This window comes from Mauremys mutica, chromosome 1, assembly GCF_020497125.1.
Source record: "Mauremys mutica isolate MM-2020 ecotype Southern chromosome 1, ASM2049712v1, whole genome shotgun sequence".
Lineage (NCBI taxonomy): Eukaryota > Metazoa > Chordata > Testudines > Geoemydidae > Mauremys > Mauremys mutica.
This window is the reverse complement of record NC_059072.1, coordinates 349,983,606-350,111,728: the sequence shown is the minus strand read 5'-3', so window position 1 is coordinate 350,111,728 and position 128,123 is coordinate 349,983,606. Positions and strand designations below refer to the sequence as shown.

Below are 128,123 nucleotides of genomic sequence, written 5' to 3'. Positions count from 1 at the left end.
TTCCCGCGAACAACTGATTCGCGGGAAGCAGGGGAGGGAGGAGAAGGGGCGGAGCAGGAGAGGAGTGGGCGGGAACTTTTGTTAAATTTAGCAGCCCTTAACAAGCGGTTCTAAAATGGCTGCTAAATTTAACAACGGGTTCCCCGAACCCGTGCGAACCCGCTGCAGCTCACCCATGCCTATATCCAATGGGATGTAAGCATTGCAATGGTCGGTGCCACTGCACCTAACTTTTAGGCACTTAGAGAGGAACAAAACTGCAACCCACAAAGCCTGAGTTAGGTGCCTAGGTTCTATGTACAGTGAAGAGGGAAAGACAGGCACGCTACAATGCAATTCACACAAAGCCAGCACGTTAGGTGGGGAGCTGCCTAAACTAACCACTGGGACTGCCAATGAGAGGACAGTGTGCTGAGCCCTACCCCTCTCCTGAAGCAAGGCACCTAATTCCGGGATGTAGGGAAGTGCCTCTCTCTGCTAAGTGATCCATGAATGGGAGCCTGTCTCCTGAGTCAGCAGCTTATGCATCTAAAACTCCTTTTTGCAGGAATTAGGCAACTGCCTTGCTCTGCACAAAATTGTCCAAAAAAAAAAAAAAAACAAACAAAAAGTGGACAAGAGGTAAAAATACAAGGGATGAAAATAAACAAACAACAAGTATGTAGGAAAAAAATTATACAGGCCAAGGCACAAAATGAGATTAAACTAGACAAAGAGTAATAAGAAAACATTCTACAAATACATTAGAAGCAAGAGGAAGACCGTGGGCAGGGTAGGCCCATTACTCAATGAGGGGAGGAAAACAACAGAAAATGTGGAAATGGCAAAAGTGCTAAATGACGTTTTTGTTTCAGTTTTCACCAAAAAGGTTAATAGCAATTGAATGTCTAATGTAGTGAATGCCAGTGAAAATGAGGTAGGATCAGAGGCTAAAACGGGGAAAGAACAAGTTAAAAATTACTTAGACAAGTTAAATGTCTTCAAGTCACCAGGGCCTGATGAAATACATCCTAGAATACTCAAGTTGCTGACTGAGGAGGTATCTGAGCCATTAGTGATTATCTTCAAAAAGTCATGGAAGAGATTCCAGAGGACTGGGATTATATTTGCCCTCTTCCAATCACTGAAAAGGGGAATAAGGACAACCTGGGGAATTACAGACCAATCATCTTAACTTCAGTAGCTGGAAAGATAGAAGAGCAAATAATTAAGCAATCGATTTGGAAACAAGATAATAAGGTAATAAATAACAGTCAGCATAGATATATCAAGAACAAGTTATGTCAAACCAACCTAATAGCTTTCTTTGACAGGGCACCGAGCCTTGTGCATGAGGATGGTGGTGATGGGTCCCCCCGCCCCAGGAACTGAGGTACAGCAGAGCCCTTTTTCACCAATCTGGGTTCCCTCTTGCACTGTGGCAAGCTGCAAAGCCCTGCAAGCTTGCACTCACACCAACATCCACAGCCAGGGATCACACCCAGCTGTGTTCATGAATGCTCTGGCCAGCCACTCATGAACCTACAATAGCGAGGCTACAGCCAAAATACCCCCAGCTCCCTAGCCTAGGACCCCAGACCTGGGAATCAGAGGAATCTCTAGAGCTGGGTTCAATCAATCAGAATTGGAGTCCAAGTCAGGGATAGTATCATGCTGGATTTAGGAGGCAAGAGTTAGGTTGGGATCAGAGACTGGAGATCATGAGGCATGGTACGGTCTGGAGCCACCACAGGCCTGAAATGTGTGTGGTTGTCCAAACAAGTTCCTGGGGCAACTCTCCAAGATTAAATAGGGTGCCTGGATAATCAGAGGGCTGCAAGGCACTGTCACTCTGGTTTTCTTGGGAGATATTGCCTGTGGTGCCTACTCTCTACAGAGCTTCCTGGAGGGAGCTTTGTATTGCCTTCTGGTGGCACTATGGGACCATTAACTGCTCCAGGCTCTGTAGACCTGGGTTCTAATCCCTGGATCTTTACAGCATTACAGTTTTGGTTGCCCCGTTTAAAAAAAAGATAGATTAGAATCAGCAAAGGTACAGAGAAAGGCAACAAAAAATGATTAGGAGTATGAAATAGCTTCCATATGAGACAAGATTAAAAGGATGGACTGTGCCGCTTAGAAAAGTGACAACTTATGTGGGATGTAATAGAGATTTATAAAATCATAAATGATATGGAAAAAGTGAATAGGGATGTGTTATTTACCCTTTCACAAAACACAAGTAGTAGGGTCACCTGATGAAATTAATAGGCAGCAGGTTTAAAACAATCGTAAGGAAGTATTTCTTCACACACAACGCACAGTCAACCTGTGGAACTTGTTGCTTGGGGACACTGTGAAGGCCTAAAGTATAGATAAAAGTTTGAGATAAGTTCATGGAGGATAGGTCCATCAATGGCTATTAGCCAAGATGGTCAGGGACACAACCTATGCTCTTGGTGTCCCGAAACCTTCAACTGCGAGAAACTGGGACTGGATTACAAGATTGATCAGTCAAAATTTCCCTGTTCTGTTCATTCCTCTGAAGCATCTGGCACTGGCTGCTGTTGGAAGACAGGCTACTGGGTTAGATGGATCCAATATGGTCATTTTTATCCTAGGTGAATACACTAATCACTGGGCTCAAAGTTATATGGTAGACACTAACATCTTCCTCCTCCTCCTCCTCCTCCAGCTGGATTTTGAATGGAACCTGATCCAGTAGTGGGCTCTGAGCATGCCTAATTGTTTGGGCCCTGCACACGAGATAGGTATTTGCTGCCTATCTTCCTTTGGTTCATGGATCATCCTGGGGCTCAGGTGGGAGATAGGTGTTTGGACACCTAGAGTGATGCTGCAGAGCAAATGCCCAGAGGCAGAAACTTTTACCCTGAAAACTTAGATGCTGAGTGAGTTTAGGCACCTACAGCGTTCAGTTTTGGGGATCACAGTGGAGCTAAAACTAGGATCTTAGGCATCTAAACCCAAGACCTGGCACCTAAGTCTGGGCTTTAGGCACCAAATACTTTTGTGAATGAGAACTAAAGTAACTAATAGTAGCATTTACTTTTAAGGCTACATTTACGCTACATGCCACTTTTGGCAGCTCAGAGAGTATGTCACAGTGAAAATCAAGCTGTGTCCAGACTGCATGGACTGGTACTGTGTGTAGCTGCAAGTGTCAGTGAAAGGCTCTGGGAAGGGGAAACTCTGAGCTTTTCCCCATTGCCTCAGTCCTTATCTATGGCAGGGAGGCCTGCAGCAGCAGGGAGCTGGTGGAGCCTTTCCCAGCTGACAGAGCCATGGAGTGTCCAGCTGTCTCCCAGCTGATGGAAACTTTTGCTGCAGCAGGGAAAGGCTCCATCAGCTGGGAGACACCAGGACACTCCACAGTTAAAAATAGCACTACAGACGGGAAATCATTGCTTGGGTGAGTAGAAAGCCGAGTAGGGTATGTGCTTGCATATATACCCACACCCATCAGGCATGTCTGTAGTAAGCCATGCTTCACCATATAGATTGCTACTTGAACCCGAGCCGGGGCGCTACCCAAGTACATGCCCCACCGAAAGACACGTGCAGTGTAGATGTAGGCTAAGGCTCTGGTCCTGCAACCATTCAAGTCAAGGCAAAGCTCCCATTGATTTTAGTGGTGCAGGAACAGACCCTAAGTGAACACTAAGGCTCTGATCATGCCAACACTTTTAATGCACAAGCTTAACTTTAGGTATGAGGAGTCCCACTGAAATCAAACAAACTATTCATGTGCATAAAGTTAAACATATGCATATTTTCAGGATTGGGACACTCATCAAGAAGTAGTTATTTTTAATGCATCTGTTTCTATTAAATGGAAAGGTAGGTCAATTTTTAAAGTCATGATTGTTTTCAAAACCTGTCAAGATGATCAGAAACATTTCTTTTCACCACAACTTGGAAAAAATATGGAAATATCTTTTGTAACAGGCTTAGGCCAAATTCTACTATTTATTAGTATAATGGCTTTCAAATGTGAATTTCTTGAAAAGAGGGAGAGTGCAGAATGTACATAGCCCATTAAATATATTTGTTTCTAGTAATGAGGCATTTATAGTATATGTATGCTGTATAATAAATGAGGAAAAAAACTTTATAAACCCTCTATGTACTTTTAGTATGATTGCTCTTCTATTTTAACAATTAACATTATAAGACTTACTCAAAATATAATGTTCAAAAAGGCTTTTACAGATGTGTCCACAATCCATTTATGTTTAGTAGGGACTGTTTCAGTCATGTCACTGTACATATGACACTATCTCTTTATCCTTTTTAAAAGCCTTTTATTAATGAAATTGTGTGTGCGTAATTCTTAATTATGTTACCATTCTTGAGTTTTCTAACATGTCTAAGGTCAGCATTATTTCACTTTCAAGATCTCTCTACCACTTACTAATGGTTGCAAGATAATACTTTAAATGTACTTTATGGGAAATGATCTGGCTGTCCTTCATATCTTTGAGTGAAATCTAGCCTGGTTGAGTTTTTTTTTTTAAATTATACTGTTTAAAGTACAATAAATTATGCAGGTTTCCTGCTATTAAAATGCAACGCGTATTTGCAAGAGGAAATTGGAAATCATAAGAAAGCTTTTAGTAGCTTTATTGCTAATCATTATTTATCTCCCAACACATAAAAGGGAGAAATTCTCATCAGTGTGTAAGGAGAAAAAGGGGAGCAAGTTAAACTGCAAAGGAGTGCACCTCCAGAACAGTATCCCTTTTAAGATGTGCTCAAATGTGTGGTGGCAGACAAAAATCAACACATCTTGACATCTGTTGGTTGACCATGATTCTGGTGACACCACGAAAGCAAAAGGATATGGCATATATAAATGTGGGAGAGGAGAGTTAAACTTCCAAACTAGTTGCATAGATAGAATAATAGAAATGTAGCGCTGGAAGGGACCTCAAGAGGTCATCAAGTCTTGCCCTCTGTGCTGAGGTAGGACCAAGTAAACCTAGAGCATCCCTGACAGGTGTTTATCCAACCTGTTCTTAAATACCTGCAGTGATGAGGATTCTCCAACCTCCCTTGGAAGACTATTCCAGAGTTTAACTACCCTTATAGTTGGAAAGTTTTTCCTAATATCTAATCTAGATCTTCCGTGCTGCAGATTAAACCCATTACTTCTTGTCCTACCTTCTGTGGACATAGAGAACAATTGATCACCATCCTCTTTATACCGGTGCTTAACACATTTGAAGACTTAACAGGTCCTCCCTTCAGTCTCCTTTTCTTAAGATTAAACATTCCCAGTTTTTTATAGCCATTCTTCAGAGGTCTGGTTTTCTAGACGCTTTATCGTGTTTTGTTGCTGTCATCTGGACTCTCTTCAGTTTGTCGACATCTTTTTAAGGTACCCAGAATTGGACATTGCACCAGTGGAGGCCTCATTAGCACTCAGTAGAGTGGGAGAATTTCCTCCTGTGTCTTACATACAACACTCCTGTTAATATACCCCATGATTTTATCCCTTTTTGCAGCTGCATTACGTTCTTGGACATCATCTTACACCATCAGCAGGAAGACAGCAGCTGCAGCTTCAGACAGAACGTATTTCAGTATCTTTCTTTTTTATAAAACAATTTTTGGGGAGAAAGTGCCAAATACATTTTTTTTACACAAATGCATTATGGAAAATCCTTGCTGTCATTGAATGAACCACAAAAGGTTGTCCTCCACCATATTCTTCATAGGAAGTTTTGGGCCTCATCTTACCAAATTGTCTCACTGACATCACAAATGAGGGTTGGCAACAACTGGCCCAAAGTTTGCCAGGGAAGGGTAGTGTTGGCAAAGGGAAGTGCAATTGATACCTCCCTGCACTAGTTTTGCTGAATCTAACTGAATTAGTGCAACATTTAAAGCCAAATTCTTCTTTCAGATAATGCATACAGGTGGCTCTACTTGCCTTCACTTTGGCTCTTGAGAAGCGGTCATTAACAAGAAACAGAAAGGCAAAGTCTTCTGTTAGACCTACAGCATTTTGTTGTCCAAAATGATTGTTTTTTAGAATCCAAGAGGTTCATAAACTTGGAGAGAACAATATGAAATTATAATAATAATATTATTATTATTATTATATATTATTATTATTATAATTTCATATTGCTCTCTCCAAGTTTATGAACCTCTTGGATTCTAAAAAACAATCATTTTGGACAACAAAATGCTGTAGGTCTAACAGAACATTTTGCCTTTCTGTTTCTTGTTTTTTAGAATCCAAGAGGTTCATAAACTTGGAGAGAACAATATGAAATTATAGGTGAGGATCTGGTATTCAATAATCATATTATCATAGGACTGGAAGGACCTCAACAAGTCTTCTAGTACGGTTTCCTGCACTCATGGCAGGACTAAGTATTATCTAGACCATCCCTGACAGGTGTTTGTCTAACCTGCTCTTAAAAATCTCCAATGGCGGAGATTCCATAAACTCCCTAGCTAATTTATTCCAGTGCTTAACTATCCTGACAAGAAGTTTTCCCTAATGTCCAACCTAAATCACCTTTGCTGCAATTTAAGCCCATTGCTTCTTGTCCTATCCTCAGAGGTTAAAGAGAACATTTTTCTCCCTCCTCCTTGTAACAGCCTTTTATGTACTTGAAAACTATTATCATATGCCCCCTCAGTCTTCTCTTCTCCAGACTAAACAAACCCACTTTTTTCAATTTTCCCTCATAGGTCATGTTTTCTAAACCTTTGATCATTTTTCTTGCTCTTCTCTGGATTTTTTCCAGTTTGTCCTCACCTTTCCTGAAATGTGGCGCTCAGAACTGGTCACAATACTCCAGTTGAGGCCTAATCAGCACAGAGTAGAGTGGAAGAAATACTTCTTGAGTCTTGCTCACAACACTTCTGCTAATACATCCCAGAATAATGTTTCCTTTTAGCTTGTGATCCACTATGGAATATTGGACCCCATAGGTGAGATCCAAGTGTCTCTGCTACCTTGAGGTGAAAATAATAGCACTAACTGAACTGGAAATAGATGTATCAAATCAAATCACATTCTCCACCTTGTCTTCACCTCAGAAAATTTCCAATTGTTTCTTACATTCTGGAAGCCATATATGAAATGATTTTTTTTCTTTCTTGCTATAAAATGCAAGCACAAACTGAGCTACAGTCACCCCTTCTGCAGACTTTTTCTTTTCTAATACGATTTACTTTTTTTTTCTCTGTCTGTAACATTTTTCTGTAGATAATGTTTTTCTTCTAGCCCTTCCACCTGAGTATCTTTCCTGGCAGTATTGTGAAGCATATCAAGTGACCTTGCAGCTGCTCCTCCATGTGGCCAGCCTGTAGGAAGTTACAAAGCCAAGAAAAAGTTATTTTTAAAATAAGTGTAGTAACTCTGGCTTTGGCATTCGCACCTGCTGCAGCTATGGTACAGCAGCCTGGAATGCTGTTTTGAGGAAAGAAATAGCCAACGAGAGGAGCTCAGAATCTGCCCCCAGGAGTTGGTAGTTGGAAACTGGTTAGAGAAGGTGAAAAGAGACTGTGCTGGGGTGAAAAGGGGCTTGGCCAGAGGAAGTTGCATTAAAAGAAGCTGGACCATGAAAGGCCATGTGCAGGTAGTCTGGCTGCAAGGGACACAGAGCCTATGACCAGTGAGGTTGACTGTTGGGATGCTGACAAAGGGAAATACAGTTTGGGTGCTTGGAGAATGGGTGTGGCCCTCCAGATCAAGGGCTATACTTCACAGGTGGACCTGTTAGATAAAGGTCTGGTTATCACAGTGTCAAAGCAAAGGAGCATCATAAGCCAGATAGAGGTGGAAGCAGGACAGCAGGGGTGAAGCTGAACTTTGTAGCCAGGGAGAGGAGGAGTTGATTCCCTTGGGGTGACTCAGAATGTTTTAGAAAAAACTTCTTTTATAATGATGGTAATTTATAGTTCATTTTCCTAAGCAAGTATTTTATTTTATATTATTCTATTATGTATAATATATTATTGTTCCTGCCTAATTTCTGTGTTTTTCCTTTATAAAGTTTTAAATTATCTCCATTGTATTGGTTTGCCTCTGCATCTCCCCACAGTAGGCATAGCCCCTAGCTGAGGCCTGAGTCACTCCATATCTGGGATGAGGATCTGAAAACATTCCTGGCTTTTGGGATTATATGGTCACTGTATTCACAGCTGATCGGCACATGGAGACCACAGAATGGAGCACATCTGGATCTGGTTTTTGGGGCGGTGGGGAGGGCAGGGGAGGGGAAGGGAAAGAAATTGTCTTATCTTATTGTTTGCATAGGAGAGGGGTATGTGCAGACTTTTTGCCCATACCACTTACACAACTGAGGGTGATTCAACATTCACAGAACACATATTTTATTATAAATAGTGTAAAGTTGTCAGAAGTACCCAAAATTTCCCATGAACCTAAAACCTATAAACACGGAGATAAAGGAAAAACCATATGACCAAAGCGGTATTGCGAGCCCCAAAGTTTCAAAACCCACAAGTCAGGCCCACCCAAAATCATGAGACAAACTTAAAAATCTTGAGATTTTAAAAAATAAATTCAGAGTTCTTTTTATTTGCTTCTGGTGGTGGAGTTTTCCTCTTTAGCAATGAGGACTTTTTTTTTTTAAAAAAATGAAAGCGGAGAGTCATAATGACTCCAGGCGCGGAGGGTTTAAGGTGCACAACTATCACAAGACTTGGGACAGAACTAAGTGCTGGCAACACTGCAATGCACGTATCCCCCTACTCCAGTCTGACAGCCTTTCAGTGTCCCCCACTAAGTGTGAACAATCGGGACGGGGGTGAGGGGTAATAGGAGCCTATATAAGAGAAAGACCCTAAAATCGGGACAGCTGGTCACCCTATCCCCCAGGAACGCAGCTCCTCTCTCAGTTATGCAGAGGGCTCTGGTTAGCACTTGGGTGTGCTTCACCCCTGGGTGCCAACTGCAGCCCCCTGACAAGGGCGCTGGGTGCAGGGAAAACAGGTTGCAATTCGCTTTGTAGCTCGCCCCGGTCTGAGCCGAGCCGCGAAACGCGACCAGCACGTCTGCCCCCTCTCGCCCTCCGTAGTGAGTTCCAAGTCTGTGGGCGGGGCGGAAGGCTGCTCTCTTCGCCCCGTTGTCACACACAAAGGGACTACACCTCCCAGGCGGGCCCCGCGCGCCGCCCTCGGCCACCATCTTGGAAGCGTTGGTTTGATTGCCTGACCCGCCCCTTGTCTCGCGCCACGGCCGGACGTACGTCGTGACGTCCGAAGCGGGCCGTGGACAGGGCGCCGATGAGGGGAAACTACAATTCCCACACTGCCCCGCGCGGCCGCGCATGCGGGCTGCTGTTTTGCCGCCATCTTGGCTGGACGGAGCTGCCTGCCGCCGCCACTAAACAAACCCGAAGCTACGCGGGCTCTGCCGCTGAGGAGCCTTTAGATGTTCCCGGAACGGCCGGGCAGGTGGGTTCCCTCCGCCCGGGAGCTTGGGCGGGAGGGCGACTCCCCCCTCCGCGGGCTTGTTTGGTGCCGTGTCCACGTCAGTGAAAGACGCAGGAGTGAGCGGCTCCGGCTTCCCCCCGCCCGGCAGGCGGAGAGCGGAGCGTCCTCTCACCGGGATGAGCCTGCCCTTTCCCGGGCTGAGCGAGAGGCTTCCGTCCGGCCCTCTGCCTGGGGGAGGGGGGAACTGTGCCCCCCTGGCTGAGGGAGCTGTGCCCCCCCTCTCCAATCCCCCACACAACAACCCCTGGCTGAGGGAGCAGGGAGCTGTGCCCCCCTCTCCCCTCCCCCACACAACACTCCCTGGCTGACGGAGCTGTGCCCCCCTCTCCCCTCCCCCACACACCACCCCCTGGCTGTTGGAGCTGTGCCCCCCTCTGCCCTCCCCCACACAACACCCCCTGGCTCAGGGAGCTGTGCCCCCCCTCGCCAATCCCCGACCCAACACCCCCTGGCTCAGGGAGCTGTGCCCCCCTCTCCAATCCCCTACACAACACCCCCTGGCTCAGGGAGCTGTGCCCCCCCTCTCCAATCCCCTACACAACACCCCCTGGCTGAGGGAGCTGTGCCCCCCTCGCCCCTCCCCCACACAAACACCCCCTGGCTCAGGGAGCTGTGCCCCCCTCTCCACTCCCCCACACAACACCCCCTGGCTCAGGGAGCTGTGCCCCCCTCTCCCCTCCCCCACACAACACCCCCTGGCTCAGGGAGCTGTGTCCCCCTCTCCCCTCCCCCACACAACACCCCCTGGCTGAGGGAGGAGGGAGCTGTGCTTCCCCCCCCCCAGCACCCGTCTCTCTCCGCTGAGGGAGGAGTGAGCTGAGCTCTCCCACACACGGAGCCCCCAGCCCAGCTGAGAGAAGGGGGGCGATAGTGTATCTCCCCCCGCCACCCCTTGCCTGAGGGTGCTGTGTGCTCCACCCCTCCCCCACTCAGCCGGTCCCCACCTTGGGCTGAGGAAAGCGGCAGCAGCTCTGTCAGCTGGGGGTAGAAGGAGCTATTCCTATTCCTTCCCCCAGTGTATGGAGGTCAGAGGCGGCATTTCACTTCCTCCATCTTGGCGGGGCGGGTGTACTGGGGGTAACTAAGCTCCCACCCACCTCTTGACCATCATGTCTTCTTGTTTGTTTATGGGATCATTTGTTTTCACTAAAGCCAACAATTACAGGATAGTGATAATAGGCACAATGAATTTTGGAGTGGGGGTAGGTGCATCCTGGTCTGGCTGTCACAGTTTCCTGTGTGTGCTCTGCGAGATCATCTCGTGCAACGTGTGGGATGCGATCTCTGCTTTGTTTTTGTTCGTGTTGCTAAACACAGAACCGTAATCACTGCTCTGTGGCGCTTCAGTCTAACGGCCCAAGTGCACTACAAGTATTGTCACGGTCTTGCACAAGTCTTATTAACCTGTTTGCCTCTGGCCAGTAATTTTTTTAGTGGGTGGACAAAATCATTCTAATGAGTGTGGTTTTCATCATTGTCAAGATGTGGTTGGACAAGTTAGATACTGTGCCTATATTGTGCCTGGACAAGTAAATGTTCATGATGTTTTTGCCACTCTGCAACATAACAGACAAATGACAAATACAGCCCCATGGGTTGTATAGTCACTAGCTGGAAGACTTCCTATAATAGATGCTCTGTGCATAAGGAGAGGGAGGGGACTTGTACATCAATTCAGAGATAGTTCCAGATGTAAGAGCGAGCATGGCATGAAAGAAGGTCTGAGAAAGATATAGGCAGCTCTTGGGAGAGAGGCTAGGATGACCTTCAGGTGTGTCTACACTAAAGAGACTATACTAGCATAGTTACTCTGGTAGAGCTATACTGCCATAGCCCCACAATGTAGATACAACCTATACTGACAGCAGAGGTTTTTCTGTCAATGTAGGAACATCATTTCCCTGAACATTAGCTCCCTCAGTGGAAGCACCCTTCCATTGACATAGCTGTGTCTACATGGAGGTTATGTTGGCATAGCTACAGTGGTTTATTCACACCTCTGACTGATGTAGCTATTCCAGTATAATTTTCAAGTGTAGACCTAGTCTGAGGAAATGGCTATAGGAAGTCAATGGCTGGTGTGAAGTTGCAGAATTCTGTTATAGTGAAATGACGCCTTTTGCAGGGGTTCAGGCAGGGGAATACGTGACTGGAAAGGAAGATGACCTTGGTGAAGTTCTGAGCAGGCTGGAGGAAGGGAGAGGTTGCACTAATCAAATTGCGAGATGTAGAGTATGGACTTGTACTTAGAGTATTTGTATTCTTTTTCAGGGAGGTTGAGCTCTGTGGGAGCACAAAGACAGAAAAAGAATGCCTGTTGTGTGGCCAACCCTTCTGGATCTCAGCAGGGATGAATGCAAGAGGATTCTTCGCAAACTGGGTACAGTGAGATGCAATTTGTGGGTCTCTGCTTCCTCTATCCCACTGGCTGCTGGGACTTTGTGTATCTATCTCTGTTTAAAGAATCACCAGCCCACTGTCTTCATTAAACACTTTCATATGTTTGCAATCAACTTATAAGATACAGAAAATGATCAGTAGGTGTCAGTTTTTTCACAGAACTTGCTTTGGTAGTATTTGGTAGTCTTGGATGCTCTTTATGGATTCAATGAATAGAGCTGGTTATGCACCTAATTTCATAGAACCATTTTAATTGGATGGTACCTACACTGCAAATTATGATGTTTTCATGCACATTAATGTGTAATAGGAGACATTTCTGTCAAAAGAGAGTAACTCCTCAGTTTGCTATCTCCACATATCTGATTAATTTCCTACCTGCTTTTTTGGTTTTATACAGAGAAAACATATGAAGGTCAAAATGAATCTTGCAATGCTACCCTAATGTTTAGTTGTCACAGTGGTTTGATTTACATCAGTAAAACTACTGTAATGCAGATACTCAATGAAAGAAAATGTCCCACAATACAATATTTCCAATCTTCAATTACAGGAGGACAGGAATTGGCTGGGAGATGTGAAAACAATCTCCTCAATTAGTTTAATGGTCATAACATTAGGAGCCTATTGAATTGCTGTAGCCATGCATCGAATTCTGGATGCTTTGCCCAAATGAAAAGGGCTATCAGTAAGAAGGGTTCTGGGTGTTATATCCGTAATAACATGCATCTGTGGTACGGCAGGGGTCGGCAACCTTTCAGAAGTGATGTGCCGAGTCTTCATTCATTCACTGTAATTAAAGGTTTCGCATGCCAGTCATACATTTTAACCTTTTTAGACGGTCTCTTTCTATAAGTCTATAATATATAACTAAACTATTGTTGTATGTAAAGTAAACAAGGTTTCAAAATGTTTAAGCAGCTCTATTTAAAATTAAATTAAAATGCAGAGCCCCCTGGACCGGTGACCAGGACCCGGGCGGTGTGAGTGCCATTGAAAATCAGCTCACGTGCCTCCTTCGGCATGCATGCCATAGGTTGCCTACCCCTGTAGTAAGGCAACTATACTTAATAGCTTTTAATAGCATTTTAGTATTGGAAGAAGAAAGATCTTAGTTTTCTTTTCAGACTTTCATTTAGGCAACATAGTCTAGTGGTTGAACACAGTAGAGGGAGTTGAGATTAGATATTTGAGATTTTCTACTGACTTCCTATGTGACCTTGGGCAAATCACTTAACCTCTCTGGGCTTTATTTTACCCATCTATTAAAAAAGATGAAGTACTGTACTACATACCTTGCATCAGAGGCATGAAGGTTAATGTTTGTAAAGTGCTTTGAGGTCCCCAGGTTATGCTATAAAACTTTATTATTAGCTGAGAGAAAGGGGTTGAAACTATTTTCTCTCATCTTGCTCGGTTATCTGGGGGAGGGGGTTCTGTTTTTAAGAGACAGCACATTGAGTATAGAATCTGAACCATTATTTTTATTTAAAAATTTATTACTTGTACTGTGATAGCACCTAGAGGCCCTAACTGAGATTGCAAGTGTACAAACAGAGACAGAGGCGTATACTATCCGAAAGAACTTTGTCTAAATAGACAAGATAGACAAGGGAGGGGAAATGGAAGCACAGAGAGGTAAAGTGACTTGCCCTGTAGCAAGGTCACAAAGCAGGTCAGTGGTAGAGCAAAACATATATAGCCCATGTTTCCTGACTTCCAGTCCAGTGCTCTGTCCATTAGAACACTCTGCAAGGCTCAGATACTCCATAGTAAATTAAACACCATAGCAGATTTTAGAAAAATGTGTCAATACTTAAATCATATCTTAATGTGATATCTAGCACTGCCCTGAGTCCTTTGCAGTACATAGCTGAGGAAGCATGAAATATGGGATGAAGTGGCAGCCTTAAGTTTGAATTTGCTTGTTTTCATTTGTTAAACCTAATTTTATACCTTATTTTGGCCATTTAACTGGATTTCCCTTGACTGATCAGAGACTGTACGTTACAATTTGTCTGTACTATTTAGGGATAGGAGTGAGAAAGGTGGTTACATAACAATGGCCATACTGTGTCAGACCAAAGGTCCATCTAACCCAGTATCCTGTCTTCTGAAAGTGGCCAATGCCAGGTGCCCCAGAGGAAATGAACAGAATAGGTAATCATCAAGTGATCCATCCCATCACCCATTTCCAGCTGCTGGCAAACAGAGGCTAGGGACACCATCCCTGCCCATCCTGTCTAATAGCCATTGATGGACCTATCCTCCATAAACGTATCTAGTTCTTTTTTGGACTGTGTTATAGTCTTGGCTTTCTCAACATCCCCTTGCAAAGAATTCCATAGGTTGACTGTGCGTTGTGTGAAAAAATACTTGCTTTTGTTTGTTTTAAACCTGCTACCTATTCATTTCATTTGGTGACCCCTAGTTCTTGTGTTATGAGAAGGAGTAAATAATACTTCCTTATTTACTTTCTCCACACCAGTCATGATTTTATAGACTTCTATCATATCCCCCCTTAGTTGTCTCTTTTCTAAGATGAAAAGTCCCAGTCTTATTAATCTCTCCTCATACGGCAGCAGTTTCATACCCCAAATCATTTTTGTTGCCCTTTTCTGAACCTTTTCCAAGTGCAATACATCACTATTGAGATGGGGTGACCACATCTGTACGCAATATACAAGATGTGGGTGTACCGTGGATTTATATAGAGTCAATATATTTTCTTTCTTCTTATCTAGCCTTTTCTTAATGATTCCCAACATTCTGTTAGCTTTTTTTTGACTGCTGCTGTACATTGAGTGGATGTTTTCAGAGAACTATCCCCAGTGACTCCAAGATCTTTCTTGAGTGGTAACAGCTAAGTTAGACCCCATCATTTTATATGTATAGTTGGGATTATGTTTTCCAGTGTGCACTGCTTTACATCTGTCCTGTGATCTTCACTGTCTGCCAAGATGCTAAAACATAAGACCTTTAAATTTATAGTAGCTCTCCATAAAACAAAACCAACCTTAATTCAGACATCTAGTGATTACCGGGTAAAGTAACTTCATAGTCTAAACACAGAAAAATATCGTCGTATCTCTTATATTACCTTGTGGTACCTTAGCAAATGTTGACTTTAAAGACAACAATTGGACTGGTATATAAAAGGCTTCATCATCCTAGCCTTAAATACTTAAGCAGTTATTGTCTGCCCAATGTCCTGGTTTAGGGGTTATGGTTGACTAAAGTGGGTCTTCTCTGTTTTCCCCTAGGTTTAGTCAGAACTGGGGTGGGTGTAGGAATTGTTTGGGGCATGGTTCTCTGGTTGTGTAAATTGAGTCCACTGGACTCACTCGCTGACAGCTTTTGAAAACAATATACAAATAACAAGTCTTGCTTATTTTGGCAGCTATTACCTGACTGCTATTTGTGCTCTAGTCAGTCTTTTTTGTTATTGTTTCTGTCCCTATTAATACTTATTTTTATGTTAACTGGGATTTGATTTTGTTGGTCTGTATAGCTATGTGTAGTGTGGAAAGGGTTTAGATTGCTAATTTAAAACAAGGCTTTCAGTCACACTTTTGTGTGAAATGTTCAAATAACTAGAACAGTAAATCATTCACTGATAAATTGGGCTGACAATTTATATGGCAAGTTCCAAACCAGTTCATATTAAAACAATGTATGGCGTAAAAACAGGGTTATATGAATGTCAACAGGCTCTCAGCTATAATATTTTCAATTTAATGATGGAACACCACTTATATGAAAGATGTGCCCCATGATATTAGGATTATATATTTTGACTGAGTGGTATGTCCATGTTTTGCTCTTCAGCATTTTCTGTAAGCTAAAGTATAATGTTAATCATTTTTCAGTGTTCAGTCAGTTCATTGTCTTTGATGTATTGGTTGCACATTAGAGATCTGAGTGTTTCTCGTTGCTTCAATGTGATAGCATTCTTTTCTGCTTTAAATAGTTACATATGTTATGGAAATTAAGCAAGACACATGGACAACAAAATTTATATGACAGTCTAAAAAGCTGTCTTCCCCTCATTAAAAAGGAATGTTAGAGGGAAGATTAGTTTTTCTTTTGATAGAAGTAACTTTTTCATGAGTAAAGTCAGTTTTCAGAATGGAGAGAGGTAAATAGTGGTATCCCTCAGGGGTCAGTACTGGGACCAGTCCTATTCAACATATCCATGAATGATATGGGAAAAGGGGTAAACAGAGAGATGGCAAAATTTGCAGATACAAAACTATTCAAGATAGTTAAGTCCCAGATTGCAAAGAGCTACAAAAGGATCTCCCAAAACTAGGTGACTGGGCAACAAAATGGCAGATGAAATTCAGTATTGATAAATGCAAAGTAATGCACATTTGAAAACAATCCCAACTAAATTCCATCTTTCCTATGGAGTTTTGTTAAAGATCTTATAAATATTTCATTTACTCCTGGAAAATTACATAGTACTTTACAAAAGTAGGGCCTGATCTTTCAAGTCCCTCTGCGTGTGGCACTCCTACTGGTGTCCGTGGGAGCGCGTGTGTGCTTGCAGAGTTGGTCTTTGTGGCACCTAGTCATAGTCTTTTAAACTGCTTTCTAGAGAAACTGCTGTGAAATCACAACAAAATATGCTACATATAACAACTGTATATGGCAGAGTAACTTGCTGAAATGGCTGTGAATCATCAGTCTCTCGTAGAGTGGGGCCCCTGGATGATCGAGATACAAAAGTATAGTAGTATTTATATATAGTATAATTGGAGATATATCAATCTCCTAGAACTGGAAGGGACCTTGAAAGGTCATCGAGTCCAGCCCCCTGCCTTCACTAGCAGGACCAATTTTTGCCCCAGATCCCTAAGTGGCCTCCTCAAGGATTGAACTCACAACCCTTGGTTTAACAGGCCAATGCTCAAACCACTGAGCTATCCCTCCCCCCTTTAAGGAGTGCTTAAAGACAATAAAGTCATTGCGGAGAAACTAAATGGATTCTTTGCTTCAGTCTTCACGGCTGAGGATGTTAGGGAGATTCCCAAACCTGAGCCAACTTTTGTAGGTGATAAATCTGAGGAACTGTCACAGATTGAAGTGTCACTAGAGGAGGTTTTGGAATTAATTGATAAACTTAGCATTAACAAGTCACCGAGACCAGACGGCATTCACCCAAGAGTTCTGAAAGAACTCAGATGTGAAGTTGCAGAACTATTAACTATGGTTTGTAACCTGTCCTTTAAATCGGCTTCTGTACCCAATGACTGGAAGATAGCTAATGTAACATCAATATTTAAAAAGGCTCTAGAGGTGATGCCGGCAATTACCGACCGGTAAGTCTAATGTCAGTACTGGGCAAATTATAGTAAAAAAAATAGTAAAGAATAAAATTGTCAGACACAAAGAAAAACATAAATTGTTAGGCAACAGTCAACATGGTTTCTGTAAAGGAAAATAGTGTCTTACTAACCTATTAGAGTTCTTTGAAGGGATCAACAAACGTGGACAAGGGGGATTCAGTGGACATAGTATACTTAGATTTCCAGAAAGCCTCTGACAAGGTCCCTCACCGAAGGCTCTTAATTAAGTTGTCATGGGATAAGAGGGAAGGTCCTTTCATGGATTGAAAACTGGTTAAAAGACAGGAACAAAAGGTAGGAATAAAAGGTAAATTCTCAGAATGCAGAAGGGTAACTAGTGGTGTTCCCTAAGGGTCAGTCCTAGGACCAATCCTATTCAACTTATTTCATAAATGATCTGGAGAAAAGGGTAAAAAGTGAGGTGGCAAAGTTTGCAGATGATACTAAACTGCTCAAGATAGTTAAGACCAAAGCAGACTGTGAGGAACTTCAAAAAGATCTCACAAAACTAAGTGATCGGGCAACAAAATGGCAAATGAAATTTAATGTGGATAAATATAAAGTAATGCACATTGGAAAAAATAACCCCAACTATACATACAATATGATGGGGGCTAATTTAGTACAATGAATCAGGAAAAAGTTCTTGGAGTCATCGTGGATAGTTCTTTGAAGATGTCCACGCAGTGTGCAGAGGCAGTCAAAAAAGCAAACATCCTTTATAAATAAAAAGGGGATAGAGAATAAGATGGCGAATATATTATTGCCCCTATATAAATCAATGGTATGCCCACATCTTGAATACTGTGTACAGATGTGGTCTCCTCATCTCAAAAAAGATATACTGGCACTAGAAAAGGTTCAGAGAAAGGCAACTAAAATGATTAGGAGTTTGGACTGGGTCCCATATGAGGAGAGATTAAAGAGGCTAGGACTTTTCAGCTTTGAAAAGAGGAGACTAAGGGGGGATATGATAGAGGTATATAAAATCATGAGTGATGTGAAGAATGTAGATAAGGAAAAGTTATTTACTTAGTCCCATAATACAAGAACTAGGGGCCACCAAATGAAATTAATGGGCAGCAGGTTTAAAACAAATAAAAGGAAGTTCTTTTTCACACAGCGCACAGTGAACTTGTGGAACTCCTTGCCTGAGGAGATTGTGAAGGCTAGGACTATAACAGAATTTAAAAGAGAACTGGATAAATTCATGGAGGTTAAGTCCATTAATGGCTGTTAGCCAGGATGAGTAAGGAATGGTGTCCCTAGCCTCCGTTTGTCAGAGGATGGAGGTGGATGGCAGGAGAGAGATCACTTGATCATTACCTGTTAGGTTCACTCCCTCTGGGGCACCTGGCATTGGCCACTGTCAGTAGACAGGATACTGGGCTGGATGGACCTTTGGTCTGACCCAGTACGGCTGTTCTTATGTACTCCTTTTTTTAATAAGATGTTAATACATTAATAGAAAATCTATTGTCTTTAAACCCATGATTTTATTATTCCCTTTTTGCTGTTAATGGTTAAGAGCTAATCATATTTCTATATTTCCTTAGAACTGGAGGCATATGCTGGAGTTATTAGTGCCTTGCGTGCACAGGGGGACCTTACCAAGGATAAGAAAGACCTTCTTGGAGAACTCTCCAAAGTGCTTAGGTAAACCTCACTCTACTTATGGTAAATGTGGTGAGTTTATAATTGGTTTATGGCCTGTTTTCTTTTAAAAGCATTGCATACACTTCCTACCAGAGGCATCTTCTGTTCTTAAAATGAATTCATAATCAGAAAAGAGACTCCAGAAACAATACAGTGGGAATTCCATATTTATTTTTCTTTCAAAGATTCCTGGTCACATTTGCTTATCTTGCAAATGAAATTTTTTTCCTTACTTCCATCCTTGTAAGATTGCAACCCAGAATTGGAAATCCTGCCATGTAACCGCTAATGTAATCTCTAGTAACTGTGGGGAAATCCTTTCTATTCTCTAGGCCAGAGAATTATTTCTTTTACCTTCTGAATAATAAAATACTTTATTTCCACTGCCACAGGAGAGATAAGCAAGTGGCAATCTCTAAAATGTAAATGCTGACCCCTCCATCCACCAGAGTGGAGCTGTTTCTAACATTTTCATTTTCGCTAACGGGATCAGATAAATATATTTGTCTTTCCATATCTAAAATATATTGGCTGCTTTCTTTTTTGACAGCATTTCAACTGAGCGCCATCGTGCTGAAGTTCGGAGAGCCGTAAATGATGAACGGCTAACAACTATTGCGCATAAGTAAGCTATTAATCGTACTGCACATTACTTCCATAAGGCAGCAAATAGTCTTGCCATTGGGCAGTCCTTTATCTTTTAAACCAAATACTAAATTTTAAACCACTAGCAACCTTGAAGGGATAACACAGCTGACTATTGAAGTAGTACATATAACTATACCCTCAACTGTTGCAGATCTGTCGTATGTACTATAGGAAAATGTGTGGAAGTTGTTTAAATCTGCAGTTAACAAGTCAGTGTTTTGTTCGTTAAGGTAGTGCTTAGGAGCCAGCTGAAAATCGGGCCCCATTGTGTTGTATATAAACATAGTATAAGAGAGAGTTCCTGCCTTGAAGAGCTTACAGTCTAAATAGATAAGACCAAACAGAAGGTTGGGAAACTGATATAATGTATATGGAGGGTGAACAATGTGATGGCTGCAAACGTCATGTTTGTGCCATGATTTTAGTTTTGTTTAAATCCTTTTGATGGGGTTACATTAGGAGGGTATTAGCTAAATGGAAGGATAAAGGATCTTTGGTGACCTTGAGGGATCGGGTCAGAGAGGGTGGAGCAAACAGGCAGTCAGCACTGAGGAAAATGTTTGGAGTGAAAATTTCAGAAAGTCTGTCATCACTGTCCATTGGTCCCTGCTTAAACTGCCATATGCAGCTGTTGTGGCAGCTTCAGTTTTGGCTGGCCCCTCGCTGCGTTTTCTTTCCCAAAGCCCACAATTGCTATGGAGAAGGGGATTCCCTGTGGGTCCTAGTTCCTTGAGGAGTGGGGAGTTCTCAGGGGTGGGTCTCAGTTCTGGAGGGAAGTGTGGCCTGGCTGGGCCATATTTATCCCCCAGTTCAGCAGGACATGGTTGAACTGCTTTCTGCAGCTGTTGTGTCAGTTTCAGTCTCTAGCTGGCTCCCTACAGTTTTTTCCCCAAAGACCGCATGATTGGGAGAGAAAACTGGTGCTCACTTATCTTTAAGTGAGATACTTAGTACTCTTAGTATATAAAAGTAGTTTTCAGAATGAAATAAATGGCTTGAGAGATTTTTATTTTAAGGGGGAAAGAAATGCCTTAAATTATTTAATGTTCAGCTAGAGTATAAGAATTTCTCTTTATTTTCATAAGTGAACATAATAGAACAGCTATAGATTTTAAATGTGAATCTTACAACTCTGAAATTATAGGGGAAAAACAATAAAATAATCATGTATAAGGAGCCTATCATATCAGTTAGCAATATTTATGACTCACCAAAAGTGGCATATTCTTTTGTAAACTGTCATTCAAAAGTTTCAGGTTTAAAGGCTTGGAAATAGTCTGTTCTATTAGACAACTACATAGCATAGCAGTTTAGATTTTTTTTTCTTTAAAAAAAAAAGTGAATAAGGAATAGCGTATGTATTGAAACAATCAGGATTGATTTCTTAAATTGAATTTCCTGTTAAATGATGATGATGTCAGCCATTTGCAAAACTCATGCAGTTTCTGCCTCAAGGGGATTAAAATCTAGGACACATAGTAGGAAACCCAAAGGAGGTGCTAGTTTATGGAATGCCATATCTTTTTAAAAATCTCTTTTCTGTCTTTCTCGCTGAGAAATAATGTAGCGGAGAGCCCATTTGGCTGATGCGGATTAATTCTTAATGATGCTAGGAAAGTGCAGTGTTACCGTTAGATATATTGGAGTTAGCACTCTTAATATAAACTCATGTTTGCAGTTATTTTCAACAAAAAAATTTAAAATTTTACCTCAACTGATGCTAATCAGTAAGTACTGTATGAAAATTTATGGAAGATGCTGAAACAAATCTGGGTCTAACTGAGAAATAGATGGACTAATTAGTGCTGCTCTTTTTACTAGTTACTTAGTACTGTTAGCCAGAATTAAAAGTAGTTCTTCAGTATGTGGTAATAAATCAAATGAAACTCTAATTGAAAATTATAGTCTACAGTTCTGGCTTCATTGATTCAGTGAAATGGTCATACAAAACAGAAGCATTTCTGCCCAGCAGAAAAAGGGGATAACATGATTCTTAAGTATTCTATTTTGTCTTCAAACATTGAGGCTAATTGGAAGTTAAGACCAGGTAGTTGGCCTCTGTTAAGTGAAATGCACGGGCTGAGTCATTTGACATGTTGCAGTCTTGTTTGGGCTATTGTTATTGGGCTTAGAATACTTTTAATTAAGTAGAATGAGATCTGCCTTATAAACGATTATTTCTACAGCACACTTAGTTTGATGGCTGTTTCATGAACATTGTGCTTCTGATTTTTTAGTTAGTTCGAGGAGTATAATATGCACTAATTTGCAAGACTGCCTTTTTAGTTATGATTTACTGTACATATTCTAGGTTGTCACTAGAAGAAAAATCCTGTTATCTAGTAGCTTTTCTCTATTGGAAAAGCATATTTAGTCAGTAAATATGCTGGATAAGAGAACACTTTCACATAATAGGCATTTCTGTTTAGTATGTCTGGACCGAACAGCTCTTCAGAATGGTCTATAGAAGGTCGTCGACTGGTACCGCTGATGCCACGGCTGGTTCCACAAACAGCCTTTACTGTAACAGCTAATGCTGTTGCCAATGCAGCTATTCAGCACAATTCATCTCTTCCAGTTCCTGCAGAAACTGGGAACAAAGAAGGTGAGGGAATCCCAGTATCTTACTGCAAGTAGTGACGCTGTGAGAAGAATAATTGCACATTTTAAAGGGACACTGTCAGCTAGCTTAGATCCAAAGTGTGTAGGTTATATTTTAAACAAACAAACAAACAAAAACCCTGTTCTTTCATTTTCATATAATATTAATAGAAATGTTTTCATGAAATCTGATTGGATTTGCAGTCCCTTTTGGAATTTTTGCAACCTAAATGTAGTATTGTGCTAGTGCAGCGGTTCTCAAACTGGATCGGAACCCCAAAGTGGGTTGTGACCCTATTTTAATGGGGTCGCCGGGCTAGCTTAGACTTGCTGGGATCCGGGGCTGAAGCCTGAGCCCCGCCACCTAGGGCTGAAGCCCAAGGGCGGCACAGCTCAGGTTACAGTCCCCCTGCCAGAGGCTGAAGCCCTTGGGTTTTGGCTTTGGCTCCCCCATCCAGGGCAGCGGGCTCAGGCAGACTCAGACTTCAGTCCCCCCTCCTGGGGTCGGGTAGTAATTTTTGTTGTCAGAAGGGGGTCGTGGTGCAGTGAAGTTTGAGAACCCTTGTGCTAGTGCATTAGGAACCGGAATATGAAATTGACTAAAAGCACAAAGGAACTTGACTGGTTTACTGTCTATGCCAAGAAAGCGGCAAAAATGTAAACCGCATACGTTCTAAATGTTTTGAAGATGTAAAGCGTGGCAGTTGTTATAAATGGTGCAAAGTTAAATTACTAAAAATGAAAGAAATAAAGAAGTTGTTACAGGTCCCTTTAAGGTATAGTGATATTCAGAAAAGTGACTTTGCAAAAATGATGTGGATATCCATTCTTATTTTGTCCCTCCACATCAAACGTACTAAATTAACAAGTCAAAAGATGCCTCCCCCATCCTCCCCATACCCCCTATGCCATCTAAGCTGCAAAGTTTTATTTTATTTTGTTTTAGGGGTTTAGTTACAGTATATTTACACAGTTACAGAAAACCTAACACTTCTCGAATTAGTTTTTTTCTGACAGATTTGGGAAACAGTATACCACCTGCTTTCTCTTACTACTACTTGTAAACATCAGTGTTACAGCAATTAAACAAGGAAAACCATTTTAAAAGACATTAATCTGTCTTAATTTAAAGAGGGTTTTCAGATTGATTCTAGGACTGACATGCCAGTGAGCACAATGCAGTAACAATTTTATATTTATATCACTGATCTACACAAGAGTCCTAAGCACATTAAAACAAAGTTAATTAAAATACTAAACACATACAAGATAAACTATGATGTAAAACACACAATCAGTAGAGAAGAAAATAATATCAATGGTGTCTTTAAGGTCTTCTCAAATAAAAAACATTTTAAAATCTGCTTTGAAAGCCGCTAATTCTATGGTCGTTCTTGAGTCAGAGCGGCCAGCACTCCACAGTAGCAGGACAGCAGAGGCAAGGATGTGGATAATGACCCAATAAGCCTTAAGCTTTAATTTATCTTCAAAGCTGTCAAAATATTGCTAGGATAATGGAATTCTTTACTTTAGTTATGTGGAAGGTGTCTTCTCTCCTCTTCAGTGGTGGTTTGCTATTCCTACACAAGTACCACTTCAACCCCAACATCTACCCCTGTTCCAAGTGGCAGTGTAGCAACAGTGAAGTCCCCCAGACCTGCCAGTCCAGCCTCCAATGTAGTCGTCTTGCCAAGTGGAAGTACTGTTTACGTCAAAAGTAAGTGATACCAGTAACTTTGATTAACAAAACAGGAAGGGGATGGTCTTGTGATTAAAGCACAGGACTCTGAGCCAGCTAATCTGGGTTCTAAACCCAGCTCTGCCTCAAGTTTACTGTGTGACTTTGGACAAGTCACTTTACTGATAAATACACTAAGGCACAAAGATGTTAAAGTGGGACTAATACTTCCCTTCCTGATAAGGGTATGTTGAGGCTCAATTCATTGATTGAAAAATACTCTGAGATATTTTGATGTCTGGGTTAACAGAAGTGCAAAGTATGAAAAATAAAACCTAGGAATTTCCATGCAATAGTGGATCATTTGTCCATCTAGTTCGGAATTTTGCCTCTGATGTGGTCATACCTAATGCTTCAGAGGAAAGTTTCCCTTCCACCTCTTCCCCAAAGTATGCACCTGGCCTACAGTGCAATCATTTATCATTTGTGGGAAGGAGGAGAAACCCTTTTTCCCTTCTCAGATGAGCAGGAGAATTTCTAGGAATATCATTTTCCTACAAGCACTCATGTGCCCTAAAGCAGCAAGTGATATGGCATGTCAAGGTAAAGGGCCAAAGCCTTACCTGATGTAAATCAGCTAAGGATTTGGCCTTTGTGGATATTACCAGAAGAATATACATTTAAAATAATATAGTTTTCCTGCTGTTTTTTTCTGAGCAGTAGCTGAACTTCTAAACAAACTACACAACTAACCTCACCTAGGGATTCTATTATCATTTACTTGCACAGTGCTCTGGCTTGCATACTACCACAGTTTTGCTGTGTGTTGGGAAGTACTGGCTTAGAAACCAACTACATCATTTGACTATTCCTGCTATCAGGGTGCATAAAAATTGATGACTATAAAATAATCAGAAATCAGATTTTTTTAATTTAAATCAGATTTTTTATTTAAATGTGTATATATATTTTTGTTTAAAAATAAACCTATCTAAAATTAAATTTGAAATTGATAACCTGTGTTAAGGTGTAAATGAGCTATAATCTACTGAAATAATTTAAATAAAAAAATATGCTGCATCAATGAGCCCTCCTCAAATTTTTATTTTGCTTTTAATTACATACAGAATCAGAGAGGAAACAACTTTTGGGGTCAACTCAAGCTTTATAAATGTCACAATGTAATGTAATGTAATTAAGTCATTATCTGTTATTATTTTCAGTCTTTTATAATGGAGTGAATGCGATTTACATTTTCCAGAAAAGCTTTTGCTGTAACTAAACTGAAACCAAAAGTAATTAGCAGGTGCAGAGAGAATCTTTTCTTCATTTTGACTAGTTCAGTCAATATTGAGAAAATGATTGGGAGTTGAAAAAGGAGGAAAGTTTGTCTAAGAATAAAAGCCAAGTGGGAGATGATGAGAATAATTCTAAATACTTGAAGGATATCAGGTCAGATTTTCAAAGGTATTTAGGCACCTGAAGATGCAGGTAAGTGTCTGCTGGGATATTCAAAAAGGCCTAAGCAGGTTAGGCTGCTAACTCTTACTGAAATCACCTTAGAAAAGCATGTAAACATCTTTGCAATATTTGGCCCACAGTGACCAGAAACAAGCTGTTTAAAATGAAAAACATGTTTTGGTAAACTTGTTTTCTTATGTATCCAGCACATTTTAAGGTAATTTTATTTAACGAAGAAACAATTTAAAAATGCTGCTTTTGTACAGTTTTAATTTAATCCCAAATTCCATTCAAGTGCAGCGTGACACAAATGCCAGGTACAAATTACCACCTAATACATAAGAATGGCATCAATTCACCATTTTCTAACATTTAAAAAAAAAAAAAAAAAGAAGAATTTGAATAAATGTATGTTAAGCTATATGAATACTAAAATACATGTACAGATATAGTATATCCTCCTGGTTAGGAAAAAAAAATACCAAATTTAGTCTAAAGGTTTTTATTTGGTGGGAAATCAACATGTTTTAATGCTTATATCAACCAGTGAGAATAAACCTTTCTTTAGAAAAATAATTAAAAAGTACAAATGCAAATGGAGATTAAAATTGATTATTTAAATCAAGATTTCCTACTTGTAGTTATAAATCAGTTGGATTTAAATCAGTCTGCCCTACCTACTATAGAAAGGTACATTGTTTCAGATGTAAGATCTAGAAAAATGGATGTTCTCTTAGCTCAAACAACTGAAATCTAAACCTTAAAAAAAATACCATCACATAATAATGACTCAGCCTACGATTTGGTCACGAAGGTCGTGGAAGTCACGGAATCCGTGACTTCCGTAGACCTTCATGACTTCAGCTCACAGTGGCTGGGAGCTGCAGGGCACCCCACTGCCGATGGTGGCCAGGAGCTGCAAGGTACCCCCGCCGCCTGGGGTGGTGGGAGCTCCCCAGCGGTCCCCAGTCCCGCAGACGGAGTGGGAGGGGGGAGGGATCGCCCGTAGCTCCCCAGCCTATGCACGGGCGGCGGGGGATTCCCCCGCAGCTCCTGAGCCGCTGCGGGCGGGGGTCCCTTCCTGCTCCCAGCCACTGGGCCCGGCAGGGACCGCAGTTCCCAGCCACAGCAGGGCAGGATGCTGGACCCTCCTCCTTCCCCATTTTGTCATGGACGTTTTTAGTAAAAGTCAGGGACAGGTCACAGCTTATGTGAACCTTTGTTTATTGCCCATGACGTGTCCATGACTTTTACTGAAAATTTCCATGACACAATCATAGCCTTAGTAATGACTGTAGGACTGGTCTGGATTCAAACAAATGATACAAGGATGAAAAAATCTCAATCCCCTAAATCAGCCAATCCCTCAATTTTTTGCATTTGAATTTTTGCTGAGAGCAGATTTAATTTTCTTTTGCAAGATGAGGGTCTGAGAATGAGTATCTCCAGCCATCTTGTACAAAGTTGAACTGAAGGCATTGAGTGTGTTTTTCAACTCATCACCTTTGATTTATGTGATTGCCCATAAGCATGGCATCATGCCTGTATGAGGTATTGTCAAAGGTGGTTACAATACACATCCATGCATATTAATGTCTGACATTCTGTGACCCTTTTGGCCAGTTGAAGTAAGAGAATCTTGGACAAGGTCTAGTGTTTTATGAAAGTTGTGCCATACTGCTTATCAAGGTCAAAAGAGCATGTTCTAGAAAGCTAGTGTCAGTGGTTCAGCGGAGTGTTACAGCAGATATATTTTCTGTACCTGAGGTGGGTGATTGTGGGGGTGAAGAAACTTTTTTGAGGCAAAAAGTTTCTTTTGCAGGATTGCAAATTGGTAAAAGTTTTGCTTTTTGGCATACAGTGAGTAAAATGTGCTAAAATAGTCACTGCTTCAAACTGCTAAAGGCACAAGTTGGCAAAGTGGGATGTGGTCTTGGCAGCAGGAATGCATCATTTGATAAATAGATCTTCAGAAGCTATTTGAAGGAGAAAGGGATGCTGCTGCAAGTATACTGGGTTGCATTAAAGAAGGCACAAGGGATAAGGGGGGCATGGTGTGACGAAGCCAAGGGGGAAATATTAGTTACATTTGTATAATTGCCATAATAACTGCTGGAAAAGGTGAATGTGGCATTCTGAATAGGAATGCACTTGAAAAATGTCTCCCCACCCCCCTCACACATATGCAGTCTCATTAGTGTAACTTGTGCCATTTTTACACAGACTAGCAAAACCCCAACATTGGCTGTTACATTCTTTTAATTTCTTATCCGGAATTAAACTGCAAAATTACTCAGTACCCTTGGTTGTTTGTTTTTTTTAAGAGAAATTCAGTATTATGACAGCAAGTGTGATCTGTGGGAGGGAATTGGAACAGCTGATTCTGTTCTCAGGTCTGTCATGGACTTGCTGTGACCTTTGGAAGGTTTTATCTTCTCTCTGCCTTGTATTTTCCCATTTGAAAATGGATGTAGGACTTAACAAGCTTAATGTTGTTAGAAAGCACTTAATGTTATTAGAAAGCAGTGAGAGATGGTCAGATGAAAAGCACTATATAATTGAAAAGTCCTGTTCTTCCAGGTGTCAGCTGCTCAGATGATGATGAAAAGCCCCGTAAAAGGCGACGAACTAACTCTTCTAGTTCCTCCCCTGTTCTTCTGAAAGAAGTCCCGAAGGCTGTCACTCCTGTCACTAAAACTATCACGGTGCCTGTAAGTGGCAGCCCCAAGATGAGTAATATCATGCAGAGCATTGCCAACTCCTTACCGCCACACATGTCTCCCGTGAAAATAACGTTCACTAAACCCTCAACACAGACGACAAACACAACAACACAGAAGGTATGTGGGGGAATCTGCCAAGCATTATGTAATTGTATTTCCGTCAGTGAATAAAACATAATATTTAGCTTTTCTGCTCTACAAACGTGTCAAGCTATATTTTAAGGATTGTTCTTTGGGTAAGATAATCCCTCTTTTTAAAACAAAAATCTTATGTGAATTTAGTGCGCCTTTGTGTGAAGGGACCTGGATTGACAGTCCTGGAGACTGAAGCCCTCTTTTTATCCACAGAACAGGTACAGCACAGGCAGTGGGAGTGCAAGCTTCCCCCACACTGCCCCACCAATGTGCATCAACCCTGACCTGAAGGGATCCCTTCTAGGGATGAGAGGGAATTTAGTCTCCATGCTCATTCAATTATTGGCCTCTCTGGTGAGACTGCCAACAAGTTGCCAGTTAGTACCTTTTGTGGTGTTGGGTTTTGTGATATGGGCACTAGTCCACTGAGAACTGGATCACATAGGCCAATGAGCAGCCATCAGATGGTAACAACTTGTGGTCAAAGGTAATCTTTCTTATTTCTCTTTTCCTTAATTAAAATTATTCTATTTTTGCAGTAGTAAGACTCCAGAAAACTGGGTTTGGTCTTTCCATGGCCCACTCTACTTTGTGTAGGAAATCATGCCTCCAGGAGGCCTGAGATCTCTCTTTGGCCCAGCAGGACTTGTTGCTAGATCTGAACAGAGATTGTGGGGATGTTGTTTTCCTTTTCATTCTACTCCCTTTACATAGTATTGTGGCAGTTGAGATCAGCCTAGGTACTCAAACTAACAGTGCCATGTTTGACCATAATGGGGCTGGAGGCAAGCAATCCTCAGCTGTAGAATATTTTTTAAATGGATCCTGCATTTGTTGATTTCCAGATCATACTGCAAGACCTACTTGTTCTCTCAGACTTTTGGGGAGAGAGTTTTAGATTTTGGACTGGTCCTAAATGACATTTTGTTTTTGATTTTGTGGGTCCAGAGTATTGGCTGGATGTATTTTAATTAACTAAAATAAATGAATCCTATTTAAATTTAAACACAATAGTGACAGTGGAAACCAAGTTCATTTTTGGCGTATCTATTGATTTCAGTAGATTTACATGAGAGATTAATTTGACCTTGACACAGAGTATTGATTTAGATTAGCCTCTAGAAAGCATTTTTCAGATGAGAGATTCTTGACTTTTGAGCCCCACTCACCACCATAATCTTTGTGTTAGACTCAGATTTACTTTCTAACTTTATGTGGATTAGCACACTTCCCATGTCCTGATTTTGGACACTTAGTTCAGTGCAGTAACTTCCTACATTTTAGTATGCAGTGCATTTATTCCTGGCCTTCCATAATGTCTGTTCAGTTGTGTAAAGTTAGGGGATGCTTTCATTTAGTTCCCTGAACTCCAGAAGTATCACTGCTCAAACAAATGTCTGCTGGAAAAACATTCTGGATAATGGCATGCAAATGAGCATGAGCACATCAAATATAAGGTCTTGCTTTCCATGCAGCAAATATTATTTAGATTAAAGTCTAGTTTAACCAGTGACAGAACATTTGTCGGGATGAACACAAGTTTTGCGTTGGGGTAATTTATTGTTTATTCTTCAAGCTAGTTACATTTAGTACAGTTCGGGGCTTGGTGTACTCATACATATTATTATCCATACTACTTATACATCTTATTCCTTTTTCAGAGCAGGTGCTTTGAACTCTGTAAATAAAGTTTTAGCCTGTGCTTTAGTATCGTCTGTATTCAAAATGAAATTGAAAAGCATAGATTATAGAGGAGGATGTAGTAATTCAAGATGAAATAGACCTGCAAAGGAAAGGTACAGGCACAAGATAGGATATTAAGCTATTACAATCTGATGATTCACTGTCCTTTCTGAATGGAACAATAGGTGCCATCTTTTTGAAAATGGAAATACTGTTAATTATATCTTTCACTCAGGCCTTTGCAGAAAGGTATTTGTCACTTGTTCTCAAAAACCTTCCAACAGATAATATTTCTCATTTTGCTTTATATGCACAGTTCAGTTTAAGTGAAATCTCACTCAGGTCCCATGCTAATACACAACGACAAGATCTAAACTTGTTCTAATAGGAAGTGTAGTATTTGCATATTGCATAATTTCTTATTGTGATACTCTTTTAAATTGAGTTTGTATATCATACTTTCCAACCAAAGCGATAATGCTACTTTAGTAATTTTAAAGAATTACTGAGGTTTGGGATTAGGTTTGAATTTGATATGCAGTTCTTTAAACAATAAGTGATGTGGAATGTGGTTCTTGAATTCTTTTATAACAGTTTTCAGGATTGTGGTGATATTTCAGTAGAGTGGAGGAAAATTCATAGATTCCACTGAAAGATGTCAATGCTCTTCCATTTTTCTATTGCATAAAGCTTTATACAAAGGAGGACAATCTAGTTAACTACTCTTACTAGTCAAGTCCAGTGGCAACTGTTACCCTCGCGTCTTTTTTCAATATCTCTTGACCAAATTTTTGGCATTTCTCAAAACTGCCAAGATTAGCTTCAGTATATATTCAATAAATGTCTTTAACAAAATAAACAGATGTTCCTCTTAAAAATCTGAATAATTTACTGTCGGTCAGCTAATCAAATAACCTTTTACCAGTGAAAGGATGCTATACAATTTCAGTATTCCTCACTAGATTCTTTACATATGTGACAAAATAATATCTAAAAAGTATAATAGCTCAGACCCTCACTCCTTAATAATTGTACTTTAGAGGAATATTCTGCTTTCTAGTGTCCCACTGTATAGGACAGATGAGTATTCCTTAGGTTTTATGTGGCTTATACAATATATGTTTCTGTTTTAACTTGTATGTATATATGTAATATATAGCATGCAGTATATTGTGTATGCACATACACAGTAAGATCAAAACAAAATGTTATGTGTATATATTATGTATGTGTATGCAGATCATAAAACAATTAGTTTCTCAAACCAGGCAATTGCATAGGAGTAAAATCTTTCTCTTGAAAGGTCAGAATGAATTCTAGGTATTTCAGTGATCAGTCAGGTGCAATTGTAATTCACTAGGTACAGCATTTTTTTATCTGCAGACAAGTGGTGCCCCGAGAGGAGGAATTTCCTATCTATCTTTAAAACATCCATAGATTATCGGATAAATTGCTTCTGATCCCTAAAATGGGTGGTTCACTGATAAGTATTAGGGAGGGGCAAACTTTATTGCACTGATGAGAAATGTAATAATCATTTAAAAAATAGGTTTTGATCCATATAGCTAAATGATCAACTGTTGGCAAACAGTTAAATAGGTTATTAAAGAAAGAATTTATGCTTCTCGTTGCCAGGTCTTGGGATATGTGCAGGTTTGGGAGAGTGATGGTTAAAACCCTCCTGAAATTCCAGAAATGGAGCAGTTTTGAGTGATGGTGATAGTCAGGCTTCAGACTTTATGCCCCAGTGTGATGAACTGAGACATTTCACACCTGTCTTGTTTCAATTTGTCAGCAACATCAGATAACACTACTTTAGTCACATACATACTGTTTTCTTCATAACCAAAAAGCAAAAACGTATCCATTTTAAATGAAAATATAGTCCCTTCAGAAAGTGATGGATTAGCTGCCCTGCCTCCAACTAAGAGAAACTTTTTATTTGCTGCTGGCAAGTGTATTCAGATCTGCAAATGAACTCTAAACTAAGAGCACTAAAACTAAATACGATTGCGTGTGTGTGTAGTGTATTACTAAGTTGCTATAAAACTTCTAAACACATGTGATTGATTAATTAATTTTTATTGTTTCAGGTGATCATAGTAACCACCTCTCCAAGTTCAACATTTGTACCCAACATTCTCTCCAAGTCTCACAACTACGCAGCAGTCACTAAGCTTGTTCCAACATCCGTCATTGCCTCAACTACTCAGAAGCAACCAGTGGTTATAACAGCTTCTCAGTCCTCTTTGGTCAGTAGCAGCAGTAGCGGCAGCAACTGTTCCACTCCCTCTTCCACTCCAAATACCATTGCTGTGACTGCTGTGGTGTCATCAACACCGTCAGTGGTTATGTCAACGGTAGCACAAGGTATGACAGTTATTTATCAAAACCAGTTATTTTTACTGGTATAGTAGCCCTTATTTGAGCTTCCTTTATTTCCCTGCCTGCTTGATGATTCTGTTTACTGCTTAAATGTTAATTGAGCAGACCACACATTCCTTTGTTTGAGACAGATTTGTTTGCTGCTAATCTCAGTACATATACTTTGTAAAGTGCATGGAAAACAATAGGTATGCATCTGATTCTCAATGCAGCCAATCCACTGTATTCTATAACCAAATCCTTAATCCAGATTTCTTCTCTTCCCCTCAACAATTAATATATGCAAATTGTATAGTTCCAAAGTGAATCTTGCCAGAAAATATTATACAGCTTTCCACTGTGAAGGTAACTTAACTGCGGTATTAAAAACGTGTAACCGCAAACTGACTTGTATTGACCTTTAAAACACTCCCTGTGATAATGAAGGGGGTGGGGGAGTAGCTCCCTTTTATGGACACCCAGCCAGCCGGTTAGCTATAAAATCCCTGTTAGTTGCTGTTCTCTACTTGCTTTACCTGTAAAGGGTTAAAAAAAAGTCCACAGGTAAAGGAAGGCACCTGACCAAAAGAGCCAATGGGAAGGCTAGAACTTTTTAAAATTGGAAAAAAACTTTCCTTTTGTGTCTGTTGTTGCTCTCCGGGGAAGAGGGGAACAGGGCAGCAGTTATGCTATGAGAAGCTGAAGGCCAGGTATGAAAATCATCAGAATCATACCTAGAATTGTTTACTTAGAACCCAGATATGTAAGTAGATCAGAAAATGTGTAGAAAGACGTGATTAGGTTTATTTTGTTTGTTTCTTATGGCTTGTGGATTCCTCTGTGCTAACCCCAGATGCTTTTGTTGCTTGTAACCTTTAAGCTGAACCTCCCAAAAATATTTTGTGTGCTTAATTTTTGGAATTACTCTTAAAAATCTAGCAATAGCCTGAGTTTTCAGATGTATTTTCTTTCTTTTTCTTTGTAATAAAATGTACCTTTTTTAAGAACAGGATTTGGATTTTTGTGTCTTAAGAGGTTTGTGCACGTGTTTTTTAGTTAGCTGGTGGCAGCAGCTGATTTATTTGTTTTTCTTTCTCAGCTCTTCCCCATAGGGGGTGTGAAAGGGCTTGAGGGTACCCCACAGGAAGGAATTCCCACGTGCACCTTCCTGGGTTCCAAGGGGTTTTGCATTTGGGTGGTGGCAGCATCTACCCATCCAAGGTCAGAGAGAAGCTGTAACCTTGGGAGTTTAATACAAGCCTGGAGTGGCCAGTATAATTTTTAGAATCCTTGTGGGCCCCACCTTCTGCACTTGAAGTGCCAGAGTGGGGAATCAGCCTTGACACTCCTCCTACCCATCCCCGATATGAAAAATAACTAAGTTTTCTGGGGGTAATCTTTTGGGGAAATTTGTTTTTGTTTAGACAGGCTCACAAAATGAACCCCAAAATAGATAAATCATAATACTTGGCATATCTAGTCTTCAGATCACTTTTTGAGTATTTACCAATTAATCCTCATAATGTTTCTGTGAGGTGGAGAAGTATTTATAAATTTTATCCCCATTTTAGAGTTAGGGAAATTGAGTAGAGAATGGGTTACCCAAGGTCAGAGGGAATCTGTTGGAGTTGGGATTGAAATCAGGAGTTGCTGGCTTCTAGTCATAACTAAATATGCTAGATCACACTGTCATAAAGTACTTCTTCAAGGCCCATATTCTTCATTTTCTTCCCCTTCTCCCTTTTCTCCTAAGAGTGTTCACAGCCCCTTTTGGAACCCAAAGGATTCCCCTGCTGTTTTCCTGCATTTCCTACCCTGTCTTTTCCTGTATTGCCATAAACTTTTATTTTGGTATAGGATGATTTGATTTAGGTTCTTCTATAGTTTGTCTGCATTCTTAATTTTGGTCAGAGGAGTTCAGAAGATAGTGATGCAAGGCATTTTTTTCCCTTACAATATTTCTGAGGAAACCTTTGCGTTTATTATTTTAACTACCCCCACCCAGAGCACTCAAGATTCAGTCAGGGGTATATAGTACAAGTCATGGACAGGTCACAGGCTGTGAATTTTTGTTTACTGCCCGTGACCTGTCCATGACTTTTACTAAAAATACCCATGCCTAAAATGTAGTCTGAATCACTATTACTATACAGGATTGTTATACCTTGATAAATAGACTTGGATTTGCTTACCTTGTTCAAGACTGCTTCTGATTTCCAAGTTATGTATTGCACACATCTTGTGAAATAGAGGGCGTTAGCTGGTTATCCTTCCTAAGACTACCACTCACATTGTCAAACATTCTCGGTTAGTGTTAATGCTCTTGATGTCCCCATATTTTCTTTCAACCTCTAACAGTTTTTATTGTACTGTAAATTTTTTATTGTCTTGCAGTTTAAAAAAGGTCAACCTTGAAAGGGAGGGGTTATGTTAATTATACTTCAAAAAACACAGAGTAGCCTGCAAGCTCTTTGGAGCATGATCTCTACATTAACTATCTCAGTGGCTCTCAATTTTTCCAGACTACTGTACCTCTTTCAGGAGTCTGAGTTGTCTTGCATAGCCCAAGTTACACCTCACTTAAAAACTACTTGCTTACAAAATCAGACAAAAAAATAAAAAGTGTCACAGCCACACTATTACTGATAAATTGCTTACTTTCTCATTTTTACCATATAATTATAAATCAATATAAATATTGTATTTACATTTCAGTATATAGAGCAGTACAAACATCATCTGTAGAAAATTTTAGTTTGCCCTGACTTTGCTAGTTCTTTTTATGTAACCTGTTGTAAAATTAGGCAGATATCTAGATGAGTTGCTGTATCCCCTGGAAGACCTCTGCGTATCCCTAGTTAAGAACCACTGAGCTATCTTACCCTGTTGTGCTGACACATTGATAATTTACGTAAAGTTTTCTTTGTCTCTAAATTCAGGTACTTTGGAATTGAAAGATGTCATTGCATCTTGTCAGATCCTATGCATGCTTACATGTGCTTTTCACAGTAGTAAAGGCAATGGAAAAGTGGCTGTGTTGCATTTAAAGAACAGAAATTTGTTCACTTGTTTCATCGTTAAATCCACATTTGTTTGCTCTTTCACAGGTGTGTCCACGTCAGCGATTAAAGTTGCATCCACCAGACTACCTTCCCCAAAAAGCTTGGTGGGGACCCCAACCCAGATTCTAACACAGTTTCCCAAACAGCATCAGCAGACCCCAAAACAGCAGCTGCATCAAATACAACAGACTCAGCAGCAGCTGTCACAGTCTTCTCCTGTAGCACACCAGCAGCAATCACAACAGTGTCAGTTGCCACCTGGCATCAAGCCCACCATTCAGATCAAACAAGAATCAGGTAGTTGGAATTAAACTTGGGCAATATTAGTAATGGGTGAAGTCTGACTACCATACAAGAACTAAGGGCTAAATTCTGCCCTGAAATGTGCACAGGCAGCTCTCGTTGACATCAGTGGGAGGCACCTCAGGGCTGAATTTGGCTCTGAAACTGGAAAAGGTGGTTAATAGAGCATGTGTAGGATATAATTTTAGTTTACCTTTGTGGAAAAGTGTTTTGATGTTTTTCTGTTCCCCCTGGTAGAAAACAGAATGAACCTCTTATTAAATAGGAAGTTTTCTTCCTACCTTTAGAGATTGTAAAGGTATATGCATGCTCTTGTAAACAATAGTTTGGCTGGCAACCTGGAAGATGGCAGTTTTCTGAAGATTTAAACATTTGAGCAAACAAACAGCTTTTCAGCTGTATCACTTAAGTTTAAAGGTAATCCAGCTACCCATCTCTTATTGCTACTATTGGGTTCAAAAACCAAAAAATTACATTGACTTTTGTCATAGCAAATGCAGTACTTAGAACCGAAAGTTGGACTGGATTCTGTCTCTAACATTGGTTAATACAGTTGACTTTGGGCAAATCACTTAGTCTCTCTGCATCGGTTTGATCTGTTTGTAAAATAGTTTACCTACCTCACCTTACCTAATACCTACCTTACCCAATACCTATCTCATAGGGTGTTGAGAAGAAATGTTTGTAAAGCTCTTAGAAAATTTTAAGGAAAAGTGCTATAAAAGTGCAAAGTATTATTCTGTCCTTGTTTGGTTTATATTAATTTACGTGAAATCAGCACTGTAGTAAGGGAACATGTATTTTATTTCAGTTCTAGACCTTTTAGGTCAGAGTAACGAAAAAAGATAGGACCACAGGGTGGTGGTGGGAATCTATGATTAAATGTCCCGTGGATTATGAGACCATCGCTTAGAAAAAAAAGTCCATTAATGAACACTATAAAATGCCTCCACTCCACAGTCATTGCTCACCACTTAATCAGTAACTACCATTTTTGTGTCTGCGCTATACAAAGAACTGGTACAGAAGGAGTAGCAAGTACAAAAGAAATTCAAATTTAAAATAGCTGCATTGTCTTGCTTCATTCTTTGCCTTTTACTATGCTTTTAAACTCAAGATGGTTATCACCTTTTAAAATCACTCACATAAAGTCACCTTTAACCTACCTTCTAATACGTATTTGCTCTGGGAAGCTTAGATCAGATGTTTTAACTGAGATTTTGCTTTTTATCTAGTTTTCCCTCTGTATTGACTCAACGAGGGTCAAATAATTCAGCCAACAACTCAGGGCATCTACTTAGCATAGAGTAGAACTCAGGACCCACTTGGCTTGGATAAACTCTTGCTCTGACTTCTAGATCATGACTACTTGAAACCTTTTGATTGTAACCCAAAAGTGTATCCCAAAGAGGTGTTTGCTGGGTCATGCCCCACAGGTTAGGAGTGGGCAATAGAAGACAAATCCTCCTAGACAGTATGGTCCATTAGAAGGGGAGAGGAGTGACTTGCTCACTGCCTCACTCTTTGTCTCTGGTCAGCCCCTGTCCTCATCCCAATTCCACTGCAGCTCCAAGGCAGCACCAGCTCAAGAGACAAGTTCAGAATGGGAGGGAGAAGCCTCCTCACCCCGAGCTCCTGAATCCAGTGTCTCCCTTGCTCCCAACAGCACTCTCATTTATACATATTTTTGATTGCTATCAAAATGAAACTTAACAGTTCTTAATAAAGTATATGATAATGAAGAGACTTAACTGACAAATATGGATGTATTTTTTAGATATTTCATTGGTTTTGGACCAACTTGATATTGATTAACATAGTGGGTCGTGGGGAGAAATATTTGGTCATGGACCAAAGACCTCTGCACTAGATCACATGACTTAATTGGTGCCACAAGCACTGGTGGTGATCGGAGTAGTTAAGTGGTAGCAGGCACATGAAAGGTGAAGGTGGTGGTTGTCTTGGTACTAGCAAAAAATCTAAATATTATTTTTAGGCTTAGGAATATATTGGCTCAAAAATAAAAGCCTTGTGCAGCTACTTGTCCATTAGGGCTTGGTCTGGGGAAAAATTTCAGCAAGTAACTTTTTGTGCCTGTATGTTAACAGTGACCTTTCTCCTTTCCTAGGTGTTAAAATAATCACTCAACAGGTGCAGCCCAGTAAAATCCTACCCAAACCAGTTACAGCGACTTTGCCCAGCAGTAGCAATTCACCTATTATGGTGGTTAGCAGTAATGGGACTATCATGACAACTAAACTGGTCACTACTCCCACTGGTAAGTTACTGTTCTTAGAAGGTAAGGGAGGGTAAACCCAGCAATACCGATAATAAACCCTGTTTAGCAGGGTTAAATAACATTTTGTTCATTGTTTATCTAAAAAAAAAAGGGTATAACAGCAAATTTGTAAACCTTTTGATAGTCACATACTAGCTTAGGACATTTATCCTTGTCATACACTAAAATGCTGTATTATAAACTCTCAAGTTTACCATTGAGTGGTCTTTTATCTCTTGTACTCTCTTTGACTTGGCACACATAAGTATAATCATTCCTTTCCCACTGGTTGAGAGAGAAATGTCACTGAAACCGATGATGATGATGATGATGATACTTTGCACTTCTGTAGCACCTTGTATTAGAGGATGTCAAACAAATGAATTAAGCCTCTCAACATTCCTTGAAGGTAGGTAAATATCATTATTCCTGTCTTATTGATGGGGGATTTGAGAGACAGTTGACTTGTTCAGGGTCTCACAGTAAGTGCATAGAGCAGCCAGAAATAGAAACCAGATCCCCCAACTCTATTCTATGCATTCACCAGTAGTCACACTTCTTTTCTATATCAGCAATGTTACAGACTGACGTGTTAGGGTAGTGTTGGATGTATGAAGATGATTTAGGGACCAGGCTGACTTTCTTTAAAGTTTGGTCAAATTCATTTCTTTGCTAAGTGCGCCACACATGTTGAGGTAGGTGGTATAAATCTGTGCTTAACTCAGTTTTTAGTCTAGCTTTTCAGTTCACCTTTAAATTCCTTACCCAGATAAAACATTATCCTGATATATTTTAAACAAGTGAAAATGAGTGTTTGGAATATAATTTTTTGTGATTTTTTTTTCATTTTAAATTGGTAAATCTTGAATAGGCCATTTGCTTTCTCTCTTCAGACCAGTTTTGAATATTAGGTTTCCCAATTAAATCTAGCCTTTTTGTATAATAACTTTTAGCAACAAAGAAGAGGTCTGCAATGTTTAGTCTACAATATCATAGAATCATAGATATGTGCAGAAGTATAACTAGAGTAGAAAGTTACCCTTCCTTAACTAATACCTGTTAATCGTAGTGGTTGAGAGGACTGAGCATGGGACTGGTAGTGAAGAATTGAGTTCATATTCTACCTCTCCCCCTGACTCACTCTGTGACTTTGGGCGAGTTCCTTAACTCTGTGGGCCCTATATTGCTCCCATTGAAGTTAATAGGGGAAAGGAAATAGACACCAGGTCTGTCTATCTGTTGGGTATTGAGAAGATTAGCTTGAATTCATAAATACTTCTAAAATGTATAGTTGTATTTATTATTGTAGCTATTATTGTATTATAAAGAGTGAAGGTATAAGTTTCACATAGCGAAATTTAGGCTGGACGTAAATTCTTTTAAGCCACTTCTATTGGTTTATGTGCTCTCTCCCCACTCTTCTTAAAGAGGAAGAGATCAGTTCTAGCAAATTCTATCCAATAAATTTTACTTTGGCCCATAATAAAATAAAGGACAAATATTGAGAGAGAATCTAAACACTTTGTGAACAACAGAGCCATGAACATAAAGGTCATAAGTTTATAAAGAACAAATCCATTACCAACTAGAATAGTTTTAACTTGAAATGTGATAGACAAAATGTTGAAGACAGTGCTTTATGAAATCTTTAATTTAATTTAAATTAGCATGTATCTGAACATTGTGACGCAGACTGAAAACTAGCTGGAGGATCTTAAAGGATAACGATAAATAGCACTGTATCCAGTCAAAGGCTGAAGGAGGATATCGTTGCTGTCTAGGAATACGTCAGCGGGGTAATGGCAGGGAGGGAGAAGAGCTGTTGAAGCTAAAGGACAATGTTGGCACAAGAACAAATGGGTATAAACTGGCCATGAATAAATTTAGACTGGAAATTAGAAGATGATTTCTAACCATCAGAAGAGTGGAGGTTCTGGAACAACCTCCCAATAGGAGTAGTGGGGGCGAACAACCTAACTAGTTTTAAAATGGAGCATGAATAGGATTGTATGGTGAGTTTGCCTATGATAGCAATGGACTGGACTTGATGACCCAGGAGAGGTCCCTTCCTCTCCTCTGTTCCTATGTTCAATTTCTTATAGTGGAACTAAATATTTCTCTTTGATCTAAACCTTCTTTCACAATTTGCAGTACTCATAGTGTTTCATATTTTAATTGCAAGCCTGTTTTTATTGTTTTACTTTGAAATAGGGACACAAGCAACATATACTCGTCCAACGGTAAGCCCCTCTATTGGGGCTCGGATGGCTGGAACTCCAGGCGCTGCCACTTATGTGAAAACAACCAGTGGCAGCATCATTACTGTAGTGCCGAAATCGCTGGCTACACTGGGAGGCAAGATTATAAGCAGTAATATTGTTTCTGGTAGGTGTATTGATATAAAGCCTTATGTGAGATACAAAATTTCTAGAGACACGCAAATACTTTAGTCCTCATGTTTGATTTATCTCTGTGGGTACACAGACAAATAGTTTTGGTACATGTTTGAAAATATTTTTTGCATTTAGGACCAATCATTGTAAAAGAGTTATTCTCCTTTAGACATATCAGAAATGGCTGATTGATAAGTGAGGAACGAGAAGGAGGGTGAAGGTGTTGAAGAATGGAAGGAGATATTGTCAGGGGTTAGGGCATGCCTTAGATTTAGGAAGGAAGCAAATTTTTAGCATCTTAATGTAAGAGGAGCCTGGGAAGCCAGAAGAAATCTTGATGAGTGGAAAAATGATTAGTGCTATGTTGTAGAAGGCAGGGAGGATTATATCAGCTCCTTTGGAAATGCGAGTGGAGTAAAAAAAATGAGTTTTTTTTTTGTAGCCTGCAGAGAGCATCTCTGCAGAGTATTGATGAGATTTCTAGATCTAGTGGAGGTTTCATAGAATAGCATATGCACCACTGTCCTTTGATACCAACCTGTGCACTTGAGATCAGTAGTTGGCCTTTATTCCAAGGAAGCATAGTACATGACGTTCTGTAAACAATGCAGGTTTTGAGCAGGGCATCTAGGTAATCTTTCCATTCAGTGGAGCATTCACTAGGGGTTTCATAGGCTAGAAGTGAGAGAACCCTACTTTCACCATCTTAGAATTACTTCCCTTTCTCAAAATTGGTACAAATTAAATGTATTTTAAATGCCACCCCAAGCGCGTGCTTGGGGCGGCAAGCCGCGGGGGGCGCTCTGCCAGTCGCCGCGAGGGAGGCAGGCAAGTTGCCTTCGGCGGCTTGCCTGCGGAGGGTCTGCTGGTCCCGCGGCTTCGGTGGACCCTCCACAGGCACGCTGCCGAAGGCAGCCTGCCTGCTGTGCTTGGGGCGGCAAAATCCCTAGAGCCGCCCCTGCTGCCAGGTATCAATGATGGGTTGAAGTTGATAACCAGGATTCTTTGTTGGCACACACTTCAGCAGCTAAGTGTGATGTATTTACAGAGAATTGGAACTATTTTTAGGGAAAAACAGAAGTGGTAGTTATCGGAGCAGGAAAGTAATTATTAAAATGGGCAGATTGATACCACTGGTGACTTGTATGTTTGTTAGTCATTGTGAGAAGCTGTTCAGAAAGGGTCATTGTAAATAAACAAGAAGCCACTAAAGGCAAGTTATTATATGGTAGGAGGGAAGAAGAACAAGAAGTTCATCAGTAGAAAAATGTCTTCTGAGCTCTGGGGTTCAAAAGGAAGGAGGTTTTTTTTTTTAAATAATGTTGTGAAAGAAACCAAAAGTTTGTCTTATAATTCCAGTAACAGAATTCTGTATTCCCATACATTAGCCATAGTAAAAACCTGGCCTCCCTTTGTGGAAAAGAGAGAAAATAGTGTTAATGTGTTCTCAGCATATGAACAACTTTCTACTGAATGGGAAACCTCCCTTTTATAAGATGTAAACTCTCAGATTTTTCTCTTGCAAAATCTGCTGCAGATAGAATTGCTTGAGCTACAATTTTCAATCTTTATTTCTGTTTGAAGTAATTTATTTGGTAGACAACTTTCTTTTAGCACAGGGATGCCCAAAATTTGCAACACTGAGAGCCAGAGCTAATGTGTATATTTACAGAATATGTCAAAGGTAAATGCACACAACCATAATATTTGTACCTGTACCTTCCATGATAGCTGTTCAGAAATTGTCCTTCGCTTTGGATCAACCATAAAAACTGTTCAGCTCTGTGCTCCCCATACAGGGTCTGCAGTTGTTGTGCGCCCTACATTCTTGGCTTCAGGTCATGCATTAAATGTTGTCTCTTTAGCAGTTTAACTTTTTTCAGTTGCATTTAAACCTGCCATGATGGTAGGATTATCTTTAGGGATTCTGTTTTTCAGTTTATATCAATTTCATTTTTCAGGGTTTATGTTTAGCAATTTTCAAGTTTTATATAACTTTCCAAAAATCAGAGTGGTTCAGGACTTTCTCTTTGTACACATCGTAATGAGTAATGAATCTCTTTGTAATGTCCCCTAGTGTGCTTTAACGTAGTAGCACTATATTAAAGCACATTAGGGAACTTTTAGTGTGCACCAGCAGGGTCTACTTGGACCACATAATGTGCAACATATTAGCATGTGTTAGAAGCCACATCCCTTGTCCGTATTACTGTTCCATATAAACAAACCCTTATATACAAGTAACCATTTCTGGTGTTTTTCCAGTGTTTATTGGATAAACACTGTTTTCATTCTTTTTTTTGTATCCGGGGTGTTTTATTGGTGTTTACTGATTAAAAATGAAAATCAGAAGCCCTAATTATCTTCCTTATGCTGCACCCAAAGCGTTTTTTAAAGATTCTAGAGTTACATGAAATATATACATAAAAATAAATGAGCATCATCACTTTTAACCCAAGCCTCTCTTCTTCCCACTTGCTTTAAGGAACTACAACCAAAATTACTACAATCCCAATGACATCCAAGCCCAATGTGATTGTTGTGCAAAAGACTACTGGAAAAGGAACAACTATTCAAGGACTTCCAGGCAAAAATGTTGTTACAACATTATTAAATGCTGGGGTAAGAAGAGTTTTACGTCTAGAATCCGTAGACCAAGTAAGACTGTGTGTTGCCTTCTGCCTTTCTCTGTTTGTAATAAACTTAGTTTCATATAGTGGTCCTGGCTAGCAGAACTCTCATTAGCTGTCTAGCAGATGTAGCGTGGGCTTAGGTCAGGGACTAGAGCAGTTAACAAAAGCGGAGGCTCACTAGGGACTGTTAAAGTTTGGTTAAAGCTTCATATCGTCTCCTTCTTTGAGTTCCCTGTCCAGCTGTCTCTGGGTTACAGAGGTGTCCAGTCCAAAAAGGGTGGAGCCATACAAAATGACTGGATTCTTGTACCAGTTCTTTTAATGTGAGAATGGGATCTCATCTGATCCAATGTGTGAAGGGAGGGTCCTTTTTCAAATATTCTGCACATTTAACGTTGTTTGGAAAATTTTATATCCAGCTGTATATCTGTTAGTTATGTATGGCCTTTACTTCTAAGCTTTTCATGGCAATCCTGAATTAGGATGAAAAGCTGAAAACTCAGATTTTCACTAAACTGAAATCCTGCAATATTTTGGCAACACCAGAATGTGATGTTCCAAAACAAAATATGCTTCCCAGCATCGCCTGCAGCAGAGCCAGGGACCCTGGAAGCCCTGGCAGCTGCTGAATGAAATTGACATGATTCTTGACAGTTTTACTGCTGCCAACCACTAAATGGCAGCAGTGAGACTGAGGAGACTTTTGTTGTCAAGTTAACAAGAGTCTGGTCTACCTGGGGTCCACTGGAAGTTCACTGAAATAGAACCGTTCCCATGAAAAGGTTCAATTTTGACAAATCAGCATTTTCTGATTTTAAAAAAACATTTCTTTTGTTGGAAAATTCCTGACCAGCTGTACTGGATACCCCGGTGATAGGTAAAATAGCGTAAGATAGATTAAAGGAACAAACCATCAAAAAATTGTCAACTCCAGATTTAGGTTTGGTAAAATTCTTTATAAAAATTAATGTTAATAAAGATTTGGTATTTTTTAACTTTCTTTTAAAGCATGTTTGCAGAGGATTCTATTTTCTGTTCTGTGAATTCTTTGAAGAAGAGATTATCTTGATAGCTGTGTCTTATATAGCATCTGTATGTGCTTAACAAATTGAAAGTGAACATTCCCTTGCACTGCTGAAAGCCACCTTTTCCCCTCCACCACACCCGCAAGAAAACCACACAAGAATTAGAAATAAAACTGGCCAAACTAGTTTCATTATGGAAACCAAAATAAATTCATAACAGCATAAATTGTAAAAGGTAAATAAAATATTAAAGTATTGTCCATTTTAATAATCTAAGATGTTGCCACTGACAAAGAGCAACTCTTAAAAGTTTTGAGTATACCTTTAAATATCTTGTACAATTCTACTTTCCCAGAAAAGAGAGAGAGTTTTTTCTTAACGCCACATAAACTCCCCTAGTCCTTTCATCATCAGCTTCCTCATTATAGTAAAGTTTAAAAGAGTAGATATTTTTGTGCTTGGTTTTTTAATTTACTTTCTATTAAATGCACCTACTCCTTGAAACCAACCTGATGATGAAAGAAATTGGTTGGCGTGTTACAGAGCAGCCACTGTACTGCCTCTTATGAATTTTACATATGTTTAGATAAGAGGGTGTTCTATATCACTGAAGAAATTGTATTGCAAGTTAACATGTACATTTTGCCTTTACTTCAGGGGGAGAAAACTATTCAAGCAGTGCCAGCAGGAGCAAAACCTGCCATCATCACTGCAACCAGACCCATCACAAAAATGATAGTCACACAGCCGAAAGGACTAGGATCTACTGTCCAGCCAGCCACCAAAATCATCCCAACCAAAATTGTTTATGGGCAGCAAGGGAAAACACAGGTACATACTGTCTTATGTCTTATGAAACATACTTAGATTACTATAAAAAGAGAAACAAGCCTTCATGGTGTTGAGAGTCCTTTGCACTTAAAAGCCTTTGGTGTGGGGTGAAATTGATCTGGTTATAGTAATGTGTATCTTATGTACTTCATGAAGTAAGTCTCTCCCTGGAGCCTAACATAGATTGGCAGTTTGGTGCTCCATTAGCACTCTAGATGGGTATCTAAGCATATTACTTTCCAGGAGAAGCCCAAATCTCACCGTTGAGGCCAGTGACTGTATTTGTAAAGCTCAAGCAGAATATTTTAAGATTGAATCATTCAGGAAGATTTATACAGTTGAACAAACATTCTGTGCAACAAAGGTCCCAAAAATCAGATAAGGCATGAATCTATAATGAGGAGGAGAGAGGATTACAGGTATGGAAGGGAAGGTTATTTCATGTGAGAAGAGATTGAGAGGACTGAAATATAGTGATGTGTTAGAAATCTATAGAGGAGGCCAGTCAGGCACTATTCAGTCTTCTGCTTTATGATAGAAGAAGTGCATTATGAAATTAAAAGGCAACACATTTTAAACATTAAAAGAAATACTTATTAAGCAATGTATGACTAATTTGTGGAATTCAGTTCTTCAGAGTAGTAAGGGAAATCATATATGGCTAAAAATGGCACGTTTAAGAACACATTTTGTGTGGAATAAAAATCACCTAATTCTTCAGGGCTGCTCATATTCCTGAAGGGAAGCTACTGCTTTCAACTGTAGCCTAAAGAAAATACGTAGCTGGGCTTGATGCCATGAAAGATGGGAGGAATCTCTCCATAATCTGTCAACCTGAGGGACTGGGAAGAAACAGGGTGAATCCTGCCCTATGGAGTGACTTTGAAACATCTGGCATCAACCAGGATATCAGAGTAGTTAGACTCTTAGTCTGTTCTGATATGGTAATTCTTATCTTCCTTTTGTGTGCCAGAACCTGTTCAAAACAATCTGATATGATTAGATGTAGGAATTTAGGTACTGTGAAGATAGGTGCCATAAATTTGTTTGATACCTTTTTTGTTTATGTATGAATTTAGTGCTCATAAAATTGATGGTTTAATAGCAGTGGCTTGAGCCAAGTACAAGGTAGGCAAGGTTCTTGCAAACTTCAATTCTTCTAATGAACCTTAGTCCTGACTCCTGCTATTCTGGTCCTATGCCACTGAGTGCAGATTGACAACTGTAGTACACAGGCATGTAATAGGGTCACTGGGCTTCTCAGCTTTAAGTGTATACTCTAATTTTAGGCATAAACTCTAGACTGCAGAGTTAAGACTAGTATGTTAGCCCTCTGCACCCTATGTTATTGAATCTATCCTAATTCTGGGCACTCTGTAAGTCTAAACAGAGTTCAAGTTTAATCTTGTATCGATAAATGACAGAAAGTTATATTCATATACAGGCTTTCAGAATCTATCTGAATTGGTCAGGACTAGAAAAGCCTGTTGCATGTCTAAATAAATTAGTGCCCAATCCCATATATCACTTGTGTTAAGCACATGCTTAAGTACTTTACTGGATTAGTTCCTTATAGCATAATAATCAGGAGCTTGTGACCTTAAGAATAGACCTTAAGTTAAATGATCTATATAGTTCTTAGTATTCACAGATGCTAATTGGTTGTGTAGGAATCTGCCATGCTTCTATATGGACGGGAACATACAAAAAGAGGATTCTGTAGGGGTTGTATATGCTGTCTTGATTACATATCAGGAGACCGTGTGCAACTGAAGTTCAAGAAACTCTTTGATAGATGTTTGATCCTTCCTTGAGTGCTCTTACTGTAAGTAGAAAAATTGTTTTTTCTATTAGGTTCTCATAAAACCAAAGCCAGTGACATTTCAAGCTACGGTTGTGAGTGAACAGACAAGGCAGTTGGTAACTGAAACATTGCAGCAGGCATCCAGGGTGGCAGAGGCAGGAAACGCCTCTCTCCCAGAAGTGAAAGAAGAACCACAGAGCTACACTGATAGCAGCTCCTCTTCTACAGAGTCCTCCCAGAGCTCCCAGGGTAAATATAATCACTTGGTTTGCTAAATAATAGGCTTTGATTTCCTCTTCCAAAGATGTAAGCTAGTTTTTTATAGCCTGTTGTTTCTCTTTATTATGTTTTAAATGCGTGGTCATCTGGTCTGGTTAGGTGACTGGAGATCAGGACTCCTGAGAATTGCTTCTTAATACTGACTTTCTGTGAGTCCTGTACCCCATGTCTCAGTTCCCCATCTGAAAAATGGGGATATTACTACTTGCAGGTGTGTTGGGGATTAACTTCTGAAAGCACTTTGAGATTTGTTGATGACATATTCTGGAGGAGTATGTAGTATTAATCAGAAATGTTTTACTTTTCACCTCAAAATCATCAGTTCCCGAAATATAAAATAATGTACTTTTTAAAAAAAAATCATACTGTTCAGGTCTTCCTTTGATCCCCAGCTATGATATCTTTGGTCCTGTAAAAATTTAGGTACCCTGAAGACCTGATAACATCTTTAGAGCCAGAGTCTCCTCTGTTAAAGAGTACTGGGGGTTTATCAGCCTCAAGACTCTAAGTCACAGACCCCTCTGTCTCCTAGAGTACCATACATACTCTTGCCTACTTAGCAGGCAGAACAACTATTCCCCTCCCCATCCTTTCTCTACCCTCGAGGAAGAGCATTCCTTGACTCTCAAATATTGGTCCAGGGTTCCCCTGGGTATTCTAGGTCGCATCACTCTCCCTCCTACAATGACATATTTCAGGAAGGTAGATCTCAAATGATACACCTGTGGCAGGAACACAGATGAATGCCTCTACCTATGCCATTTGGCCCCTCTGAGTGGTCTTGCTGGGGCTTGTAGGCATTCTGTTGTTGACAGTTTTCAATTAGGTCTCCATACCGCTGGAGGGAGCAGAGAAGGGCCCATTCTCCTCAACATCCTCTATCACCATCTATGCCAAAGGAGGAGACCTTTGAGGAGCAAGAAACAAGGGTGGATAAAGAGGTCACACCTCTTACTAATATTGCCTCCTCATCACCTAATGAAACTGTGATGCCTCCACCACATTCTATGGCCAATGACTTCAGGCAGTTTTAAGAACTGATGAAGCGAATTGCTGACCTGTTACACATTCTCTTAGAGGAGGTTCAGGAGTCCAACTATAAACTCCTAGATATTTTACACACCTCCACATCTATGAAGATTCCCATTCTGGTCAATGTAGCTCTTATGGAGCCTGCTAAGACTTGTTTGGCAAACCCCAGCTACTGCACCACCTACCTGCAGAAGTATGGATAATAAGTATTCTGTCCCTGCCAGAGAATCAGAGCTTCTATTTTCTCACTCATCTCAAAATTCCATGGTAGTGAAGGCCGTTAATGGGTGCAGTAGACAGCTGAGCTCAATGTCCACCCCATACAGTAAGGACCACAAGAGGCTCAGTCTTTTTAGTCGCAAATCTCCCTCTTCAGCTACACTTCAGTTCAGAATAGCGAACCATCAGGCACTCATGGCCAAATAAGACTGTTGGAATTACAACAAATTTAATTCCTTTATTGAACACCTGCCAAAGGAACTGACCAATTTAAGGCGATTATACAAAGACATTGCTCCAGGCCTCCTTGGATGCTGCAGGTACAGCAGCACAATCTATATCCACTGCAGTGGTCATGAGAAGCAAATCTTGGCTGCAGCTGTCAGGCTTTCCAAGAGAAGTTCAGAGCACTGTCAAAGGCCTATCTTTTGTTGGTTGCAAGCTCTTGGTGGACTTGATGGATATATGGCGGAATCAATGGATATATCTCTCCGCACTTTAAAGGACACAAGAGCCACACTGCAGTCTGTAAGGCTTTTTATACTCCTGTAAATAGGAGATCATTAGGTCTCAGATAGTACAGAACGCACTCCTAGCCTTGTATTCAGCTTACCATAGACCATCCTACCATAGACTCTATCTGAGCCACTATCCAAGAGGCCAAGATACTCTAAAAAGAAACCACCTTCAGCTACATCTATATCTTCTCAGCCATTTGCAATTTGAAATGGATAGTGTAACCAGATGTTATGGCTTCCAATACTCTTTTGGAGCCATATAGCCTCAGCACAGGGTACTAGGATGTTTGGGGCACATACACAGGCCAAACAGGCACTACTCCAAAAATCTCCAATCAAAGGCGCAGGACGCATGGGCACCCGAAGTGAAGCACCCACAGGGGTGGGATACATGTCCAAGAAGCCAGTTACTGCACAAGGTGAGTAACTTTTCCTTCCACATTGATAGTGTTTTTTGGGAACTTAATGTGATCAAATTTAAAGAAATTAAGGCTTGTTTTGTTCAATATTTGAATACTGAATATCTGAACAGCTGAAATTTTCCCAAAAAAGTCAGCTTGAGGCAGACACTCAGAAAAACTTCAGTTTTTAATAGTTAAAATTTGACAAAGTTAAAAGCAACTGAAAATAATATTTTATAATAGAAATTATTAGGCAACCTTAACAATAGATGTTGCTGCCAGCTCCACCTGTAATAAACACTGAATAAAAATGTTGCGGTTGGTTGATTTGATTTGTCCTCATGCTTCTGTGTAACAGATTCCCAGCCTGTCGTTCACGTGATTGCGTCTAGAAGTCAGGATTGGTCAGAACATGAAATTGCTGTGGACACCAGCCCCACAATAATTTATCAAGATGTATCCAATGAATCACAATCAGCTACTTCTACAATAAAAGCACTTCTGGAACTTCAGCAGACAACAGGTGTGTGTGTGTGTGTGTGTGTTTGGGATCACTTTGAATCATGTTAGCCAATTGCATTGTTTATTAGATGAAAATTCTGTATTTTTGCTCTTGCAAGTGTTCAGTTTGGAAGTACAGTATATCTTGATTATGTCCCACTTTCTTGGGGCAGTTTGATTCTCTTACCATTCGGTGTATTTAACTTCAGTTGGAGTCTATTTTACTAAAAGGTGCATTCTCTCCCCTCCGCCCAAATATCTTCAAGCAGTGAAGGAGAAGTTAGAATCAAAACCAAGACAACCTACCATTGACCTGAGCCAAATGGCAGTTCCTATTCAGATGACTCAGGAGAAGAGGCATTCTCCAGAAAGCCCTTCCATTGCTGTAGTAGAATCAGAATTAGTTGCTGAATATATCACAACTGGTAAGTGGCTACAAAAACATACTATGAATACTAGAATTAGGATGGCTGGTTTTCAGTGGAAAGCCTTTTTGTTGTTGCATATGGTGGGGGGGATGGGAACAGTGTTTTCTGTCTTCCTTTCCTCATAGTATTTCTGTAAAGGAAATTCATGGTAGTCTTCTTCCCTGACTTTGAGGACATATTAAGGGGCATGGGATGCTTCTGCTCTTCCCTGGTAGGTCAGAGAATGTACATCTATCTGTTTCTGGTGTAAAATGAAACAGAAGGTCATTGTTTCAAGTTAGATCATTTAAACATACTCTGATCTGGTGGTGAAAGGGCAAAGTGCCCCTGTTGATGTCTTTGGGGCAGACTCTTGGGAAGGAAAGGTAGAAAATGAAGTTCGGGATTCATTATATGACTTATCTGTTGTGAAAGGGTAAAAGACTTCTTGCAGAATTAGTTCACCCAACTTTGTGGAATTCAACTCACTTACCGGTACTGAGCAGGTAGCCTTTTTTTGGCCAGGTGGGCATTTTCCATTATAATTGCCATCCTTATGATATAGTGGGCAAGTACATTTTGTGTTTGGGCTAGTAAAGTTTTCTATATCCATTTTGCATTGCCAAATTAATGCTTCAGACTGGCACATCACACTTATTGGGATTCAGCTTTCCCTAACCTTAACTGACCTACTCTCTGTCTAAAACATCTTTCTAATCCTCAAGTTGCCTCAATCCTTCAGTGTTTTTCTCTGGACATGTGTCTAATTAAACTATATCTCCCACAAACTGGAACACTCATCTGCCCCTAGACATTTGCACCATTTAATAAATTCAGTGTGAAAGGGTTACCATGTTTAGCTTCTTAAATTCAGCATTTGAATTAATACTCTACTTGCTTGCATTTTGCATTTCCCAATTAAGTTTTAACTGTGGTGAAAATGTCTGTTTAAGCAAGCTTTATCTTGTTTTTTATATTAAAATATGATTTCAGTGTTTTTAGTATTTGTTAACATCTAATCTGGTATTTCCATTTTTCATTTTCCCCTCCACTTTCACCACCTGCTATCCAGATTTAAGTTGGATGGGACTTTTTTTTATACTGCCTACTGTATCTGGCTTCAATTCTGAGTGAGAGAGTCATAACTCCAGTGGATCCCTGGTGGGAAAGCATTGACTTAACATTAAAATGTTGTTTGGATAACAAGTAGTATGATAAGTATTTAATAACAAGTAAGCATACATTATAACATTATTAAAGTGATCACCAGTTATTTGAAGATCAGTCATATTCCCTGACATCACCATACACTGTGTGTTGTACCTTGTATTCGAGTCTCCAGTTTCCTCCAAGATCTACTGGAAAAGTCAAGTTGAACTATACATATATCTTAAATCAGTGCTTGTAAAAGATGCCTATTTAATATTCGTGTAGTTTGAAATCCTCTTTATCTATAGATCCAGGATACCAGACAACAGCAATGAATGCTTCCCTGAACTTACAATAATCAGTAACTTAAAACTGGGTTTTTTTACAGAGCTCAAAGTGATTTACAGAATTACAGGGAATGTGCATGGTGTAGGGGTCATTTGCTTTTCCCACCAATTAAATGCAACCAACCATGGGTTGGACAGCAGCAGCCTTCGTAACAGCATACAACTACAGTTACTTCTCCAGTTTCTTCCCATTTGAATTTAAGGAACAGGGGTCATATGAAACAAAAAAGTATGCCACTAATCCCAGAATAGGTGGATTTTCTGCTAAAATGATAAGCAGTGAAATAATGTACTATACTCACATTTATATGTTGTGAATTTTTATACCTGCAGCTAGAGCAAAGGTTTAGGTACATTTTAAATCTAAATAGCTGCTGGGCTTCAGTATTAACACCCATTGAATTGAATGGGGAAGTTCACACCTCTTAGTATTATCATTTTTTGTCTGTCTGCAGACTCAGGAAGACAACTCTGTATTGGTTCACATTCGGAAGAATTTCTACACAACCATATAGGTTAGAAACTTTATTTTTAAATTAAGTTTAAATTCTGTAGAAATTGTTTGGGATATCCATTAATAGCTGGCACAGCATGAAAGGCAATGCTGACTTTATCCAACCCCCTCTAGGAGTAGCAAGTTAAGTTTCCATATTCATCCAGACTTTGGCCTCCCTTCTAACTACCCAGAAAAGAATGACTTCTAGTCACTGTTAGTTTCATCTGGATATAATCATATTCCTCTGAGCCATCAGTACCATACCATGTTTTCTAGTACCTGATGCATTTAGGAATAAGTTAATTAAAGCAAATATCTACTTAATGGTATGAGTTGGTATAAGCTAATTTGAGTTCACCATTGATGCTGTTGTCTTATGCTGTTGACTGCTTTGTTAGATAATAGAATAAATCATTATCTGACTTTAGGACTGTTTCACTCTGCCCACCCATCTGGTTAGTTATGGAGCCAAAACTATAGCCCCAAAGTTGATGGGGTTCTACTCTGATAAGTGACTCTAAAACAGGTATGATGGGTCCATGTTTGTTGTCTCATTGACTTCTGAGCAAATTTGCTCAAGTTCTTTACAAGTAAACACTTTCTAACTGCCAGCCCTGTACATTTAATGTAAGGTTTGAGAGTCCTAAAGTTCTCTCCTTCTCACATATGATCAGTAATTTTCTGTAATCACATCTTGGCATTTTCAGTTATGTCTGTGCAACCCCATTGCCTTCAATGGAGTTGCAAAAATGTAACAGCATAATTCGGACTCCAGAATGGTCCATACTGATGATGTATGAAAGAAACCAGCTTGAGACTCTGAGCACAAATTCAGTTTGCAGGACTAGCATTTGGGAGGCGAGGGACATTTTAAAACTGAGCACACACTTGCTCAGACAAACACCAGACTCCATGATGCTATTTTTAAGATCCTTCTCAGAGTAGATCTACACTTTAAGATTGAAGCTAGCATACAGTAAAGGACTTATTTCATACTCAGATTTTTATTTCATCCATATTTGCTTTCACTTGAAGGTAAAACAACAAAGCAAGTAGCTTCAGCTACTACAGTTAGTTCCGGGGAAGTGCCATTGACCTCTTTTCTTTCAGTCAGTCATCGGTCTCAGCCCCACCAGCAGTCATCCCAGCCCCAGAGGACGCTGCTGCAGCATGTGGCTCAGTCGCAGACAGCAACACAGACTTCTGTTATGGTGAAATCTATCCCTGCATCTTCCACAGGCGCAATTACCCATATCATGCAGCAGGTTGTACCTTTTCTTTTCCAAACAGTCTGTGAACATAAGTAGACAATGTGAATTATATAGGGCCAGGTTTTGATTTGAATGCACGTGTCATATTGGTTTGTGTCAGTGGAAACCCAAGCATAAGGACAGAATTTGGCCCATTGTGAGTTGCTGTTCCTTGAGTGTGGGACTGAAAAAAAACACTATCTAAGAATATCTTCCATAATTGTTGATGTAGCCATGTTGGTCCAAGGACATGGGACCAGGTAGGTGAGGTAATATCTTTTATCTTGAAAGCTTGTACCTTTAACCAACAGAAGTTGGTCCAGTAAGGTATTACCTCATGTACCTTGTCTAGTAAGTGGAGGGGTTGTTTTGTATATGCTACATGTTTGCTGTTGGCCATTTTGAAAGGATGTTGCTGCCTACATGATCCCTCCCCATTTGTGTGGAGTTCACTTGATAGCAGTGTAGGACTTGCCTGTCTCTGTACACAGTAATGAAAGGGGGAAGGGCCCTAAAGGTTCTATGTTAGGCCTTGTCTACACTACAGAGTTTTGTCAGCAAAATGCAGAAAAATTCTCCTGTTTTGCTGACAAAATAAAACTACTTCAACGAGAGGCATAGAGCTTTTTGCAGCAAAGTTAAAGCGACAAAGCGTCAGTGTAGACGCTGCCATTCGTTATGTCGCCATAACTGGCCTCTCCCAGTATCCCACAATGCCCGCCATCACGCCTCTGCTTGCTGTTTTGAACTTGGCTGCCCTGCATTCCAACTACACAGGCATGCGGCTCTCCCCTTTCAAAGTTCCAGGAAGTTCTGACAGCTGAGCATGCCGGCAGGAAAAGCAAATTATTAACGTGGAGTTCTGCTCTCCCCCAGCACTAGGAACACAGCGGCAGGCAGGGGAGTGTGTGTGTGTGTGTGAGTGTGAGAGAGAGAGAAACTGCAGTGCTGTGCAGAGCCGGAGAGGGAGGTGGAGGCTGATGTCGGAGGTGTCTCCCTCCCTGTGCCTCAGGACTGGATGTTTCCAGCCGCTGTCTGAACTTAGAGACCTTATGCTGACACACTCACTCTCCCACAACACGCGCTCTGTCTCTCTCACATACACACTCCCCCACCACACACACTTCAGTTGAAAAGCAGCTGGCAATCTAGTAGGATTCCCATGGAATGATGGGATTGAAAAACCTGCATCACATGATGCTGTACCTGCCCCACGAGACATTGCAAACCCATCCCAAAGCACCCTGTGGCCAGTTGCACAGTGGGATAGCTATCCACAGTGCTCTTCTCTCTCTGTTGATGTGAGAGCTGCTAGTGTGGATGTGCTCTGCCAACACAAGGAGCACAATGTGGACATGCAACAGTGGTTTAATTAAAGCGGCATAACTTTTGTTGACAAAACTCTGTAGTATAGACAAGACCTTTGTCTTAAGCAGAGGAAGGAAAAGGAGCAGAATTGAAGACAATAAAGAAGCAGGATGCCTTTGATTTGGAGCTTGGCTTTGTAAGGTGCCAAACTGCAGAGGCCTCTGGCAAATTCTCAACTTGGGAAGTCACAACTGAGAGACTGCTTTAAAATGTTTGGTGAACAGCCCAAGTGAAAGGGACAACCCAGTAAAAAGCAGAGGAAGAAGCCTCTGGTGTGTTCTTGTTTAAATAGTTTGATTTTCTTATTTAATTCAAGAATTAGCATTTCTGTTACCTGTCAGCAGTAACAAAAATAAAGCTACTCTAGTTTTGTGAGGTCCACTGGGTAAATGTACACCACTCACTTTCTATATAGTTCGTATTTAGATAAGGTCTGTTGTAAAGCCTCTGCAGAGAGCATCTGTAGAGGTAGAATTTTGCTGAATGAGGCTACTTAGTTATTATTTAGGATTGTGTAATAAGACAGTGTTCTTGCCCCTAAGGAACTTAGTCCAACTCAAACGTGATATACGGGGCGGTAGTTTTGATGCGTATTAAGGTACAGACATGGCAGTGGTGAGGAAATCAACCCAGGAAGAACTGGGTCTGAAAAGGAGGGAGAGATTATGCTTTGGTGCATGGGAAATGGGGCAGGTTCCAGGTGTAAAAAGTGGTATAGAAGAAGTCACCAAGAAGCATCAGAGGAGACATGTGTTAGGAAAAGAGAATCAAAATCTCTTAAGATAATAGGTTCTTGTTAAAGCTAGGAACCATCTATTCACCAACCTAAGATCTTTGTTGAATCAGCCAATCCCTTCCATTTCCCATTCAGATATCATGGAGTTTGAGGCGATCTGAATAAGAACATAAGAACATAAGAACATAAGAAAGGCCATACCGGGTCAGACCAAAGGTCCATCTAGCCCAGTATCTGTCTACCGACAGTGGCCAATGCCAGGTGCCCCAGAGAGAGTGAACCTAACAGGCAACGATCAAGTGATCTCTCTCCTGCCATCCATCTCCATCCTCTGACGAACAGAGGCTAGGGACACCATTCCTTACCCATCCTGGCTAATAGCCATTTATGGACTTAGCCACCATGAATTTATCCAGTCCCCTTTTAAACATTGTTATAGTCCTAGCCTTCACAACCTCCTCAGGTAAGGAGTTCCACAAGTTGACTGTGCGCTGCGTGAAGAAGAACTTCCTTTTATTTGTTTTAAACCTGCTGCCTATTAATTTCATTTGGTGACCCCTAGTTCTTATATTATGTGAATAAGTAAATAACTTTTCCTTATCCACTTTCTCAACATCACTCATGATTTTATATACCTCTATCATGTCCCCCCTTAGTCTTCTCTTTTCCAAACTGAAGAGTCCTAGCCTCTTTAATCTTTCCTCATATGGGACCTTCTCTAAACCCCTAATCATTTTAGTTGCTCTTTTCTGAACCTTTTCTAGTGCTAGAATATCTTTTTTGAGGTGAGGAGACCACATCTGTACACAGTATTCGAGATGTGGGCGTACCATGGATTTATATAAGGGCAATAATATATTCTCAGTCTTATTCTCTATCCCCTTTTTAATGATTCCTAACATCCTGTTTGCTTTTTTGACCGCCTCTGCACACTGCGTGGACATCTTCAGAGAACTATCCACGATAACTCCAAGATCTTTTTCCTGACTCGTTGTAGCTAAATTAGCCCCCATCATGTTGTATGTATAGTTGGGGTTATTTTTTCCAATGTGCATTACTTTACATTTATCCACATTAAATTTCATTTGCCATTTTGTTGCCCAATCACTTAGTTTTGTGAGATCTTTTTGAAGTTCTTCACAATCTGCTTTGGTCTTAACTATCTTGAGCAGTTTAGTATCATCTGCAAACTTTGCCACCTCACTGATTACCCCTTTCTCCAGATCATTTATGAATAAATTGAATAGGATTGGTCCTAGGACTGACCCTTGGGGAACACCACTAGTTACCCCTCTCCATTCTGAGAATTTACCATTAATTCCTACCCTTTGTTCCCTGTCCTTTAACCAGTTCTCAATCCATGAAAGGACCTTTCCTTTTATCCCATGACAGCTTAATTTACGTAAGAGCCTTTGGTGAGGGACCTTGTCAAAGGCTTTCTGGAAATCTAAGTACACTATGTCCACCGGATCCCCCTTGTCCACATGTTTGTTGACCCCTTCAAAGAACTCTAATAGATTAGTAAGACACGATTTCCCTTTACAGAAACCATGTTGACTATTGCTCAAGAGTTTATGTTTTTCTATGTGTCTGACAATTTTATTCTTTACTATTGTTTCAACTAATTTGCCCGGTACCGACGTTAGACTTACCGGTCTGTAATTGCCGGGATCACCCCTAGAGCCCTTTTTAAATATTGGCGTTACATTAGCTAACTTCCAGTCATTGGGTACCGAAGCCGATTTAAAGGACAGGTTACAAACCTTAGTTAATAGTTCCGCAACTTCACATTTGAGTTCTTTCAGAACTCTTGGGTGAATGCCATCTGGTCCCGGTGACTTGTTAATGTTGAGTTTATCAATTAATTCCAAAACCTCCTCTACTGATACTTCAATCTGTGACAGTTCCTCAGATTTGTCACCTACAAACGCCAGCTCAGCTTAGCTTAATCTTTCAAATGTAAGAGCAACCTAAGCTCCGCTGAGGGCAAGACATCTACAGTGGCACACCAGGGCTTAGTTTGTTATGGTATGGAAATAGCCATTGAAGTGCTATGGCTTTGGGAACTCAGCATCTTAGGATATTTCTGCTTTTATACATGAGTTGTATGCCTGAAATCCTGTGACCTATTCTGCTTTTATAACAGTCCAGTTTAAATATTCTGTAATGTCACTAGATTTTGTGTATTCTGCAGTAAATTAGATGATGTCTCATTACTTTTTCATTTGTAACTTTTTTTATTAAGGCTTTAAGCAGCCACACTGCATTTACCAAACACAGTGAACAACTTGGAACTGAGGAAGGAGAAGTGGAAGAGATGGATACCCTAGATCCTCAGACTGGTCTATTTTACAGATCTGCCCTGACGCAGTCACAGGCACAAAAACAGCAGAAACTGAGTCAACCACAGCTGGAACAGACTCAACTGCAAGTGAAAACTCTGCAGTGCTTCCAGACTAAACAAAAGCAAACCATCCACCTGCAGGCTGATCAGATCCAGCACAAACTCCCACAAATGCCCCAGCTTTCTATCCGGCATCAAAAGCTAACCCCACTTCAGCAAGAGCAAGCACAGACCAAACCAGATGCACAGCACACCCCACACCACATGATGGCCAAAGAAAGGCAACTCCCTACCTTAGTGGCACAGCCACAGCAAACTGTAGTACAGGTGCTTGCCGTAAAAACCACGCAGCAGCTGCCCAAACTGCAACAGGCACCAACGGCACAAAAAATCTACGTGCAACCCCAACCCCCCCAGAGTCAATTGCAGCTACCTGCCTCTTCAGAGAAACAGCCCGCAAGCCAGGTAACAGAATATTGATAGCATGCAAAATAAAACGTCGCTGTTCAAGGAAAAGTCCAAACACCAACCCAGTTGCTGTAGCCGTGTTTTCTCCTGGCAAGAGAGAACTCCTCATTACGCTGGTATTAATTTCCCCATCAGAAGGTTGACACTAGGAAAGAGAAGCACATGTTGTTATATAGGGAAAAAAAATCCATAGAGCTCACAAATCAGTTTTGTTGGACCATTTTTTGTGAATTTCTGCAACCAACAGTGCATGGAATTTGCCCCTAGTTTCTTTTATTTTTTTGGGTATAATATATTATTGATTTCCGTTCCCGTAACATTTAAAAAAAATTCTGTGGAAATAAAGATGAATACACTGCAGTCTCCCAAGGACCTCCATTGTACGTCTTCCTTGGTAGTTTACATCACCATCACCCTTCAGTTAAATAATTTTACCTAGAGGAGCAATTTTACTTTCCTTGGGAGGGGAAGATGTAAAGACTGAGGAAAATGAAATACTATATATGTATTTTAACTAACTCCAAAAACCTTTTACTCCCCTGCCCCTTGAAGCATATATAAAATAATAAGAAGGGATTAATATACATCACATGGGAATATAAATCCCAAAGGAAAATGAGGCTGCTGTGATATTCTGCTAGAAACATTGTCTAGCAGTCCAAAAACTACTTTCCCCAGGCTTCAATTAAATGTTATCGTATCACTGCTGATTCCTTTGTTAAAACACTGAGCTTCAACTGTCTTCCTAATAGCAAGTATGTTGTTTGTGCCGTATTGTCCAGATAAATATTGATTAGGTTTAAATAAAAAAATAGCTGTAACATGCACAACAAAAATTTGATTTTCAGGTGCAGCAGCCAATTATAACTCAAGGATCCACTGTTACAAAGATAACTTTTGAGGGGCGACAGCCTCCTACTGTTTCAAAGGTAGCAGGCGGCAATTCTGTGCCCAAACTGGCATCGCCAGTTACAAGCCTATTTCCCATGCAGGCATCTGTGAAGACAGCAGTAGCAGACATTTTGAAAATGTCTATGATGGAAGCTCAGATTGACACAAACATAGAACATATGGTAGTGGATCCCCCAAACAAGGCCATGTCCACTAGTAAACTCGCTAGTGAAGCAGAATCATCACCTTGTATCCAGGTGCCAAGGGTGACTGCAGTAGGGATGACGGCAACTTCCATCTCTCAGCAACTGAAATGTAAAGAGTCCTGTTCAAGTCCTCCTGCTGCTGATCCTGTTTTAATAGAGAAGAAAGTGGATGCACAAGGAGTGCCTTCAACAAACCAGTTTATACACATTCAGAATATATCCCAAAAGAAAGCTGAAGGGATTTCATCTGAAATTATTATCCAGGTAAGAGAAGAGCAGAGCAAATAAAGGTAAAAAAAAAAAAAAGCACATATTTTCTAGGTTTGCGTGTCTAAAGCCTTAATAGCATCTGAACAATGTTCAAGTATTTTTTTTTCCTTTCTTACTTTGGTTCTCCTCTACCCCAAAACAGTAAGTGATTTAAGAATATAAAAATGTTGGGCACTTGTTTATTAAATTGGCAATACGGTGTTAAATACAATTTCTCAAACATGCTGGTCACTGCATTCCTACTGTCTGTCTCCTGAGCATTTTAAGTGTTCTGCTTTGCTTTCCCATTAAGGAAACAAACCAAACTTGCTAGATATTCAAAATCACCTTCTAACTGAAATGCTTGAACATGCAACTTTTGCTGTTACCGTGGAGGTATGATTTGTGCCATGTCTTTTTACAGTGTATTACAGTCTTGCCTGTTTTTTAGTGTAAAACTTTCTTCAGCATAAAGTAGATTTAGTAGAATCTCACTAATTCAAACTGACTGGGAGACCTTTTGCAAATTAGTAAATAAGGACCAGATTCATCAAAGCACTTAAGTACATTATTAACTTTATGCATATGAGTAAATCTCATTGATTTGAAGTCAACAGGACTATGTACATCCTTAAATTAAGCAGATGCTTATATGCTTTGATGAATCAGGGCCTAAGTGAACAAATGTGAAAATGTTCATTTATTCAAATGTAGTTTTATTTTGATACGTTATAACGTATTATTGTATTCCATAGTACAGATTATCAAAGCATTGAAATTTTAGTCATCTGAAATATCACAGCACCCTAATTATACATAAGTATAAGTACATAAAAGGTTGTAACAAGGAGGGAGAAAAATTGTTTTCCTTAGCATCTAAGGATAGGACGAGAAGCAATAGGTTTACATAGTGGCAAGGGTAATTTAGGTTGGACATTAGGAAAAAATTCCTAACTGTCAAGGTAGTTAAGCACTGGAATAAATTGCTTAGGGAGGTTGTGGAATCTCCATCACTGGAGATTTTTAAGGGCAGGTTAGACAAACACCTGTCAGGGATGGTCTAGATAATACTTCATCATTCCATGAGTGCAGGGAACTAGACTAGATGACCTCTCGAGGTCCCTTCCAGTCCTGCACTTCTGTGATGCTATGATACTGACTCATTGCAGAGGAGTGGACAGAATGCCATTGTGTTTGTTTGCAGTGTTTGATTTAGAGATTTTATTGTATATTATATACACTTATTATGGTGAAAAATGTGTAATTGTGATGGAAACAAATATGCTAACTTTGATTTATTTATAAAGTATACAAATGCTTTGAATTATTTTGTAATATTTTCTTTGAAACTAAGTAGTTTTTCTAGGAATACTCAGGATTTTGTATCTCTTGAGTATGAGGGCTAAGAGATAGATGTAGTAGAGTAAAATAATCAGTATATCATAGGTATTTATATGATGCTAAACACCGTAGTATTTAGGTGTGGTTATGATGTCTGGTCCATTTCAAAATCAAAATGCCTCTCTGATTATCAATTTAATAATTAAAATGTAGATATATTCTCCATACAATCTAGAAATTAAAAACAAAAAACAATTTAGTCATTTATTGTATTCCTTTGTTATTGCAGTACTTTGATCAGTCTAAATCTATTCTTTCTTTGTATTAATCCAACCAGTTTCAGGGACCCATTGTGCAATATGTTGTATGTACAACAGTCAGAAGTCTCGACTCCAAAATACTTAGTCTAAATAGAGAGAACATACAGAGGTTGAGAGTACATGTTACCCCTATTTTACAGATGGGCCAGATAGCAAACAGATTAAGTAACTTGTCAAAGGTTACACAGGAAGTCTGGCAGAGCTGGCAATTAATCCCAGATCTTTTGAGTCCCAGCCAACTGCCTTAACCACAAGACTATCTTTTCTTTAATTGTAATTATTTCAATTTATCCTTCAGTGAAAAAATCCTGCAAAATGATCCTTTCATGCTACATTTAATTTAGGAATATTGTAACAATAGGATGAAAACAAATGTATTGACTTTGGGAAAATGTTTCTGGGATTCTTACAACTGTTTAATAGACATGAGCATCTCTTTCATTTAAACATACAAATCCTTAACTCACCTGTCAAAACTGCATATTAAAACTTCATTTTTTCTTTCCTTTAGACTATCCCTCAATACTCCATCCCTTGTCACTCCAGCTCCAATGTGGTAGTGGAACCCAGTGGGCTCCTGGAGCTCAATAACTTTACTAGTCAACGTCTTGATGATGAGGAGACAGCAATGGAACAAGATGTGGACAGCAGTACTGAGGAAGGCACTGAGCCCAGCCCCTCTCAAAGTTCTGCTGAACAATCCTAATGAATTGGGACACTGGAGTGCACTTTAAATTCATCTTGGCAATTGAGTGTCCAAGATGCCGTTGTATTGTGATGTATTAGAGCACTTTGCCTATTAGAGTTGTTCATTGGACCCTTGAAGCATCAGTGTGTTTTAACAAGACAGTATTGCAGAAACGACATCTTAAAATTGTTTCAAAAAGGATGTAGTTACCAAGATACAGTAAACCTGTGACAGTGGAATGTATGTCTTAAAAAAAAAAAAAAGGGCAAAGCTACAGTGAATTGAAAAGATTGAGTAGAAGTTCTTGCTATGAAGCTCTTGACCAGATACTGAAACTTTTCAGTAAAAAGGGACCTTTTACTTTGCTGTGTCTTTCTTTTTGTAGCTATTGAGCAAAACACCATCACAAAGAATGTTTAGTAGATATTTGTATTTTTAAATAGCATGTGAGATAAAAGGTGTGTCTGTCTGTACTGGAAAAGCCCCAGGAATTTCTGAATTGGTTAGCTTTCTTGCACTTGAGCTCAATTAATGTTCATATTTGTAATCGTAAATATAGTTTATTTTTTTAATTGTTGGTGAATATTTGGACATAAGCAAAATCACTAACAGGTAACATGGTTTGGTGGATTTTGTTTTCATATATTACAAGAAATATGCTAATTTAATGTGCAAAACATTTCTTTTTATGCCACAAGCACATGAAATGCCCATTTAGTCTAATTAATTAACCTGATAATTTATTTAAATGCAGTGATTTAAAACCAGGCCAAGTTGCTTAACTAGTTCCTGTTAAACAAGCAAATGTTTTCATTCTAATGCTGTGGGGTAGCAGAAATGTATTCTGGTTTAAAACAAATGTTCAGATTTGGGAATATTTGGTTCATTATCTCATAACTTCAGCTTGTATTCAGATGCAAGCTGAGGCTTTTAAAAATCCATATTTTACTCTTACATGCGGTTTTTTAAATGACCATTTTGGGGGTTTAAAAGCTTAAACTGATTAGTTGTATGTTTCAGAGGTAATCCTCAGCCTTATGACTTGACTTGTTCAAGCAATATGTTGGGTTTTTATGATCGTTACAAGCCACGGAAAGAGATTTGGGTGCAGGTGGAATGACAGCAGAGGCTGTTTTAATACGTTCTGGTAATGAAGACAATACCTTTCTTTTTTAAAAACAATGTATATAGAAAAGTTTTTTAACCATTTTGTATAGATTTCATTATAAATAACTAAGCATTTTAAGACTTTGACATCTCATTCAATTGTACATACATCTATCAGCATAACTGCCCATTTTTTGGTGCTGAAGTACTACTGTAAGTATAATTCATCCAAAGTGTAATACAGGTTTTGCGTCAGTCTTTTTTAAGATGTGATTTTACTGTTGATATTGTAGTTTTTTAAATTCCAACTGAAGAAACGCTCATCAGACTAACATACAAAACCTAAAAAGCTGAACATATTTGTCCTGAACATCTATGTACGTAACAACACTGCAGTCTCCTGTAGATGGTGCTGTTGGTTCTCCTTTTAGCCTCTGTTAGCAGTTACTTCATTTATAAAGTCCTTATGACTTTCATTTTTATGTTTGTTTTGTCTGTTAATTATAAGCCTGAATGGCAAAGTTTTATCTTTTATGATGACAAAGAGAAGTTTTCAGCCTGTATATTATGGAAAAGCTGTACATAGTTGGGTAAGAATTGGATTGTCTTCTCTGCATCACCTATACGTTACAACATTGAATACTGTGACAAGCACTTGTTCCTCCTCTTTATTTTACATAACATTAGAAGCACTCAGGTTGGAGAGAAGAGAGAATATATGAAGTGGAAAATACCTTATGCCTTTTTTCTAGTTAAAAATTAATACAGAAATATTGTAAGTCATTCTAGATGGTATTTCAGTTTTAATAGCTGTGTTTGTTTCTAGAACAGAGATACTTAAAGTATGGCCACCCCCCAAAGGCTGTGACGACAAAGCTTGACAAGAAAGATGACAACAAAGCTTATCAGCTGCAGATTTTATTGCTAGCAGATTCAGGCAAGCTGTCTTTTCTAGTCATCTGTCATTGAAGGGGTTAGTATGAGCCTGGTCTATATATTTACTATTCATAAAAATGGATGTCAAATTCTATGCAGATGAGATGAGCTTGTGCCAAGCTGTTGTCACTCATGGTCTTACAGTATATTGGCTGTCCCTGTCATAGGCCGAGCTAAATGGAAGAGAGAAGAAAGCCCCTTTCAGTATTTCTGTTGCTACACTATAAGAAGTTTACAACTTTGCCATAAAGTATGGCTCCATGCTTAAATTTGTTATCTCTATGTAACTTTAGATGGCTGCTCTCGTTTCTACAAACAGATTTTAAAAAAACAAATGAAGTGTTAAATTTATCTTAACACTCATAGCATATTACACAATTTAAGTTCTGGCCCAATTTTGGTTTCTTGACAGAAAAGTTTATATTGTGGTGTTCTTGTTTTAAGATAGCTGCAAAGAAATTTTTAGAGAGGCCCATGAAACTGAGGATTATATCTGTAGTGAAATTATATTTTGCACTTACATAGTGTCATTTCCTTTCATTGAGCCTTTACAAACATGAAGGCTCACAACACCTCTGTTATGAAAGGTAAATATTTTACAGATTGGTAAACTGAGGCACTTGTTAACTGCCTTGCCCACAGATATACACAAAGTCTGTTGGGTAGACAGGAAAAGAATGCTGATATCCTAACTCCCACCTCTCTGCATTAAACTTAAGTTCGGATTTCCTTCTTTCCTAATCCTTTCCCAAACCAGTTGTGAATTGAGGCCCTAAATAGTTTGATTTATGATCTTTGGTGAATATGCTGGAATTGGTAACTAGTTTCATTAGAAAGAAATCTACAAGATAACAGGTTTTGATACTGCACCTAAAGTCCAGACTATGTTTTGTGTTTCAGCTACAGTAGCTGAAAGTAGAGTGTCATCCATTAAATTTCCTTTACTTTCGTGATTATTCTTCACATCCTTATCATAGCTCTACTAAAATAAAACATGTGCTCTTTAAGTTCCCATGTCCAACAAACAATGTGTCGCTACCTGCCAAAGGTTGCTAAATAATTTGTATCTTCCTTAAATGGAAGAGATTTGACTTCTGCCCATCTTTTGCAATGGAATAGCTCAAAAATTAGCTGTGTAGAATTGCTTATTGTTGTTTATATTAATAATTAGTGTGTTGTAATGAGAGAAATAGAAAATTTCTTACCAAATTTCCTTTCTGTTAGCAGTATCTCCCACAATTATGCTACACATGGGCTGTTTCCCTCCTCTCTGCAGTTCCCAGCGGTAGTTCAAAGCTGCAGCACAGTGTGTGCTGGCTATGCCTCCTCCTGCTTGCAGCCAGATTAGTCGTTCCAAAGCTATGTAAAACTCATAGAAGAATATTAGTAACAATAACATGCTAATTCATTAATTATGTACAGCAGATGACTGCCTACATAGAAATAATCATATAAAATGGTCACTCTTGCCTGTAAAGCTATCCATGGTGGGTAGAATTGTGGGAGATGCTGCTAATAGAAAGGAAATTATCGGGCAAGACATTTTCCATTGTGCAGCCCAGGGTCTCCCACAATTCTGCTATGCATGGGAAGTAGCAAGCAGTGAACTGGAGTGAGGAGGGCTAAAGATAGATTGATACAGAAAGAGATAAGGAGACACTCCTCCCCCCCATAAAGATTGCTTTTACTGGGTCACAACCTGCAGCACCTTCCTACCGAAGGAGGCCTCTGCAGAAGACATGAAGTCCACTTTAATAGTGTCTTGTAAAGGTGTTTGCTGATCACTAAGTGATCACTCTGCATATTTCAGCAGTGAAAGAATGTGCTTATTCAGCCCACGAGGTCGCCATGGGTCTTCTGGCGTGTGCCTTTATTCCTCCTGAAGCAAAATGCCTGATGCCTAGTAGGCCTCAACAATGCACAGTCTGATCCATCAAGTGAGGGATAGCTTGGAGGCTCTGGTTCCTTGACACTTTGGATGGAAGGAGACACATGGTGCATGATCTCCTTGTGGATTCTGTATACTAGATATAACTTCAGTGCCCTTCTGATGTCTCAAGTGTGCCACAGTTTCTTGGTCAGCTGCTGTGGTCGTTGAGCAGAATGAAGGATAACCTCCTGTGAGGTATGGAAAGGAGATTTCAGTTTGGGGAGAAAAGATCCTGGAGTTCTCAACACCACTTTGTCATTGTGGAACATGCAGTAATGTCCCAGCACAGGTAAGTCTGCCAGCTCAGAAACTTGCCTAGCAGATGCAATGTCAACCAGAAAATTGGTTTTGATGGAGAGAAGAATGCTGATATTGAAGCCAGAGGCTCAAAAGGCTTGAGTGGTCAGGGTGTTTAAGGCTAATGGTAGATCCCAATTAAGGAAGATTGGTCTGATGGCTGGTCTGGCCAGTCTGACTGCTGAAAAATCTAGAAACCTGGGAGTTCGCTACCAAGGAGTCTGAGGATCCTGTGAATATAATGCTAGTAACCACTGATACCTGACGTGCTATGGTGCTGGGTTAAGGACATTAATCCACACCTTCTTGGAAAAAGCCCAGGATAGCTGGAATCCCTGGGTCTCTTGGGTCAGTGTGCCCCTGGCACCAGATACTGAACTTGGTCCAGATGGAGGAATGAGTATTTAAGGTAGAGATTCCTGGATGAGAGCGAAGTCCCAGTCACCCTGGAAGACAGGCCAAGTGCTACTGATACTTTCTTTTTCAGTTCTATCAGACCAGCAAACTGGGATCTCCTTGGCCACTACAAAGCTAGCACTGTCATCTTTGCTTGTTCTCGCTGTATCTTTTGGATCATTTGCTCTGTGAATGGGAAAGGGGGGAATGAATACAGCAGGCATGTGTTCCTAAGAACTTAGGGTATGCTTCCTTGGCAAAGTACTTCAGACATTTTGTATTCAGGTGATGGAAGACCAAAAAACTGCAAGATCAGTTTGAAGACTTTCTGGTTCAAACACCATTCTGAGTTGTTGTCTTTGCACCTGCTGTGCCAGTCTGCCTATTGGTTCAGCTCCACTTTTGTGTGAATTGCTTTTAGGGAAGACTTTTCTGCCCTTCTCATTGTCATTATTTCTGCATGCAGTGCTGGGTTCCCTGTCCTTATAACCTACTTATGTATGCAACTGGAATTGTATTGTCTGACTGGACCAGGACATGATTTTCTGCTAGATGGTTCTGGCACCTTCATAGGGCAGTCTGAAGCCACAGAGCTGTAGGAGATTGATCCTGTGGTCCCTTTCTGTTGCGGCTCCAGATGCTTTGAGTGGTTCCGGATCCCTGATGTGCTCCCCAGCTCTACAGGCTGGCATCAGTTGTGTGAACCAGCGTGTCTGGAAGACATGGGAATGTGCTCATGAGCATTCCTTGGGACTGCCCATCATCTTAGGGTCTTGAGTACCTGCTTTGGGACCAGCATGTGATCCATCATGCATTCCAAGGAGTGGTCCCATTCTTTCAGTAATATCAGACACCTTATGTGCAGTCACACTCTTGGGGTGATCCCTATGCATATTTATGGGGGCGGGGGCACTAACTGAAGACAGTTGAGCATTAGTTGGCCTCATGCTCTTTTGCAGTATAGATATGAGATACTGCAGCTACTGGACTTTTGCCTCCAAGGTGTCTTATGTCCACTCCCAGGTGAGTTATCCTTGTTGAGGAAATCAAGGAACTTTTCTTGATGTTTATTATAAAGCCATGCACTTACAGGAGATCTAGAGTCCAAATCATAGCATTGTGCTCTCCAGCCTCGGTCGCAGCTCTGATCAGAAAGTTGTCCAGAAAGGGGTAATGGGTACTCTACAACCTGAGTCCGGCTATGATCACCACTTGCATCTTTGTGAAGACCATCAGGGCTAATGAGAGATTTCATGGGCGCATTCGGTACTGGTAGTGATCTGTGCCTTAAGGAGATCTCATTAGATTGTGGAGCACTGGCATATGGGAACGCTGAGATATGTATCTTCCAGGTCCACTAAGGTTAGGAGGTCCCCTTAAATTAGGGATGAGACTGCAGAATCTAGGGTCTTCTTGCAGAATTTTGTTTTCTTCCACTTGTTAAATCTCTTGAAGCTGATAATGGTCGTTTCCCCCAACCCCCCGCAAAGTGTACTTCTGAACAATAAAAATGATGAGGTAGATCCCGGAAAACCTTTCTGCTGCTATGCCCAGGAGATCTCAGTCTGGACCAGTTTGTGCTTGGCAGAGTCACTGGAGCTGGGAAACTGGATAAAAAGGGGATGGGATGGAGCCTGTAGTTTATGGGAGTATCCCTGATTCACTCTCCCTCTTATTCACTGGTCTATAGTCAATTTATTCCTTTTCTCTGAAAAGTGGGAAATTCTGCCTCCTAGATTCAAGTTTGGCCAGAGGCACATTTCCTCATCACGCTGGGCTCTTGAACATTGTGGGACCAACTGTGGGTTTTCTCCTCAGTGCTGGGTTTTGAGACTTGCCCTTGATAAATCTGCTATTCTTCCTCGTACTCCTCTGAGGAGAATAGGCAAAAGTAGCATCTCTGCCTAAAAGCAGGTTTGTACTCTCTTCTTAGAGCACTCAGCAGAGAGGGGAGGGCCTAGCTTAGATTTAGCAGCATTTTCTGCCACTATGTAATCTAGTTTTTCTCTAAAGAGGAGAGATCCTGTGAAATTAGAGGAACATAGGACTTGTTTGGAGTGAGCATGTACCTTCCAGGGGTAGAATAGCTGTTGAATAGCTGCTGAGCAGGATGCTGTAGCCAGGGCTGAAAATTGCATCCATTGAGGCATCAGCCAAGAATACTGTTGCCTGGGAAGTTTTCTTAAGAATGGAGCTTGAAGCTAGGGTGATCTCAGTCCTCCAGGTTCCTAGGGTACGCCAGCCAGGATATTGTAGCTCTCGCAAAGCATGTGGCTGCGAGAGATGTGCTGATGGAGCTTCAAAGTCCCTTTGTTAGGGTAGCTTCCACCTTCCATCTGTCTGTTGGGTTCTTAGGAAGAATTCCTCCTTCTGATGGGATAATCAGCCTTTGGGACTTTGGTAATATTATATTTTGTCTCTTGCAGTTTATAGAATCTAAGGTCATGCCTGTTAATGCATATAGCCTTGTTGGGTTTTTCCCACTATTCTGATTGCATCCTCTGAGGAGTGCAAGGGAATCACGACCTCAGGTTAGGAGTTGGAGGGAAGATATTTGCTTTGACGCATATCCTCAGGAGCTTGCTCAGATTGGATCTGGATTTTGGACACAACCATTTTGCGCATGGCCTCAAACATCTTGGAGAAGGGGAAAATGTATTGGATTTTTTCAAGTCCTGCTCAGAATTAGAGTCCAAAAGCTCTCCTCCTTCAATACAGGAGCAGGGGTCTGAGTTAGAGGCTTCCTGAATTTTTTGTATTTTTTCATTCCCTTTTTGGTTTTGGGGGGCTTTTTTTTACTTTTTGGCATACTTTTTGGGCATGGCTACATGGCTGTGGCCAGAGCACAGTCTTTTGCTGCTTGCCTTACACAGAAAGCCCTTTAGAAATTTCTCTGTGTCCTCCCGTTCAAGATTCAAGTCTCCTGATATGGATTGGGAAGGAGGAGGGCTATTTATTACCCCTACTTCTCTTTCCAAAGAATTCTAGACCCATTTTAGGGCTTTTGGGGAGAGTCGTAGCTTCACAAGGGATTTATATTTGCAGTCCTGCGTTGCCCAAGGACTTATTCCCTGGGGCTGCTAGATGAAGTCATCCTTATCCTTAGAGTCTCACCCTGATCTGATCTGTCTTCTGGTCAGGCTTTTTTGTGGCAGAGTTGCAGATTCTTGGAGTGGTAGGGGACCCAACATGCCTGTCTCACTCAGAGCCCCATACCCTGGTAGAGTTAGGTTTGGCTGGCTCGGAACAGCCTGAGCATAATTCACCTTCTAAGCCTGAGAAAGGTATCTCGCATATAGAGCACCTTTTAGATTATGCCTGGTACTTTGCTGAAGGCGGACAGAGGGATATCTGTGGAGGAGCTGCAGCAGAGCCACCAGCTGTCTATTGTCACAGTTTCAACTGAATCTGTATTCCCCCTCTATGGTCCAAGATTGACAACTACTTTAGGCTTCTATTTCCAAGCCATCACGTCTCTTGGTCAGTGACCCAATGTCCCACTCCCTCCTGACTGGAAATATTAAGGTTGCACAGCTCGGAGCCTTACACTGTGATATCCTCAGCAAGCCAGACTGCTTAAAAGGGCAGCACCTGCATTTTGCCTTCTCTCCAAGGGCTCTGACCGGTGTGTTGCCCGTAATTATAAGTTACCATACAGCTCCTAAGCAAGCATATTTATTCTCAAGGTAAAAGCATTACAGAAAAAACAATTGAAATAATTAAAAATAAAACCACACATACAAGAAAGTCTACCAAAGGGTACCCCCTAACTCCAACCCCGGACTCTGGTAGGTTTTAGTCCTTCAAAACCCACAGTTCAGTTTTTCCTATGGTTACAAGGTCATTTGTCTTAGATCCAGAACACAAAGCTGGTCAGATCTAAGGCCTTTCTGCAGACAATGACCCTTTCCTCACAGCATAGCTTCCAAAGTCAGGGTTTTTGCATAACCTGAGATAATTTGCATTAACCTCTTCCTAGGGATTTTCCAGGAAATCCACTTAACACTTATTGTCCCAAAAGTTCATATTTGTTTGGAGCATTTTGAATATAGTCCTTTTGAATTCCCAGGTTTCATAGCTGTCACATCTCCCCCTAGAGGGGTTACACACAATCCCAGCCCACAATGATATGGAAACTTAATACAATAAGGTCTTCTGAGGGTATTGCAGGAAATTGCTGTATCTGTCACAGCTATGGCCACTGCATTACTCAAAATCTAGGCAAGGAGGCTTGAATTAAAAATAACATTCCTGCCTGCAAACAGCTAAAAATTAGAAATATAAAAGAAAAGGATGGGAGCAAAGCGAGCTGCCACTTTGCTGCTGCTGTGGAGGCAGAAAACCTGGTGGCAAGTGGGAGAGAGGGGGCATGGCCATTTTTGAACAACCTCCAGGAACTGCAGTGAGGAATGGTCTATGTGTAGCATATTTGTGGGAGATGCTGGACCGCAGAAACTTGTTCAACAGGAACTAGTAGTGAGTTGGAATGTTAGTGAAGCTTAGTGTTCGTAATCGTGGGCCACTTGGATTCAGCATCTTATGGAAATTGGATCACAGACTGAAATAGGTACCAAGGTATTTAATTTTCAAGAATACATTTTAGGGAAATCTGGTGGAATATGCAGTGGGCGAAAGTATTAAAATGCATAAATGTGACAGAGATCTAGAGAATTGTAAGACATCACGTTCAAGCCACAAAAGCCTGCATTTCCTCTGAATGTTTTTTAAAAATTAGTAAATATGGCTGAATCAGGCTCAAAACATTTTTAATAGATTGCAAAGGGGCGAGGGAGAAAGGTGAAAGGAATGAAACAATGGTTTCTAGGAAAAAGAAAAGGTCTGAAAAAGTTACCTGAAGAGGAGATAAAGACTTCCACAAATCTATTGGGAAAGACAAAGTTGGCTGATTAGCAAATAAGGGTGGGGAAATAAAATGATGATTAAATGGGTGGGACACTGAATGTGTGCTTACCACAGTGTGCAGATGAAATCTTTCTGTTCTGATGAGCATACATTAAATTCTAACAGTACAGTTGGGCATGGTGTGTACTGGATGATGCAGAAGACAGCTAAAGCTGCAGCTAGGCCATGTCTACACTTACCATTAGAATGGCACTGCTGTAATCGATGCAGTGATTGTTGATTAAGTGGGTCTGGTGAAGACACACTAAATCAATGGGAGAGCACTCTCCCATTGATTTGTGTACTCCACCTCCCTGAGAAGCGTAAGGGAAGTTGACCGGAGACGCTCTCCTGTTGCCACAGCGCAGTGTAGACACCATGGTAAGTGGATCTAACTACGTCTACTTCAGTTATGTTATTCATGTAACTGAAGTTATGTAACTTAAATCAATTTTACCGCAGTAGTGTAGACAGCCCAACTACCAGAAAAGTCATGTTATTGAATAAGTATTGACTGCATTGGTAAAATAACATTCAGTAGTTGGTGCTATTTGGCCACTACAAAATACAAACTTAGTTGGTTGAACAGCGTATTCACTGTATAATACTCAAACATCTCTAGTTCAATTTTAATTTTTTTTAATTAGGTAGGTTACCATTTTTTTCTAATGTGCTGAGGTGCTTGAAGAAGGAATTAATGTTCTCAGAGATTTATTTTAAATCATTGAAAGGAGAAAATACCAAATTCAAAAAAGCCGATGTGGTACTGATCTCTTACCTATAATAACTAACAGATCAACTGTAAGTCCGACTTTGTTCCTTAGAATGGAAAATGTGCCTCACAAGAGCTAGATATGTTTAGTGTACCAAAAGAGAATGTTTAGAAAGAGGTGATGTGATATGGTCTACAAGGAGAAGATAACTGGTATTCGGGACCCTTTAATCAAGCAGATGGACATAACAAGATTCAAAGGCTGGAAATTTAAATTAGAAAATTCAAATTGGAAATAAGATTGAGAGTAACTTTTAGAATAGGTTACCCTGGAAAATAATAAATTCTCTATTGCTTGGCATCTTTAAATGGAGATTGGGTGTCTTTGGGCTTGTCTACACTACAGGACTATTTCGAATCTACTTAAGTCGAATTTGTGGATTCGACCTTAATAAGTCGAATTTGTATATCCATACTAAATACACAAATTCGAACTTCTGAGTCCACATTCACGGGGCCAGCTTCGACTTTGGAAGCGGTGCACTGTGGGAAGCTATCCCACAGTTCCCGCACTCCCCGCTGCCCATTGGAATTGTGGGATTTCCCCCCAATGCATGCTGGGGGGAAAAATGTGTCGTCATTGAACAGTCAATCCCGCCCTTCCTCTCTTCCTTGAAAGCGCCGGCGGGAAATCTGTTCGCGCCCTTCTCTGGTCGGTTACAGCGCGGACGCCACAGCACTGCGAGCATGGAGCCCGCTGCGATCATCGCTGCACTTATGGCCGTTGTCAACTCCTCGCACGTTATCGTCCACCTCTTCCACAGTCAGATGCTGAGAAACCGGGCGAGGAGGCTCCGGCAGCACGGTGAGGAGAGTGGCGCAGACCTCTCACAAAGCAGGGTACGCCGGGCAGTGGAGATCATGGTGGCAATGGGTCAAGTTCATGGTGTGGAACGGCGATTCTGGGCCCGGGAAATAAGCACAGACTGGTGGGACCGCATAGTGCTGCAGGTCTGGGATGACACAGAGTGGCTGCGAAACTTCAGGATGCGTAAGGGCACTTTCCTTGAACTGTGTGACTTGCTGTCCCCTGCCCTGAAGCGCCAGGACACAAGGATGCGAGCAGCCCTGACTGTGCAGAAGCGAGTGGCCATAGCCCTCTGGAAACTTGCCACGCCAGACAGCTACCGGTCAGTAGCGAACCACTTTGGCGTGGGCAAATCTACCGTGGGGATTGCTGTCATTCAAGTAGCCCACGCAATCGTTGAGCAACTGCTCTCAAAGGTAGTGACTGTCGGAAATGTCCAGGTCATCATAGATGGCTTCGCCGCGATGGGATTCCCAAACTGCGGTGGGGCTATAGATGGGACTCACATCCCTATCCTGGCACCAGCCCACCAGGCCAGCGAGTACATTAACCGAAAGGGCTACTTTTCAATGGTGCTGCAAGCTGTGGTGGACCATAGGGGACGTTTTACCAACATCAACGTCGGGTGGGCGGGCAAGGTTCATGACGCGCGTGTGTTCAGGAACTCTGGTCTGTTTAGACGCCTCCAGGCAGGCACTTTCTTCCCGGACCACAAAATAACGGTTGGGGATGTGCAGATGCCTACAGTGATCCTCGGGGACCCGGCCTACCCGCTAATGCCCTGGCTCATGAAGCCCTATACAGGCGCCTTGGACACTGAAAAGGAACTCTTCAACTACCGGCTGAGCAAGTGCAGAATGGTGGTGGAGTGTGCTTTCGGACGTCTCAAGGGGAGATGGCGGAGCTTACTGACTCGCTCGGACATCAGCGAAAAGAATATCCCCGTAGTTATTGCTGCTTGCTGTGTGCTCCACAATCTCTGTGAGAGCAAGGGCGAGACCTTTTTGGCCGCTTGGGAGGTTGAGGCAAATCGCCTGGCTGCTGTTTACGATCAGCCAGACACCCGTGCTGAGAGAATATCCCAGCGGGAAGCGATATGCATCAGGGAGGCTTTGAAAGCGAGTTTCCTCGCAGAGCAGGGTAACCTGTGACTGTCCACTTGATTTTAAGAGAGCCTGATCATAAACCAAGTTTTCCCCACTTCCCAAGGACGTTTTAAAACTAAGGACATGTTTTAGTAATTAATAATAAATCTTTCGTTGACTTTGCATTTCTGTTTCTTCGTTGAAACATGGAAGCATTCTGTGCTGGTTAAGGTGTGCACTGATGGGTGGGTTTGCAGGAAGGGGCGAGGGGTGCCGTCCTTGGATAGGGGTTACCATGACGGCTGTGGGTTTGGGCGTTGGAAGGGGTGAGGGGTGTGGGGGAAGGGTGAGTATCTGCCCCTGGATGAGGTCTCTTTTTGGGGCTCGGGGCACCGGGGAGGATCGTGACTACGGTCCAAATGCATGTGAAGGGAAGCCTGCCTTTACATTCGGGGATGTCAGGCACCAGGACCCTACACATCAAGGAAAGACCCGGGGCAGCATACACCACACAGACTGTCCCTGGTGCCTAGTGACTGCAGTCTGTGTGTGCCCTGCAGTTGACCCTGCCCCCAAGTCTGTACCCTGGTAATGTGGGCTATGCACTGCAATTAAAAATCCCCCCCCACACACACAAAGTCTTCTGACACGAGAAACGTGACGGAAACAGAGAGTAACAGCAAACCGCTTTTAATAATGTTATACACAGTGGGGGGTTGAAACTTGGATTTGGGACTGGGTGATCCTGTAAGGGAAGAACTTCTACAGATTTACAGCGCGAGAGGTGTCTTGTACATTAGCGCTCTGCTGCGGTGCAGTGACAGTTCTCACGGCCCCTACCGCCCCTCCTTCTTGTCACTTTGGGTGAGGGGGGGACAGGACTTCTTGGCGTTGGAGGGCGGTTGCAGATGCACTGCAGGGGGGCTCTCTCCTCCTGCCTGCGGTCTTGCAGAACATCTACAAGGCGCCGGAGCGTGTCCGTTTGCTCCCTCATTAGACCAAGCAGCGTTTGAGTCGCCTGCTGGTCTTCCTGCCGCCACCTATCCTCCCGTTCCAGGTGTGTGCGATGCTGCTGACACAGGCTCTCCCTCGACTGTCTCTGCTCTGCCACCTCCGCTCTGGAGCTGGCCATCAGTTCCTGGAACATCTCGTCCCTTGTCTTTTTCTTTCAGCGTCTAATCTGAGCCAGCCTCTGCGAGGGGGATGGCGGGGCAGTCCGTGAAGGAGCCGAAGCTGTGTGATGCGAAAAAGTAGGTGATTTCCTTGAACAAATACATGTTTGCCAACAGTAAACACAGTCTAGTCATTTTCAGTTAAGAAGACCAAACAGGGAACCAAGTCTCAGGAGATCTCGGAACTAGTCCGAGATTTCGGACTACGCTCTCATTGGCGGCGCGATTGCACTGGATAGCGCACAAGCGAGGAGAGACAGCTGCATCCCTCTTGCACAAAGTCCTGGTAAGCCTTACAGTACAGACTGCTTATCAGATAGTGCTTAGCTGTGCTCTCCTGCTGGAGGCAATGTGCAAAGCAGAAAAGATGAGCGTTATGCGGCATCTCCCGCCAGTGACCGCGAAAGACCCCTGTATGCTTTTCCTCTGAGTCCTGGAACACGTGGCTGTTAAGCGAGGGTCATTCTTATGCAAAGTAAAACTCTGTTAAGCGAGGGTCATTCTTATGCAAAGTAAAACTCTGTTAAGCGAGGGTCATTCTTATGCAAAGTAAAACTCTGTTAAGCGAGGGTCATTCTTATGCAAAGTAAAACTCTGTTAAGCGAGGGTCATTCTTATGCAAAGTAAAACTCTGTTAAGCGAGGGTCATTCTTATGCAAAGTAAAAGTCTACCATGCACAATAGTAACAGTACACTAATTCCACTAATTAGATGCAGCACTTCCACAACGACATCACCCTGAGGCGTGTCAGGCGCACACAGAGAGAGCGGATGTTAATAGAAGCCCTGCACAGACCAGGACCCTACGCTGCCATGCTCGTAGAGGCGATGGTCCCCCTCTACCTGAGGATGGCATGGCGCGGAAGAGTGTGCTTCAACGGAGCACCCAATAAAGCACCTCTCCCAAGAAACCTCTTGCTGAGGCTTTTCCAGCTGCTTTCTGAGAGCTTTTTTGAAATATCCCCAGAGGACTATTGCTCCATTGCTGTTTGTGTAGACCTGCTGTTTGTTTAGTTTCATATTTAAAAATGTTTATATAGTATTTCTATTTTTTATATAAATCCCTGTTTCTTAAAAAAATAAATGTTTCCCTGTTTGTAGCACTTACCGCCTGATCCTTCCCCTGATTCCGAGTCCTGGTTAACGGGCGGGGACGGTTGGTAGGGGATCTCTGTGAGGGTGATGAAGAGATCCTGGCTGTCAGGGAAAGCGGGAGTGGGTTCGATGTCGCCTGCGCCGTCCTCTAAAGACCCTTCCTCATCTTCCCCATCGGCGAACAGGGAGGGGGAACTGTCCCGGTACACTATTCCGTCCTCGGAGTCCACCGTCACTGGTGGGGCACTGGTGGCAGACCCACCTAGAATGGCATGCAGTGCCTCGTAGAAGCGGCATGTCTGGGGCTGGGCTCCGGAGCGTCCGTTTGCCGCTCTGACTTTTTGATACCCTTGTCTTAGGTCCTTCACTTTCACGCGGCACTGCATCGCATCCCGGCTGTATCCTTTGTCTTTCATGGCTTTAGAGACCTTCTCGAAGGTCTTCGCGTTCCGCTTGTTGGAGCGCAGCTCCGAGAGCACAGACTCCTCGCCCCACACAGCGATCAGATCCTGGACTTCCCGGTCAGTCCATGCTGGGGACCTCTTTCTATTCTGGGATTGCCCGGACTCCTCTGCTGGAGAGCTCTGCATCGTTGCAGGTGCTGCGGAGCTCGCCCCGATGTGCAACCAGAACGTCAGATTCAAACCGCCCAGACAGGAAAATGAATTCAAATTTTCGCGGGTCATTTCCTGTGTGGCTGGCCAGAGAATCCAAGCTCGGACTGCTGTCCAGAGCGTCAACAGAGTGGTGCACTGTGGGATAGCTCCCGGAGCTGCTAAGTTCGATTAGCATCCACACCAAGCCTAATTCGAGCTAGCAAGTGCGAATTTAGCGTTACTCCACCTGCCGGGGTGGAGTACCAAATTCGAACTAAAGAGCCCTCTAGTTCGAATTAAATGGCTTCCTGGTGTGGACGGTTGAGCGGTTAGTTCGAATTAACGCTGATAAATTCGAATTAAAGTCCTAGTGTAGACCAGGCCTTTCTAAAAGCTATGCTGTAGTTCAACCACAAGTACAGGAATTACTGAGTGAAATTCAGTGACTTGTGTCATACCGAATGTAAGATTAGATGATCATAATGGCACCTTCTGGCCTTAAATCTATGAAAAAGTATTAGAACTAATATGAGGAGAAATTTATAAGCAGCTAGAGGTGACATAGTGAGCAGCAAATGTAAGGAAATGGCAGATGTAATATTTTAGTAAAACATTCAGCAGTCTCATAATTTTACTTGTACAGTAGAATTCAAATGGAGCTCAAACGTTACTGAAAGTCTGTAAATAAGGGGTAATAATTAAATGACAAATATATCACATTGAGGTCAATTTGGATACCCCAAGGATTTGTTGGGTCTTAATTAACAAATGGTTTCTAGGGAGATGAACATCTTGGAATCATTGGATGGGATTGGGGGGATAGGTGATAGCTGAGAGTTTTTAAAGTGTTATTAAAAACGGTATCAGTTTGGCTCTGAATCATTGTTAAAGCTTATAAGGCTGGTCTAGATAATACTTAGTCCTGCCATGAGTGTAGGGGACTGGACTAGATGACCTCTCGAGGTCCCTTCCAGTCCTATAATTCTAACGCATTATAAACAGTGGTCCAGCAGTGTCCTCATTTCTCAGTGGGAAGCTAACTGCTTCAGGTAGGGTTTTTCTGTTTATTCAAAATCATTTGAATTTTTTTTGGACAAAACTTGGCCATTTTTTGAAAATGGCCAGTTTTATGAAAATAGCTTGATTTTTTTCTCAATTTTCCATTTTTGTGAATACAATCTTTTTGGTTTTGTTCACTTTAGGTCCCTTTTCCCTGGCCAGTTTTGATTGGTTTTACTGAGTCACATGGTGTGATATTTTTCTAAAATATATTTTTAAAATCCTGGTAATGTAAGAACATTTCTCTGATCTTTGGCTTACTACAGCAAAAAATGTCTGAGTAATGATAAAAGATAAACACAGCCATTCTTATCTTGGTACCTCATGGCAGTCCACCAGAGAGGTGCCTTGGGCCTAGTACTTGGGGTGCCTCTTCTTATGAATCCTTCTATCAGAGAGCAGTTAGGTATTGGCCTTGAAGTCTCCCTGCCCAGGATTCAATCTTGTAATGAGTGATCTTGTTGGGGACCCCTCTGCTGCTGCATTTTCATCCTCTTATCCATATGTAGCCAGCTACCTTATAGCTGCCTGCAGGCTGCTTTCCCTGGAGGCACAGTCCACACACCCCACAATCCTCATTGTGTGGTCTACCTCTGTTTTTGGTGAATATAGCTGCCACTTTGCTATGTGCCAAACACCTGCTCAGATCAGACTCCTACCCCAGGATAATTCATTGCATCTGAACATCTTGGCTACACAAGCTTTATTAGACTTTGTAGCCCTTCTAGGAAAAGTAGCTGCTGCGTTCATGTTTCAGGCCCCTTTCTAGTTCGCTCTGGCTTCAGTGTCCTTTGTCCCCAGTCAGCTACTTCTCCACAGATTCAGCTTCCACTACTAATGGCCCACTCCCCTGCTGGGTTTTCCTGGCAACGCCTCTCACCGCTCAGGCTGCTTCCAACTGTTGTAGAATTCCTAGGAGAGAATTCCCATCTAGGGACAGACCCTTCTAAAGGGTTTCTGGCTCTTTCTTCAAGGATATGGGACATGATCTGCTTTTCCACTCTCCTTGCTGAACATTCTCCTTCCAAGAGAGGAGAGAGAATAGTGACTCTATTGTTCAGCAGATTCACCACAGTACTTGGTCACCCCACACTCTGTATCCTCTGGCCTCTCTATACCAAGTCCATCCTGCATGTTCTGGGTCCTCTCCCTACACAATTTAAATCATGTGAAGAACTTTCTTACAAAAGACTAAGGGAAACCTAGCTCCTGCTTTGAGATTTTAATGACATAGCCTGGGGCATGAAACTTACCTCAGAACACTTGGCTTTTGACTAGATCCTTTTCTGTATAAGTTTTTACAGTGCACATGTTCTCAAAAATGCTTCTTTCAGGGTTCTGAGGAATAGCTACTGCTCTAATAGATACAACTGCTGTACAGACAGCTACAGCAATGTTAACCTCGGGCGTTAAGGAGCCCGGAAATCATGTAAAGAAACAGGTAAGAACAGCAGAAGTGCTGATAGATGCTGACGTTAGATTTTCCTGTTCTGGCACCAGTGGACAAAACCAACCATCTCCTATTTTTTACGTTGTTGTTGCCATAATAAAAAGGATGGCGAGGGAAACCTTGTTCTAGCCTGCAAGCTTGTTATAGTCCAGAAGTGATATTCTTTTCTAGCTCATCTATCTTTGTTCTAGTTAAAGCGGTAGAGGAGCAAGTCCACGTCTTCATATCAGACGGTTTCATTTGTTGGAGTCAAATTAGTCACTGGTGAATCTCTGCTGACTTCAGTAAAGGCTGGAAACGTCCATACACATGTACCTGGGATCTCCCGAATGGATAGCAAGGAGCTAAAGAGAAGAGTGGTCCTCTTTAATCAGGAATTATGAAAAGTTGTTTTTAAATTCTAAGTTTTTTTAATAAGCCAGGAGAAACCTGAAGTACAAACAGCATTGTGGGGACCGTGCACAGGAGAGTGCGAATGAGAGTGCCTCCAGGGCTCGGGCTCTAGCTCTGTTCTGGGGCCCCCTCCTATGGATAAGGCCAGGCCTCCAGCAATGTGTGATCAGCCCAGTGTAGGAGGTGCTCTTAGTCCTGAGCTGAAACTGGGATTTCTAAACACCTTCCCCATCTCCATCTACCAGTGGCCCCTGACTAATCCCTCCTCTCGTCCTCACCCCACTGGAGCTGTGCAGGCACCCTCATAGGATTTGTGAGCATCCTACACTTCCCTTATGTGTTTGCAACCTCTTTCAGCACCCATACCTTTCCCAGTAGTGGTGGGAAATTGAGAGCAAGTGTCTGTGTGCGTTTCCCAAGGGAAGGCTGGAGGAGGGTCATTGTGAAAAGAAGTCATACAAGGTCACTTCTGGCACCGCCTGGAATAGAGATCAAGTCCCCAAAATGGCAAACTGTAGCTCTCATTTACTCAGTCAGGCTGTCTTTTATTTTGAATATGTCAAAGGTATGTGCTTGCCTACCCACCCTGTAACAACTTCAGTAACTGCTGCGGTAGACTACATTCTCCTCCCAATGCCAGGAACTGAACCCAAGAATCCCAATTCCCATTATTCTGTTTCTAGCAAATATTTGTGTAGCCCACAAGCAATGTATGTCAGGTCCCTTTTAGTGATCACGGGCCATATAGGGTCAGATACTCCTTTTGCTTAGTGTGATAGAGGCCTCTCATAGGTTTAATTTGCAGGTCCAATATGTAAATCTTGATGATGACTCGTAGAGATTCTTCTGTTTGCAAGAGATGGAACGTCTGTTATTTTCCCCCCCCTCCCCAGTTTCTTTTGTAATAGTATTTCTGGAGTTGGTGAGTGAACTTCTTTGAGGGTCTATGTTTATATGAGTGGAGGCATGTCTGTGTGCTCATCTGCATATGCTTTTTATTGTTGCATTTCTGGGGGTCTGCAATGAGGGGCAGGGAGTGGACATATTTCAGATCAATCCACCCTAGACAAATATTCATTCCCTTTCACTGTCCCCTGTGCAGTAATAACAATGTGACCTTTAGAAAGAGTATAAAGCCTGGACAGGGCAAAATGAGAAGACACCCCTCTATGTGTAAATCCCCTACGGGATCCCTCTAGGTGGTAATATTGATCATAGGAATGTATGGAGGCTTCTGGATGGCCCAAGATATTTGATGGTGAAGATGCATATTCCCCTACAGTATCTGGGGGCAATGACCCATTTCTTTGGGTCTCCTGACCTCCATTTGTGCTCTTTGTTTCAGCTCTTGCCTATTTGCTGTTTGACGAAGAACCCTCCATTGGTAGAGAGATCTTTGCCATCTTTGAGCAGATGAACTGGCCTGCACCATGCAGACAGTCGTCCTCACTGAGAAGCCACTTCTACTACAGCTTCTCATGGTAACTCTGAAAGAATGGCAGCTGTTTAATTGGCCTGAGGGGTGTCACTGTTGAGCCCTTCCAAGATGTTGGAGTAGTTGACAGTGAGGGTACGGGGGAGGGTGGGGGGCACCTAGGATATGCTGTGTTTAGATCACAGTGAAAAGGTAGAGAGTATTTCTCCTAGAGATTTCAGGGGTCTTTTTGCTTTAGTTCTGACCTGTATTTCCTCTTTGTTACCCACTCAAGGGTTTGTAATTTGTCCTGAAACTCTGTCCATAGCACCTATCCCGCTACGCATTTATACTGCGCTCATTATTGTAGTATCTGAACATGCCCTTTGTTTCCATCAGATTGGCTCAGGAAGCCAGAAGAAATTGGACAGTCGCTCTCCTGAAAAGGCTCTCCTCCTGCTTCTGTTGGTAAACTTTGTTTCATACATTGTATAGGAATAACGCATTAACAATAGCACCAATTATTGTCAGCATTGCCAGAACTTGTCTTGTTTATTTGCCAGGAAGGTTTTGCTGCAGTAATCTAAAGTCGAACCAAGGATTTACCATAGACATATTCTAGTTGAATTGCTGTAGAATCAGGCCTAGAAGTGTTTTTGACAAATGGCTGCGTGCTCCCCAAAGGATTCTAATGCATTCTACTTGAGCTCAGTTCCCAGACCACTGCCTCGTTCCTTCAGTGCAGCTGCAGGGTGAGCCCTGAGGGGCTCTCGCTTCTGGCTCCAAGCGCCTGACACATGCCGGGTATGACCCACTCCAGTGTCAGGTGGGGAGTTTGATTGGGTGGTAAAACTGCCAAAAGCTAGTGAAGGTGTAAGTTCAGGGAAGACAGAAACCTTCCATGGAGCAGAAGGGCAAAAAGCTCAGTGTAGCTGCAGACATGCCAATCCTGGTGCTCAGCATGTGTGTTTAGATTAACACTGTTCATTTGTTCTCTTGTAAACCCTCATTCATAAAAGGATTCTTTCCCTAACAGTGTCTCTTGTATGAAATCTTCTCCAGACCAGGGAACATCCACCATGGAATACCAACACACGGGGGAGTCAGTCCTGCCCCCTATTGCAATGCTGCCTCATCACAGAATGTAAAGCAAGAACATCAGTGTACAACAGAAGGTGATGGACTGTCAACTTGCCAGAAGGCTGGTGGCTGAAACTTATTTTGTAGATAGGCTTGTATAAACATTTGCACTTTTCTGATTTTTAATAAAACGTGCCCTATTTATTTCCTTAATTTTGCTAGTTGTGGTGTTGATGTTTGTGATGTGGACACCTGTCTATATTTAAAACTAGACTAAGATCACCAACTCAAACCACGAGTTGCTACCATAATAAAAATGATAAATAATTTCCCTTAGGCCACCAGTTGTCAGAGGCAAAGAATTTTTTATTTTATTTTAATTTTAATACTGCTGACCCAGGGCAATCTGCCAGATACTGCAGGGTCTGAAATTCTCTCTATCCTGTTGCCAGTTCCCTTCCTACCAGACCCCTGGCTTAACCCTCTGAGTTGAGGGTTAAAACCCTTGTAATAATTTCATTATTATGGAAGACACAACTCAATGGCATTCTCTGCATATGAAATAAGTAGGTGGTTTCAGTCTGGTTCCCAATGGACAGGTAGGTGAACTTAAGAATGGCCATACTGGGTCAGACCAAAGGTCCATCTAGCTCAGTTTTCTATCTTCTGGCAGTGGCCAATGCCAGGTGCTCCAGAGGGAATGAACAGAACAGGGAATCATCAAGTGATCCACCCCCCGTCGCCCATTCCCAGCTTCTGTCAAAAAGAAGCTGGGGACACCATCCCTGCCCATCCTGGCTAATAGCCATTGATGGACCTATCCTCCATGAACTTATCTAGTTCTTTTTTGAAACCTGTTATAGTCTTGGCCTTCACAACATCCTCTGGCTAGGAGTTCCACAGGTTGACTGTGTATTATGTGGAAAAAATACTTCCTCTTGTTTGTTTTAAACCTGCTGCCTATTAATTTCATTTGGTGACCTCTAGTTCTTGTGTTATGAGGAGAAGTAAATAATACTTCCTTATTTACTTTCTCCACACTGGTCATGATTTTATAGACCTCAATCATATCCTTCCTTAATCATCTCTTTTCCAAGCTGAAAAGTCCCAATCTTATTACTCACTCTTCATATGGAAGCCGTTCCTTACCTCTAGTCATTTTTGTTGCCCTGTTCTGTACCTTTTCCAATTCCAATATATCTTTTTTGAGATGCGGTGACCACATCTGTATGCAGCATTCAAGATGTGGGCGTACCATGGATTTATATAAAGGCAATATGATATTTTCTGTCTTATTATCTATCCCTTTCTTAATGATCCCAACATTCTGTTAGCTTTTTTTTGACTGCCATTGCACATTGAGTGGATGTTTGCAGAGAACTATCCACAATGACTCCAAGAGCTCTTTCTTGGGCGGTAACAGCTAATTTAGACCCCATCATTCGATAGGTATAGTTGGGATTATGTTTTCCAATATGCATTGCTTTGCATTTATCAACATTGATTTTCATCTTCCATTTTGTTGCCCAGTCATCCAGTTTTGTGAGATCCTTTTGTAGCTGTTTGCAGTCTGCTTGGGACTTAACTATCTTGAGTAGTTTAAAAAAAAATGGAGATATCCTATCTCCTAGAACTGGAAGGGACCTTGAAAAGTCATCGAGTCCAGCCCCCTGCCTTCACTAGCAGGACCAAATACTGATTTTGCCCCAGATCCCTAAGTGGCCCCCTCAAGGATTGAACTCACAACCCTGGGTTCAGCAGGCCAATGCTCAAACCACTGAGCTATCCTTCCCCATATCATCTGCAGATTTTGCCACCTCACTGTTTACCCCTTTTTCCAGATCATTTATGAATATGTTGAACAGGACTAATCCCAGTACAGAACCCTGGGGGACACCACTATTTACCTCTTGCCATTCTGAAAACTGACCATTTATTCCTACCCTTTGTTTCCTATCTTTTAACCAGTTACCAATCCATGAGAGGACTTTCCCTCTTATCCCATGGCAGCTTACTTTGCTTAAGAGCCTTTGATGAAGGACCTTGTCAAAGGCTTTTTGAAAATCCAAGTACACTATATCCAATGGATCCCCCTTGTCCACATGCTTGTTGACCCTCTCAAAGAATTCTAGTTGATTGGGGAGGCATGATTTCCCTTTACAAAAACCACGTTGACTCTTCCCCAACAAGATATGTTAATCTATGTGTCTGACAATTTTGTTCTTGACTATAGTTTCAACCAGTTTGCCAGGTACTGAAGTCAGGCTTACCGGCCTGTAATTGCCAGGATCACCTCTAGAGCACTTTTTAAAAATTGGCATCACATTAGCTATCCTCCAGTCATTTGGTACAGAAGCTGATTTAAATGATTGGTTACAAACTATAGTTAATAGTTCTGCAATTTCACATTTGAGTTCCTTCAGAACTCTTGGGTGAATGCCATCTGGTCCTGGTGACTTATTACTGTTCAGTTTATCAATTTATTCCAAAACCACCTCTGATGATACCTCAATCTGCGACAGTTGTCAGATTTGTCGTCTAAAAAGAATGGCTCAGGTTTGGGAATCTCCCTCACATCCTCAGCCATGAAGACCGATACAAAGAATTCATTTAGTTTCTCTACAATGGCCTTATAGTCCTTGAGTGCTCCTTTAACATTTCAATCATCCAGGGCCCCCCGGGAAAGGGGGGGGCAATTTGCCCCAGGCCCTCATGAGAGTGTTTCGGGGCCCCTGGAATGGGGTCCTTCACTCACTCCGGGGGCCCTGGAAAACTCTCGCGGGGCCCAGGCCCCCGGAGCTTCTTCCGCTCAGGGTCTTCAGTGGCAATTTGATGGGGAGGGGTCCTTCTGCTCTGGGACCCACCGCCACTGAAGTGCCCCAAAGACCCACTGCCGAAGACCCCAGGCTCTCTGAATCCCCTGGGCGGCCCTGCAATCATCTACTGGTTGTTTAGCAGGCTTCAAGCTTCTGATGTACTTAAAAAAATTGTTGCTATTACTTTTTGAGTTTTTGGCTAGCTGTTCTTCAAATTCTTTTTGGCCTTCCAAATTATATTTTTACATTTCACTTGCCAGAGATTAAGCTCCTTTCTATTTTCCTCACTAGGATTTAACTTCCACTTTTTAAAGGATGCCTTTTGGTCTCTCACTGCTTCTTTTACTTTGTCGTTTAGCCACGGTGGCACTTTTTTGGTTCTCTTACTATGTTTTTTTAATTTGGGCTGTCCAAACAACTGAATAGGCCATGAGCACTAAACCCCCTTCTAACTTCTAGAGATGGCCCCTTCTACACTAGATTGATGTACATTGGTGGGGGAAGCTTCTACTCTTGCTGCCTGTGCTGTCAGCATGTTACCACAAGATTTCATTCTCTAAAATTCACTTTTGAAAAACATTGTTTCTCCATTCAGCTGGTCTCTTGTCTGACTTCTGTTTATGGGCCTGGCCCCACCATAGGTCTCACTAGAGCTATTGGAGAAGAGCAGCATAAAGGTCTGATCCACATTACTGTCCTTCGGAGTTTGCAGCCATGCCGTTCAGCAGCGGAAACCCTGACCAGAACAAAAAGAAAAAACAAGGATTGATATCACAGTTTTCTTGCTGCTGTCTTTCAACCTGAAAAGTTCTTTTGCAAGAGCAAATTTCTAAGATAATTTATACATTTTTTTTGATATTTCAGAAAAATAGAGTGAAATAACTTTGTCACAGGTAACCTATATGAAGTTAAATAGAAATCAACTGAAGTCCTTTCAGCAAGTTTCCAAGCCCATTCTTGTTACACAGAAATTATAAGCCATCTACACAGATGTTACTCATGAACTGTAACTGGTAAACCATTAAATACCAAGCCAGAACAGAACATACCACATCCTCTTGTAAACAAATTTCCATGTGAAGAACAATAAAATTTAACTATCACTCTGTTTTGTTACTACTTTGAGCCAAAAATGGCTTATGACCATTTTCAAGATCTCTTGCAAAAGAAAATGTCACAGCTTCATCGAGTAATTACAAAAATATTCCTAAATTTATTTACATTGGTGCACTTTGCTAAACTAAACTCACATAGACTCTTCATTTGTTTCTCCGACTCAGCAAAAAATGGAGAGACCAGAACATCTCTTTAAAGCTGAATTTGTAGCTAAATTATATAAATAATTTATATAGCTCCTAGTACACCTTACAAACTGTACAGAGGAACAATGCCACCATCACATTCTACCCCTAGTTTCTTATCCTGGTGCCCATTACAAAAGCGTCTGAGTGCCTTCCCGGAGTAAACAAACAATGATTTCCCACCCACTTCCTTGCTTGTGAGAGGCAGGCTTAGTTTTTATACAAATTCTGTAACTGTTTAATGGTACAGAGCAAAATTTTGCAACAGTTTAATATGAGAGTTGAAGAATTGTTATTTCAAGACAGGCATGTAGAAAACAAAAGGCACTGAGAAATCCACAGCTGAAGATTCATTGGTGGTTTCCCCCCCCCCCATAACGATTGTAATCTGACTTCTTGTGCGAACGATTTGAATGAGGAGATGATGGCAGCTTGGTGTAGTGGAATAGGGCACTCATTCTTAGCACTCGGGGCAGTGTGGAAAAATTCATAGAGAGATGTGAGAGAGGAACAAATGGGACAGCAAGACTGGCTGAGTAAAGGGATCCTTGTATCCCCTGAATTTACCATGAATTTATATAGGCAGAATTTAATTGCTCAAGCTGAATTTGGTTAGGACACCACTTCTCTCATGAAGAATGTAGTGGGATCTTTGAGGAATGAAACTGAGCAAGGAAAAATGGATTAGGTTGAATATCAGGAAGTATTTTCAAATTGTGAGATCTACTACAGTTGTTCTCAACCAGGGGTCTGGGGCTCCCTGGGGGAATGCGATCAGGTTTCAGGGGGCTCGCCGAGTAGGGCCAGTGTTAGACTTTCTGAGTCCCAGATCAGAAAGCCGAAGCCCCATCGGATGGGGCTGAAGCCCGTGGTTCTGGGTCCTGCCTCCCAGGGGTAAAGCTGAAGCCTGAGCAACTTATCTTCACAGGGCCCACTGTGGCATAGGGCCCCGGGCAGTTGCCCTGCTTGCTACCCACTAATGTTGGTCCTGGCTTTTTATGTAGAAAAACAGTTGTTGTGGCACAAGTGGGGTGGGGAGTTTTTATAGCATGTTGTGGGGGCTTCAGAAAGAAAAAGATTGGGAACCCCTGATCTATTCAACTCTAATCATCTCCCAGAAGTGGTGGAAGCCCTATTGCTTGAGATGCTTAAAATTAGACTGGGCAAAGCTTTGGGGGCACTCTGTAGAGAACAATCCACAATCTTGCTGTGGGCCTCAGAGATGGGCTCAGTGCCTTGATAGGTCATTTCCATCTTTGATTAGTAGGATTATGGATATACAACCCTCCTAGAGGAGAAAGCAATCTAGAAGGCTCTTCTGGAGAGTCAAACATCTGCTGGGAGCAAGGAAGAGTGAGGAGGAAGGGAAATTTCAGACTCATATGGAGGTTAAGTGTAACCCATGCTTTTTCCTCCTCTAGTGGCTAGACCAGGGTAGACAACCTATGGCACGTGTCCCAAAGGCGGCACGTGAGCTGATTTTCAGTGGCACTCACACTGCCCGGGTCCTGGCCACCTGTCCGGGGGACTCTGCATTTTAATTTAATTTTAAATGACACTTCTTAAACATTTTAAAAATCTTATTTACTTTACATACAGCAATAGTTTAGTTATACATTATAGACTTGTAGAAAGAGACCTTCTAAAAACATTAAAATGTATTACTGGCATGCGAAACCTTAAATTAGAGTCAATAAATGAAGACTTGGCACAGCACTTCTGAAAGGTTGCTGACCCCTGGGCTTGACTCTATAGGGAAATTTATGAGTAGCTACTGTCTTTGAGCTGGTAGACTTTGTCCTTTTGTCTGAGCAGTAAGAGATCTGTGATTTTAAGAACCAAAGGGCCTGGGTTCAAAGTATTGAACCTGCCCACTTCTGAACCTGCAGAGAGAACCTCCTGCGTTAGGGGATGTTAGCAGAGAACACCTTACAAGAATGGAGCTGTTCTTATGGTGTAGCGTATAGGAATTCTTTAGTTTGATAGCCCTTTAGTGGGCCTCCTCTTATCTTCGATTGCAGAAGCCACTGCAATGTAACACAGCAGTAATATACATATGTAACCCTTCTGCCCCTCTGAGCTTACACATATGTAGCTAAGCTGTGTGTGTGTGTAGACGTATATATCATATATACACACACACACACACACACATTAGGGGGGTACATACCAGGCAGGGTGAAGAGCTATTTAAGCTAAAGGGCAATGTTAGCACAAGAACAAATGGATATAACCTGGCTATGAACAAATTCAGACTGGAAATCAGAACAAGGTTTCTCACCATCAAAGGGCTGAGTTCTGGAACAGCCTCCCATCAGGAGTTGCATGGGCAAACAATTAGATTTTTAGAGAGAGCTGGACATGTCTGAGTGTGATTGTATGACAGGGTTGCTCATGATAGTAGGGGGCAGACCTCAGCATCTTTGGGGCTCACTTCCAGTTTGTCTTGTATTCCTAAAAGCTCATGCTTGAAGATTTCAGCTGGCCACCTGCAGGGGTCAGGAAGGTATGTTTCCCCTCCAATGTGTTGTGTGTTTTGTTTTTAATCTCCTTCTGAAACATCAGGGATGGCCACATCTGGAGATGGGACATTGGATGGGGAGGGCCAGGGCTCTGAGGTGGCACCAAGCATTCTCTCTCTCTGATGGTTGGCTGGCTAGTTCTTGTTTGCATGCTCAGGGTACAACTGATCACCATATGTGGGATCAGGAAGGAATTACCCCCAGATCAGAATGGCAGTGACCGTTGGGGTTTCTCACCATCCTCTGCAAGATGAGGGTGCTGGTCATTTGCCAGGATTATCTGGGTATATCTCATGTTCTCATTTCCCTGCCATTATAGGGGGCCTTGGATACTGGTACACTTCGGTCCCTCTTATTCTCTGCCTGTGGCACATAGTAGTCTAGTTTCTTGTGCACTGTAATACTTTGATTTAATTTCAGTTGGTTTAGTGTGCAGATGTTGGGTGGTGATGGTGGCCTGTGATATGCAGGAGGTCAGACTAAATAATCTGGTGGTCCCTTCTGGCCTTAAAGTCTATTTCTCTATATAGTTAGTAAACACAGTCATTTGGAACCCAGCTCTGTCTGTGTGGTTTCCTCATATTCTTAATTTTTACCCTGAGAGCAAAAACACAAGAGATATGGGATCAAGGGAAATATGCATGTGTTAACATGGATAAATAAATATAATCTACTCCCTACTAGTGCCTGGATGCCAGGAATTCCCATCTCTCCTACACTTCTTTCCCTCCCCAACAGAAATGGCACCTGAAATGTCAACATTGGCAACTATTTCATTACTGATCAGCCTAGCCAAAACATCCCCAAACCACCCCCTCACCTTCCCTGATGCCAAAAGCCCCAGCTGTCCCAGCTTCCAAAACCTTAAGCTTTCCTCTCTCATTTGCCATATAAAATTCTGCAGTACACTGGAAATTAATTATTTAGGTGCAATGTAAAGTTATGTGACTGCTTTTTGACAAGAGTGGCTAGTCAGTTTGGGGCCCAGTTAGTATCGGAAATTGATGATGGAGTATGGTATTTTCTTTGATGTAATCTTGTTTATTTACAAGGAATGTACAAAGTCCTGCTTCTCCAAAAGCAGAAGGAACCACAAACAAAATCAGTAATTTCTTAGCTTACGGGGCCCCCACTCCAGAAACTCTCTTGCCTTTTCCCAGGCCTGTACTGTGCTTTCAGGTTGCTGTTCGGCTTTCTTTCTCTGCCTCCGAGTGTAACGATGCTGCCTCTGGTGGGACACGACTGACAGCATCAGTTCAGGACAAATTGCTTAGAGCAGAGCAGTTACAGTCAAAAGCTGGATTTCCTTTTAAGGCAAACCAAGCCAACCAAACAGAGAGGACTTCAGTCTCACCCCACTGGCTAACCATAAGTTGTACAAACAGTTCTCTTAGACACTCCAGTTTCCACCACCAGTGCCACTCGTTATGGGGATGACTGGTTATGAAAACCAATACCCCAGTAAAAGAAAAGTTCTCCCGATCCCAAAGGACCAAGCCCCAGACCTAGGTCAGTATACAAGTCTGATCTTACCTACAACTCACGCTGTTGCCAATCCTTTAGAATCAAATCTAAAGGTTTATTCATAAAAGACACATAGATGAGACTAAAATTGGTGAAATGAAATCAATTACATACAGTGATGGCAAAGTTCTTGGTTCAAGCTTGTAGCAGTGATGGAATAAGCTGCAGGCTCAAATTAAGTCTCTGGAGTACATCCACAGCTGAGATCAGTCATTCAGTCCTTTGTTCAGCACTTCAGTGTAGCAAAGTTCCTCCAGAGGTTAGGAGGAGGACTGAAGACCAAATGGAGATGATACAGCTGCCTTTTATAGTCCTTTTGCCATGTGGCTTGTGCTTCCTTTGTTCCAAACACAAGCTACCTAGCACATGGCATGGAAAAACCTTAGAGTTCTGTCCATAGGCATGTCCCTGCATGCCTTGCTGAGTCACAAGATGTATCTACCTTCTCTCAATGGGTCAGTTGTATAGCTGATGGTCCTTAATGGGCCATCAAGCAGGCTAGGCAGTGCTGATGCCAAATAGTCTGGGGTATCACCAAGAAGCATAGCACAAGTTTGAAATACAGACAGTATAGAGCCAATACTTATAACCTTAAATACAAAAATGATACATGCATACAGATATCATAATCATAACCAGCAAATCATAACCTTTGCATGGACACCTTACATGACTCCTTTGCACAAGATTTGGTGCCACTATAGGACCTTGGTTGCAACAATGATCTATATGGTCATAGTTCATGTCAATAATGTCACCCCCCCACACACACACACAATTGATGCAGGAAGGGATGACATCACGGACTGCATCCCAAGAGCTCCTCATTCTTGGTTCTGTCTTACTACAGCTAGTATTGGATTAGAAACTGTATCAGTGTATAACAGAAATGGTTTATCAAAGTCATGTTCAATAACATGATTGAATCTCTTTACAAACTCAAGGTGAAACTTGGTTAGAACAATAGTGGATTGGACCTGCTCTTGCAGCATGGTTCCTGTATGTCTCATGTGATCTTTCCAAGAGCTAAAGACCATAGCTACTTTATCCATACAAGCTCTGGCAATGTTTGGAACCCAATTAATTTCAAGACAATGTAGATATTAATGTTGCCATAGTATAGGAATCTTGGCATTTAGTCATGAAAGCAATATGGTAGCGTGCCTCAGTTTCCCTCTGCATACAGCACCTAGCCCCTGTGAAGCTGCCCCACTGCTGGCAGTGTGGGGACCCACAGATCCCCATTTTGTCACGGATAATTTTAGTAAAAGTCACAGACAGGTCAGTTTCTGCAAATTTTTCTTTTTTGCCCATGACCTGTTTGTGACTTTTACTAAAAACATCTGTGATAAAATCTTAACCTTACTTATAAGTTCACTGTCCAGTACATGAACTTGGCAAAGTTGTTGCTAGTGTACTAGGCACTAGATACTTATGTAAATATATAATACATCCCAATGTAGCACAAGATAAGATGGTTTGACAGAATAATGAATAAGGATGGTTTGTTTAAGATATCAGGAACAAAGGGAGGTAACAAACATATGTCATGGAATACGTAAGGTGGTGTGTAAGTTGTGTATTTTAGTTGTTTGTTTTAGCCTATAAATGTTGGGGTACTTCACCATAATCCTTTGTGTGGCCTAGGGACAGTAGAGATTTCCACTGCTGACTGAGCCACTCCTTGTCATGGGGCACTTGTGTTAGCGTACCTGTAACCACGGAGCCAGGGAGATAGGCCTGTGCCTCGAGGGCAGTAAATCTGGCTGAGTGCCTTTGTCACAGAACCATGCCTGTGGTCATTCTTTATGAGTAACATGGAGGTCTGCTGAATGAGCGGCTGCCTTATCTGCTGTTAATAATAATAATTAATAATATTGGGGCTCCAAGGATAGCCTGAACAGCGTTACTAAGGAAACAACATTCCAGTCTTCAGAACTTAACAACACTGGGTAGTACTATCGAGGTTGCTAAACCAGCTATCTGCACGGAGCTGGACAGTCTGCTGTCAGTTGGCTCGCATGTGCGCTCTGTCAAGTGGGTCTTCCATGTCACGTCACTTTGTCAGGACAATAACTAGATTAACTTTCCCCCCAAACTGGCTGCTTGATAAACAAAGTCATGGTCACTTTGCCAGTGTGTAACTGACCAATCCCACCACCCTTCCAGAACCTTCTTTCTGGTCTCTATAACATCTCTGATTAACTGTCAGTATATAACAGATTGACTACCATTTCCTTCCAGAGCCGCTTTCCCCGTCCTCTGCAACATCCCTGACCAACTGCCATCTCCTTCCTAACCCTTCCCACTAGTTTCTGTGACACAGCTGACTAAGTTTCAATATGTAATTTACAGACTGATTTCCAGGGCCTTCCTCCCAGGTTCTCTCTATCATCTCTGAATAGCTGTCAGTCTGTCACTGACCATCTGCCACTCTTTTATAGAATTTCCTCTCAGACTGCCAGTCTGTCAATTAGGAATGCTTGAAAATTTTCTGTCAAAACTGTTTGTCAGAAAATTTGGGGGTTGACTAAAACATTTTCAAATTTTTTTGCTTTCCGCAGAAAATTTCATTTTTTTGACATATTTTGAGAGAAAACTGAAGTATTTTGGCTGAAAATTGGAGTTGTAGAGCCTTATGCTAATTGTAGTTTGCCCTTTGGGTCACCATTCTCCTCTGTGGGCTGGGATCCACAGGTGGACTACATCTCCCATAATGCACCATGGCCTGGGACTCCAGGAGCCACAGTTCTCATGGATAGTTCTCTGAAGATGTCCATGCAGTGTGCAGAGGCGATCAAAAAAGCAAACAGGATGTTAGGAATAATTAAAAAGGGGATAGAGAATAAGACTGAGAATATATTATTCCCTTATATAAATCCATGGTACGCCCACATCTCGAATACTGTGTACAGATGTCGTCTCCTCACCTCAAAAAAGATATTCTAGCACTAGAAAAGGGCAACTAAAATGATTAGGGGTTTAGAGAGGGTCCCATACGAGGAAAGATTAAAGAGGCTAGGACTCTTCAGCTTGGAAAAGAGAAGACTAAGGGGGGACATGATAGAGGTATATAAAATCATGAGTGATGTTGAGAAAGTGGATAAGGAAAAGTTATTTACTTATTCCCATAATACAAGAACTAGGGGTCACCAAATGAAATTAATAGGCAGCAGGTTTAAAACAAATAAAAGGAAGTTCTTCTTCACGCAGCGCACAGTCAACTTGTGGAACTCCTTACCTGAGGAGGTTGTGATGGCTAGGACTATAACAATGTTTAAAAGGGGACTGGATAAATTCATGGTGGCTAAGTCCATAAATGGCTATGAGCCAGGATGGGTAAGAATGGTGTCCCTAGCCTCTGTTCGTCAGAGGATGGAGATGGATGGCAGGAGAGAGATCACTTGATCATTGCCTGTTAGGTTCACTCCCTCTGGGGCACCTGGCATTGGCCACTGTCGGTAGACAGATACTGGGCTAGATGGACCTTTGGTCTGACCCGGTACGGCCTTTCTTATGTTCTTATGTACAGATTCCTCCAGGAGGGGAGACTGTGATGCATTATGGGCAACGTAGTCTAGTCCTACAAGAGCATGGGGACAGAAGGAGCAAATTGCAACTTTCATTTTGGGCCAAAGTACTTTGGCAAAAAAAAAGAAAAAGAAATTTTCCATGGAAAACTTGGGCGGGGGGGGGAGGAGTATATTTTTCATGTTTGTTGAAAATTTTTATGGAATTTCTTTTGGATGAGCTCTAGTCTCAGTGGCTAACTGTCTTCATCTTTCAAATCCTTCCCACCAAGTCCCTGGATCATTCCTGAATAAGTACTAGTCTGTCACTGACTAAGTGCTGTCCTTGAGAAGCAGAATGCCCTTGTGCTTCAGCCACTGGACTGGACCTCAGAAGTCTGTGTTCAGTTCCTAGCTCTATAACAGCTTATGTGACCTTGAGCAGGTCACTTAATCTACACTGTGCCTCAGTTCTTCATCTGTGAAATGGGGATAATACTTCCCTACCTCGCAGGGGTCTTATGAGGATAAAATCTATTAATGGCTGTGAGATGGTGATTAGAGCCATATAAAAACCTAGATAGGCAAATCCTCTCCTAGAAGCGTCCCTCAGATCCCTGTAATATTCCTGGTGTAACTGCCAATTTGTAACTGACTCAAAGCCACACCTGTGCAGGTTCCTTGGACCTGAGTTACACCCCTGACTAAGTGCTAGTCTGTCACTGACCATCTGGCATCCTCTTTTGGAATCTTCCCCTAGGGCCCTGTAACTTCCCTGACTAATTAGCTGCTTTTAGTGTGAAAAAAAAAATTAAAAAAAATATGGCCACCCTCAGGTCCCTGCACATCCTTACTGTACCATACTGACTGACACCTTCTTCCAGGGCCTTCCCCCAAGGTCTCATAATATCCCTGACTAACTGTCCTTTTCACTGACCAACTGCCATCCTCTTCTAGAATCTTCCCTCAGGTCCCTGTAACGTTCCTGATGTAACTGCCCATCAGTAAGTGGCCTCCTCCCCAGCGCCACTACCACCTCCAGAGCCCTGACTAACTGCTGGTCTGTCACTGACCATCTGACATCCTCTTCTAGAACCTTTTCGCTGCCTCTCTGTAACTTCCCTGGCTAAATGGCAGCTTTTAATTGACCACCTACTAGCCTCTTCCAGAACATTCCCTCACGTCCCTATAATTGCTCTGACTTCCAGTCTGGTGTTGACTGACACCTTCTTCCAAAAGATTCCCTTTAGTTCTAGTAACATCTCAGACTAACTGCCAGTCTGTCAATGACCATGTGCCATCCCCTTCCAGATCCTTCCCCCCCGGGTTCTGTAATCCCCATGACTGACAGTCCATCCGCCACCAACCGTCACTTGTCTTCCAGTGAATTTAGGTAGGTGGAATGTGTTTGCCCAATTAAAATTTGTCACTATCCTTATGAAGGATGCCATGTAATCAATGACCACCTGTGTTCAGGATCTTGGTTTTAAGTCTCATATTTAAAAAAAATCATCCCTAATATTCCAGCGGTTGCCTGGTACCATTATGTACCAACTCCCGCTATTGAGCAAGCTATTCCCAGTTCCCCATAATTTATGGTAAGTGATGAGCCATTTTATCTATGCTAAAGGTCATAGGCCTACTATACATATGCTAACTTGCTTAAATCAATATCTAACAGGATACTGGCTTATATATTCCTTGCATTACTGCTGAGTAAAATAAAAGGCTAAGGTAGCTCTCTGGGCTTCAGTTCCTGTCCCCTCAGATCTTTTGTAAAAGTAAACACTAGTTTCCTTTGCCAGATTTTCCTCCTCCTTCCCATTGTCATACTATACTCTGGCTGGGCTGCCACCTCCTACCCCAGAGAGTCTTCATTTCAGTGGTGCTTTCTGCATTAGAAGCTATTATATTTGTCAAGAGGCCAATTCTTTATCTTTTGATTGTATTTATTTCAGAGGTAATTCATTCATTTACTTCGGAGGCAGAACAGAAATCTCCACTTCCTCTAGTTGATCACACAGCTATTGCCTTTAGTCTCTTTCTCCCGGCCTGTACAAAAGTCAGAGAGGGTGACTATTGGTCATTTACACAGTGGGAGGATGGATTTATTAAACAAACAGCTGAGTTAGGATGACAATTGTCTGTGTTTAGTGCAACAAGTCTCAGAAAAAGAATGATAGTGAAATAAAACCCTTGCACGGGCCAATGTTTGGTTATGAGTGGATAAACAAACCCCTCTACAACCAAGCTGCTCTTTTATATGTTGGCCATAACATAAAACACACATATGAAACATCTATTAATACTTAGCAACTGCAGGCATCTAGTTATTTTTATATAGAAAGCTCGCACGCACCCTGTTTATAAAACATCCTTGAACAGCCAGCATCTGAAGTGCTATAAAGAAGTATTGTCATAAGTGTGATGGCAACAGATGTTTGTTTGGGGTAGCAGTGACACTAGAGCTGCTTGATTTACAAGCCAGAAAATACAGATCCAGGACTAATTTAAATATGGACAATTATTACACCTTGTTCTGAGGTTTTGGGGGACTCTCACAACCTAAACAGAGAGAATAGGATAGTACTTGGATGATGGATAATTTAAACTCCTTACCTAAAATATCAGTTCAGATCACATATTAACCTACTCACGTTTCCCACTAAAAGTAAATAGATTAAGGTTCCAAACCAACTGTGGAGTGTAGTTAGGGTGTCTTCCCACTTTATCTTCCTTCCAACAATCTGGCTCAGTCTTTCTTGATCTGTTAGAGACATAGCTTGCAGACATGTTGTCCCAGCAGATGTTGGTTATATGTTTATATCATTAGGCTGGAGCCATATTTCCATTCAGAAGTTATTCATATTTTTTCACTCATTCAGTTCTTTTAGTCTTCATAAGAGGAAATTGCACTGGATTAGAACTCAGGAAGCTTGGGTTCCGTTCCTGGCTTTACCACTGAGCCAGTCACTTAATATCTCTGCTTGTGGTTCCCTTCCCACCCTTTGTCTATTTAGAGGGTAAACTCTGGGACAAGCAATTATCTTGTGAGTGTGTGCAATGCCTAGCATAATGGGGTCTTAATCTCAGTTGGAGCGCCAAGGCACTACTGTAAAGAGGAGCTCTGTGTGGCTTGAAAGCGTCTCTCTCACCAGCAGAAGTTGGTCCAATAAAAGATGATATTGTGACAGAACATACCTATGTCCATACCCTACACACTATTGTAATAATCAAGTATCAGAGGGGTAGCCATGTTTAGTCTGGATCTGTAAAAAGCAACAAAGAGTCCTGTGGCACCTTACAGACTAACAGATGTATTGGAGCATAAGCTTTCGGGGGTGAAACGTCTGAAGTGGGTATTCACCCACGAAAGCTTATTCTCCAATATATCTGTTAGTCTATAACGTGCCTCAGGACTCTTTGTTGCTTTTTATTGTAATGATGTTTGTACAAGATATGCCTTGTGAGGTATCATTTAATAACTCATAATTTGCTGATCAATAATATCATGGCAAAATGCACCTAGCAGCGATATATGTGAAGTTATAAACATAAGATGAGATTGTGACTAAAAGTGTGTTTTGCAGATAAGTCTGGGGAGTGGCCAAACCAGTTCCTCAGACGGGTCAAACTGATGCCTCAGCCAGGTGTAAACAAGAACCTGCTAAGTGACCTAAGTGGAAAGGGGGCAGGGGCAAAAGTCTACATCTTAGCAAAGAAACAGCATGGAGTTTCCTTCCACACAGACTGCTTGTTGCCTTGCTCCTAGCTGGAAACGTTTTTCAAGAGGGGGACTGGAACTATAAAAAGAAGGGGCAGACACCCCTCTCTCTTTCCCTGCCTATCACATTCTGTGCACCTGAGAAGACACAGCAGCCACTGGACTCCGGGCGAGGGGTCATGACCTAAAGAGTTTGGTCAGTAAGACTGCTGAAAGCACATGGTGAGAAAATTTTTCTTTGACTCTAATATAGGTTGTTAGGCACCAGTAAGTGTTTTCTTTATTTTTTTCTTGTAACCATTTCTGAATTTTATGCCTCATTACTTGTCCTGACTAAAAATCTCTCTTTGTAGTTGATAAACTTGTTTTATTGTTTTATATAATCCAGTATATTCAAGTGGAAGTGTCCAGATAACTCCATTGGGGTAACAAGTTGTGTGCATATTATTCCCTTAAAGGAATAATGGACTTAATAGATTTGTACGGTCCAGGAGAAGAGAGTACAGGACATATGTTTCGGGAGCGGGGTAGGGAGAGGCAGAACCTGGGCTTGGGAGTGTATGGGTGTCACCCTGTGCTAATCTTTAGCGCTGGTAAAAGCCAAGGTGTAGCTGGCTGACTGCAGCACACAGACAGACATAGCTGGGAGTAATTTACATGCTGGAGGGTGTGAGCAGTCCAGGTTGGAGGCTACAGCAGCAAGCAGGGCCAGATTTACACGTTACATGTCCCTAGGTGCAGCATCTTCAGTGCTGCCCCTGCCTACAGCTGACCTTCATGTTTTCTGTAAAAAATGAAACTTTTAACCCACTTTTAACTTTTAGGCGCCACTAGGCAGGTGCCTAACTGGAAATCTGGCTCTGGCAAAAAGGCATTGTAAAAGGCACCCCAGGTTACAGGGCAGGAATTGTACTCTGGTATGTCACAATTACTTCACCCAACTTGTCTCTCTACTTGAAGAGAGGAATATGAGGATATACCTCTCAGTAAAATATTTTTTCCAATACTTATTTTGTGAAGAAGCAAGATCCTGAAGTTGGAATCTAAGCCTGGGATTGATAAGTTAAAAATCCTAGCATTTATTTTATGAGGAAAACCACTTCCTCTACAGTTTGCACTCCAAGTCTTTGTTTGAGCTGTTAAGGATCTTAGCATGGGGCAAAAATGCAGGTGACCAAGACGGTACATAAGACAAAGGATGTGGAAGGAGTTAGTACTAACTACACAACACACATTTCCTTCAGTGTTATTGTCATGCTGTCTGGAGTGGCTCATGACTGAATGCAAGCTTCAGGGCAGATCGTGTGAAAAGCGGGGCAGACACCCCAAATGGGTTATGTTCTATAATTAGATTTTACCAACCTAGTCACAAATGTGAACTGGATCACTTTAACCATCTTACCGTGGAATCACAGACAGTCCCCTTGTGCATTCCTGTCTATCTTGCCACCAGGCAAACTGGACTTAGTGATAAATGGTCACTAACACTAAAAATCACAAAATATTCAGATTGCCCCCAGTCCTAAAAGACCAGCCACGTACCTGACTTCAGTTTGTACCTTAGATCTCACACCAAAGACAAGACTGGCAGTCGGGGGGCCTTCTCAATCCCCTCCATCCCCCAGTGTGGCTCCTGCTGGGGGGGGCGGGCGTTCCCTCTCCACTCCCAGCATGGCTACTGCAGGAATCAAGGGGGCTCCTCTCCCTTTCTCCAGTGAGGGCTTCTCTTCCCCTCATCTGCCACAGCACCCACCAGCCCTAGCCTAGCTGGGCTCCCTTGGGTCACCTGACACCTGCTGTGGCCAGAGTGGAGCCTGTCTGGGAGGGAGAAACCATACAGATGGATGCCAGGGCCACCAGCCCAAGAGGTGTGGGGGTGGCCCCAGGTGAACAAGGCCTGGCTGCACAGCTGCTGATAGCCCAGCACTCCCACCCACCCCAAACCCTAAGGCATGCGTGTGAGTCTCAGCCAGCCCTTGCCGGAGCAGGGAGATGGGAAACAGCTGATCTGAGCCTACCCACCAAACAGCTGACGGCAGCTGCTGTGCACAGGCTGCCCATTCCAACAGCTCATGTGCTGAGGGACCCCCACACAACAGCTGATTCCTGGCCACCAACAACTGGTCATCCCGGTGGGTGCTTAGCACCCCCTTTTTTATCCATGGATTCGCCAGCCCTGGAACACCCACAGAGTCGGCGCCTATGCCTTGTAGTGTGGGATATAGACATTACAAGTAAGATTAATGCATGCAGCAACTTACCAGCATTTCATAGAGTCTAAACACATTCTTACAAGTTCAGCAGGTCTCTTGAACAATATTAACACATAGGCGAGCTGGTCTGGTTTCCAACTATGAATTTATCAGTGCTCAGCTGACAGCTACAAACTTGACAAGAGCTGGAACCTAGGTTTACCAGCCTCACAGTTATATCCTACCATTGGAGGTAACAATAACATTCAAGGGAAAATGGAATAATAACGTTTTATATTTCAGTCATGTAAATATACCTGTGTGTGTGTGCATGCAGACGTGTCAACATGTGCACACCTGAACAAATGCTTTGGATTCATTACATTATCATCTGATTCTCCTTTCTAATTTCCTTTCTTTCAAAATGTCTAGCACCTCCTCTGTTCTTTCACACAGGGACTTGAATTTTGGCGGTGGGGGCCACTCTAGTGTCAGAGATGTGTTTTTGTTGTTCCAGGGAAACCTTGTCTCTCCTTTTAGAATATGTCTCTTCTGCAATTGGTGGAAAATCTCCATTTTTTCAGAAACACTCGGAAGAAAAGCCACCTTAAATAATATGAATTGAGTTTTTCAACAAGAACGAACATCTCTCCCTGTTAAAAGTTAATATAAATTTCAGAAAGGGTCTAAGTTTTTAGTGCAGTTTTTCTTCACTTGATATACTCAGTTCATATAGCTCAGTGGTTTGAGCATTAGTCTGCTAAACTCCAGGTTATGAGTTCAATCCTTAAGGAGGCCACTTAGGGATCTGGGGCAAAATCAGTACTTGGTCCTGCTAGTGAAGGCAGGGGGCTGGACTCAATGACCTTTCAGGGTCCTTTCCAGTTCTATGCAATAGGTATATCTCCATATATTATATTATTAGGAATTGCCGACTAAGCTGAAGCAGCTCATATCATTGGAACTTTCTACCCCAGGGGATGCTTAGGACCCCACTCTTACCCTTCTCACTCACTGTCTACTGCTTTAAAGGGAGCTGCTATGCACATGAGCTGAACTCCATGCAGAGAGCACATCCCCTTGCACAGCTTGTCCCCTGCTCACACCCATGTGCAGCAGAACTGCACTAATTCCTCTACCAGAGGGGACGAGCGATGGCAATGGGCTGTCACAATTTGAACTGCCAGTGTTGTGAGAACTTATTGCTTCTAAGGCTACTGAAGATTTAATTCACTGAGGGCCTGTACCATGTGCTGTCATTTACATCAGTACAAAGTAGGTGTCAAACCCTATGAGATCAGAGCGGTAGCCCTTTATACCTACTTTGCATTAGTGTAAATGGTTAAACAAGGAGCAGAGAATTGATTAATGGGGTCCCAAGTTCCTCAGCTTGGGGACCGGACCCTAGTGAATTCAACAGGTGACCCCAGCACTTGACTCAGCACTCAAGTTGCACACTCAGGTGTGGAACATATCAGGAGAGAAGGGAAAGGAGGTGATGTTGGCTGCAAGCTGCTCAGATACTTCTAGACCTGCCTTCTACCAGCAATCTACACAGTGGCATTTCTGTAAACCTTGGAGGAAGAATACATGAAGCCTGTGTCCCACCTGGTTGGATGTGTGGGTCTTTGTAAAGAATTTTTCACCACTGATGGTTTATGAGCAAATTTATTAGAAAGGCTCTTCTGTAGAACCAGGACTCTTAACAGGAACAAGGATAAACACTGCATGTGCTCGCATTCAAGTCCCCAGGAATGTCTGTTACCATCATCTCCAAGTGTCATTGGCCCCCTGTCAGTTCTGCCTCCTGGTAGCAGGAAAGTTGTCTTATTACAATGAGTTAAGCTGTGAATAGAAAAATCCCTCTAACCTTAGCTTGAGTTGAATTTGCTACATCTGAGCCAACAGGCCAGTCAGTTGAACAGGCAAAGGTCTGTGAGAGTAATAGAAAATAGACTTCAGGGGAAGTTTCTGTCTTGGGGCTTGTCTACACATGGAAACTGACCAGAATTGTTATTCTGCAGTAGTTACCATAACTCCTTGTGTGGACACGCTTATTCCAGAATAAGAGTGATTTTTTCTAGTTTAGTTTAATCTGCTTTGGAAGTGGATTAAATAAACCACCATTAAGCACTTTATTCTGGAATAAGAGTGTCCACGTAGGGAAGGTATTCCGGAATCGCTGCCACACTTTAAATGCACACCATATCTTACTCCAGCAAAACTTCCCAGTGGAGATCTCTTCTCTCTCTAATATCCTGGGACCAACATGGCTACAACAACACTGCACACAACGATATAATGCCCTAACACGCTGTTTCTATAGCCCACATGTAACGCTCAGGTTTAGAGATGGGCCATTATCTCGAAGCAAACCTTTCACTGGGTATTTTTAAATGTGTCTCTTGTGTCATGCATTTTAGTGGATAAAACACCATTTTTTAGAAACAACTCTGCAGAAAATCCAACTTTATTAAACATGAGTGTAAAGAAAATGTTGCTGACATTTAAAAGAGAATTACATTTCTCACTGTAAAACATTTTTTCCTAACCTTTAAAAATATTTTAAACTTTAGAAAAGACTTTTAAACAGTTTAAGCTAATTTTTTAATGTTGTTTTTCACTTAAAATACTCAGTCTTTATGTAGGACCTGAAAGTGGAGCAGTATCAGCTAGTATCATTGAGGCTAGTTTGTGTACATTGGATTGTTTAGGCCTCCAGTCATGTCCGTACCTACCTTCTATACATTGGCATCTAGGGACCTGCTGCAGATCAGTTGTGCTCCATTCAAGTGCACAGTCCAAGGCGGTATGGCATATATGTACCCTTACTTGAACCATTTCTCTTAATGTGTAGGAGTGTTTTATTGTAATGTCAAGGTTTGCTTGCAGAACCTTCATTCTATTTTAGTGTTGAGTGGCCTATGCTATTTAACCAGACTAGGTTTCAGTCAGTTCCTGCTTTCGGATTTCTAGGGGAAATTTGAGGGTTTTTTTCATTATAGCTTTCAACCATGTACAGCTAATTTGAGATGAATGTTAGTAGTGTATATGTGGCTAAGTATAGAGCCACAGCTGTATGGTTTAATCAAATATGAAGGTGTCACTCAGTTTAAATGACCCAACTTGATTTGCTGTGTAGGCTGATACGATCTGTTGATCTCCTTTTCTCTAGTTTGAAAACATTTCCAGTTTCCAGGTAACTCGTGACTCACGTCGCGAGGTTAAGTTTCTTAGTGCCACTTACATTTTATTTGCCTTTATCACAGCCTGATTTGAAAGGTTTCAAGACATCCCTTGAAGTCATGCCATGGGCAGGTGACGTCTCATATTCATAGAGGGGAATTTAAAAAAAACCCTATTTTTAACATAACATCCTGCCCATCTCCTTTGACAATCACAGAAGTATGAGCTTAGGGGGAAGGTAATGAACATCAAAGCTTTTTGCTTCTCTGGCCTGTATAACTTAAGTAGATGATGAATCCCACTTAAATCTTTGCTAGATTAGGGCCCCAGTCACTGGTTCAAATTCTGCCCAAGTCGGTAATAAGCAAATGTGGCTGTTTGTTTGGCAGCCCATGTGAAATAAGGTGGCCTCAGACCAGTTCCTAGTGGATAGGTGTCTACATAACATACAAAACAAACAAATGCCTCTAACATAGGGAGGCTCCTTGTCCAGTTTTATACAGGACCATCCTCGTTTTGGCTGATTTGTCCCCCATCCGGTACTGAGACAAAACCAGATGTGGTTTTGTCCAGTATTAGACAGGGAACGACATTTCGAACCGAGCAGTTCCACCCCCACCAGCATGACCTCGTACACACACTGCATGCAAGGTCAGTACGTTGGGGGAAGGGCAGGATGCTCTTGAAAATGGCGTCCCCTGCATGACGTGACCTCACATGCACTGTGTGTACGAGGTCACACAGAAGGGAGAGGGGTGGCATGCTCATAAATATGGCGTCCCTTATGCAGCATGACCTTGTAGTCATGGTGCCTCCAAGGTCTCACTGGCAGGTCTGGGGTGTCATAGGCAGGGGCAGGCCCACTCTATTCCTGGAAGTGCATGAATGTCCAGCTTTGAGAGAACATGTTAGTGGCCAATCTACTGTAGCGAGTCAGTCTGATAGCTGGCCTAGTGATTAGGCAGTGGCTTCACAGTTCTTTTCAGACTCCCCATCCTGGAGGGGGCCCTGTGGAGTTATATATGTCAAACCTCACTCTCTCCGGTACGTCCCCGCTTCCACCCTTCGGAGGCAGAACACAAGGGATGGGTACAGGGAAGAGGGACCCGGTCCCTCCCACTCCACCAGGTTCTGACCTAGGGCCCTAAAGGGATGTTGCCGTATCTGAACCACTCCTTAGCCCACCCTAAGTTACTGGGCTTTGTTTGGGTCACAGTCTTAGGGCATGTCTACATTTAAAATGCTGCATTGGCGCAGCTGCACCTATGCAGCACTTTAATAAAGACACTGTAAGCTGACAGGAGAGAGCTCTCCCATCAGCTCTGTGGGTGATAACTTCTTGCATTTGTGGATCTGAGGGGTATTGCCTTGGGGTAGCATGTGGAATAGTACATAGTCCCCAAAATATATTGGTGTCCTGCTAAGCTCTTTTCCAGGGGGCTATTAAATCCATTCCTACCATTACAAATGGCATCCTGATACTAGAAGGGCCTTAGGGACCTTCCTTGGGCTTGTCCACTGACATTCAGGGCATAAAGTGCAAAACTCCCATACTTCTTGTGGATGCTGGGCCAATAAAACCTCACAGTCACCCTTTCACAAACCTCTCAACAAACCTTCCAGTCCACTGAACTGCATTTGGCTGTTTCTTTTTGGTGAGGTCTGTCCGTGGGGTGGCAATTTGGTTGTAGTGCTGTACAAATCGCCTGTAATATTCGGCCAAGCCTAACAAGGATTTGACCTGTTTCTTTGACTTTGGGGCAGGCCACTTTTGGATAGCCTTCACCTTGGCCTGTAGGGGGTTGATAGTTCCTTGACCCACCTGGTGTCCAAGGTAAGTCACTCTGTTTAGGCCTATTTGACACTTTTTAGCCTTAACAGTTAGTCCTGCCTCCCTTATGTGCTCGAAGACTTTTTGTAGATGCTCCAGGTGTTCTGCCCATGAATCAGAAAATATGGCCACATCGTCAAGGTAGGTGACTGCAGATTCTCCCAATCCCGCCAGGAAACTATCTACAAGTTTTTGGAAGGTGGCGGGTGCATTTCACAGCCTGAAAGGGAGCACATTAAATTCATACAGCCCTACATGGGTGATGAAGGCTGACCTTGGACAGGATACAGGGGGACCTAGACAAATTAGAGGATTGGGCCAAAAGAAATCTGATGAGGTTCAACAAGGACAAGTGCAGAGTCCTGCACTTAGGATGGAAGAATCCCATGCAGTGCTACAGACTAGGGACCAAATGGCTAGGCAGCAGTTCTGCAGAAAAGGACCTAGGGGTTACAGTGGACGAGAAGCTGGATATGAGTCAACAGTGTGCCCTTGTTGCCAAGAGGGCTAACGGCATTTTGGACTGTATAAGTAGGGGCATTGCCAGCAGATCGAGGGACATGATCATTCACCTCTATTCGACATTGGTGAGGCCTCATTTGGAGTACTGTGTCCAGTTTTGGGCCCCACACTACAAGAAGGATGTGGACAAATTGGAAAAAGTCCAGCAGAGGGCAACAAAAATGATTAAGGGGGTGGAGTACCTGACATATGAGGAGAGGCTGAGGGAACTGGGATTGTTTAGCCTGCAAATGAGAAGAATGAGGGGGGATTTGATAGCTGCTTTCAACCACCTGAAAGGGGGTTCCAAAGAGGATGGATCTAGACTGTTCTCAGTGGTGGCAGATGACAGAACAAGGAGTAATGGTCTCAAGTTGCAGTGGGGGAGGTTTAGGTTGGATATTAGGAAAAACTTTTTCACTAGGAGAGTGGTGAAGCACTGGAATGGGTTACCTAGGGAGGTGGTGGAATCTCCTTCCTTAGAGGTTTTTAAGGTCAGGCTTGACAAAGCCCTGGCTGGGATGATTTAGTTGGCGTTGGTCCTGCTTTGAGCAGGGGGTTGGACTAGATGACCTCCTGAGGTCCCTTCCAACCCTGCCATTACTGTATGTAATTGATTCTATTTAACCAATTCTAGCTCTCATCTATATCTTTTTCCTTTTATGAATAAACCTTTAGATTTTAGATTCTAAAGGATTGGCAACAGCATGATTTGTGGGTAAGATCTGATTTGTATATTGACCTGGGTCTGGGGCTTGGTCCTTTGGGATCAGGAGAACCTTTTTTCTTTTATTGGGGTATTGGTTTTCATAACCATTTGTCCCCATTACGAGTGGCACTGGTGGTGATACTGGGAAACTAGAGTATCTAAGGGAATTGCTTGTGTGACTTGTGGTTAGCCAATGGGGAAGGGCTGCCCGGGGTGGGGGCAAGTGGGGCAATTTGCCCCAGGCCCCGGGCCTCGCAGGGGCCCCGTGAGCCCTGGCCTGGTGGCAGTTTGGGTTTTCTGCGGCATTTCAGCGGCGGGGGGGCCTTCAGTGCTGCCGAAGACGCAGAGCAACTGAAGGTCCCCCTGCCGCTGAAATGCTGCCGAAGACCCGGACTGCCACCGGGTGAGTACAAGCACCACAGCTCCCCCGCTTTGCCCCAGGCCCCCTGAATCCTCTGGGTGGCCCTGCAGTGGGATGAAACCAAAGTCCTCTTGGTCTGGCTGGTTTGGTTTGCCTTAGAGGTGGAAAAACCCCAGACTTGGGCTGTGACTGCCCTGTTTTAAACAATTTGTCCTGAATTGGCACTCTCAGTTGGGTTCTGCCAGAAACAGCATCGTTACATAGCGTAAGGGGGCTGGGGAGTTGGAGAAGGGGCATGGGATCCCAGGGAGCAGTCTAGGGACAGGGAGCATGGGGGGGTTGGATGGGTTGAAGGCTCTGGGGTGGGCTATCAGGGGGAGGGGATGTGGATGGGGTCGGGGCAGTCAGGGGACAGGGAGCGGGGGGGATGGGTTGGGGTTTCGGGGGGGCTGTCGGGGCAGGGGTGTGGAGAGGGGTTGGGGCAGTCAAGGGACAGGGAGCAGGGGGGTTGGAAAGGTCGGGGGTTCTGCGGGGGCTGTCAGGGGGTGAGGGTGTGAATAGAGGTTGGGACAGTCAGGGACAGGTAGGGGGTGGAGTCCTAGTGGGCAGTTAGGGTGGGGGGAGTCTCAGGAGAGGGCAGTCGGGGACAAAGAGAAGGGAGGCTTAGATAGGGAGTGGGGTCCCGGGAGGGGGCAAACAGGGGACATGGAGCACGGGGCTTACAGTTTGGGGGTTCTGTGGGGGGCAGTCAGGGGGCGGGAAGTGGATAGGGGGCAGGGCTACCCCCCCTCGTGGAGTGTCCTCTTTTTGAATGTTAAAATGTGGTCTACCTACCGTTCGTAGTGCCACTCCGTTCTAGCAGTGAGCTCTCCATTCACAGCAAGCTGCAGCATGAGGTCTCAGCTACCTCATTCCCTCCTCCTCCTTTTCCTGTTGATAGCTGCCAAGGGAATGCTGGGAAATGTAGTTCTTTCCCTGCACCAGGGCCAGCTCTATAGGCAGGGAGCTAACCAAGGAACTACAGCTCCAGGGCCCCCTGTTGGTTCTCAGCTCCCATCCTGGATCCCTGCAAATGTGCCGCCTCAAGCACCTGCTTGCTTTGCTGGTGCCTAGAGCCGGTCCTGACTGCCTACTAGATATAGAGCCAACACTGTGAAATTTCAGATTTAAATAGCTGAAATCATGAAGTTTACAATTTAAAAAATCTTATGACCATGAAATTGACCAAAATGGACTGTGAATTTGGTAGGGTGCTGGTACTAGGGGTTCTGAGGCTGCTGCAGCAGCCCCTGGCTTGAAGTGGTTTCCACAGAGCCACAACTAAGTAATACAGTTCTATAGTGCCTGGTGGTAATATCCCTTTTTTAAAAGGCTACTTCAACTAGCATATTCACACCCTTCCTTGGAGACCTGGTAGTGGGAGACAGAAGACCAGTCTAGTCGCTGGCACGCTCAATGAGTTCGATGGTGCAGGCGCCTCAAACCCAAACTGGTAGAGATTAGGTTTCAGTGTTCAGTAGCTAAACTGTTGCAGAAACTAAGTTGATAGCTTCACAGATGATAACTAAGGGAAAGAGTGACTACGCTGCTTGATGGTTTGCCCTCTTATAGGGTCCTGACACTACCCTGAATATTCATATCGATGCCCAATCTTCCATGCCCAAATCTTATTTCATCACTCATAATTCTTAGGGTACACTTACTCTATAGGCTAGAATATTCTGACATACTAATACCATGTTCATACATATTAATATCCATTATCTCATCCTCAAAACAGTTACCTTTGGCCTAGATCCTTACTTCCATGTTCTGCGGTGTACCTTGTGGTTACCGGTATGTTCCAGAATTATGGTAAACCCATTCAGTTCTCTGTTCAGTTCTCCGTTCAGTTCCCCAAAGTCAAAAGGGGGAGCCGGTAGGCCATATATCTATACCAAAGGTTACAAACACTTGTGCTAACTTGCTCTGGCTAATCATACAGGATATAGGCCTGTAGGTTCCTTGCATTACAGCCAAGTATAATGAAGTAATGTATAACTGGGATTATTCAGTACAAAATGTAAACCAAGAAAATAATATCAATCAAACCAATGAAGAAAGCAGCTAATAGAGCAAGCTAGCCCCATGGACTACAATTTCTATAATTTCTATAATTCTGTGATTTTGCACAGCTTTGGCTTGTGCACATAGGTCCTTATTTTTATCTCTCACTAGTTTTACACCAGTGTAATTAACAACTTCAGTTGAGTTATTCCTTATTTACACTGATGCAAGTGAAAGGAGAATCAGGCGCTAGGGTCTGATCCAAAGCCCCTGAAGTCTATTCTGTTCTATTTTAGAGTGGAGGTATTGGATCGGATAAGGAAGGAGGAGGCTCAGTGCACTCTTGGAAGGATCAGACATTATCTAGTCCTGTCAAATTAAGTCACTCACAAACTCCACTTTTAGCCCAAGCAGTGTCATCCCAATACACACACACAATACAAGGAGGCTGATGAGGGGACTTCAAGAATGTGAGGTACAATGGATATAAAATATTGCAGGGCAAGGACAAAAAGGGTGGGGTTCAGAAAAGAGCTATAAAAATGATCCAAACTTTGGAAAATCTATACTATGACAGAAGTAAGAAGCTCAGTCTAATTCCGGGGTGCTGGACCAATGACTCTCACACCTCCACTATACAAACTGCAAGCCCGGTATATAATGGAAACCACTTCAAGCCAGGGGCTGCTGCAGCAGGCTCAGAACCTCTCATTCCAGCACCTATGATTAGGGCCCAGCAAATTCACAGTCCATTTTGGTCAATTTCATGCTCATAGGATTTTAAAAATAATAAATTTCATGATTTCAGCTTTTTAAATCTGAAATTTCACGGTGTTGTAATTGTAGAGGTCCTGACCCAAAAAGGAATTGTGGGGGTGTTGCAAGGTTATTGTAGGGAGGGTTGCGGTACTGCTACCCTTACTTCTGCGCTGCTGCTGGTGGGGGCACTGCCTTCAGAGCGGGGAAGCTGGAGAGTGGTGGCTGCTGGCTGGGAGCCGAGCTCTGAAGGCAGAGCTGCTGCCAGCAGCAGCACAGAAGTAAGGATGGCATGGTATGGTATTGCCATCCTTACTTCTGCACTGCTGCTGGTGGGGGCACTGCCTTCAGAGCCGGACGCCTGGTGATCAGTCGCCGCTTTCCAGCCCCCCAACTCTGAAGGCAGTGCAGAAATAAGAGTGGCAATACCGTGATGTCCCTAAAATAAGGGGTCACCTCCTGCAACTCCCTTTTGGGTCAGGACCCACAATTTGATAAATGCTGGTCTCCCCCATGAAATCTGTATAGTATAGGGTAAAAGCACACAAAAGACCAGTTTTCACGGTCTGTGACATGTTTTGCATGGCCGTGAATTTGGTAGAGCCCTACCTATGATCTAATTAAGTGGTTCTCTTGGACCACTAACTGTTCTATACTTGCATGGTGATAAGGCTCCATATCACTTGAGGGAGGGCATCATGAGTGGAATTTATCAGCCTTTGGTACAAGAGCAGGGACATAGATTATAACAATGCAATACACAGTTTGGGCCTATGGGTGGCACTGCTCATGCATCAGCGAGGGCCAAGCAGCAGACAAGGTGAAGCATGTAGTGTTATCCTCCACAGAAACTCCTGTGATAAGCACAGAGGGCAACCTCAGAGTTGTCAGCTCCTATGGTTTCATTGTGTCTTTGTGCGCACACGTGCATTTAAGGTTTCTCATTATCTCCCATTTTCTAGCATCTAATTTGCAAAATTTAGCCCTTCATCCAAACAACCACAATTTCCAATTGTGTATAATAGGACTGAAGTCACACGTTGTCCACAGTCAAGATGCCCTGCATTTTCCAATAGTCATCAGATGTGACGTGAGATGCCCTTAGTAAAAGTGTTGGTGACCTCCCATTGTTTCTATTAAGACTGGGTGATATGGGTTGCAGGTGAGAGATTGGGCAGGGGAGTAAGAGAGGGAGTGAAGGTGGGGAGAGGGAGAGGGAGAGAAATGAAAAGGGAAGGGAACTGTAGGGAGCTGTTGGAGATTAACAGAGACTGTGGGGCAGAGGAGGAAAGCAGCTGGAAGAAGCAGTCCATGCCCAGGGGGAAGCTCAGCTCCACACTCCTTATTGCACCTGGGCACCTCTCATGTGGGAATCACAGGCTGGGAAAAACACAACAAAGTTTGATCAGAATTGTCTATGTGCTGACATGTGAATAAAGCCTGTGTTGTCTGAGGAGACATAGTGCCTGGTGGAGCCTCTGGGATCAAAGTGTAAACCCCAAGGCCAAATCCCAGCCTGGCTCTGCACCTCTCTTTAATAAAATTTTCTTTCTGGTATGAATAGTAGTTGTTTTCACTTCCCTGCAACTCTGTCCTGTCCTGTCATGTCATGTCACCTTTTCCAGGATGAGTAACCTGCCTTTTTCCCCTCTGATCATCTCCTGCTCTACAACGTGGATTGCGTCCCAGAGGCTTCAGCTTGTATTTGCTGAGCTGCAGTGACTCATGTCCACCACCAGGCAGTGCTCTCCCAGCTCGCTCCATACTGATGGTCTTTGTGGGCTGCAGGCTTTTCTAAAGCAATCGTCCACTGGGTGAAGCCCACTGTAGGGGGTGGCTAAGTAACTGCCTGCCTATAAAAGGGGAGATGCAGGCTGCTGCTCCTGAGCCTTGCAAAGTTGGCCATCTCCCTGGGAAACCAAGGTGATATCCACAGGCGGTGCTAGCCTATTGGGGGATCCTAAGCAGGAATATTCTCCCCCACAACACATACTAAAAAAGCGAATAGGGGGCCCCCTTGAGCTAATTGAGGCCCTAAGCAATTGCTTAGTTTGCTAGTACATTAGTTTGTTAGCCTACAGCACATATGGCTGGGGGCGGTGAGTAGGGTATATGTAGCACCTGCCCCATAGTGAAAAGCAGGCTGTGTCCACACTGCGGAGTGTTGCTACAGTACTATGTGCATCAGTGAAAGGCTACGGCAGGGAGAGGGGGGCAATGGAGAAAGACTCCACAATGGGGAGCTGCCGGTGTCTTTCCCTGCTACCTCCCCCTGCCAGAGCCTTTCCCCATTGCCAGTGTCTTTCACTGCAATAGGGAAAGACACCAGCAGTGGGGAGTCAGTGGGATACTCCCCTGCTCAAAATAGCAGTGTAGACAGGGCATGATTGGGTGCGTAGAGAGCTGTGTAGGGGACATACATAAAGATTCAGGTGTGTCTTCACTCTGTTCGCCTTAAGCAGTGCCTCACCATCTACACTGCTGCTTATATGTGTAACCCTTCTGCCTGTCTGAGTTGGCAGCAACAAGGGCCGGGTTCAGTATCTAGGGGTTCCGTTTCAATAACACAATGCAAAACCGGCTTGAGCCCCCACTTAGTGACCTGGGACAATTACATACCATCCCCCAGGTGCATCTAGGAGGCAATACTTCCCCTCTCACAAGCACAGAGTCTGAGTGTAGCAAAATCCTTTAAATAAAGGTGGGAAACAATGCGGCATTATGTTGGGGAAACACCACAAACAGGATTCATAATACAAACCATAAGCAAAAGACAGCCCCCCCCCCAAGTAAGTTTGGCAGTATCCTTTTCCCCTCAGGGTCTTAAGTCCAGCAACCCAAAACATCACCCAAAGTCCCAAAAGTCCAACACCCCAAAGGTCTCTGTCCCTGGGCAGTGCAGCCCCAGAGTTTAAAAGTTTATCTGCAGAGTTTTACCTCCCAGCTGGGGCGGGGGGAGGGCACACAATGGTGTTAAGGGGCACCTTACGTGGTCCAAGGTCGACTGCCCCGCCTCTCCATGAGGTTCTGCTGCAGCCTTCACCAGGAGCCACTCCACCAGCCGCTCTGCTCTACCAGCCATCCTGTGAGCCACTCCAGACATTCTGCGAACTGCTCTGCTCCACCAGTTGTCCCATGAGCCACTCCAGTCATCCCGCAAACTGCTCTGCTAGCTGCTCAGCAACATGTCTTCAGCCCCCCCCCCCCGCCAGCACTCAGTGATTTCAGCTCTTTAGTAATTTCAGCTTGTAGTAGGGGAGCCTCAGTGCTCGTGCACCATTGGCCCAAAGTGAATTCAGCTCAGCAACCTGTAACTAGACTCCTAGTAGAATTAAAATTAGCTCTGATATTCCATAGTAGAGAGGTGGTGGTGGTATTTCAGGCCCTCAAAAGGGGCCTATACCATCAGGTACAAATACCTATTATTATTATTATTTATTTTATTATTATTATTATTTTTTCTTCTTCTCCCCAATTCACTGGGTTTTGGAACCCCTGTCCCTTGTCTAGTGAGTGCTACTTAGTTGATGGCAAGTCCCTCTGTCATAAATCAGTTTCATTGTCCTTGATTCACATAATCGGGGTAACAACACTTTATTCTTCCTGCCCCAATAACAGAGAAACTGGGGATCCCACCGCAGCCAAAGTGACCATTTTGGGCTGCTGTGGGCTCATGCTAGGCAGGGTGGTGTGCCTCTGCAAACAAGATCAGCCCCTGAAGTTCTTTTCCACAACTCGCCACAATTCACCACCAGATGTCAGGGTAGAGCTCATCCTGACTCTGCTTACATATGCATGCTAGGGGTGTTTGCAGTGTATGCACGCTACACGCCACCATAAGGAATGTGCAGTGTGGACCTAAGACCCTAATGTAATTGGGAGGGAGAGAGGGAGTGTGGGTGTAGGGCAGCAGGAGGGACAGTGAAGGGAGTACAGGGGTCTGTGGAGGCAGGAGGAAGCTGAGGAGAGAGAGTAGAATGTGGGAGCTGCAGGAAGGGGGATGGATGCAAGAACATGTGGGGGAGCTGGAGGGAGACTCAGGGTTACAAAGAAATGAGGAGTGCAGAGAGTCAGAGACCAAGTGTCAGGGGCTATAGACTGGGAGGGGAACTACAGGGGTTGGTGAAAGTAGGGAGCATGTAGAGCTGGGAGCAGAGACACGGAGTGTGAATGAGGGCAGGAGACAGGGATGTGGGGCGGGGAGGAAGACAGGCCAATGATAAGGGAGAGAGTTGGAGAGGAGTAGAAAGGCAGCTCTCTACACAGAAGGGAATAGGCCAGGGTAAGAGGAGTCCCACTCCGAGCAGCCAAAGAGGGGGAGAGGAGCCACATTTGTGTGCAATGTGTGTGCATTGCAGAGCCGTAACAAGGAATTTTTGCACCCAAGGCAAGGGCTGGCTCCAGGCTCTTTGGTGGCAATTCAGCGGTGGGTCCCTGAGTCCCTGTCAAAGGGAAGGACCTGCTGCCGAATTGCCACCACCGCTTCATTCATTCTTCAGTGGCAATTTGGCGGCCGGTCCTTCTCGCCAAGAGGGTCTCAGGGACCTGCTGCTGAATTGCTGCCGAAGAATGAATGAAGTGGCAGCGGCAATTCAGTGGCAGGTCCTTCCCTCCAACAGGGACCCGCTGCCGAATTGCCGCTGAAGAAGCGGCGGTGGTAGAGCTGCCGCTGAAGTGCCGCCGATCACGGCAGAGCTGCGCCTCTCCGCTTTGTGCACCTGAGGTAAATGCCTCACTCGCCTTGCCCTTGTTATGGCACTGGTGCACTGAAGGTTGAATTTTGGAACCTGGAACAATCACACACACAAAGCACCCCAAGTGATCATGTCATTGTAAGCAGAGTCAGGATGAGCTCTACCCTGACAGCTGGTGGTAGATTATGGGGAGTGCAGAAAGAAGTTTCAAGTACTCGCATTAGCATTTCAGTTATTTGCATTGGCAGTCCCACCCCACTTAACATACCGCACAGCAGCCTGGGATGGTTATTTCCACAGCTATGGGAGTCCCAATTTCGTTGTTATTGGGGCAGGAGCAATAAAATGTTGTCATCCTGATTAAGTGAATCATAGAATCATAGAATTCAAGATCAGAAGGGACCATTATGATCATCTAGTCTGACCTCCTGCAAGATGCAGGCCATATAAGCCGATCCACCCACTCCTGAACTAATTCTCTCCCTTGACTCTGCTGTTGAATGCTCCAAATCATGATTTAAAGACTTCAAGTAGCAGATAATCCACCAGCAAGCGACCCCTGCCCCATGCTTCGGAGGAAAGTGAAAAACCTCCAGGGCCACTGCCAATCTACCCTGGAGGAAAATTCCTTCCCGACCCCAAATATGGCGATCAGCTGAACCCCGAGCATGTGGGCAAGACTCTCCAGCCAGACCCTCTGGAAAAGGCTAACAATATCCCAACATTGACCCTTTGTACTAATTACCAGTGTGGCACATTATTGACCTATTGACTAAACCCGTTATCCTATCATACCATCCCCTCCATAAACTTATCCAGCTTAATCTTAAAGTCATGGAGGTCCTTTGCCCCCACTGTTTCCCTCGGTAGGCTGTTCCAGAATTGCATTCCTCTGATGGTTAGAAACCTTCGTCTAATTTCAAGCCTAAATTTCCTGACTGACAATTTATATCCGTTTGTCCTCGTGTCCACATTAGCACTGAGCTGAAATAATTCCTCTCCTTCCCTGGTATTTATCCCTCTGATATATTTAAAGAGTGCAATCATATCTCCTCTTACCCTTCTTTTGGTTAAGGAAAACAAACCGAGCTCCTCAAGTCTCCTTTCATACGACAGGCTTTCCATTCCTCGGATCATTCTAGTGGCCCTTCTTTGTACCTGTTCCAGTTTGAATTCATCCTTCTTAAACATGGGAGACCAAAACTGCACACAATACTCCAAATGAGGTCTCACCAATGCCTTATATAACGGGACTAGCACCTCCTTATCTCTACTAGAAATACCTCGCCTAATGCATCCCATGAGGAACTACAAAACTGTCTTATGATAGAGGGTTTCATTGTCAACTAAATAGCGCTTGCTAGACAAGGGACATGGGTTCCAAAACCCAGTCAAGGGAGAGAGGCTGGGGACAGATATCTGTACTGGGTGGTGCAGGCTTCTTGTGTGAGCCAGAAGCACCAGTTCCACCTATGCCTCTCTCCACTGTGGAATGTCAGAGTTAATGTTTGATTCCCTTAAGAATCTAGATACAGGTTACTGAGCTGAACTCACTGGCACTGGGGCTCCCTTACTATGAGCTGGAATCACTGAAGAGCTGAAATCACTGAAGAGCTGGACTTGCTGAGCTGAGAGCACTGAGTACTGTGCTAATGAGTGGGGGAGCCTGAAGCAATACCGTGGAGCAGAGCAGCTGGCAGAGCGGAGTGGAGCAGTTTGTGCAGCCCTGGGTGAGTGGAGCCAAGCAGCTCGCGAGGACGGCTGGAGTGGCTCACAGGACAGCTGGTGGACCAGAGCAGCTGGCAGAGTGGAGCAGCCAACAGAGCAAGCGGAGCTGAGCTGTTTGCGGGGACGACTAGTGGAAGCAGAACCCCACGAAGAGGCAGGGCAGTTGGCCCCAAACCACGTAAGGTGCCCCTTTCTACCCAGGCTGGGGAGGGGGACCTCTGCAGAGAGACTCTTGAACTCTGGGGCTGCACTGACCCGGGACAGAGACTTTTGGGTTGTGGGACTTTTGGGACTGTGGGTGATTTGGGGGTTGCTGGACTCAAGGGCCCTGAGAGAAGGACACGGCCCAATTTGCTGGGGTGGGTCTTTGCTCACGGTTTGACCTATGAACTCTAGCTGAGGTATTTTCCCAATTTAATGTTTGTTGTTTATCATGTAATTAAACCTTTTCTGCTACACCAAGACTCTGTGCTTGCGAGAGGGGAAGTATTGCCTCCTTGAGGCGCCCAGGGGTGTGTGTAAGATTTTCCCAGGTCACTGGGTGGGGGCTCGAGCTGGTTGTGCATTATGTTGTGGGGAAGGGACCCCTATGTATTGAACCCAGCCCTTGCTGCTATCGTTTCGGCCCGGCAGAAGGGTTACATCATTATTATATATTCTTATTTTAATCTTCTTATCTTTAACCAAGATTGTTATTTTGGTTTGTTTAACTCATGATTTTGGAAGGCTGGTGTCAGCAATGCTGCAGCTGAATCCTGCGTATTCTTCCCCTCAGTTATTTCCAGAAGCAATCTAGTTCAAACTCTGGCTTAGTGGTTTGAGGACCCCACTGTGAGTCATTCCCCATGTTTTACACGCAGCTGCTGTGGGCCTGAAGTAAAGACTCTGGATGGGTTAGAGCTCAGCTGGTCAGATTCTCTGAAGACCACATGCACAGTGATCTACTAAGAAGCATTCCAGGCATCTCCCTGGGAGGGTTAACAGTGATTTTTCTGAAGCAGAGGAAAGGCAGCCAGACTTGCCTACATGTTTCTGCAGATTGTTTGAATTTTCTATCTTGAAAAACACCTCCTAGACTCCACTATCAATCCCAGAGTTTCTCCCTTGAATCCCCCTTATGAATTCCTACTTCACAGAGAATTTCTGCCTTCACTCTTGGGCATCCATACTCCTCTGGACTGAATGACCTGTTTCCCCCATCTGATGCTGTAACACACCAGAGAGGCCACATTCTCACTCTGTTCTTTCCCTCTGAAAAATTCCAATTCCCAAGAAGTTTGGGAAGTTTGTCTGCAGATGAGACTGTAAAACCATGGTATTGATAGTTAACGATCCCAAAGTTACACTCGGTTGGGGCGGGGTTTGCCTGAGTGTCGCTGGCCTAAATTTCCTCTCTCCCACTATGATGCAGCAGGCTCTGTGCAATTTGCATTCCTGGGCCCTGGCCAGTCACCCCAAGGGGGTATGAGTGAAAAGGTTCTTCCTATGTGCAGTCTGGAAATGTGTATGGAAAAGGTGTCATATGCATGTGAGCAATTATTACAGCTCCCCACCTCATCACAAAGTACACACAGCTGGGGCGATAGTCAGGGAATATTTTCAGCTGGCCTCATCGCCAGCAGTTTAATTTGGGAACTCACAGGAAAAAAACCACCCAGACTGAAAACAGTTTTCCCTCATAGAGCAGTAGCCTGGTAAAATAACTATTAGGTGGAAGGGATTATCCCTTCAGTGCAATTCTAATGGTTTTTTTGTCCAGTCTGAGTTATAATGACTGAACCCCTGGAATCCCTGGTGGGGGCTCTTCCTTGCTCTAATAGGCCTCACCCTATAAAATGTTTTCCCTGTCCTTTATCCTAAATGTTCTCTTGCTCGATTCCATCACGCTTTGTTCAGTCTCTTTGTACCATTCGTCCCTGCTTAGTGTTTGCACCCTAGGGACACTTGCAGTTGGATACTGTAAAGAAATGGACCTGATGCCGGGCAAAGCCTCAATAAGAGGGAACTTTATTGAACTCTTTTCTCACAATGTAACTTTTTATTGAAGCGATATCCTTACAGCTTGTATAAACTGTTGGTTAACACATGTTGCCACTGTACATTCAGTTTGTGCATTGATTGTGAAGTTCTAGGGTTTTAAGCTAATAATATCCTTGCTCCATACTTGTCAAATGGAGCATACATTAAAAACAAACAGAACAACCCTTGCGTAAGTAGAGTCAGAATGAGCTCTACCCTGACATCTGGTGGTCAGCTGTGGAAAAGGACTTCAGGGGCTGATATCATTTGCATGGGCACACCCACCCTGCCTAGCATGATGGACTGCTTGCTCAAACGGTCACTTTGGCTGCTGTGGGATCCCCAGTCTCTTTGTTATTGGGGCAGGAGTAATAAAGGGTTGTTATCCTGGTTATGTGAATCAAGGACAGTAGAACTGTACTTGGCATTTTATGCTGGAGGGACTCGCCCTCAACTAAGTAGCACTTGCTAGGCAAGGGACATGGGTTCCAAAACCCAGTGAAGAAGGGAAGGTTGGGGGTAGGAATTTGGGCACTGGGTGCTCTAAGTGATATGTTGAGCTCTCGTCTCTGTGTAATAATAGAGCTAATTTTGGCTCTATTAGGAGTTTTGTTACATACTGCAGAGCTAAGATCACTGATACCTAGGTTTAAGTATTAGACCTACTTTGGGCTAGTAGTACACTAGCACTGAGGCTCCTTCTTCTATCAGCTAAAGTTACTGAGAGCTGTGTTGGGGGGTGGGGGCTAAAAACAAGTTGGTGAGTGGATAGCAGGGTAGCTGTCAGAGAGGCACAGCTGATAGTGAAGACTGCAGCAGTAACCCATGAAGAGGTATGGCAATTGGCCATCAGCCTGAGCAGCGGAACCTGTAAGATGCCCCCCATACCTCCTCCCACTTCCACCCAGGCTGGGAGGTAAACTCTGCAGATGAACTTCTGAACTCTGGGGGCTGACCAAAGACAGAAACTGTCGGAGGGGTGACTGTTGGGTTGCTAGACTCAAGAACCACTTTGAGGCTGCACTGACCAAGGTAAGAAACTGTGGGTTTCTGGACTTAAGACCCTGAGGGAAAAAGGACACTGCCAAACTTACATGGGGGTGGGTCTCTTGCTCATGGCTTGTGTTATGAATCCTGTTTGTAGTGTTTCCTCAACATAATGCTGCACTGTTTCCCTCCTTTATTAAAAAGCTGTTGTTACACTCAGACTCTGTGCTTGCAAGAAGGGAAGTATTGCTTTTAGAGGTGCCCGGGGGGTGGTAGGTAATTGTCCCAGGTCACTGGGTGGGGGCTCGAGCCAGTTTTGCATTGTGCTATTGAAACGGAACCCCTAGATACTGAACCCAGCCCTTGTTGCTGCCAACTCTGATGGGCAGAAGGGTTACACTTAGAATATCAAATAACAAAGCTGAAATTAAGACATTAAATAACATAAGAAACATCTCCCAATATCTGTTACTAGCACTGTATTGTAGATTGTGACACCGATAACCGATGTAGATGTCTCAGTTTAGGACAATCTAATGACTAGGGTAGTGGAGTGGGAGCTAGGAGAGCTGTGTTCTAGTCCCAGCTTTGACACTAACGTTTGTGACCATGAGCAAGTCACTTCCAGTCTTTGTTTCCCCTCCCACCTTTTATTTGTTTTGTGTATTTAGACTATAATTTCAAGGCAGGGACAGTCTCTTCCTATGCTCACAATTATTTGTTTGGATTTTCCAGAGCTCCACTGTGTTTCTTCAGAAGGTTTCTACTTTGTCCATCCCATTGAGATGCTGGGACTTCTGCTTGGCCAGTAACCATGGCTTGCTACATGAGAATTAGCTGTTGAAAATGTCTTTCCTCTCTGTCTTTCAGGCAACTGTTTACCTCTGTGGATGACATTGTAGCTGGTTCTTTGTTGCTTTTTTGTTTGTGCATCTTTCTGTTAGACATCAATGCTTCCACTAGTTAAGTTTGCAGTATTTGGCATATTTTGGACTTTTCCATTATTCTTGGTTGTGGCTTGACACCACTCCCCAGACTGACTGAAAGGCTGTTTAAAGGCTCTTATTTATGCACCAGTTCCCTCTGTGACTTTTCAATGCCACCTCAGCTCACGAAGTTTGTGACACGACGAACTGTTGATGGGCTTTGAAATATTCTCCGTACAGTGAAAATTCCCCTGGACTCTTTTTCACATCCTCCTTCTGACAAAGAGTGTGTTAAGTGGAGCTCTACAAAGGGAAATTGCTTTTGCCAGTATCGTTTTTGGTGCATGTAATATTTTTGTAGGTACCGTAAATGTGACTAAGGAAAAACCTGGGCGTTTTTGGAAAATGTATCCAGGAAGCTTGAGCCAAGAAGGACCAACCAAATTTCTGCTCTTATGTGATAGTGGACTTCATACCCAACCAGAAAAGCTAGACATTCCTGCACAGTCTTTCCCCCACAGTATACAAATACTGCTGCTCTGCTTCTGTTAGGCATCAGGAAATACCTGCAATGTGATTCAACTCTCTTTTTGGTTGACATTGCTGAAGAACTGCCCAAACCCATACAATGAGACATCTGCCACTGCCGTCTCTTCTGCCATAGCATCATACTATGGCAGAACAGGGGAGTCATTAGCTCTCTCAGTAGAATCTGTCTACTGCTTGACCTGCAACATCGCTGTACACGTGAGAATTCAATGACCAAAGAGACCGTCCTTGGATTAATTCAGACAGCTTCCTGCTCTGAGGAGGTCATTGAAGTTCCATGTTGTTTTATTTCTGCATCTATTTTAAAATCTAAATTTAGCCATTGGGCTAAAACTATTTTAAAGCAGCAGGTAAAGGAGCAGAATCTTCTTCCCATGTTGGATTCTGCTGGAGCCACTAGAGATCCCAGCAAAATTGGCTCGTGTGCTATTAAAGCCTTTTAGAGGTCTCCTGACTTTCTTATTGAGGTTGTAACATTCTCCTTCTTCCCAGTTTTCCTCTCCCCAGCCTCTCCTCTCTCCCATGACTTTGAGGGAGGTATACATAGCTGGTCATAGAGCTGTAATCAAAATCTTTGTCCAAATTGGTAAAGATTGCTGCAGACAATTGGCAATCACTATTTGACATTGATCTTTGTAGCACTTCATGTTGGTTAAGGATGGATCTTAATTTCTGAATGATCCAGTGGATTGTTTTCTCCACTACAGCTGTTTTAATATATGTAATAACCCTCTTTTCACAAGAAGTTTTGTATCCTCCTTCTGGAAGAGCACAGTTAATGTCACAAGCTGCTGAGGAGTTCTTCACACTCAATATACTACTGAATTTGTAGTATATTGCTCATACGTTTTGCACTATTTTTCTGAACTGTCACCAAGCCACCCAGTAACTGAACAGCCCAGGTAATACGCTCTTTTGTGCAGTGGTGACCCTGCAGTGGTGTGAATTATTCTTAGCAACTTTATTAGCAAACCCAGGTATTACTTATTGCTATTGAATATTTGTCAATCTTTCTCCAATGGTTCGGTTCTCTTCTCTTCTCTCTACTGGGATCTGCTATGGATGCTAACTGTGGGCTGATCTTGGAGATGATTATTTCCAGGATGGAAGCTATCCTGCTGATTAGACTGTAGACTGTGCTGGGGTCTACACTGTGATCCTTTTAAGGAATCATGGGATAATCAAGTTCTGTAAAGGAACCCTACATTTCACCGGAAGCAAACTCTGAAGAAAAGCCAACTTTAATCATATGAATTAAATATTTAAAAGACTGTATGTTTCTTGCCATGAAAAGCTTTTCCTCAAACTTAATATGTAAAGCTAATTTCCTGAGTGTAGCTTTTATTCATTTGAAACACTCACTCAGCCCATATGTGGGATTCAGAAAATAGAGCTGCATTAGTTTGTATCATTGGCATTTTCTGCCCTGGGGATTAACTGAGCTACCAATTTTGTCACAATTTAATCCTTCAGAGGAAACTGGAGGCTTAATTCACTGTGGGCCTGTATCGCGTGCAGTCATTTACACCAGTGTGACATAGGTGTAAAATGCTACCCGATTAGAATGGTAGTAATTTGTACCCACTTTGGATTTGTGTGAATGCCTAACCAAGGAACAGGGCAATAGTGAGTGAAACCCCAAGTTCCTCTGAGTTGGGAACTGAACCGTAGTGAATTCAACAGGGGACCCCAGCACTTGACTCAGCACTGAAGTGACACACTCAGGTGTGAACTTTGGAGGAAGAATGCATGAAACCCAAGTCCCACCTGGTTGGATGTGTTTGTCTTTGAGTTTCCTTCAGCTTGTTAGGGCTTGGGGGGGAAGTGGTTTTGAGAGACAGAAGTAACAGAATTTTTCACAACTGACAGTTTATGAGCAAATTTGTAAGAAGGCTCTTTTTGCTGAACCAGGACTCTATCAGGAACAAGGATAAACACTGCATGTGCTAGTATTCAAGTCTTCAGGAACGTCTGTTACCATCATCTCCAAGTGCCATTGGGGCCCTGACACCTAGGATGTGGCAGGAAAGTTGTTTTATTACAATGAGTTAAGATGGGAATAGGAAAAATCCCTCTAACCTTAGCTTGAGTTGCACTTGCTGCATCTGAGCCAACAGGCCAGTCAGCTGAACAGGCAAAGGTCTGCAAGAGTAACAGAAAATAACGATACTTCTGGATGAAGTTCTATCTTACTGCAAGTATTAACCTGCTGTGGAAACATATGTGGGTGCCTTGTCAGACACATTGTGTCCTGGGGTAGTCAACTCAACTAGTTGCAGTGGTGCTCTGCATTGAAACAAAAGATCCATATTCAAGTTTCCTTCCCCATTCTGTAGTTCTCTGGCCTGGAAGGAGTTGGGGTGGTGGTGGTGGAAGGGGGCACTATGGAAGCATCACAGTCAATATGAGCTAGTGTTGTAGGCCTTATTCTTTAGTGATGTTTAGAGGGAATTAACTATGAATACATCCCATCTTCCCTCCCCCTCTCCTCTACTTCTGTCTGGAACATGGGATGTATCTCCTTGCCGAATTCGCCTTTACAAAATTAGAGTGTAGTGGTGAGTCTCACCTGTGCTGATGGCTATTATTCCAGCTACATAATAACAGGGATGAAACATTACTAATAAAAGCACAGGTGTAGATGCAGCCAGCGAGAGATTAGGATTGTCAGCACTTCATACACATAGCAACTTCAGACCTGCAAATCCTCCCACAGGCTCATCCCAGCAAAAACACTTCTAATTTTCTTGAAAACCAAGCTCACAACTGAAGCAACTGTTCCCAAACTCCCATTCTGATGTCATGCAAATTAAGGCCTGGTCTACTCTGGGGGCGGGTGGGGTGGGGGGAGGAATCGATCAAATGATGTGAACAGGCCAGGCAAAATCGAGGATATGACGTTTCCAGTAAATGAGCAGAAATGACACTTCTCAAAGTCACACTGCAGAAGAGTGCTTGAGAATGGTGAGAAACTGAATCGGCCTTGGCCAGGGCCGCCCGGGGGGGGGGGGCGCAAGTGAGGGAATTTGCCCCAGGCCCTGGGCCCCGGATCCCGCAGGGGCCCCCACGAGAGTTTTTAGGGGCCCTTGGAGCAGGGTCCTTCACTCGCTCCGGGTGCCCCGGAAAACTCTCACGGGGCCCAGGCCCCCGGAACTTCTTCTGCTCCCGGTCTTTGCCGGCAGGGGGTCCTTCCACTCCGGGGCGGAAGGACCCCCCGCCGCTGAATTGCCACCGAAGTGGGACCCACCACCGAAGTGCAGCCCGGTCTTCGGTGATAATTCGGTGGCGGGGAGCCTTCCGTTCTGGGACCTGTCGCCGAAGTGCCCCAAAGACGCGCGGTGAGAGCCCCCTGCCGCTGAAGACCCGGCTGCACTTCGGCGGCGGGTCCCGCTTCAGTGATAATTCAGCGGTGGGAGTCCCCGCAGTGGGTCTTCGGGGCACTTCAGCGGCGGGTCCCAGAGTGGAAGGACCCCCTCACCGCCGACTTACCGCCGAAGCAGGGGCCCCCCGCCACCGAAGACCCCAGGCCCCCGGAATCCTCTGGGCGGCCCTGGCGTTGGCTAGTTTTCTTGAAATCAACTGACAAAATGTTCTGGTTTTGTACCCTCCTGACTCTCAGTTCATCTCCCTGCAACAGGCCCTGTGGTCAAATATCCCTGAGTTGTGTTTCCAAGTAAGATATAGGATTCTATAAGTAACAGACACCTGTAGTGCCTACATACAGACAGCACAACTCCCCACTGAGGACAGGACATGGGCCCAACCCTCTAGCACTATCTCTTGGGTGGGGCTAGTGGCCATTTCCCTCCACTGTGTACATCTACTCAGGGCTCCTTTATATTATCTTCTTATGAGCTCAGTTACAGTCTGTTACATGGGAAGAGGGATTCTTCATGGTTTGTGTCATTATCAAATAGAAAACATGTACCAGATTGCTATTTACAAATTAAAATAAAAATAAAGCCAGAATTCATTAGGTAGAAATCAAAAAGGAGCCTGGCATTACATGTTCCAGATTGGTTGAAAGAGAAGCAAACAGGTTCCCTGTATCTCAGTGATTGACAATCCTTGATCATCCTATGTCCCAAAATGACCAGGGACCAGGCTGCCAGCAAGAGAAAGATTTGAGGGATTGTGTGAGGTTGCACTCTATATGATTTTATGAAAATATGCTAATGACTTTGAATATAATGTAACTGAAATATGCTTCGTGCAAAAGGTCTTTCGTAAGGTATCATTACAAAGCTTATAATCTACTGAGGGTAGGTCCATACTTACCGCGCGGGTCGACACGGTGAGTTCGACTTCTCGGAGTTCGAACTATCGCGTCTAATCAAGACGCGATAGTTCGAACTCCCCACGTGCTCCGGTCGACTCCGGAACTCCACCACCGCGAACGGCGGTGGCGGAGTTGACCTTGGAGCCGTGGAGTTCGACCCCGCCGCGTCTGGACGGGTAAGTCAGTCGAACTAAGATAGTTCGACTTCAGCTATGCTATTCGCGTAGCTGAAGTCGCGTACCTTAGTTTGACCCCCCCCGTAGTGTAGACCAGACCAGTGTGGTCATCCTATTTGTACAAATGTATCACTCTTGTATCTAAAACTAGAAATATGAACTATAACTCTGAGGGCCTGTGGTCATTATGCAAAGTGTGGGCCATTAATGGTGGTTTGGAACCTTGATGGCTCCCATCAGCCAGGACAATTGACTACAGATGGCTCTGTTTTACTTGTAAGTTTTCCTGTATGTGTGTGTGCTGGCAAGTGGGTAATGAAATTTTACAGTGACATGTCACCTGAAGTGGAATCCATCTTTAACCTGGTGCTTTTCTATTGAAAAGGAGGGGTGGGAACCCAGAGAGGGACAAAGGCTTCCCACCTTATGCAAAAGATAGATAAGTGGGTGGAACAGAACAAAGGGGGCTACAGTCATGAGGAATCCCCTCGCTACCACCTCAGCTGGAACAAGGGCTGTACCAGGGGAAAGGATTCTGCCCAGACTAGGAAGGTGTCCAGTCTGTGAAAGAAACTTATTGAAACACCTCTGAGGGTGAGATTTTATCTGTATTCAGTTTTATTACTGTATTAGACTTAGATTTGCGTGTTTTATTTTATTTTACTTGGTAATTCACTTTGTTCTGTCTGTTACTACTTGGAACCACTTAAATCCTACTTTCTCTATTTAATAAAATCCCTTTTTACTTATTAATTAACCCAGAGTAAGCATTAATACCTGGGGGGGGGGCAAACAGCTGTGCATATCTCTCTATCAGTGTTATAGAGGGTGAACAATTTATGAGTTTACCCTGTGTAAGCTTTATATAGGGTAAAATGGATTTATTTGGGTTTGGACCCCACTGGGAGTTGGGCATCTGAGTGTTAAAGACAGGAACACTTCTGTAAGCTGCTTTCAGCTACTTCTGCAGCTTTGGGGCACGTGGTTCAGACCCTGGGTCTGTGTTGGAGCAGACGGGCGTGTCTGGCTCAGCAAGACAGAGTGCTGGATTCCCAGGGCTGGCTGGGAAAGCAGGGGCAGAAGTAGTTTTGGCACATCAGATGGCAGTTCCCAAGGGGGTTTCTGTGATCCAACCCGTCACAGGTTGAACTTCCTGAAGAAACTTTGTACTTAGCAAGAAAAGACTTTGGCTAAGAAGCTTATGAGGAGATGTATGAGGACACATCTCAGAGAAGGAAACTGATTCCAGTAGTTTGCTCAGATTTAACACTTTTATAAGAGATTTATTGGTGTTTGTAGTGCTTCTTTCTGCAAAATTGAAACTTTTCCAGTAACAATCTGTTTCACACATTTCCTATGGAATAGCAAATGCTTATGAAAAATAATAAAAAACGTAACATGATTTTCAGGTCACAGCTGCAGTTTCTTTTAACTAGAACAAGGTTGAGAATCAGCCAGTTTGTAATTAAAGGGGGTGTACTGGGGAAATCTCTTAACAAACTTTTAACCAAGATCTTGGCAGACCAAAAAAAAAAAGATGAACTGTTTTAACTGCTTGGTGCCAGCAGTTTAATGCATCCACTGATTGCAATGGGCATCCTATGGCCATCACATTTGGAGAATGCAATTCCTGGCACAAAAAGAAAATGCATAATTCTGTGGTGTTTGTGTGAAGTATTGTACCTTATGGTCCCTTTACTAAACACAGGCAAGTCCTTTACAAGTTTGGTCACTAAAACAGAGGTTTCTTGAACTATCACCAGCAGATTTCATCATATGAATAGAAAGAATGGTAAACAGATGTTAGTAAATATTAACTTTTTATTATTTTTGTATTTTAAACTCTCATAATAATTTTATATGCTAACCAAAAATCATTTTTATGTTGTGTAACTATATATTTAGTGCCCTACTGACATGGAAAAGCTCTTTGTCCTTCAATTGAACGTAGTGAATGAAGAGAAAATCAACTCACTAATGGAATGTATGTAATCTTTTACCCTGCTTTTTACCCCAGAAATTAAAAGGTACAGTCACATGAGTGAAATGCCTGTAAGCTGCATGGATGTTTTAAGAAACCACCATATTAGAGGCTCAAAGTAAATGTATACCCCAAATTAAAAAACATAGTAAGAGGACCAAAAATGTGCCACCATGGCTAAATAACAAAATAAAAGCAGAGCTCAGAGGCAAAAGGGCATGAGGAAAACAGAAAGGAGTATAAACTGTAGCAAGTCATTAGGCAGGCCAAAAAAGTATTTGAAGAGTAACTAGCAAAAGACACAAAAACCAGCCACATTTTTTAAAGCACATCAGAAGCAGAAGCCTGCCAAACAGTTAGTGGGGTCACTGGACAATGGGGGTGCTAAAGGAGCACTCAAGGAAGACAGGCCATTGCAGAGAAGCTATGAATTCCTTGCATGTCTTCATTGCAGAGGATGTACGGTGGATTCCCATATGTGAGCCATTCTCACAAGGAGGAGAAAGAGAGTGCAGTGGTTTGAGCATTAGCCTGCTAAACCCAGGGTTGTGAGTTCAATCCTTGAGGGGGCCATTTGAGGCAAAAATCTCTCTGGGGATTGATCCTGCTTTGAGCAGGGGGTTGGACTAGATGACCTCCTGAGGTCCCTTCCAATCCTGAGATTCTAAAGTGACAATTATGAGACACTGTCCCAGATTGAGGTGTCAGTAGAGGAGGTTTTGGAACAAATTGATAAATTAAACAGTAATAAGTCAACGGGACCAGGTGGCATTCACCCAAGAGTTCTGAGGGAACTCAGATATGAAATTGCAGAACTATCAATAGCAGGTGACTGGAGGACAGCTAATGGGAAACCAATTTTTAAAAAATGCCTCCAGAGGTGATCCTGGCAATTACAAGCCAGTGAACCTAACTTCAGTATCAGTCAAATTGGTTGAAACTAAAATAAACAACAGAAATATCAGACACATACCTGAAAATGATTTGTTGTAAATATCATTATACTACTATATAAATCCATGGTACATCCACACCTTGACTACTGTGTGCAGTTCTGGTTGCCCCATCTAAAAAAAAATAATAGAATTGGAAAAGGTACAGAGAAGAGCAACAAAAATAATTAGGGGTATGGAACAGCTTCCATATTAGGAGAGATTAAAAAGACTGAGACTTTTTAGCTTGGAAAAGAGATGACTACGGGGGAACATGATAGAGGTCTCTAAAATTGTGACTGGTGTGGAGGAAATGAATAAGGAAGTGTTATTTATTCCTTCACATAGCACAAGACCCAGATGTCACCCAATGAAATTAATAGCCAGCAGGTTTAAAACAAACCAAAGGAAGTACTTCTTCCCACAAAGCACAGTCAACCTGTGGAACTCATTGCCAGGGGATGTTTGAAGGTCAAAAATATAACTGGCTTCAAAAAAGAATTAGATAAGTTCACGGAGGGTAGGTCCAGCAATGGCTACTAGCCAAGATGGTCAGGGATGCAACCCCATGCTCTGGGTGTCTCTAGCCTCTGATTGCCAGAAGCTGGGAATGGATGACAGGGGATGGATCACTTGATGATTGCCTGTTTTGTTAATTCCCTC

General features: G+C 42.6%; 1 protein-coding gene and 1 long non-coding RNA gene across 5 annotated transcripts; both read left to right on the top strand.

Annotated features, from left to right (window-relative positions):
* The first annotated feature begins 9,312 nt into the window (after window positions 1-9,312).
* EMSY (EMSY transcriptional repressor, BRCA2 interacting) lies at window positions 9,313-63,302 on the top strand. 4 transcript variants are annotated; one of them, XM_045021397.1, is made up of 21 exons: window positions 9,313-9,441; window positions 11,752-11,860; window positions 18,788-18,887; window positions 19,438-19,512; window positions 21,965-22,140; window positions 23,701-23,853; window positions 27,856-28,115; window positions 31,910-32,186; window positions 35,288-35,539; window positions 37,674-37,823; window positions 40,035-40,208; window positions 42,702-42,838; window positions 44,532-44,705; window positions 46,560-46,758; window positions 49,317-49,481; window positions 49,729-49,884; window positions 51,818-51,877; window positions 52,969-53,123; window positions 57,458-58,021; window positions 58,873-59,385; window positions 61,543-63,302. In XM_045021397.1, the coding sequence occupies exons 2-21, from the start codon at window positions 11,791-11,793 to the stop codon at window positions 61,735-61,737; spliced, it is 4,005 nt and encodes a 1,334-aa protein (XP_044877332.1). In that variant the 5' UTR covers window positions 9,313-9,441; window positions 11,752-11,790; the 3' UTR covers window positions 61,738-63,302. The 4 variants fall into 4 exon arrangements, with proteins under 4 accessions (XP_044877332.1, XP_044877347.1, XP_044877339.1 ...); XM_045021412.1 differs by lacking the exon at window positions 51,818-51,877; XM_045021404.1 differs by lacking the exon at window positions 51,818-51,877 and having other exon boundaries at window positions 49,726-49,884.
* A 17,432-nt stretch (window positions 63,303-80,734) lies between these two features.
* LOC123372851 lies at window positions 80,735-82,204 on the top strand. Its single transcript, XR_006580476.1, has 3 exons — window positions 80,735-81,198; window positions 81,531-81,599; window positions 82,168-82,204. It is a non-coding gene; the product is annotated as an uncharacterized LOC123372851 (long non-coding RNA).
* The last annotated feature ends 45,919 nt before the right edge of the window (window positions 82,205-128,123 follow it).

Bases quoted from the DNA above. Each gene is read 5' to 3' on its own strand.
- EMSY (XM_045021397.1), top strand. From the start codon at position 11,791: ATGCCTGTTGTGTGGCCAACCCTTCTGGATCTCAGCAGGGATGAATGC. The intron at 53,124-57,457 runs GTTGTACCTTTT...TTTTTTATTAAG, and splicing joins TTACCCATATCATGCAGCAG to GCTTTAAGCAGCCACACTGC. The intron at 58,022-58,872 runs GTAACAGAATAT...TTTGATTTTCAG, and splicing joins AGAAACAGCCCGCAAGCCAG to GTGCAGCAGCCAATTATAAC.